General features: G+C 46.5%; 1 protein-coding gene and 1 long non-coding RNA gene across 2 annotated transcripts; both read left to right on the forward strand.

The window, feature by feature from the left end:
- Positions 1-4,242: 4,242 nt before the first annotated feature.
- On the forward strand, positions 4,243-77,930 carry LOC146178970 (ATP-dependent RNA helicase DHX30-like). Its single transcript, XM_084578676.1, has 19 exons — positions 4,243-4,438; positions 4,510-4,608; positions 6,837-6,964; positions 9,927-10,119; positions 14,536-14,709; positions 15,952-16,229; positions 18,844-19,085; positions 26,518-26,728; positions 30,510-30,737; positions 31,781-31,939; positions 37,381-37,606; positions 46,575-46,879; positions 47,348-47,556; positions 49,468-49,561; positions 52,977-53,127; positions 55,796-55,994; positions 64,278-64,470; positions 70,481-70,751; positions 73,124-77,930. The coding sequence occupies exons 1-19, from the start codon at positions 4,279-4,281 to the stop codon at positions 73,135-73,137; spliced, it is 3,534 nt and encodes a 1,177-aa protein (XP_084434802.1). The 5' UTR covers positions 4,243-4,278; the 3' UTR covers positions 73,138-77,930.
- On the forward strand, positions 58,680-61,189 carry LOC146178971 (uncharacterized). Its single transcript, XR_014700674.1, has 3 exons — positions 58,680-59,284; positions 59,372-59,510; positions 60,337-61,189. It is a non-coding gene; the product is annotated as an uncharacterized LOC146178971 (long non-coding RNA).
- Positions 77,931-144,179: the final 66,249 nt, after the last annotated feature.

Consider the following 144,179-nt stretch of genomic DNA (forward strand, 5'->3'; position numbering starts at 1 on the left):
GTAACTCTCTCGTGTTTGATCTGTTGTAAAGCCTCTGTGTTATTGAATCATTCTGTAGTTGCATGCTTAGCGTTTGTATTCTGTGAACCTCTCGTCTGTTGTATTTCAAGTGATCTTGTGTATTCCTTTGTATCGTCTCTTGCTCTACATAAATTGTGTTTTGTTTGTTACTTCTGACTCCGATCCTTACTCTGGTTTGAACCGGCGACAGCTGGTCACCAAACGGCCACCCCCTTCTGTCACTACTAGGTAGTTGGATTCCGGCTGAGCTTGCCACGCAGGTCGAGGGCATCTTCGCGACCGGAACAGCTACCCCCACTCACTCTATGGGTGTCTGGGAGTGTGCGCACCGTTAAGGGCGCATCGTTAATAGTGCCCCCTAATTATTAACGGGTGACAATTTTTCTGGCGTCCGCGACAGGACGTTTGGTGCACTCAAGCTCAGAGGACGGAGAACGAGTTTGAAGAGTTTACGAAGAGGTCGTAAACTGTGTAGCAGCAGAGCGATAGCGAGAGGTTGTGCCGCGCGGAGGCGTTTAGGCGAGGTTCGCTAAGCAGACTTAAGGCTACACCCAAACAGTTCGCGCTTCAGAGATGAATCTGAAAGAGTTGATTGAAGCTGGCACCCAGTTGGGGTTGTCCGGTGCCGAACTGCGCAAATGGGTTAGCCAGAGAGAAAAAGAAGAAAGAGAGAGAGAAAAAAAGGAACGAGAGAGGGCTTGAAAGGAAGCCGAGGAAGAAAGAGAGAGAGCAGAAAAAGAACGAGAGAGGGCTCGGAAGAAAGCCGAGGAGGAACGAGAGAGGGCTCGAAAGGAAGCCGAGAAAAAACGAGAGAGGGCTCGAAAAGAAGCCGAGGAAGAAAGAGAGAAGGCTCGAAAGGAGCGGGAAGAGGAATTTCAGTGAGAAAAGGAATTACTACTATGAAACTTCAGCTCCAAAACTCAGGGAACAACAACGGTTTAGCTGAAGTGCATAGCCCCAGTGAAGGACATAGCAGCTTGCGGATAGACGCAAGTAAATTGATCCCGAAGTACGACGAGAGAAGAGACGATCTCGACGCGTTCCTCTTGCGCTTCGAAAGGATCACCATAAATGCCGATTGGACAGAGAGTGAATGTGCTACCATCTTGAGCACTTGCCTTAGTGGCGAAGCATTAAGCGTATTTGGAAGACTTCCTCCTGAGGATGCCGGCAGCTATAACAAGGTGAAAGCTGCATTACTTAAAAAGTTTAGATTTACGACGGCTGGGTTTCGTGAGAAGTCCAGGACTGGAAAACCTATGGACGGTGAAACGGCAACACAGTATGTTGCGCGACTGAGTCGTTATTTCGACCGCTGGACTGAACTCTCAAAAATTAAACTAAAGTATGGCGCACTTCGCGAACTTCTAATTAAGGAGCAATTCCTGGGCAGCTGTCACCCTGGTCTTTCGCTTTATTTAAAAGAAAGAAAAGCGAATAACCTAAAAGAAATGATGGAACTTGCGGACCAATTCCTAGAAGCCCAGGGAGGCGAAAATTTGAGCAGGATTGTAAATTCTGAAACCCCTCAAAAGCCCGAATTTCGGCAGACAAAACCTAGCGTAAAGTCACCCCCGAGGTGCTATCTGTGCGGACAACTAGGACAATATGCACCTAACTACCGCAAACTCGCAACCAACAACCCATCCTCGTGTTGGAAATGCGGACAGAAGGGCCACAAAGCAATGTCGTGTCCCGACGCTGACAAGGCAGCACCGCAGGCGGCATGCGCGAGGACTCCGTCAGAGTCGGAATGTCGCCTGGAGGAAGAAGATTCCGATGGCTTTGTTGAGCTTAAGAACGGCAGGAAAGTCCGCGTGGTGCACGACCTAGAGGAGGAGGAAGCAGAGAAGGTGGTTAATCGGAAGAAGGACAAGAAAATCCGGGTGGTGAACGCCGTAGTACATGCACAACCTGGATCTGCGGTGAATCGGATGCCGGTTTCGAGGAGAAAGATAAAAGGAAAATCAGTTTCTGTGCTACGAGATACAGGTAGCAGTGCCGTAATTATTAAACGCAGTTTGATTCATGAGAATGATCTCACTGGCGAGAAATTCCCTGTGAGGCTAATTGACGGCTCAATTCAGCTGCTACCTGAGGCAAAATTGGAATTGCAGACGCCATATTATTCTGGAAAACTGACAGCCCTGTGCATGGAACGCCCTATCTATGATTTGGTATTGGGCAATATCAAGGGCGCAACATTTCCCGAGGATCCTGATCGAAGTTGTGCGCCTATGCGCCGCAGAGAATCGAAAAAGAAAAGGGGAAGGCGAGGAAAGCAAGGCCATGAGAAGCCGGAAGAAAAGCCTCGAGACAAGAATAAACAAAAGGAAGCTCCTCAGGAGGAAACCGAAAAGAAAGAGACAACACAGGAATTAGTCATGAATACCTAGGTCATCGTCGATGCAGGTAGCCCTAGTGTTTCTCCTGCTTATTGGGGCATTACTTGGAATATTTCACCTTCAGCGGAAGGAATACCGGAGCCTAGGAAAGAGCACTACTACAGTGATTCTTTTTGTTGGTCTGTGCGCGTTGGCACATATTCCCGTGTATCCGTCGGCGCTACTGGTTGTAGGGGCGAATATTGGCACACATTGGTTGTATGATTTGCAAGGGGACTATGAGTCACACCTCAGGGAATTTTCAGTAGCCCGAACTGGGAACATGGAATCGACTCAAATGCGAGAGCCTAGAGCGAAGGCAGAATCCCTGGCGGGCAGAAGCGTGTCACGCACTGATCGCGGGTTGGAATTATGCTCGGGAATTATGCTCGGAAAATTCATCAAGCCGGTACGGCGCGAGGCCCGCACGGCGTCGCGTGCAAAAGCATGGAGAGAAAAGCCTGCTTCCCCGCGCGGGAGAGCGCGTAGCTTTGTACGCGTTGCCGTCACCCTCTTTCCCATTGCCCGGGGAGGACGGTGGTTCATCGGCCTGGAATACGCCAGAAAATTCCAGAAAATTCTATGGGACCTAGCCAATGACGACGCGCGGCTCGACGGGAGGAGAAGGGAGCGCTATAACCAGCGAAGCGCTAGCTTTGGCGCGTTTTAACAGACAGACGCGGCGCGCCCTATTTAAAGAGACCGCGCCGCTAGTCAGTCAGTCAGTCAGTCAGTCAGTTCGTCAGTGTTTTGCGACGTGCTCGCCTGTGTTTCGGCTGGACTCCCGGGGATCACCCGCTGCTGGCAAGCCCACGGACCTGCAAGGGAGCGGCTACAGTGTTCTAGAGGAGCGGCGCTCGTACGTATGGCGGCCACATCGTGACTCTTGAGGCGTCGGACTGCAACAGTGCCCGCGGTGAACAATTTGGTGTTTGTTTATGTAACTCTCTCGTGTTTGATCTGTTGTAAAGCCTCTGTGTTATTGAATCATTCTGTAGTTGCATGCTTAGCGTTTGTATTCTGTGAACCTCTCGTCTGTTGTATTTCAAGTGATCTTGTGTATTCCTTTGTATCGTCTCTTGCTCTACATAAATTGTGTTTTGTTTGTTACTTCTGACTCCGATCCTTACTCTGGTTTGAACCGGCGACAGCTAGGCACCAAACGGCCACCCCCTTCTGTCACTACTAGGTAGTTGAATTCCGGCTGAGCTTGCCACGCAGGTCGAGGGCATCTCCTTCGCGACCGGAACAGCTACCCCCACTCACTCGAAGGGTGTCTGGGAGTGTGCGCAGCGTTAAGGGCGCATCGTTAATAATACCCCCTAATTATTAACGGGTGACACTCACTCCTTTCCCAATCGGAAACCAATCAGTAAGACCATATGCCCAGTTCTGACTGTGGCCTCTTGCCCTTCATACAGGCTCCTGAGGAGACTAGATGAGGTGAATTAGAACTCTCATCTCTTGGAGAGCTTGCCACAGTCTGCTGTGATCTACGCAGCCAAACGCTTTCGCATAATCAATAAAGCAGAAGTAGATGGGTTTCTGGAACTCTCTTGCCTTTTCCATGATCCAGCGATGGTTGGCAATCTGGTCTCTAGTTTTTTGCTAGCGGTGGAAGCTAGCAAAAAAAAACGGCTGGAAGATTGGTGGCTTAAAAGCAGAAAAGTGACATAATATTAGTAATGTAGAAGCAAAAATTCAATAAATAGAATGATGGTATAGTTAACCAATCTAAAACAATAATTGAGATATAGAGGAAAGAAATGAGCAAGATAGCTACTGCTACCACCCGTTTCAAAGGGGATGCTCCTATTTTCATCCATCCATCCATGCTTGTGCGCGGGGCAGAGTGCAGAGTGTTGAATTTGGGATGAACGTGCACGCTTGTGCTCAGCTGTGCTCGGCAGCCTCACGTTCTTTCGGTTGCCGGCACCTACTACAGAAAAGCGCGCGAGCCATGTATTCGGATCGCATACGTCAACAACAACAACGTCGGCCGGCCAGGAGCCCGTGTGACGCCGTCGCCGAAAGTAAGCGACGTTGAACTTATGATTAGCGGCGTCGGCGCTTCTATTATGTATGTCTGTTGTCTTTATTTCAGAGATGGAAGACCCCGCAAGCCTCTTGCAAGAGTTCGATTCTGTTTTAATGAAAAAAGGCACAGAAGGACACAGCGTCACGACGCGCCAGATTTGGCAGAGTGAGTCGCTGGCGAATTCTGTTGGCTAAATTTTCGCTACTTTGATTTGTCCTGTATTCTACACTACTAAACGCGGAGCACTTGCGCTTTTTTCTTTTTTTTCATCACGCGCTAAGGAGCACCCGCGGATTAATTAGAATAGAACTGCAAAGAAACTACGATGACATGCTTTGCGCTGATTCCGTGATTTTTGTTTGCTTTAAAGGCACGAGGAACATATCGCTCAGTTCTCAATTCATTCTTGCGGCAGCGGTAATTGTGATTTTCTTTTTTGATTTTTTTCAGCTGGAATACGACATTTTTTGTATGCGTTGTTTTGCCGTGTGACTTGAGTGTCATACTAGCGTTCCTGAATAGTTAGTTGATGGAGGATAGCGACAGGCTCGAGAAAATGTATGGTAGTGTTGCGTCATTCGATGTCCTTTGCGCAAGGGGTCAGTTATACATACTGTGCAGCAGACCTGTAAACAGAAGCGTGCAATAATTCTTTTCATCATTCCACTTGGCATGGGTTAGGTGACTGTTAGCATTTCATTCAACTGTTATATGGCATTGATTTGTTGCTGTTTTGTATGGGTTGTATGCCAAGTCGAATGCATATTTTTGAAGCATTGGAATTTGTACAAGACTAAAGTAAAAAACACACAGACAAACACAGAGTTTTAGCATTTGTCCATGTTTGTTTCTTCCCAAGTTCAGTACTTATTTATGCTGGAAAAAAATACCCGCTCAGACTATGAAAACCAACTAGCCCCTCTCTCTACCTACATTGATTTTGGATGACTTGATTGTGTAGAGTGTTTCAAATATTTGTTTGCATTTGTAGTGCCAATTCGCTTACTCTTATTCTTTAAATGTGTCATGATAAGACTTTGAAACTGACTCAAGCAGGCTATATGTTGACACCTGAGGGCAGACTCGTAATCTGGAATGAGGAAATCATACTGGAGAATGCACATTTGATTATGTTTAGGTTAGTGCATCCTTATAGGCTTTATTCTCTGTGTTAGTAATTTATGTATCCTCCCTTATTGTATTCAGTGTTGTTGTCGTGCAACGCCTCCTTGAAAGTGCAAAGGCTAGTTTTACATGAATGAAATGTAATCACAGAGGCAGACTTTGCTTGTTACAAATGAAGGGTTTCATCACATCAGGTGAAATACACACGTTTGCCGATATGTGGGTTTTGGTTCAGAGTGTGCCACATTCAGGAATTATTTCATTGCTTCAGGTTTATTTATCACTCTTTATATTGGAACTCGGAACCTGCCGAACACAGCAAATAATATTTTTCTAAGCAGCGAGCTTGGGGACATATCTTCTTTCATGTACTAGCAGACTTTTCTGACCGTCACATTTTGGTTCTTGCATTTCTGTATCATGTGGCCCTTAAAGAACAGTTTGATATCTTTATCTCTGGAGTAGTTGATTAACAACTGATGCATCGACATTGGAGTTTCAAGTTATTCTGGCACATTATACAGGATTTCATACTACATGCCTGGAAAATGGAGTAATGATCTGTGCTTTTTGCATTGCAAACCTAACTTATTGAGCAAAGCGGCTGGTTCGGGGGGTTGGTTAGACAATGTCAAAACAGTGCTAGAAACACGGACAGATAGGAAGGCAAACACACATTAAGCTGTGTTTGTCTTTCTATCTGTCCGTGTTTCTAGTGCTGTTTTAACATAACTAACTTATTGGTTTTGGAAGATCTGCATAGCGCTTGATACGGGTTAACGGCATAACCTAAAAGGCTATTGTATGTCGCTGAGTGCCAATATCTTCATGTTTGCCTTCAGTTAGACGCACTGAATAACTAGCATTGCAAGCTAAGGGAGCAGAGAGTAAGTACTTTCTTTTTCATTTGTAGTGGTTTCCTGGTGTGGATTATTGTTGCAGGAAGGGAACTTTCCCTTCGAGCCCCAGAGCTCTAAAGTGCTTAGTAGCAAATGCAGTTGCCGAGGAACTTCAGAAAAGGGACACGACTCATGTGGTTCAGTACATTTGATGCACAAAATGGTAATTAGCATTTCTAGAAATGCGAGCACACGTAACCTAAGCCTCGCCTAGGCACATATACTGCCCCCACATTCATATGGCTTGTCTGTGACATCTAATGTTTTTAGTTAATACACGGTGCAGCCCTTGCTTGTTATTCCGAGCTCGCTGCGTGGTCACAGCGATTAACTGTGATGGCAACTTCTAACTGCTGTGCTGCCTTGCAGATGGTTTAGCAAAGTGGAGTACCGAAATTTCTGTCCCCTGGCCCGAACTTCTGACCGTCAATGCCGTGTCACCATCAAAGAAGGTAGCTCTGGCAGATGCAAGGGCTCGTATGTGCAATATTCTGCAGGTAAGTAGCACCGAAGATTGCACATGGAGGGAGAGCAATTTTATTTTCATAACTAAATGTGGTGCTCTAGCCATGAGCTTGCTGGGTTAAACGGGACACTTGAAGTTGAAGCGATTTCATAGGTTGTGGTCTCAGTTTTGATAGGGTTCAAGTTTAAAGAAAGATGGTGTGACGTGTCGTATTTTAAGGGGCAAATCTCGCATGTGTGCATAGAACTGGTAGTCCCCACAAAGAGGCCAGTTGTGAGCAGCGGTAGCCATTTGCATTTGAGTGCATGTGCGGTGGAAAGGTAGGCATGGGAGCTATTGGAAAGTACCGGCTTTTCTTGTTTACTTTTGATGGGGAGAGGCAATGTGTTCTGTTTTCTAAACCTCAGAGTGAATTAAATCACAAACGTAGATATGTGCCTTGATAAACCTGTTCGGGCTTAATTCATATTTCGGTTCAAAGTGCCCCGTAACTGTGGCCCTATTTCTTTCATTTTGCTTTCATGCTATTGCTAGCAACGCAGCATGGTGCTCCTTTGAGATGCTCTTTTGCAGCAAGATGCTCCTTTGAGTAAAAAAAAAAATTACGAGGGATTTTAGCAACTAAAGTATTGAAGGGCGAAAGCCTGAGAAGCCTCATCTTGTCTAGCGTTCCTGCCATCTGCAATCTCACACTTGAATGAGAACCAAGGAACGCCACGCAGGAGCGATGGGGCACCATCCAAACGCACACTTGTCGGAGAAAGTGTGACAGGTACTTCGCCTTTCCTCCAAAAGTCTCATCTTGTCTAGCGTTCCTGCCATCTGCAATCTCACACTTGAACGCGTGCCAAGGAACGCCATGCGACAGCAGCCGCAAAAGCGGGACACACTTTGTCCACGACAGTATAAGCCATTAAAGACTTTTGCCTTAAAATTAGAGGGTCTCTGAAAGCGTACCCTTCCTATCCTATAATTTGTCTCCCATCGTTAGCCTCTTGTCGGCATTTGTTGCAGTGCTATATATAAGTGCTTTATAGGAAAGGAAAGGCACCATATCGATCACACTTTCTCCGGCAAGTGTGAGTTTGGACAGTACACCATCGCTCCTGTCGGGTGGTGTTCCTTGGCGCGCGTTCAAGTGGGGAATTGCAGATGGCAGGGAAGCATCCCGCCTCGGCCAATCAGAACGCCACAAAAGCGGAAAACACTTTGTCCACAACAGCATGAGCCAATAAAGGCTTTCGCCTTAAAATAGAGGGGACACTTAAGCGTTGGCTACCAGCCCACAAATAAAGTATCGCTCTGACCAAGCTGTATGAACATATGTCTCTGTGTCCCTTCTTTTCTTGTCCCTTGTAGCTTGCGCTGTTTACATTATGGCCTAGTGATAACGTGAATTCAATAACACGGAAAGTTGAGCTAGTTGGTACATATTTTTAAGGAAGCCTTTTAAGGAAGGATCAGTGAAGCCTTTCACATTCATAAAAATCATGACTCCTGTGTAAGCACCCCTTCTGTATCTGTTCATGACTGTGAACTAATCTATCTTGATTCAAAAGACTGAGGTATCTGTTTGGCGATTGGTGTTGCACATGCGTTATTGGTTGTGAAAAGAGTATATTTTTGCGTGTTTCTTTCTAATAAACTGCAGTTGATAGTCAGCGCAGGTGTTGTCTTCTTCCTTGTCCTTTGTCTCCGCGCTGTTATTCCTTAAAAAAACGTGAATTCAAGGGTTGTGGAGAGGCCCGAGTTGGCAGCTCCTGCCAGTCGTAACATCAGGCAACCCTACGGCCAGTTAGGGCTTGGCCATGTCAGCTTCCAGCTACCACCTGCCAGCACCGTGCCCCTCATTTTTAACAAGAAAGCATTAAGGCCATGTTCACCTGAAATCCAATATTGGTGGCCGTCTGCCGGCATTGGCGTTGTGTGCAAAAAAATTACGAGCCTGGTGCTGGCAGGGAGTAGCTGACTGTTGACATGGTTGAGAACTAACTGGCTGTTGGGTTGCCTTACGCTACGTTTGGCAGGAGCTGCCAACTCTGGCCTCTCCTTTAATGTGGGAGGGTGATATCAGATTGTCTGCCACGACCCTTGCATTTACGTTACCCTCAGGCCACGTAGGCATGTTCGTACGGCTCGGTTAAAGTGGAGGTTTACATGCCGGCTGGTAGCCTATGCTGTGCCGTGATATTTGCTCACAACGCCAGCGCCTACACCGGATTTTCCGTGAATGAGGCTTTAACACTGTCACGGTAGAAACTGCTGTTTAAAAGCACTTTCATGATCGGACATATAGCTCCTGCCCCGTTTCAGTCTAAGCATAATCTTTTTGACTGGGAACTGGTGACTGTTCAAGCTTCGCTGGAAGCAAACTTTTTAGCTTGTTTAACAGGGAGCTGCAAGTTGAAGGTTTTTGAACTGTGATATACGGGCCCCGAAGACCTCCGGCGCTGCAAGTACTACTGATATACGGGCCCTTTAGGCATATTCGTCTATTGCAAATATGTCTGTGGTTACCATTGGCCATAAGGAAAACCGTTGGTTATGTTTATAACCTGGAGAGCGTGCACTGCGGGGACAGTTATGATAGAGTCTGTTGGCAGTTGCCAAACAAAGTTGCCAGCATGCCTTGTGAAGAGGAGAGAATGGGGGCGGCTCCCCCTACTTTAGACCCAAAGGGTGGTTGAAAGGCGAAAGGCTGTTTATGCTTTTCTGACTTCCGTTCATCAAAAGCAGGGTGTCATTATGGGTGAGGATTGTGGACTTTTGCGTCCTTCTTTTTGGGGAAATCATCACAGTCTGCAACACTGCACCTCGTGCATACAACGTGATAACCAAACGATTGGAGAGGATGAGGTATTTGCATCACCTGTCTGAGAGTTTTAGCTCCAGGCAAATCAGGTGACCTGCAGATTTTTGATGGAGGCTGTACCTGATGGTAGATTTAGATTCGGAATAGGCGTGGACACTGCTATCTTCCGGTTTATTTCCAGGAGCGCGGAGTTTTAAGCAGCGCTAGCTGTACTAAGCAGCTTGAGCGAAAGCAGGATGCAAACAAGGGTTCAGGTTTTGTGGAGCAGCTGACGAGGGCAGTCGCGGATGCTGTGGAAGTGGAGCTTCGAAGGACGCAAGCTGGGACCATGATCAAGAGTGGTGCCGTCATGCCTTTACCTGTCTTGCATCAGGGTTAGATATTAACGCTTTGTTTCTTTCTTTTGCTGCTTTTCTTTCTTTGCCAATTTTGGCTGGCGTGCCCTTACTAATTGATCACAGGTTGCACCTTTATTTTATTTTACTAATTTTGTCTCGAAATGCTTTAGCGGAATCAGAACCTTTCGTTCTACAAGTTGTTACTGCAGTAATTAATATGAAGAGCGGGCATACTATCGCGCTCAGTGTGAGCCACACCACGCGAGTGCAAGGCCGAGCGCTCTTCATGGGTCCCCCTTCGTTCCCCTTTATCTGAAGGACATGTCATTTGTTTCTTACTAGTTTTGTTTTCGCTGAAACAAACTGCTAGATCGTGCAGTTCGTTTGCCTCCGACAAGATATGGCGTGCAAAAGTTATCAGACAGCACTTCCTTCGTCTAAGTAGTGCTGTACGTTTAGACATGATTTCAGCACTGATTGAGTGCATTAGCCCCCCAGCGCAAAATCAGAAGCAGCCACGACATGATCCATGTATTATTTTCAGCAGTGTTAGCATCTACAAGCAGCCACTTTGACGCATATAAGTCTGCGCCGCTCCCGTTCAGCCTTCCCCGTTCAGTACCATGATGAAGTGCAAAGTGGCATACCAGACAACATCGAGGATGCGGACCGAGAAGAGCCCGCGCACATATAGTTTGGCTATTGACCGACGGCTATGGATATTGTTTTCGAAACTTGTTTCAAAACAAGACTAAACGAGGGTGAAGGTGAAAGCAAGCAAGTGGAGATGATGTGAGCTTGCTGGAACAGCTACACCATCTCGAGATAGCTCGTAAAACAAGGCACAATCGGCGCCAATATACAACCATGCCGAGCGCTCGGCCACACGCTCGCGCGGGGTAGCTTAGTATATAGTACTTTTTTCGAGAACTTTTGCATACTTCTTCAAGAACGAAAACGAATCCTTCCACTTTAAAAATTCGTTTAGACCTAATAGCATGTTACAATCTAAAACGCTTTAAGATGTAGTTCGACAGGCATGTCCAGATTGTGTACAAAGCTTTATCGCGGTTAAAAAATTTCAGCATTACGTTATTGTTGGGGAGAGCTTGGTTCATTTTTTGTTGTTAGCATAATCTGATAGTTTGCCATTTCATGGCTTTGCTGTCACTTGTATGGGAGCAAAATACTTATTTGTTGGTGGGAGATTTGTATTTGAAGTTGACAGAAGTTTTTGTCTGCGGCTCTTTTGCCAACGCGGGACTCTCTGGGGGATGTACGCACAAAAAACAGTGGCACAAATGTGGACTTCGTGATTACTGGTGACGAGCGATGCAGTCTAGCAGCGGCTGAATTGAAAGCTTTCACTGGCTGGGCATTGCAGGCACCTTTTATCTGCCATTGCTTCGTTTGCACCAGCCTTGCTGCGGATTTCGTTTCTGATCTTGCCAACGAACTTCTCACAAAAATCTCTGGCCTGCACGTCAGCAGCCTCAGTTCCACAGTGTGCACAATGCATTTTAGGGCCGATATATCTGAATTAGCTGGATACTAAGAACTGAGCACCAATATACTGGCAGTGTCAGTAGCACGAGAAGCTACTGGCTTATCAGTTATCATCACTGAGCCACCGTCATGTGCCGGGACTGATGAATAGAGGTTGGTGTATATGTTGGGCACTCTTAAATTTTGTAATGACAGTCACTTTAGCGCTGGTTTGCAGCCCAGCGTCTTGGTACATCCGCGAAGCGAACGCACTGAGTGCTGTGTTTGCCTGCGTGGAGGCCGGTGCGACATTGACTAGGTACAGGAGTTTTACTCTGCCTTCTCCTAAGTATGACTGCTAGGTTTGCAAAAGCAGTGTTTAAAACCTGGCATAAGCTATTGCTTACGAATATGAAGTGCCATCTTAATTTGTAACTGCTGTAATAAACTGTCGCATGCATTTACCGACTGGGTGCGAACTAAGCTTACTTACGCAACCTCAATTCACCAGAAACAAATAAATCTTGCTGCCTTCACTTCCTCAGTGGACTTTGGGAAAAACGTTTAGAGAAGTCTTATCTCAGGCATATCTATGTCACGGTGTGGATTATGGAAACGTGAAAAATATTGACGAAATGAATGCATAGTGAAGGAAAAGTAGTCAATAAGTTGCTTAATCAGAACGTTGGCTTTTTGACATCTGTAAATTCATTTGAAAGTACTCTTGTGTTCTCAAAAGAGGTAGAATCTGTTGTGCTCCGCACTTGTTGCCGGTAGCATTGGTGGAAGCGTGTATCAGGACAGTTTGTGGACCTTCGAGAAAGGGTTCACTCGAGGACGTAGGTATTCGGCACTTGTCTTCAGAATGAAATGCAGCAAGCGTACTTGTGCTTGGGGTGGTACCCTCTTTCTTTCGCTTTTTGTAGTGGCATGGCATCAAACGAAGTGCGTCTGCTGCAGCTCATCTGGCTCCACTGGCCCTATGGTGACTCACCGTGACGGTTGTGACACCTGGCTTTGTGATAACAGTTACAGATTACGGTCAAATCTCGCTAAAACGAATCGTGCGGGACCGCAAAAATTGTTCATTATTTTGAAATATTGTAGTGAAAAATTGCGATTATAAGCCGGTGGTTAAACTTGGTATGAAAATGACGTACCTTGGCAGTAGGCACGTGTGTAGACAAGCAAAGCCTCAAATGAAAATGTTGCACTAACGCCAAAGCTGATTTATTTGAAGAAATCATTTTCTTCTGCCACTTGCAGCAAACACGACCGTGCACTATGTTACACCACTACAGTACATATACCTTCCACTTTGCACAACACTTCATCGGGTGCGTGATTGCATCTTGTCTCGGTCTTTCAAAATGATTGCGGCGGTTGATGGACAATGCTAGTTGTCTGCAGAGGCCGGTTCGCTTTTTCCTTGAGTCGGTTGCTTGCAGTGAAAGCTTGCGTTCCTATCTTCTTAGCACTTTGTTGGCTGCAGTCATTGTCAGATCTCGTACAAACTTCTCAATAAGATAGTCCGCGACTCACAAAAAAAAGAAGCACCGTCCGTCCTGCACGTGCGAATGGCAAGAACGACCGATCGGCGAACGGTACACAACACAGGAAGAAACAAGGCAGGCAGCTAGGCCGGCTGGCTACTGCATAATAAACCACAGCTTTATGGTGGAGCTAGGAGCTGGCACTAGATATGCTGATGATAGCTACAGCCCACGGACCGTACACACAGAAACTGCAGTTTCTGTTTCACACGAGAGTTGCGAGCTGCGACACTGTTAATTTTAGCCGAACACTGATGGGGGGGGGTCCTAGATTATAGAAGAAAAAATATCTGCATTATTCTGAAATATATGAAATGTTGAAATTCATAATTCTGAATAGTTTTACATTGAAAGTATAGAAAATATGCTGGGTATTCTTCAAAGGTTTGTTCATTTTAACATTCGTTAATGTGGTGTTCAAAGTAAGGAGAGTTCACTGTAGTCACTTCGTTCTTTTCTGCAAAAGCACCAGTTTTCGGGGCTCTGCAAAGAACCGCGGCGATTTAAAAGAACGTAGAGACCAAATTTGCATTGTATACATTGTCTGTGGAATGATGCACAACACATTACTAAATGTGGGCAGTGATATGGATTGCTGAAAAATGTTGCTAATATAAATTTGAATTTTTCCCATGCAGTTTCTGTTTCAGTTTCAAATGCTGAGCAATGGCATAGCACGTTATTGACGGACTTCAGTCACGTAATCCGTGCAAAAATTGCAGCTTGGTTACTGCTTTGTTTTAATTTGCACCAATCCTTATGTAAGCCTGCTCAAAGGGTAAAATAGCAAAGAAATTCAGCTAAGACATTTAAGACCGCCTTCATTATATGAAGGCAAAAAATTCTAGAGGGCATTTTGGACCACTAGACTGCGTTGAGGCAAAAGCCTTTTAGTGTGGTGGATCGTAGCCCTCCACTATGGCACCTCCATCTCCCTCTCTTCTTTCATTCCCACCTTTCTCCCTTCCTTTACAGGGTGGTACATGTGTCCGCAGAGAATTATGACAGATACTGCGCCTTTTCTATCCTGTAAATTTCAAACGCCGCTGATGCCTGCTGTACTAACGCCTCCTAGAGAACGGCTGGCACCACTGTTGCTATAGCAACCAGCGAAGCATGATGGGATTTTTGTGCTGCTCGCTGGATACTTCTTGTTCGTGGCATTCATGAGCCAAATAAGGAAGGATTAGATATCGCATTTTTTTGTTTTTCATTCATTTCTTGGACTTTTCTATCGGGAAAATGGGAGTTTTTAAACGTTTTTGCATACCAACGTTGTCACTGAAGTCTGTGCTTGATGTCACATCACTTCAGCACATAGTAAATCTGCGTCAACTAATCCAAATTGTGTGATTGTGCAAAATTGTTTTTGTGACTTCCTTGCTAATTCGTAGAATTGCTTTTACATTTTCAGCACCTGACATGAATGGGAATATCGCCGCGCAAGTATCTAGTAAGAGGTTGAGTGCATGGACTGAAAAGCGAGAACTGAGTCGAGCCAAGTCCGTGGTGCACAACATCTACGCCTACGTTTGCAAGTTGAAAGGCAGCGCTCTCATGCCTTCATACGTGACGGTTCTCTCACAGAGTAAGTTAGGTGTATGGATGGCTTTCACTCTTTCAGATCTGGAGTGTAAGACATCTGTGCTCTGTCACAGAGTAAGTTGGGTGTATGCATGGCTTTCACTCTTTCAAATCAGGGGTGTAGGACTTCTGTGCTCTGTCACAAGTAAGTTGGGTGTATGCATTGCTTTACTCTTTTTTTCTTGCTTGCCTGCTGCATCTGGTAACAAGAGAGGCAGCTGCCCTCATGGACATCTTGTCTCTAAGGTAATTCAATCTTGTGACAAAAGTGAAGAGAGCATTCTGAAAGGACACACCTAGGTGTGTATTTTGCTTGCCAGAATAAAATTATTTTTTTGGCACACCTGCACCCCATAAACTCTCACTGCTAGCTGTATATGCAAGTCCAGTGCAGTAACATGGTCTCATGAGTGTAACAGCATTGAAGGCTACCGGTACGGAAGGCATTAACAAAGCCTCAGAAGTCGTGGAATATTGAATCCTACAGGTTTGGTTTGGTTTTGGGGTTTAAGGTCCCAAAGCAACTCCGGCTAAGAAGGATGCTATAGTGTAAGACTCTGGAAATTTTGACCACCTGGGGTTCTTTAACGTGCACTGACATCGCACAGCACACGGGTGCCTAGCTTTTCGCCTCCATCGAAAAGCGGCCGCCGAGGCCAGGATTCAATCCCGCGTCCTTGGGCACAGTAGTCGAGCGCCCCAACCACTGTGCCACCCCGGCGGGCAAATCTTGCAGTTAAAGGCTCTGAATTGCTGAGGTAGCGATTGGAAATGTAGTCGGAACTTACGTTTTCTGAAAAATTGGGAGGAAAAAAAAAACTATCTGGGAAAATGCGTCACCAAAGCCACCAAGGTTCTGAAAATATAAATGTAGCGAAGGATGAAGTGCAAAGGCATTTATCAACACTTTCGTTTGTTATAAGGGTGTAGTGTTTGTAATATTCAGTATTGTATATGTGTTGTCCCTGGCATGAAACGAACTTGGCAACACATCCAGGCAGACAATGGCATTGACGAAATTGGCCCAGACTTCTTTGAAGTAATTTTTGGAGGCTTTGCTTGGTACTTTCGTTGAGTCATTTTCAAACTGTTCTGATGCCCCACTGCACACGGAACAGAACGAACACGTTACCAAACAATTTTGTGTATTTGATGTCATTTAAGCAGAAATTTATGTGGCTCGATAAAACGTATTGTCTGTGGAGTGTGTAAACAAATCTTATGGACTTCCCTTTTCTTTTACCAGCGAACTTTGCCTTCTGGACTTGCACGTTGGCCGTCAAATGGCCGTGCAACCTTTCGTTTGAAGGCAGAGCTCGGATCAAGAAGGAGGCGGAAGCGCTGGCTGCTTCCCACCTTCTGGAGTACCTGGTCACGGAGGGACATGTTGACCGCAACCTGAACCCCAAGACGTGCTCGGACCGGGAACTGAGGAAGCGGATGAGCCAACGCACAGCACCCGTGCCAGTGGTGCTTCTGGAGAGCTCAGTGTCCGCCATGCGCAACCTCGTCATGCAGTTTGAGGCAAGGGCTCACAACCAGCACAGAACATTCAACGCGCTGCATGCGATTTTTTCAACGCTGTCGCACCACTCTTGCTCGAAATTTGGAAGAAAGATGAAAGGCTTGCCATTGTTTTGATTTAGAAGTCTTGCTTTACTGCTGTAATTTTTAGCCTGGTGTGAGAGCCCCGCGTTACCCCATGATACTACAGTCTAGCCCAGTTATAACGAAGGTATCGTGAATCGGATATGACTTTGCTATATTCACTGTTTCGCTATATCTAGACTGAAAAGATAAAAAGAGGGAAAGAATAGTCGCCGTCCGAAACCGACCCTTCATTTTTCAGGCATGCTCCAATACAACTAACATAAACTGAAAGAAATGCTCCAAATTCATGACTGCCTTCGCGGTCCTTATCGCAGTACGACTCGGTAGCAGTGGTACCTCTTCACAGACGGTCCCACCACATTTTGAGGATGCTTTACTGCATGGACTGTAAGGACTATGTGATGAAGCTTCCTCAAAACGCGAAGATTCAGTGAATTCATCTCGCAAGTTCGTCTGAGGATGAACAAGGGCGGCGAGCAAAGCTATGTAGTGAAGCAACCTTTCGCTTTGCGGGATGCAGATGACACCGCACATGTGGCCGTCAGCCGGATTTTGCTCTTAATTCTGCGCCGAACTTTTTCTGAAAGGTGTGGAATTGTTCCAATTGACAGATCTTTTTTCATTTGCTGCAAAAGCTTTCTGCAATGTCTGCTGAGACGCTTTTATTTTCTTTGTTAGAACCATAGTAAAAATGGGAGTCGGAAATTGAAGTTCCTTCCTTATAATGGCTATTTTGCTATAAGTGTCTTTGCTATAACCAGGCTAGACTGTATGTTTAATAAGTATGAATGAAGCAGGCAGCATTTTACACAGACAAAGGACAGCACTGCCACGGGCTGTTTGGTTTGACACGACAGAAAGGAGCAACTTGAGAAGTGCCTGCGTTGTCCATCTCCATAATCCTATGTTTGCTCTGTTTCTTTCCGTCACGTACAGAGCTTTCGTACATGTTGTTCATACCTTCCTTCGAGGTAGAATGAGAGCCTAATATTAGGAGTCACTTTCGACTGTTGCAGATATAGATTTAATATGCCGTAAAGTCTTTAAAGAAACATCAGCGTGTCATTATCAGAACAGTTGCTAACCGAGTTTATGGACAGATTTTTTTGTTTTCAAAACTTCAGATGGAAAACTGAATTTCAACTTTTTCTCATGTTCCGCTTGCAGGCAACAACGTTAGCTTTTGTTGGGACCAGAGTCATGCCTTCATCACGTTCGTTTACACTAGTCCGCACCACTTCTCACTCAATCGACACCAAAAGCATGAGGCTGCTGTGTGTCACAGAACAAACCATGCCTCAAGCTAGTGCTGTGCTTGCGAAATGCGGCGCCCTCCCTTCAGTGCCTTATATACTTTGTGCAAGCTGACGAAGGCGCCTGTTTATTTCCCTGCGCAAGACGCAAGGTACCCATGCACTATGTGACGTAGCCTAAGCCTTTGGTACCTTAAAGCTCGTGAACCAAACCAGACCAGCCACTGACTGCTTTACCACCGCCTATTCTGCCCGCTGCGATTGCCCCATTCGCGAATGCATGCCCAGGCTTGAGGACTATTTAGCTCGCACAGTCGTTAGCCTTCTTCTTTGCTGGGCACTAAATGAGAATTGACATAGGGTGTACCGTCAACTCCAGTGGCAGCTGTAAAAACTATCATGCCTAGCAAACCTGTCTGTCTGCTTTAAGTGTTGGCTTGTTTTTGCTGTGATGCTCATTCGCTTTTAGCGTAGGCAAAAAAAAAAAAAAAAAAAAAAAAAAAAAAAAAAAAACTTCCACACATGGTAGAGTCCTGTTAGCACCCATTTTGTCTGAGAAGTCTAACCTTCTGACTCTATTGTATTGCTAGTGCCCATGTACACTTTCTTATGAAGGGTTTGAGCGTACTGCTTCAAAGTCAGAAATTTTGTGTAAGGCTGAATAGTTAGCTTCCAAAAAGTACCTATCAGTTTCTGCAACAATAATCCGCCATCGTCTGGCGTCCTACAAAAGCCTCTCCCACTTAGCTCCAATTAGTGCTCTCCTGCGCCGCATATCTTGCCAGCTTTCTTGACCTATTTCTTGACCTCGTCTCACCTGACCATTCTTTCTTGACTCATGGTCCACTGCTGTGCCCATAGCCGAGCTGTGCTAGACAAAAGGGATGAAACTGCGTATATCTGATTATTGGAAATGTTTCGAAGTTCGGAGCAGGGACATTTTTCACAGCTGATCAGCTCTACAAATATGTAACTAGAATTGGAGTTTATACTAGGGGAGTGCAAATATTCAGTTTCGAATACGAAGGGAATATATGTTTGTTATTCGATTCGTATTCGAAAATTTGATTTTCGAAATTTTGGAATTTTCGAAAATTGCGGACTGCACTGAAAATGTTCGAATTTATGTTCGAAAAATTGTGTTTGTAGGAAAAGTGGTTGCAGACTGTTTTTGCATTTTTGTCACACCAGGTGGTCTTGGGCTTCCTGTGCAACCATTTCTTTTTTTGTAATCTATAAGTGATTCGTTGTTGAATGTTTTTTCTTTTCTCTAGACGGTTGTTTCGAATGCGCCGCACCTTCCCGACGATGTGGCGGAGGAAGACCTTATCGTAGAGACAGAATCTTCAGGATCGCAGCGCACTATTTACGATATAATGACCGGACGGATTCTCACTGTTTCCAGTGAGTTCCAGCCCCAGAAGGACAAGGAGCTCATGACCAAGCTTGAGAGGACCTCCCAATACACGTCCGCAATGCAACAGGCCAGACAAGCCCTGCCCATATCCCCACACAGGTGAGAAATCTGAAGCTTGGGTGCAGCTTGAAATTACGGCCTTTTCAGTTCAAGATCAGTTGAAGTTGGCCCACATCGATTGAATGTTGTGTTCTATAGGTTGAGTGTTATGTTTTGTGCCTGGAGAGTAGTTGTGCACTTTTTCATCCTATTCCCCAGGTGGAGTTACCGGCGGGGTCAGGCTCCTCCGTAGTAGTAGCAACAGCGCAGCTACGGTGGGCCGCTGTTCAGTGACTGATTAAGTTAAATGAAAATGAGATGGCGTGAGGCATGAATAACACAAATCGTCTACGCTCGTTAACTTCCAGGCTGACTACTAGTGTATGCGAGGAGGGCGATAGTGCTATAAACAAATAGAAGCATCCCTTGCATATGACAGGCCTTTCGAGGGGCTTTCTGCCTATCCAAGCACCTGCTGCACTCTAGAGAACATGGAAAATGACTGAAAACTTTACTGTATTCATTCTCGTAATGTAATGAATCTACTTTCATAATAATCCCACTCCAACTTTTGCCACTGAGAATTCTGGAAAAAAATAAATAAATAAAAGACGACGGCGAATTTCTTAGCAGTGTGCCAAGATGCCATGCAGGGGTAAAATCGCAGTGTGTCTAGCTTTGGACGTTAGCTTCAGGGGAGGGGAGAGGGGGATATTAAAGTTTGCATAGTGTAGGCGGCTTTCACAAGAGTGTCAATGGTGGCTTCTTCGGCTCCTCCGGCTGCGCGAGCCTCGTTTTCAGTATGTTCGCTTCATCACGCCACGAATGAGAAGTGCACTGTCCACTGCCACGAAATCATCGGAACACGTGGTAGCAGCAAACACCTTTTGAAGTGAACTACGCTAAAAGTGAAGTCATGATCGAGGCTGACAATGTGCTGTCATTGATGGCTGATGGGTGGAAGGATGGGCTACTCCAGGGGGGGGGGGGGGGGGGGGAAAGAAAAATAAAAGAATCTCAAGTGTTTCTTGTGTAATGAACTCTCACCACAAGCTGATTTCAATTTTTTTTTTAAATTACAAGTGTTCAACACTGCTGAATCAAATATTGAGTGAAAGCATTAGCCTGCGGGTGACCAAGCTTTCTTCTTCCTCACACAACGTGGCGTGGGTAAGGCGTGGCTACCGGCTGCGCTACGCTGAAGGCTCAAAACGTAAAGTAGTATTGCTCTTGCAATAAAAATGCGGTTGTTTACACGAATAAATATGCTATGTTTTCATTCCATAAGCAGATCTGCCCGTGTGCTGTGCGACGTCAGTGCACGTTTGCAGAACCCCAGGTGGTTGAAATTTCCGGAGCCCTTCACAACGGCGTCTCTCATAGCCTGAGTCGTTTTAGGACGTTAAACCCTATAAACTAAACCAAACCAAACTATAAGCAGACCTCTACATCTTTGTTCCTGGTAACTTCACCAAGTGCACTGCCAACTTAACTGTCTTTACTCTGCTTGGTGAAACAGTCATTTGGGGCACTAGTCAAGGTCATTTATAGGTAATGCATACAGGAAGGACCGCAGGAATGCTTTAATTTTGCTCTCCTGGCTTTATAGGAGACATGCCCGAGTGCAAAGGCAGGAGTCTCCCACAAGCTTGTAGCAAAAATTATGCTCACTCTACTGAATTAATTTTTTAGCTTTGTGCAGACATCGAAATTTTCGAAGACAAATCCAACACGAATAGGGGAAAAAAATGCTCTGGGATATTGAATTTAATATCAAGTATTTGATCAGTGAAAAAGAAATTAAAATTAAAAAATGGCAAACGATGTGTCTTGTTCATTTCATGATTAATATGGCATTTTCAAATAAAAGCTAACAATAAGAGCACAGAAGTAAAGTCCAGGATTCCGTATACCAGATTTTTTTTTTTTTTTTACACAGGAAGGATCGGCATGAAAACGAGTGAAACCGTCATATCACTGCTGAATACAGTGCATTCATTAATTCAGCCTTCATAGAATTGTAAAAGATCCGAATTAACCAAAATCTCGAATTACTATACAATTTGTATAACAGTTTGTGTCGCAGAAATTTTATCTAAAGAACACTTGTACGATAAATGTCCGAGTTTGAAATGGAAACAAAGTACGATACGATATTTTTTTCCAGTTTGTCAGGTGCTTCGCATTGTGCACATAGTCAGGAAGACCCCCTTCACAAAAGGGAAGATCCCTCTTCAGTCTTCACGAAACGCCCCCGTCACGTTTCAAGGATTCTTTACTGCACAACCCAGTAATCACGCACCGTGGTGTAGCGCCGATGAATTCGAAAATTTTTCGGTGTATTCGGTAATTTTCGAATCATCCAAAATTTTAAATATCAGTTTTTCGAATATGATTCGCATATGAAATTTGTATTCGAAGTTTTTAAGGGGCGACATGGCTGTTAAAGCTATTTTTCTTAATTTTTGACCAAACTGAATAAAACTGTATTATGATTAAATTTCTTGTATTCATTTCAATTATGTAACTATTTTTCTAATTGGTCAATTAGTTTGAAAGATAAATGCAAATAATTGTTCATAATTTGCAGAAACAATGAAGTAATAACCACGCTACAAAAAATTCAGATGTACTTTGCTATGTACTAGAACGCTTAAAGAATACAATTTTAGGAACACTTTTTTGATATAACAAATCTTAGCAATGTTATAGCAGTTCAAAGTTCAGTGTTCCAAATGTAGGTGCCTTACTGTCTGATGTAAAGCCAAACTGAAAATGTTTTGAAACATAAATTGCAAAATCTGTACCTAACATTGTGTGCTTTGCACTTTTAGCTACATGCCACAACAAAAATTATTAAAGGCAGATATATCACTTCTGCAAATGAGCAAGAAGTCAAGAATGGGTGTTTTGAGAAAACGAGACAAAAAGATATTGTTTTTTTATTTATGGGCAAATTTGGACCAGATTTGCACCATTTGTGCATTTTCTCGTGCTCATTCCAAAACTGCAAGCTGTTTTTACCTAATGCAGGTAGTTTTATATATAATAAGGAAAACCGGTCTTTTGTTTGAAGGAAGCATGGTTGGTAAACATTCGGTCTTCAGGAGAAGATTTCGACCTTTAAATGGTATAGAATCATCAACGGACTGCACAAATGCATAAATGAGCCTTCTAGAATGATGTGGAAGAAAGTTAGAATCCAAGATATCGCTGCTCCAAAATGGGGACTGTTCAAAATTCAATTTTGAAAAATCGGCGAAAATATGTTTTTGGCACATTTTTGAATTACCAAGGCTAACAGTAAGTCAATAAAATGAGTTATGACTGGTTTTTGGTGTGAGATCACCATTTCCCGCCAACATAAATGCTCCTGCTGCAGCTCAGAAGTAAATTTATTTCGACAAGGTTTGCGATTCCACATGCTGCGCGTGACGCCGTCGCTGCGCCACTAACTTTTCCGAGTGCTCGATCTGTCGCGTCCATGAAAGCTGCTTAGGTATCACTTTTTCATCTGCCTCGTCATGTTACGATGCTCGTATGCGGCAGGAATCGCCTTGAGTAAATCACTGATTGTGGATAACACGATGCCGCAGTGCCGCGTCACTGGTGCGCCCCTTATCTCAACCTTCCTTCGCTTTTTAGTATGACGATCGAGCCTCAATTTTCCATGTTTTACGCCGTGATCGTGTCGACAGAGGGTTGCTACACAAGCTAGGCCTAACTATGCGCCCTTTTCTAAATGGCGCCAGGCCGCAAACAGTCGATGCCGGCAGCCAACCACAAGTGGCCATTTCGGTTACATGCTTTCGGAGCCCAATAGCAGCGCTTGTTTCGTGCGATTTTGTCCCTTTGTTTTCTGCTTCGGGTGTTCGCTCACGGACGCCAGTCGTGACATGGGAATAGCCTGAATCCCGATCTTTCGAACGAGACTAAAATGACGCTGGTGGAGCGCATATTTCTCGATCTGCGGCCGATCAAAACTCTGTGCGATTTGACCTTAATTTAGAGGGCCAAGCGTTCACATTTACAATTTTGGAACGCTGTAACATGCAAAATAGGTGGTATTTTTTAGCCAAAATTTGCATATACAGTGCAGTCCACTTATAACGATATCAGATATAATGATATACCGTTTATAACGATCAAATTCTTGGAATTTATCAATTTTCCCATTGGTACCATGCAAAAATAAACCAGATATAACGATCGATTACTCACGGTAAATCGGATACAACAATAGTTTTATAGCCACCCGGTAGATGTTTACCACAAAAACGTGTCTGAATGATTTATAAAATTAAAATACAAAGATGAAAATTACGTGAAAACTCGACATATGCGGTGAAAACGGACTGTCGTGGAGAAATCCGTAGATATAAGCACTATCATCATCGCAATCGCTGTCTGTTGCCGTGCAAAGGGTGCGGCCGTATCATCATCGCCATCGCCGATTGTGCGTCCGTGGACTATTTGACTGAACATTTAGCATAGAATTTTCTCTCACTCCTCAATTTTTTCTACCCGTTTCTCCTGGCCTGATCCAAAACTTTGTGATCCCCCGATACAAAGGGGAATGGCCGTATCAGCATCAGCATCGTGGAAGATGGCGCAGCCCACATAGAACGCGCGACAGCTCTCGAGTAAAACAGCAGATTCATCGGAATTTCTGGCAGGGTTTCAAGGTTGGAAGCCTCGTGAAAAAATGCGGGCATTCGCGCTCTGCGATTTTAATGATCATCAAGGCTGGGAATGCCCTGCAGTTCATCCCGTTGCTAATCGGTTTCGTGCACGCAACAAGGACTGCCGCCGGCATACACGCTACTGAAGCGATGTTTCAGTAGCGCTTCAGTTGCTGCTCAGGTAAGCGCGAATTTCCGACTTTTTAAAGTATGTTTTTATTTTATGGCTATTGATATATCCTGTAATAAAGTGTCTAGTGCTCTTTACGTTGATTAGCGTTTTACAACCTGATTTACTCATCGCTGGTAAGTAGGCAAGCCTACATGCACGAGAACATACGTGGGTGTTTGGGTTGTTTTTTGTTTTCTTATTTTTTTTTTTGCCGGTTCAGATATAACAATAATCGGTTATAACGATCGGATTTTCCGATTTTCTCAGTAACGTTATAAGTGGACTGCACTGTAGCTGCGAAAACGTCTCAGGACCGCGAAAATGAAGAAATCGAAAATCCGATCTTAGACTGATTTTCGGCCACAAAGAGCCTTAATAGTGCCGCACATTTAGTTTTAATTCATACTTCAAAATTTTCAATTCAAGTGTGCATCATCTTATTGTGCTTATTTTGCATCCCTCATGGCCGATTTCTCTTTGGAACTTGAAGCTCCATGTACCGTATATACCATGCTTATTCTGCTGGATCAGAGTGTTTATATTGTGTGTGTTATTTGGTTATGAATTACCTTCAATAAGAAAATTCAGGTAACCTGAGAAATAACACCGGGATGGTGAAACTTCCTATACCTCCCAGCAACCACGAATTACAGATGCTAGCGCCAAACACCCCTTCAGTTATGTTCGTAGCGGGAGGGGGCGCGTAGAAAATGGACTTGACGGGGGAGGCTGTATAACAGAGCGGACCAAAAAAGGCGCGCTGAAGGGGGTGTCGATAAATTGCTTCAAGTAGCGTGGGTTGCGCGCTCGTGTGTGCCCATGCCTGGGAGAACGCTCTACCCACGGATTTTCTACTGCATCGTATCGTTCCTGCTGCGACGTGACCGGCTTGCAGCAGGAATACTATGATGGAAAGAAAAACCATAAAAACAGTTCTTGCGAGCAAGCATGCCAACTGCGGCAAGAAATAGCACAGAGAACAAGTATTGTTTCTTTTATTAACTGTTTGCACATGAAATAGAGAATGACAAGATGTGACTGAATATTACACACATACACGCACGCACACACAACACACGCACAACACAAACACACGTGCACACACACACACACACACATTACATGGCCAATAGTTTACAGTAGTATTCTTCGCTAACATTGTGATCTTGCATGCTTGCTTTATCAACGCAAAAGAACTTAGTTTGACGGCACTGGTTGTGTCAGCATGTGCACAGTTGATATGAAGTTCAATAAATGTGATACACATATTCATTCCAGGCATTCCATACCAACAAAGCAATACAGAAATATAAAGTAAATGCATGCGTTCTGCATGCAAGTAATCACATATGTCACTGTGCTATACATAACCAAAATACATGATTAAAAATTTACATTACCCTTCCTGGAAGAACCGCAGTCTTCGAAACGCACATGCATCTCTCCAGCGGTTACAGCGGTTCGCGCGAGGACGCAGCCACGCAGTGGAGCCGACAGTGCCGTTGGTGCGAGGGAGAAATTATCCTCCCATGTTTTGCTTTCCTGCTTTCGCCCGCGTGTGCGAGGAGGTGCGGCGAATTAGACTGGACGGAAGTGCTGCTGAGTTTCCACGGTCTGCGTGACTTTGCCGAGATCTTAGTAATATTTACTCGCTTTCTTGGACCGGTGATTCTAGTCAGTTGAAACTCGAGAAAGTGAAAATAGAGAAAAGCTTCACACTACTTTCGAAGTCCAGGTGCTGCTTCGTAAACATCGGCCTTAATGTTTGGTCTGGCCGCCCAAGGTGACTGGCAGAACTTTTTGTGTCATTTTCTGCACAAACAGAGGCTCGGGCCGTAGTGCAGATGAATGGGATCTAACAATGACTTTCCTGCGTTCAACTTCAGGAGGGTAGGGCGCTTGAAGAGCTGAAAATCTCATTGAAAAGTGGCTTCTTGAAAATGAAATTTTGAAAGCCTACAACCCATCCTCTACATAGTCACTAATTTATTCACTCCCTGGGTCATTCATTCCACCTCACAAGGTGCTAACGAGCCGAATAAATCCCATCTCAATTCATTTTTTCTCATTTTACTAGGATGCTAAATTTTACTAGCATGCTAAATTAAACTATACCATATTAAGATCGGATTTCTCAATTTATGCTTGGTAATTTTTTTGCATGCTCCTATTTAAGTGACTCATCAACTGCTTTTTCTTTATTGAACTTAACAAGATATAAAACGAACAAGAAATGTACTTCCTATGTTGTATTACTTATACTATCTAGCCACATGCTAATAATAGTTTTCTGATTAGTAGATTATTCTTTGTTGTTTCTATAAACGAAGGAGAAAAAATAATTTGAAAACTAATCGGCATATCGGAAAAGTAAATGCATATTTGAAATCGGCACAAAATACTGATTAAAACTGTGAATTTTTATTGCATTTAGCTTAAAAGCAAGGGAAAATGTTCCAGGAGCCCTGTAAGATCACATGCACATGGAATATATCATCTAAACATTTTAGTTTGACAGTGCAACAAAACGTGCACATACCCTGTGACCTTGAATCAGAGCTGGCTTCGATCTGCAGCTGCATGTAATCATTCCCACTCATTGCAATGCCACTCATGGCTTCATGGCTTTTCTCTACAGAGAGAACATCGTTCGCACGGTGGAGCGCAACCGCGTGGTGGTGGTGTGTGGCGAGACTGGTTCTGGAAAGACGACACAGGTGCCTCAGTTCATCCTTGAGGAGTTCATCCGCCGAGGCGATGGCTCGGCCTGCAACATCGTCGTCACTCAGCCACGGAGGATGGCCGCCATCAGCATAGCGAAGCGAGTGGCAAAGGAGCGAGGGGAAGAGGTCCGTGCATTTTTTTTTCTCTCTTTTGACACTGACAAGCAGGGGCACAGAGAGATATCGAAAGGCGAGATTGAGGGGACCAGAGTGAGCTTTTTTTTTTAGATGAACCCGAGATCTGTTCATTTTCGAAGATCTGTCAGAGTTGCATTAGGAGGAAGGGTTGCCCGCTAACAAGAGGCGTCAGCTTCCTGGTCTTGGTAGTAGAATTTCGCTGCCCTGGACTGGGGGGCTCTCAAACTGGGTTTTACAGAACCTTTGGGTTCCTTCAAGTGCTTGTCGGGTTCCATGCCTCAATCCACTACCCCCTTCTCTTTGGCTTTGTTTTTTCTATGCCTTGTCATACTGTCATTGCTTATCCCCGTCAGACACTTTGTCTGCTTTTGTTGAAACTGGTTTCACTGAGCTGTGGGTCGGGTTTGGGGGAGATAATCCTCAGCTTTCCCTATACTACGAGCACAGCCCAGTATCCAATATATCAGCGCCTAACCCCTTTTTGAAAAGGTCTATACAAAGTACAGTTTCTGCAGATGTGGACGTAAAGAATTCACTGACATCTGAAAAGTCAGACATGATAATGAAAAATAGATGCTTTGATCTATTTACAGTCGAATCCGGATATATTGAACTCTAAGGGGATCGCAAAGTAGTTCGATATATCAATATACAGAAATCGGCTTGAGACGCTGCCTGTGATCATGAAAAATGATACTGTATTTGTCGTGTAATGAATCCACTCGCATAAGGAACCCACCCTCTGCTTTTGGCGCCGAGAATATAAAAAAAAAAGTCGTTGGCGCTAGTCGTTAGTCGGTGGCGCATCCCTTCGTTTTGGCTGTGGCATCCACTGCTCATTGGCAGCGTGCTAAGATGCTGCGCAGCAATATCATCATGGCGTGTTTACCTTTTGACTATACTTTTGATGTTAGCTCCTGCGGTGGCGGGGAGCGAACTTGGCAGAGTGCCCGTGATGGCTTGATTGTACAAGCCTGGTTCGATTTATCACACTGTGTTTGGGGCAGGCAGAGCCCACTGTCACTGCAAATGCCGTTTGAGGCAAACAGGGCTAAAAGCCAGTGTCAGGATCGCAGCTGACCGCGTGCTTTTATTTATTCACTGATATAAGGATGGATGACTCACAAAAAAAATTTAAAATCTGTCACATCTTAATGTCCGCAGCCAGCATGGCTTATGCTACGCCGCACAGTAAGCACGATTACAAGGAGGAACGAGTCCCGCAAAAAAAAGAAAAAAGAAATAAAAATGCAGTCTGCTCTCTAGTGGCCAGTTTCCTCTCGTTCCTTCAAGCACATAGCATGCAAACGTCACGTGCCGCTGGGGTATACGATCACTGTAGATGCGCGTGCCTTTGGGAAAAGGGCGCTGCGCCAAACTGTTCTCTCTCATCCTTCTGCACGTGGCTTGAAAATGTCATACAGCAAACAGCCGAGGGTAATGCGATCGTCATTGGGGAAGGCGCACCTTCCAATGCATGTTGCGGAGTTCGATATACGATGCAGCTTTCCTATATTTTTACATGGGATTTTCAAGGGGATATTTCGTGAGTTCGATATAACCAAAATTCAGACTATCTGGGTTCGATATATCCGGATTCGACTGTATTTATTAATTTTTGATGGATGGTCTGCTATTTTACAATGTCTCAGGGATCTTTTCCATGAGGCTAAATTTGTCTCTTTGTTCTGCGAGCACAAACACTTTACAGGTCAGAAATGTATTGATTTGATTACGTTAGGGGTGCCCGAATATGAGAATTCATGTTCAGAAGATTGATACTTGCAATTTTCGAATATTGAAATTACCAAATGCACTGAAAAATTATCAAATTTACCGCAGTATCCACGCGCTGTGCTCTTCACCGCAATACTCTACTGCACGGATCGTGCATTGAGGCATCCTCAAAATGCGATGGGGTTGTTTTGTGAAGAGGAACCTTTCCTTTTGGGAAGCGGGTGTCTTTGACAGTGTGTGCCAAGTGAAGCACGTGACAAATTGGGGAAAAAGCGTCGTCATTACTTCGGTTCCATCTGAAATGCAGATGACCATCTTCCAGGTGTTCAGCAGATAAAGTTAATGTAGTGTAAACGATTTTGGGCTGGCGTTTTAGACTTATTTGATAATTTGAGCTTCCCTTGTAATTCGGACATTTTTTTATGATCCTTCAAAGGCCGAGTAATTGAGAGCTTATTGTATTGAGCAGCAACATGGCAGACACACTCAATTTTATGCTGGTCCTTACTGTACAAAAACCTGATACGTGGAATTCTGCAAAATATTTATACTGGATTTTTCAGCAGTTTGTGAACTTCTGTGCAATTTAGTTTAGATTTATTTACAATTACCACATAGATTCTAAAGTAAACGAGGCAAACAGTGTTTATTTTCAATTTTCGATGCATGTGTTTGTTGTTTTCAATTCTGTTTTCACAGATAAGATATTCAATGTTCAATTTGATATTGGAAGGCATTTTTTTTCCATAGTTCTGTTCGATCCATATTCAATAATTTCAACATTCGCACACCCCTAGTTTACACAACAGCTTCTGACAGGAACGAGTGAAAAATATGACCGAGACATTAAAAATAATCCTGAGTTATGACACGGATATATGAGGGCCCAGTGTAAGTAGGGAGTAGGGATCCGTAATGTCAAGTAGAATCGGAATGTGTTTGTTCCACATTGGTTTCGAGGAATTGGTGTTCAAGAATTTTTTAACATTTGCTGGTGATCGAATAATGCATCTACTTTCACATGACTGAGTGGGTCAAAGTAACCGTTATGCCTCTAGGGAGAAATGCCTGATAAAAGGGTCATTGAACACAGGGAAAAAAAAAAAAAAGGCCATTATTTTTTACATTTCGCGTTGGATTCGTATTCGGAAATATTAATAGTTATCAGAGGTGCGAGACTGTATGAATGCATTGCTGCTAGCTCCACATCTGTTTAAAGCATTGTACTTAGTTTTTGGGTATGGCCATTTTGATGATTTCTTGCTGCAGTGGGGATATTTGGATGAAACCACCCAACCCAGCTCTTTTAAAATTAACCAGTAGTAGTTTGAACTATCCAAATTTTTGAATTAATGGGGGTGAAGCTTTTACTTTTGGCTGTTGCTGTATTAATTTTACAAATTTTGCATTAAGATTTTGAAAATTTTTGTAATGAGTCCCTAACTAGCCCTGGCGGATAGGGATCAAGATGACTTAAAAGGCCCACGAAAAGCTGTTTACTACTAAACTAGGAAATGCGCACGAGTAGTAGGTGTCATCTGAGTACTTGCCTCAACGCAGAAGTCTTTAAGGTAGCATCACTAAGACCGAAAATATCTGCAGTTGAAAATGGGGCTTCTCTTCTCCCTTCTCAACTCAGCCCGGGCCTGCGCAGAAGAAAAAAAATGAAGAAAACAAGCCGCAGCAGTGCCCCACCACGCTCCGTTCTGCCCGCGTCACATCGAAGGTTTGCGCAGGGGTAATGTGTCGCCCTAATCGGTTGCAAGCGGTCGGCAGGAGCACTTTTTAAAAATTATCTGTAAATTATTTGCTCCACACAAAGCTTTTAAATTTGGTTCGAATGCTCACAACGATACAGATTTCTTCTACTAGAATACTAGAAAAGTACCATTTCAGGGACTCTTTAACACTTTATGTTCATTTTAATAATATATGTATGTTCCTCATCAATTGAAGCTGTTTGTGAAATCGGCAGGCAGCGGAGACTGCGTCACGTGCTACAGGTGCAAGGTGTTGTGTTGTTGTCTTGCAGTTGGGCAGGACGGTCGGCTTCCAGGTGCGGCTGGCCAAGGAGCTATTGTCCAGCCGGGGCGGCGTGCTCTTCTGCACTGTGGGCATCCTCCTGCAGCACCTCAAGGGCAACCCACAGCTGCGGGGGGTCTCGCACGTCATTGTGGACGAGGTGCACGAGCGGGACGTTTGCACCGACTTCCTGTTGGTGCTTCTCCAGGGAGTGGTGGAGCTGAACCGCGACCTCAGGGTAGGCTGCCCCATCGTCGTTTTTATTTGGTTTGATGCCTGTCGCGAGCGCGCACAGCAATCAGAGAACATACGCAGTTGCCGCCACGGAGGAAGAGGGGGGCTGAGCTGGGATGCTGAAAGGGGGCCGGAGCTGCTTATGAGGCCGCTACGGTGACAACGCGAAATGCAGGAACGGGTGCCAAAGAGCTGCGCTCTAAAGCCTGGGCTCAATGCTTGGTGATGCTTTCCGATAGTACTGTGTGCAACTCCAGTGAAACTTTATTGAAGATATGATCAGGTGCTCCTAACGAGGTGCCGCTACTGTATTGCACCATTACAGGAGTAGAGGAATTAGGCCGGATGTGATGCGGCCATCTTTTTTGTGTAGCGCTTGGCTGCTGACTGCAGTGTACTTCTTTCCACCTGTGGTAAAACCTCAATAACTGGAACTCTGTTGATGATTTGCAACCCCTGTTAATCTGTAATTTCTGTGATCCTGCCATAATTTGTAATTTAAAATTTTGATATTAATTTTAAATTAATATCAGATAATTTGAACTGGCAGCGTGCACCAGCCCAAATAATTTGATTATCTGGGATGCCATGTGGGGAGGCTCAGTTTCAATTTTGCCACAAACATGGTGGCCACGTGGAGCCGCAAGGTGCCATCGCAGAACAATGCTTATGCTTCGTACGCAAATTGAACTTATCCTATGGTTGAAAGGTCATTATGCGCTACAGGCGAGGCAAGGACTAACCACCTGATGGAACAGGACAGTTGATAGGGCTTCATGCCAGCCTGTGCTATTTCTTTGTGTAACATACTTTGGTTAGGAGGATTAGGTTGCCATTGTCCTTGATTACTTAAATACTAATCGCAATGCTCGTCCAGTAGACGTAGCAAGTTCTGTGAGAACGTTTTTTTGCCAGGGTCACACTTTGTTGCTTCGCTTGGTTAGCTGGAAACTGCTTGGTCCGAAGAACTTTTGCTATCCCCACCACTTCGAATGAAACTTCACTTTGCTTACGGCAGACCGACACGTTTCTCACTTCACCTGACAGGTGGTCCTGATGAGTGCCACCATCAATGTGGAGAAGTTTTCCGAGTACTTCGGTGGTGCACCCATCATCAGGATTCCTGGAAAGATGCACCCTGTGACGCAGTACTTTCTCGATGACCTCACGGCTGACAACATAGTTTCCCAAGATGCACTTCGAAAGGTGAGTGCGATGATGGATGGCATTCGATCGCTCCATCAGTGCCCCATCATTACTCATTGGCTATGAACGATGTTGTAGTGGAGGGCTCCACAATAACTTCGGCCTCCGATGTCAGTGCACATTAAAGAACCCCAGGTGGTCGAAATTTCCGGAGTCCTTCACTACGGCGTCTCTCATAGCCTGAGTTGCTTTGGGACGTTAAACCCCACAAACCAATAACTTCGGCCTCCTAGTGTCCCTCTGACGTCTCGCAGCACATAAGCATATCTGCCAACCTTTCCGACTCGTCTGAAAGATTCCCGATTGTTTACTGAACTTTTCAATTGTACGACCACTGGCCCGAATCTTCCGATAAGTTGCCTATGCCCGCATAAGAATGGTGCTTGTGAAACCGGCACCATGGAATCTGCAACTGCATTATCATAGCCAACGGCCATACTAGCATCATCAACAGCATCTGGTGAGCAGCTGATCAAAGCCAAATAACCAAAGTAGCTGTGGCATGCAGTAACATAACTTACGAGGAGGGAGACTGGCCCTTTCGCAGCTGAGCTTAACGTTCCACGACTCCGCCAGATGGCGTTGCATCTATAAAATAAGTTTTTGTTTAGGATTGTGGAGAAAAAAGTTGACTATTGGCAATGAGAAATAACCAAATAAGGGTTATTCGGTTGCTAAAGTCAAGGCAAAAATAAGTGCAATATATATAAATTAATAGTTATGGCTTGGTGGCACGTGCTGCCGCTGCCCGATTCAAAGTGTCTTGCCTTATCTGTCTATCCATTTATTCATAAAGAAAGAAGTGGCCGCGGTGGTGCATCTTTGGCAGTTACAGAACTTTCCCAGTTTTAGTGGTTTTACTGCACGTGAATGGCGACTCGGTGCATGAAACGACGTGCATATGAGAAAAAGGAACCAAAAGTAACATTTTTGCCCTCTCAGATTTGGTGCTTACATGTGCGAAGGGGGGGGGGGGGGGGGGGGGGGCATCTTAAAAGATGGTGCGTCACACCAACTCTGCTAGGTGTGCTCTATGGGTGTGTGGCCCGCTGTTGTTGCTTACCTTACTCTAGGGCTATGGCTGGTTGCATTTCCTGCTTGCAGCTGTATGTGTATGTGTGTGTGGTTAAGGTTAGGTAGGCAGTATGTGTGCGATGCATAGTGTAAAGTTGGAATTCTCACATGTGAAGTCATGGCATGATCAAAGCCCAGCAAGGAATATTGCAGAAGTTATTTGCAATCTTCTACCTGTGTCACACGAGCAGGTTTAATGTCATTCGATGCATCGAATGTCATTCGGTTTTTTAAGGTGCTACACGGTAAAATATAATGTCATTTGCAAATGGTGGCAATTACGATCAGCTATAAAAAAATACTGTACTTAAGGAACATCAGTGCGCATAAAAGGCATTTGAAATCACTGTGCAACATTTTAAAGCTGATCAAAACATTACTTTTGGCGGCGCTGTAGCATTTAAGCCATAAAAATCCAAGCCAAGTATCACTCACAAATTCGATAAATGTAAACAAACAATATGGCGGAACACAGCGGAGCGCAGATACACAGTGTGGAGACGCATGGAGACACGTAGAGCACGCAATTGACGTCCAAACTGTGAGGCGCTCAGTCACAACTTTAAATAGTTCCGCTATAAACATACAGGGAGATGCAGCCACCAAGGAGTAGACAGCCCAAAACGATCGTGAGTCACTGCCATGACTGGACAGCTGCTGTGACCGAGAGTAATGCCGTTCCGCGAGAGCCTGCAGTGCAGATAATTATACATAATTATACACCTAAATTAACAGGTTTTAAAACAAAACTCTAGAAATATTGTTTTTAAATTTCACTGTGTGCAGAATATGTTGCGTTACTTGTTTCTGCTGTGTATCTGGCGTCAAGAGTACACATTCGGTTCGTGATCGAATGCGAATGAGTTCCCCAAACTCATTTGAGGAAGAATTAGATGCTAATGTCATTCGATACGAATGAGATTAAACTTGCTCGTGTGACAGGGGTTTTCTATTTCTTCTGGATTTCTGTGCTTCCTGGCATCAAGATAAGGTCTCCCGGTACAAAGGTGATTTTGAAGTGAAACTAGAACTGAATTCTCACCGGTGTGCTATGCAGCCCTCCAATATCTGCTGCTGGTGAAGGGTCACTAGTCTGGTCGATGTGTTAAGCAAAACTACCCCAACAGGTTTTTGATGCAAGGCTTTTGTTTTGACTTCATATCAAGCTCGATTGTACTTGTAGCCACGTTGCCCTCATGCTTAAGGGGTACTTCAACAAGATGGAAACAAAAAATCTCAGAACTGAAGGCGCAGAGAGATAAGAGAATGATGGAAAGTATTTTGGAGTATTTTTTTTTTATTAAGAAGCAAGACGTGTTCAGTAAGTAGGCATTTAATTGCAGACAGCATTTTCCGGACTATGTCATTACCAACAACTCATATAGTGATGACCTTGATATAGTAAAGATCTTTGCTGGTCCCAGTGACTTTACTATAAAGGGGTTTTACAGTGTTGACCGCTTATAACGTAAGTTGCTGGAGTTGCGAAAACATCACGTTTTTAGGGTCTTATGCATGTGAAACGGGCAACCTACCTTTTAAACTTAATTTGTTGCACACTTCACACACACACACACATGCACAAAACGATGGCAACTCAGCATGAGCAATGCTTATTTCACGAGTGCATTACTAGTGGAAGAATGCAGTGATTTTCATCTGGCAGTGTGTTTTCACTGCACTCCAAACGATCTCACCCTCAACAAAGCTTAAACACTGAAGTGCCTTGTTGCTCAAGCTGTGTCTCGAAACCATCTGAAGAGTGCTGCGCCCATGTCCTCGTACTTCGACACACGAATTCTCTTTCATGACAGCGAAGAAGAATCTTGCTGCAGTTGCTGCCGCACCTTCTCCCGATTCTTGTATATACAGTCGAACCTGAATATATTGAACTCTAAGAGGATCGCGAAATAGTTCGATACTATATGGATAATTTGATATACAGAAATTGGCTTGTGACGTAACTTACGATGCGAAAAAACGATAATGTATTTGTCGCATAATCAACCCACTCGCATAATGAACCCACCCTCCACTTTTGCACCCGAGAATTTGAAAAAAAATAAAATAAAATAAAATCCGTAAAGGCCACCTCGCTCACATGCAAGCGATTGAGCGATCTCAGCGACGAGCGGCAGCGACAGAGCGAAAAATTTCAAACTTGTTGGAACTGCGTCCGTCTCGCCACTCCAGCCACCGCAGCAGCTCAAAACAAGGTTTCTGTGTCGCTGCGGCAGAAATCGCGAGCGTTTCCGCTTGCATGTCGATTGGGCGCGTCACTCGGTTTCGGTGGTCTCATCCACAGCTCATTTCTTGGCAGTGTGCCAAGAAGCTGCACGATAACGTCCGGGCGCGTTTATCTTTTAATAGCTCTTGTGGTGGCGGGGAGCGAACTTGGCAGAGTGCCCGTGATGGCTTGATTGCACAAGCCACGCCGCGCTTGGGGCGGGCGGCATGATCGCAGCAGCTGACTGCGTGCTTTCGTAGATTCATACATGCAGGATAAACAACTACCGCAAAAAAAAACAAACAAAAAGAAACTGCCGCCGCTTAACGTTTGAACAGCACAACGATAAGAAAGGATGACTGTCAAAAAAAAAAAAAAAACAGAGACAGCTGCCGCTTCTTAACGTCCGCAGGCACCATAGCCACGTCAGCCGCCGCGCACAGAGGGTTCGCAACACACGCTGGAGAAAGCGTCCGACGTCTGTCTGAAAACGGGCTGAGCTGGCTTGGCGCATGTGTAGCGCGTGCTGAAGGAGAGAGATAGCTCGGCAAAAGAATGGGCACACCCACGCACGTGGCTTGCAAACGTCATGTGTTGGCGCGCGGGAAACGATAACTGCAGATGCGCGCGCCTTTGGGGAATGGGCACGGCGCTGCCCAGAACAGCCGTCGCCAAACTGTTCCTTCTCATTCCTTCGGCGCATGGCTTGAAAACGTCACGCGACAAACGGCCAAGGGTGATGCGATTGTTTTTGGGGAAGGCACACTTTCCAGTGCGTGGTGCGGAGTTCGATACATCGAACGACCGGTGAAATTAAGTTCGATATATGACGCGGCTTTCCTATACTTTTACATGGGATTTTCAAGGGGATATTTCGTGAGTTCGATATAACCAAAATTCGATATATCCAGTTTCAATATAACCGTGTTCGACTGGAAATAGTCGACACGGTTGTGTCGGATATGTCGTACTTAGCCGCCACCGACTGTTCCTTCAACCTGCTCTCGACGTCCTTTAAACACATTCCTTGGTTTCGAGCGATAAAGCGCATGCCGCTTTTTCATGCCATTGAAGACGCCGACGCCGTGGTGGCAGAAGCATACAGCAGAACACAACTCACAACAGACGCAACAAAGAGACTGGAGAGTCGAAAAAAAAAAAAAAGAAAACCGGCTGCGCTACTGTTTCTACCCCACACACTGTGCCGCGCACGTACGGATTGGGTGCTACCAGCATGACGTACATGCTCCATGGTGACGTATGCGCCTGTCTTCCTTCGGGTACTTCGGGGTTGCCTTCTCCCTCTCTCTTTTCGTCGCGCATCCGCCCAACAGCCACTGCTCTCTAACGCGGACTGCGCTCCCTCGAAGCGCGCGGAGTGCGCCCTTCAACCTCCCGAAAACCGCGCTGTAACCGGTATTCTGGCTCGCGCGCCTGCTTATTATGCGGTCTGCCTATACATAGAGTTATAGAGTTCTGTGGTACAAATACCGGTGGTCAGAAAAATTCGCGTTATAACCGCTTCCATGCTAAAAGCGATTACGTTATAAGTGGTCTCCACTGTACTGAATTAGCGCCACTGCATTATAAAGCGTCGCTTAATTCAAGCCTGTGGCATCATCTGTGGTTTGAGTGCTCTCTGATTGGCTGTGCTGCCTATGACGTCACGTATGGTGCATGCCTCTAATTGGCACTTTCTCTTCCCCGTCAGCAGTTGGAAAGGTCAAACCAGCTTCGGGCTTTGGGTTCTTGCTAGAACATAGATAGTAGTGCTACTATGTTAGCTTCACTTAATTCAAGCCTGTGGCATCACCTGTGGTGTGAGTGCTCTCTGGTTGGCTGTGCTGCCTGTGACGTCACGTATGGCGCATGCCTGTGATTGGTTGTTCTTCTGCCCCTTTGCAATCGCAAAGGTCAAATTGGCTTTGGACATTGGGTTTTCACTAGAATGCAGATAGTGAGGCTACTGCATTAGGAAGCGTCCCTTAATTCAAAATCCCCTTATTTCCAGATTTTTGTTTTCTCTCGATTTTACATTATTGGGAGTCTACTGTAACGCCTGCTTTCTTTTTTGTTGCTGTTGACAGAGTCTAGTAGGGGTGGCATGTGGTGAAACTGTTCATTCACAAACTGTCCGCAGGCCGCCTTTGACCCAGTGCGCATTGTGCCTCAAGTCCTGACATTCATCATGGAGACGAAACCTTCCGGAGCTGTTCTATGCTTCCTGCCGGGCTGGAGTGAAATAACCTGGGTCCGCAATGAGCTGTGCAAAGTGGTGCCGCCGAAGTTCCACAATTGGATTCTGCCTCTCCATTCTCAGCTGCGATACCAGGAGCAGCAGAGGATATTTGCTACACCACCTTCTGGTCAGTTGGCACTTTTTTTTAATGTATCGAGCACACTTGATGACCTCCCTTGTCGCTACTTTGAGCATCTAGATATGGCAGGCACATTTAAACTCATTTGAGAGAGAGGAGTGTTTCTTACACCAGGGTGCAACAGCTGTGCCAATTGCGCCATTTTGATACAGCTGCATATTTCGGCGCCAAGCTGCGCCATAAGCGTGAAATTTGTTACATTTGCACCACAGTGCGCCGAAACGCTCCGTCTAGCCACGAAAGTTTGCCATACTCGGGGACAGCTTTCTGCGGCCTTGATATGGCCAGTCACGATGTTTCAGACACTGCAGCACACATCACTGGCCTTTTAGTTTTATTTTTAGATAATGACACGCTGTCTAACGCATATTCATATTATTATCTCTTGCATCCAGGTGCTTTCTCCGCTCTTCTGAGTACGCTGAACCGTTGCATTTTGAGGGTGCTTCACCGCACGGGTAACAGTACGTGTGGTGAAGCATGGCCAGGGGCCATTTGCAATGCGGCACCACTGCTACTACTGCGTTGCGCTGCGAAAAGGGCCACAGAGCAATACTTAGAGCAATATTATAGCACTGTTTGCCGTGCACTAGCACATGACGTTTGTAAGCCATGTGCGTGAAGGAGCGAGAGGGAACCGGTTTGGCAAAGGCTGGATTGGAGCAGATGCAGCCCATGCGGTTGTGGTGTTTCGGGAGAGGGTAAACAATGCGATAGAACGAAGCAGAAGGGTGTGCCCATTCTTCTGCCGAGCTTTATCTTTCTCCTTCCTCTCTCTTTCCCATCTTTGTTTGCTGCAGCACGAAGTACACATGCGCCGACAAGCCAGCTCAGCCCGTGGCAGACAGAACGTCGGACACTTTCCGCGCTTTCTTCAGTGCATGTTGGGAACCCCCTGCACGCAGCGGCTGACGTGCATTGCGTGTCTCGCATCATCATGCTAAACATGCATAAGCTAGGCGGATGGGGACTTTTAGGAACGGCAGATTTTTTTTTTGCCAGGATCGTCGATCCTTGCTTGCATCTATGAATAAACGAAAGCACGCGGTCAGCTGCAGTCATGACACTGGCTTTTAGCATTATTTTCTTCAAACAGCATTTGCAGCTATCATGCTTTCCAATGATTTTGTGGCATTGGCTATGCCCGCCTCAAAGCGCGGCATGATAAATCGAACCAGGCTTGTGTAATCAAGGCATCATGGGCACTCTGCTAAGTTCGCTCCTTGCCACTGCATTAGCTATCAAAGCTAAACACGCTGGGACGTTAGTGCTGCGTAACATATTGGCGCGCTGTCAATAATTGAGCTGTGGTTACAGTGGCCGAAACGGAGGGACGCTCGCGATTTCTGCCGTGGCGACGCAAAAACCTGTCTTGAGCTGTCGTGGCGGCTCTGCAACACAGTTCCAAAAATTTTTCACTCTGTCTCGTTCGCTCAGTTGCTTACATGTGAACCGGCCTTCATGCTTATATTTCTTTTTCAAATTCTTGGGGCCAAAAGTAAAGGGGTGGGCTGATTATGCGAGTGGGTTGATTACATGACAATTATGGTATCATCTTTCACTATCGCAAGCGGCGTCTTAAGCCATATTTTGTTTATCGAATTATCGCTATATATTGAACTATTTCGCGATCCCCTTTGAGTTCGATATGTCCGGGTTCGACTGTAGTACATAATTATCCCGAATCATTGCCAGCTCCTATAGAATGTGTAAATCACGGACTGAAGACGCACTGGCTCGTCAGTTATCTTTGCTTATGACTTGCTTTTTTATCTGCTTTTGGGATTTGCCCTTTTGGTTGCTGTTTTTCTTTTCTTTTCGTCTTTTTTTCTGGGTTTGCTTTTGAATCAACATTTTGTCTTTTGTTTTGTTTTTGTACTGGGCTTGCTTTTGGGCACAGGCTGATCGTAGTCACGGCTTCAAATCGGGCTCTTCTGGAGCTCCCTTCGGATTTGGCAGACAATAAAACATTGTTTTATAAGTCTTGTGAGCAATATAGAGCAAAAAACGATGTAAAAAAAAATTTATGTTCTCTAGCTTTCCAGAAGAAGTTTTCTATAAGTAAAGTGGTATGATTAGTCCCAAAAATGATGTGGGTAAGGGGCGAGGTGGATGGTTGGCACATCCATACATTTAGGGAATCGGATAAGTTCTAAAGCTCACTAAGTCACCCAAATTTTCCGGAAAACCGAGTTCAAGAGCTGCATTTTTTGTATCTCTTTACCTGAATGCCCTCCTTATATTGGATGGGACCAGTGTTTCTATTACAGTGCAGTCCACTTATAATGTTTATAATAATACGTATTGAGAAAACTGGAAAATTTATTTGTTATAACCAATTATCGTTATGCAGTAAAACCTCGTTACAAGAGACACCCAAGGGACCCGATAAAGTTGTCTCTTGTAAGCAAGGTCTCTTGTAACCAAAAATTCTAAAAGCACTGTGGTGATCAGTTTACTGCACATGAGCATACAAATGCATTCACACGCATTAACGGGGAATTGTTCAGGAAAGCTTAAAGAAGTTATTCATACTACAGTATGTATTTTTGTGAGTGCAGAGTATATTCCTTCCCAAATTCTGGAGGTAAAGCACTTCACTTTGCAAGCCTTCTTGTTGCTCTAATACCTTTGAAGCACTCTTACATGCTCGTCACCCTCATGCTTCGTAGATGATGGTAATGCAATGCCAGTGGCTGAAACAGTGGGGTCGTTTTGACTTTCCAATGATGGGGAAGCACTCCTTCTTAGTTCCTGACATATTGCAACAAAAAGGATACTGATATGAAACAGATTTTAGCTAAGGGAATTTGAAGTGCATCATGTACGAGTTGGTTTGCTTCAGCTGCATTGCATAAGCACACCTGGGTTGTGTCTCTTCTAAATAGTGAAGAATTTACTCTAGGAAACTGAAAAAGTTGTCCTTAGTAACCGAGTATCTCTTGTAACCATGTCTCTTGTATGCAATGTTGTTAACAATGCAGACATAGGGGAACGAACCAAACCATTTTCAGATGTCTCTTATAACCAAGTGTCTCTTGTAACAGTGTCTCTTGTAATGAGACTTAACTATCTGAACTGGTGAAAAAAAACACACCCACATATCTTCCCATGCATATAGGCTTGCCTACTTACCAGCGATGAGTGAATCTGGTTAAACGATGCGATTCATCATAAAGAGCACTGAACACTTTATTACAGGATACATAAATAGTCATAAAATAACTTGAGCATCACTTCCAGTAGCACATATGCTGGCAGCAGTCCTTTTGCATGCATGAAACCGATCATTGAATGGATGAACTGCAGGACATCCGCAGCTTTGATGATCATTAAAATTGTAGAGTTCGAATGACCATGTTTTTTGTGAGGCTTCCAACCTTGAAATCCTGCTGGAAATCCCGATTAATCTCCTGTTTCATCTCGAGAGCCATTGCGCCTTGTCTTGATTGTCACACGTACAATTGGGTGAAAGCGATGACGATACACCCGCACTTTCTGCAGCGGCAGGCAGCGACTGCAATTATGATAGCGCTCATTTCCTAACTGCATTCAATGCCCTTCATGGATTTCTCCACACCAGTTCGTTTTCGGCATTTGCTGTATGAACGCATGTAAGGGCTGCACCCCCTATTTCTCGAAGCAAAAACTCTCGTTAATTCGGACGGATTTGACCGCACAACGAATAATTCGGACAACTTCGGGCAGCTACCGAGGCTCGAAAACGAAAATAAGACGAACGCGGCGCAATAGCGATACCCAAAAGCAGCATCGCCATGGACATCAATTAATCAACTTGGCTCGACTTATGGCTGGATGAGCGCTTTTTCTTGTTTTTTCACGAGTCGACGTTACTGGCGGTGCCTTTTTGTGGTTTTGCTGCTGTCGGTGCGCTACGCTGCTGTATTGAAGACTGCTCGCTTTAGTGCGGCTCATTGCTTCTCCGTTGTGCGCTGGTATCACCGCACTCGCCCCCGATGACAACACCGGCGAAACGGCCGAAGAGCTACGAGGCCAAGGACTTGGCTACTAAAGTTTAAATTTTGCGGGCCCTTAAGGACGGGCTCTCCCGACAAGAAGCAATGAAAAAAATATGACGTTAAAAGGAGTACTTTAAGCACATATGTAAAAAATGAACAGATTCTTCAGGCGTTCGAAAGCAAGAAGTTCCAAGCGTCAAGAAAGCGTCTGCGAACAGCAGCTCATCCGGAGTTGGAAGAAGCCTTGCTTTGGTCGGTGGTCAATTCGCGTTATGCAAACCTCCCATTGAGTGGACCCCTCATCATGGCGCAGGCCGAGAGGTTTGCACTGATGATGCATATCGATGGATTCAAAGCGTCAGAAGGGTAGTGTGCGCGCTTTAAAGACAGACATGGTCTCGTTTTCAAGACTGTGTGCGGCGAAAGAGGTGCTGTCAACGAAGACGTTGCCAACAACTGGAAGAACGCTCAGCTGCTGGAACATATCGCAGCATATGGTCCAAATGACATTTTTAATGCTGATGAAACAGCACTTTTCTTTAAGGCATTGCCTGACAAGACTGTGACAATGAAAGGAGATCCCTGCATCGGAGGAAAAAGGAGTATAAAGAACGAGTCACCATTCTTTTAGCCGCAAACATGACAGGGGTAGAGCGCTTGCCGCTTGTCGTCATTGGAAAGGCACAAAAGCCACGGTGCTTTAAGAACGTCCCTGCTCTTCCGGTGGAGTACTGGGCTAATAAAAAGGCCTGGATGACATCGGAAATTTTTCGCGGCTGGATACAAAAGTTAGACCGATAGTTTTCCGCGAAGAAGGTGTTAATTGTCCTTGACAACCGTAGTGCACATAACAGTGCCACCGGACTGAACAACATTGAAGTTATTTTTTGCCGCCCAACACTACATCGGCCCTCCAACCGATGGACCAAGGTATAATTCAGTATGTGAAGACTAAATACTGCAGGCGCGTGCTGGAACGCATGCTACTGTGCAATGAAATCGGTAAGCAGTACGATGTGAATCTTCTGAGCGCGGTCAACATTCTTGCCTACGTTTGGAAGAACACGCCTGCGCACATCATCGCTAACTGTTTTCGACACAGTGGCTTCGTTTTGCCTGAGCCCTGCAATGACACAGTGGCAGAAGTGTCGCCAGACGACAATGCAGATGACTGCCCGGATTTCGGAGGTGTGCTGCCGGATGCAGTGACACTCGCCAATTACATCAGCATTGATGACGGCGTTGCTACAACCGGCTCTCTAACTGAGGAAGAAATTGTTCGGGACGTACTGCGCGGCGAAGATTCGGAGGAGGAAGAGGGGCTACGAGAGGAGCAGCCTCGGCCCCCTCACACTGTGAAGGAAGCAGCAGAGGCCCTCGTTGTGTTAGAGGAATTTTGTTGGGGCACTGCAGATGGCATGCGCGCTGCTGAGCACCTGGAAGGACTGAGGAAAATAGTACAGTCGAACCCGGTTATATCGAACCCGGATATATCGAATTTTGGTTATATCGAACTCACTGAATATCCCCTTGAAAATCCCATGTAAAAGTATAGGAAAGCCGCGTCATATATCGAACTCAATTTCGCCGGTCGTTCAATATATCGAACTCCGCACCACGCACTGAAAGTGTGCCTTCCCCAAAGACGATCGCATCAACCTTGGCCATTTGCCGCGTGACGTTTTCAAGCCAGCCACGCGCAAAAGGAATGAGAGGGGACAGTTCTGGACAGCGCCGCGTCCATTCCCCAAAGGCGCGCACATGTGCGGTTATCGTTTCCCACGCGCCAACACATGACGTTTGCAAGCCATGTGCGTGGATGTGCCCATTCTTTTACCGAGCTCTCTCCTTCAGCACGCTCTACGCATGCGCCAAGCCAGCTCAGCCCGTTTTCAGACAGACGTGGAACGCTTTCTCCAGCGTGTGTTGCAAACCCTCTGCGCGCGCGGCGACTGACGTGGCTATGGCGACTGACGTGGCTATGGCGCCTGCGGACGTTAAGAAGCGGCAGCTCTCTGCTTTTTTTTTTTTTTTTTGCGAGTCATTCTTTCTTATCGTTGTGCCGTACACACGATGTAGCGTAAGATATGGCGGCTGCGGACGTTAAGAAGCGGCAGGCTTTTTGGGGGGGGGGGGGGGGCGGGAGCCGTTTATCTTTGCATGTATGAATCAACGGAAGCACGCCGTCAGCTGCTGCGATCATGACGCCCGCCCCAAGCGCGGCGTGATAAATCAAACCAGGCTTGTGCAATCAAGCCATCACGGGCACTCTGCCAAGTTCGCTCCCTGCCACTGGAGGAGCTATAAAAAGATAAACGCGCCCTGACGTTATTGCTGCCCAACATCTTAGCACGCTGCCAAGAAATGAGCTGTGGATGGACGACCGAAACGGAGTGAAGCGCGCCATCGACATGCAAACGAAAACGCTCGCGATTTTCTGCCGCAGCGACACAGAAACCTTGTATTGAACTGTATTGAACGGTCGTGGTGGCTCGAGCGGCGAGAGGGACGAAGTTTCAACAAGTGAAATTTTTCGCTCTGTCGCTGCCACTCGTCGCTGAGATCACTCAATCACTTCCATGTGAGCGAGCTGGCCTTAACGCATTTTTTTTTTTTAAATTCTCAGGTGCGAAAGTGGACAGTAGGTTCATTATGCGAGTGGGTTGATTACGCGGCAAATACGGTATCGTTTTTTCGCATCGTAAGTGCCGTCACAAGCCAATTTCTGTATATCGAATTATCGATATATCGAACTTTTTCGCGATCCCCTTCGAGTTCGATATATCCGGGTTCGACTGTATCCGCGCAGGTTTCTGCGGGAAAGCGGACAAGCATCCGTGATTACTTTAAGTAATAAAGGTATGTTGAGATAAAATCGTGCATGTTTTTTTTTTTTTTTTTTTTTGTTCTCTCGATAATTCGGACATTCGGTTAATTTGGACATATCTTGCGGTCCCTAGAAGTCCGAATTAACGAGCTTTTACTGTATCTCAACTCTGGAGGCTATCTTAGGTTGTCATGAGAGACCTTAGAGGAATTCACCATTTTCATGATGGATGATGCCGGATCCATTGACGAAGGGGAAAAATGCCCTTGGGTAGACCATCGATGTTTACAGGCATCTCATCAACAGCACCCGTTGTTGGCTAGCGCTTTAGCATGTGCGCAACTTTTCTGCACCTCCGTCTCGGAGGGTGCTGCGGTTGTTTGCACCAGAGTGGCACCACAACTGCACCAAAATCAATCGCGGACGGTGTTGGCGCTGTGAATCGAACGCTTTAAGTGCAGCGCACCACAAACCGGTTCCGGCAGGGCAGAGAACCATGGCCGAATCGAACATAGCTCATATCGACATCGGTATTGCCAGCCCCGGCCACTCCAGCTTGTTTTGCTACTGTCAGAGGCACCTGAGTAGTGGTAGTGTGGTTGGTGTGGTCACACGCCATGGTTGTGGCTCTTGTGTGCTCTCTGCTTTATTTTTGCTTTAAACTGGAAGTAGTGGGAGTTTGCTGCCCTTGAACACGGCAAACGTGCGGCGGGCAGAAAATTTGACGGGCACGAGAAGTGCATCCAAAGATGGTGCCACTAGAAGGATGCGTTGAAGAACACCAGCTACAAAAGGAGCGCTTTTCGAGGCAAGCCGTGCAAGTATCCAGAGCTGGAAGAAGAGCATTTCCACTATGCAATGGAAGTGCGGAACAATGGTTGTGCGTTAACAACTTACATGCTGCGCAGAAGACTCAAGCCTTGGCACATGCGGGAAGCATACTGCGCGAGGTCTTCAAAGCTAGTGTCAGCTGGTTACAAAGATTTCTAAAGAGGACGGCCCTATCCTTTTGGCGAAGGACAATACTGTACCAGTGGCGTTCAAAGGAAGTGATCGGTTTGTGCCATGAGCACAACTATATATTGTCTCAGATAGCGAGTGCTGATCAGACCCCCATGCGGTTTGACTGCCCTGAGAACCGCACAGTTGAAATGAAAGGGAAGAAGAAGAGTGTTTCCGGGGTGACAACTGGCTCGCAGCGCCAACAGTGCAACATTATGCGTCACAGCGGATGGGCGAAAGCTGCCTTCCCATGTCATCTTGAAAAGGAAAAGGATTCCTTACAACGCTTTCCCCAAGGGAGTTGTAATTCGAGCCCAAGAAAAGGGCTGGATGGACGATGAGCTTGTGCTCGACTGGATAAAAAGTGTTTGGCAGACTCGCACAGGCGCCATGTTGGCCAAACAATTGCTCCTCGTCCTGGACAGCTTCCGCGATTACTTGACAAATAGGGTTAAAGAACATCTGCGCAGTATCCACACAGAAATGGCTGTTATTCCGGGCAGCCTCACCGAGATGCTGCGACCCTTGGACGTCAGCATCAGTCGGCCTTTTAAGGTTAAATTCTGAATGCAGTACTCAGAATGGATGGCAAACAGCAATCACGACGAGATGCCAACTAGGCGGCTCAAGAGGGCACTGCTCGCGACTGTGCTTGGCTGTATTTTGTCTGCGTGAAACTCCGTGTCCAACATTGTACCCTATAGTTTCAAGATGACCGGGATTTCAAACAGTTTAGGCAGCACTGAAGACGACTCGTGGGGTGAACGTGCACCAAAGCACAGCACCAGCTCGAAGTCGGAAGACTCTGCAAGTGACGGTTGGATTGAGTGCTGTTACTTGGAAAAAAAAAATATATATTCGTGCCATATGTATAGGCCACACCGCGAAAATTGGCCCTCATTTTGTTTTTATCGAACAGTCAGAAAAATTTTTGTGGTAAACATTTTTCAGGTGGCCAGAAAGCTATCGCTGTTTCCATTAATCCGCCGATAAGTGACTTTTATAGCATGTTTTTTTTTTTGCATAGGGTCAGTGGAAAAATTGATAAATCCCAATAATTTGACTGTTATAAGCGCTATACTATTGTTATTCCTGTATAAATGAATTACACTGTAATTTATGATCATCTCTCACATTCTCTCGTCAGATGTGCGCAAGGTAATCCTGTGCACCAACCTGGCCGAGACCTCTATCACGGTGGACGACGTGGTGTACGTGGTGGATGCGGGCCTCCAGCGGGAACAGCGCTTCTACCCATCCACCGGCATTAGCCTGCTCGGCACCTTCCCCACATCTCAGGCGAGCGCCCGTCAGCGGATGGGTCGCGCGGGCCGGCTGCGACCCGGAGAGTCATTCCACCTGTACACACGTGCAGACCTCGCATCTCGAGATCAGTTTGCACAGCCTGAGATGCAGACGGTTGACCTCACGAAAGTGGTGCTAGACTGCAAGGTGTGTGCACTTGTTTTGTTCTTGATTTGTTTGTTTTCGTATTTTCTGCCGTGCCCCGCGTGGAACTCTGTTACTATGGACGTAGTAAATTAGCTCTATCTATGCATACTGTGCCTTTACTAGAATGAAAACCAAGAGCCGAATGTCAGGACACAGCTGACTTCTCTCAGTAAAAGACTTCTTGGAAGGATTAGCAAGGTTTAACTTTTTCCATAGTATGCCACTGTGCATCGATCAGCGATAATTGATTCATTGATGATGATTCAGTGATTGACGATCAGTGATGATTCAAGCTCTACCAGGGCCACTGCATACTTGCGGTGCCATCAGTTATGTATTTTAAAAACTATAATTTCATTTCCTGTATATGTTTTATTTTTACCACAAGGTGGCAATTTTTGAAGTGCCAGTAAATTTGAGTTTTGCTCTCTTTTGTTTATTTTATTTTTAAAATTCCTTTTTGTGCAGCTGTTCTGCCCGGCGAGGAATGCGAAGGACATCCTGATGCTGGCCCCAGACCCACCTGCACCCGAGCGGATCGAGAAGGCCATCAAGGATCTCCAGGGAATGGGCATGATGGATGGCAACGAAGAGCTGACCGACTTGGGCCACTATGTCATCCACTTCACCACGGCTCCGCAGCTGGCAAAGGCCATCATTTACTCGGCTCTCTTTGGGTGCGTGAGCCTCGGTCTTATGACATATGGCACTTGCTTCCTGTCCCCCTTTCTCACCATGTATTTCATTCGTGTTTGCTCACAGGACAAAATGCAGTTGTAGATTTAGAATGAGTCACATGGTTCTAAAAAATAGCAGCATTTTTTAAACAGGCTGCAACTGTTTGACAACTTATGCTCCTTTAGCGTAACAGAGAACATTTCTAACCCTATGTTTAGAATGTTACAGCTTGATTCGTTTAAGCATTATGAACAGAACTTAGCAGCTATGGCTGCAAGTGGAATCTCTTTACCTGGAATTTTGCGTTATTTGAACAGACACATTGGCCCTGCTAGGCATATCAGTGAGAAAACATGATTGGTTTGTGTCAGTAACCGTTGCAGCTGATCACGTGGCTTTTTAGTGCTAGGTTATCTCCATGGCAACGGTGCTGTATGCATTCATGGCTTGCCATCAGCACCAGTTACCATCTGGCGTGGTGGCGCAGTGGTTAGGGCGCTCAACTGCTGTGCCCAAGGATGCGGGATCGAATCCTAGCTGCCATGGCTGCGGAGGAGGGGGGTTGAAAAGAGTGACTGTATTTTATGCAAGAATAGGGAAGTTTAAAATTGGATGAAATGTCAAAATGAAGGCATTTAATTAAACATGCTTGTTTCCAATATGAATGATTTTTATTAAAAGAGTTTGTGTTGTAAAATTTTACTTGCAGGTTTTTATTTCAGGCAAAACTTGCAAAAAAGTGCTTGTATTCCCAACAAAAAATGTCTTCCTATCCGGTAGCAAGTGCTTCTGAAAAAAATCTGCGTGCTAGTTCGCGCAGTTTTTTCTGCTAGAACACAGTCACTTTGGGCCCTGTTTATTGGGCGTGCTATTAGAAGAACGGATTGGACGAACCTTTTCCAGTGCGAGAGGTGTGAGGTCTTGTCAAAATGATGTGTAAACCACACGATTGAGGAAAATAACATTGGTAATGTCTGTGTCCTTTTCAGAATGGTCGTTCAGTTGAGCAGAATGAACCTAAGTGAATAACTAAGTCAGTCACTGGCCATTGATGTTCTTGGCTTGTGTTTTGTGTCTTCATCCCATCTAAACTACAAATTAAGGTTAGGTAATGAGGAAAACATTGAGCTATCTAAAAAAGAGATTTGATAAGCACTCTGTAACGTGGTAATCAATTCATTCACCGATCTTTAACGTTAAGGAAAGTTGTTGAGGGGCACGTCCCCTAATCACTTTGCAACCACATCGTCGTCGTTTGCGTCGGGCATGCGGTTACAGTATGTGTAGTAGTAATTTGTGGACGAAGGGGTTGATTATCACTCTTAAAAAATGCGCCTAGAATTAGCGAGTTTAAATTTGTCGATTCACATTGCAAACACTCTCTGTGTCTTGGTTTGTGCGTACACCGAACTGCATGAGGAGGTATTGCCTCTGAGACGAACACGATGTGATAAAAACAAGCATACAGAAAAAAAAAAAAAAGTTGCCACATATTGACCACTCTCTTAATGGTGGCTGGCTTCCGTCATTCGCTTTCATCCTTAGTAGGAAAGTAACTCATATAAATGATAACGCAATTTATTCTTCACAGAATCAAGTTTGCAAATGTGGAGAAGCTGTAATAGAATACAAGAAAGAAACAGTAATAAAAAGACACAATGATTAGGCTGTTCTCTGCATTGCGACAGGCTGCAGCCATAGTTTGTACCTGAGGTATTACTTAGCTTTTTCAGTTATGCTTGGAATTTGTTTTTTGTTTTTTTCAGTTCTTGATAAAAAATGTTTTTGCTCTGTCTCTGTTTATCGCAGTGCATTTTATGCCTTCCCAAGTCTTTCATTTTCTTCTTGTTTTTGGTTTTGACCATGGTGTGAACTATTTCTCTCCCTCCTCGCCCTCACCCTTGCTTCAGCTGCCTGGATCCCGTAGTAGCGGTCGCTGCTGTCCTGTCGGAGTCCTCTAAGCTGTTTGACAAGGACACTAATAAAACCGGCAAGGGAAAAGAGGTATTGTTTATTACTGTGCCTTTTTCTTTGTCAGATTCATCTATGGGGAGACTGAAAGTAACAATGGCAAATGTGATCAAAGTTAATAAAGTTGAACCTCGATATAACAAACCTTAATATAATGAAGTTCGCGATGCAACTATCTTTTATGTTTCGTTTCCTTGCTTCCATTGAAATGCATCTATTTTTGCCCCCCTTTTGAGTTGTTTCACAGCATTTTGATAGTGAAGTTATCGCAAGCATAGAAAGCAAATTTCGGCAAACTCTGCCACCTAGAAACTAAAGAAACAACTTCTTTATTTGTTGCAAGAACATGTATTGTGTTTGTAAGACAAAACTGGCAAAAGAATGAAAACATTTTTCCCCTCTTTGGAGGCCCGAGTGTATGGACGTTCAAATAGCACGTAACTTGGCAACGTCCCTAGTGACCTTCGAACCTTTAGAGCATCACTATCTAGAATGTCTAATTTATTAGCTGGCACGCACAGACACGTTGAAATTTTTTTTTTTTTTTTTTCTTGTAATTGCGGGGTTCATACTTACATGCTTTCTTGGCTCCCCCAAGTGGAAGGCTGGAGCATTTGTGCTTTAGGGTGCATGATTGTCTATATAAAATGGCCCAATCTCCAGAAAAACCAGTTTTCAATAAAAATGGCAGGCTGCAGCATTTGTGCTTTTGGGTGCATGATTTTCTATATAAAACGGCCCCTACTCCAGAAAAATCAGTTTTAAATAAAAATTGCGTGTATGACTCTGGCAGGCGGTAGGTGGCAGGTGGTCACATGGCGAAGCACCAATTGGGCGGTGAGTTGTGTGGCGTCAGGAGACCACACGACATGGCCAAGATGCCACGCTTCTACTTCGTAATGGGAATTCAGACTGGAATCGACCATAGAAACCCTTGTATCCTGACTCTCAGAAGCACGCTACTCTCAGGCCTAGCTGGGATGCTCATATGACTCTGTTGAAGCTGGGCTTGTGTGTATATACTGGGTGTCCCATCTAACTTGAATCAAGGGTTAAAAAATAAAATATTTGAGGTAGGCCAGGAAAACCACTTTCAAACCATTGCCAACCGTCTTGCGCACCACAGGCAATTTTTTGTTCTTCAGTTACTTATTTCGATAATTATGTTAATTTTTCTAATTTACTAAATATTGACTTTAAACCGTAAATGCGAATTGGAAAGTTGGAGAGCACCTCCAACTTTCCATGTGTGTGTGCGCGTGTGTCGGATGGTCTTTCACATAATGTGGTGACTTATGACTGTTTCCTGACGACCATTTGTGAGAAGGAAGAGGTAAAAGTAAGCACTCTCCTTACTGCATCTTGTCCTTGACAGTGTCTGTGGCAAACATATTTGTTCTGTAGTGCAGACGCTTTAGTGTTTGCATTGTGGGAATTAATAATACTGTGAGCTGCAAGCTAGAGAATACAGAAGTGTCTGAAGCTTTGCCGACCGTAGAGTTATGTCAGTGTGCGGGATACACTGAAAATAGTGCGGCTGAATTATCGTGGGAACTGCTGATGAAAGCGGTTGCGACAGGTTCACTTTAGCTTCCGCTGTTAATTGTTCAGTAAACGTTGACTGCAGATTCGTCAAGCGCAGTAGTGGCAGTTTTGAAGTGCTGCATGTGATTGAACAGTGTTCCAGGCTATCTTTTTCCTCCTTTTCTTTTTCTTAGATAATTTGAAAATATGCCCAAATTGTACAGTTTAAAGTAAGGAGGTTGTTATGTGGTCATTTTAGTGGGATGACAAGTATTTTTGAAGTCTCTGTGCAAAATGTTATCTAATCTTGTAATACATTGCATTTTGTCTTATTTTCTTACTTAATCTTGTTTTGTAAACCTATAGCATCATTCTTGACTGTTTCAATTACAGGCACATCGTCATAAATTTGTTGCATATACAGTGAAACCTCGTTATAACGAACAGTTAAAAAATCAGAAAATAATTCGCTCTATCTATAATTCGTAATATAAAATTTCATAGAAAATACATGCAAGAGCAGCAAAATTCAATCAGAGAAGACACAGCAACTCGAAGGGTGCCTACTTGGGTCACGTCCATTTATTTGCGCGCAAAGAACTGCGTTATCGCGGCCTGCATTTTTGTGTTGATCGCATTCTGTATCAAGCCCTGTTCCACAGTTTGCAAACACTCAACAAGGCCAAACCCACTGCTCTCAATAGCACTGCAGTTGCTGCGCAGTAAATCCAATGCAGCAAGCGCTTCTTGTGAAGTCAGAATGTTTTCATCGTCTGCAGGGTCAGCCTGAGCTTCGTCAGTACAGCCATGGTCGCCGCGATGTCGTCGTCGCCTACAACGTCCTCTACAGTCATTGTTGCGGGCATGTCACCAATAAAACGCGAAAAATTATTCCAGGCCTCATCGAGTTCGCGGAGCCCTTTGCTTCTGCTTCGTCGGGATCGACCCCATCGTCACTTGATGCACGGGCCTCTGCAGGAACAAAACCTACGTGCCGAAAGCAGTTGGCAATCGTTTCGCCTTTGACACTGTCCCATGCCGCCTAAATGCCCAGAAAGTCGATCTTCAAGTCCTGCTTCATACGAAGCTTCAAGAGAAGAGTGTCAATCAGTCTCCTCTTGTAAACTCCCTTGAAGGCCCTGATTTTATCTCGAGCTGGGTCTTTAATGTCAGTGCTGCTCTTTTTATCACGTTCACCACCATCGCAGCACTACGCACACCCGCACACCACACTCGACACGACGACCGACGCAGCCTCCACCAAACGCTACAACGGCCACGCCGCGACACCGCTGCTAACACTAAAACGCGAAAGACGCAAAAACCAAAAAGGCAAAAGCAACATTCGATCGCGCCACTGCCGCCGCTGCTGAAGCGGCGCTGTCAACGATTGCGAGATGCGAACGATTTCTCATGGCCTCCGAGATCACTTCCACGCGCGGGGGTGATCTTGGAGCCCATAAATTTCTTTGGCTGTCAACTCTCAATGCCGTCGTGGCATCTGTGGCGCTGTCAGCGCCCGCGAGGTAGTCCTGAACGTTTGCTACGCCGCACAACACATTTGTAGTGCAACTTGGCGTTGCGAAGTTCGTAATATCCGTTTTATGACCGCGTTCGCTATAGGAAGTTAAAAATACATGTGTTTGACAAAAATATTTCAGAAGAGTTCGATATATTCAATAATTCGTTATATGCGTGTTCGTTATATCGAGGTTTGACTGTATAAGTTAGGCTTAGCCACTTCAAAATGAACGTTTACAACCTTCGTGCATTGCTCTTGTGACTTTTTTAATGTTTTTGTTCTCTTGCAAGAAAGCTTTGCTTATTCCAGTGTTGTACTAGGTTGCATAGTGTGAGAAGGGGAAGTCGAGAAAAACTGGAAATCATGATAGAGGGGCTTTGTGGCCCGGCACGTTGTTTTCAGGTGAAAGCAGGCTACGAGCAGACACTGAGCAGTGACCACGTCGCCCTTTCCCGCATCTTCCATCGTTGGAAATCGTTGGGGGACCCCGACGACCAACAGGCATTCTGCCGGCGCAACGCCCTCAATGCCTTCTGCCTCGAACTGAGCAATGGTAAGGCGGTTGTGCACAGTGGCAGGAGCCCTGGGATAGAGTTCAGTGAACTTTAGTCAGTGATTTGGAGTTTTCAAGTTGTCGGAAATTCAGCTAAATAGTACCGTGAATCCAACTAATTGAAGTTTGCATTGAATGTCTATGCACGCAAATTGCCTTTGAGACCGTTCTGTTTACATGAGAATTGTTATAAGCATTATCAGTTTTTCCCACGTGGTTGATTATTTGGACTTTTTCGCCCCGCAGAGCTATCACGCAAAGAGTGTGAGAAGTCTTAAACTCAACACAAATCATTGATCTATTTTTCGGGTCGCATTCGTTCTCGCTATGGCACTGCTGCCAGAAACCAGGCTGCCATAAAATAAATATTGCAGAACGTCGTAGGTTGCGAGTTTGAGGGGTCAAAAATTTCGACGGGTGTAGCAGAATTCGAGCTAGAATGCAGTTCCTCAAGTAGGAAGGCTACCGATACCTGCGGTTTTGCACGTTTTGTATGCATGGTTGTGAGCCTGTCACGTTCCTCTGCGTTGCCCGCTGGCGAACAAATAATAGCCAAAGTTTTTGGAACTCGCCTGTACCGAGTCTTTTTCTCTTGAATATGCGAAGGTACAGCAGTGAAGACCGTGGGAGAGGTGTGGCTTCATAAAGACAGCAAGCTAAAGAAATCAATGCTGCTTTTTCGCAGCAAGGAGCTTGTACGTGCTGAAAAACACACCTCTTTTATCACAACAAACGTCAAAACTTGAGTCTTCATGACTGCAGAAATCGTGGGGATGCTAAGGTCCGTCTTTAAAGGGTGTGACGTGACAGCCTTACTGGCTCTTGTCTGCATGTCCCCTTCCAGATCCTTCCTTATTCACATACATACATGCCGGGGGTGGCAGAAAGTTAGGTGGGAGGATGAGGTTAAGGGGGGACACTAGTCTTACAACTATTTTCCTTATTTACCAATCAAAATTGATGCAAATTGGTGGGTTTGTGCAGTTTTTGTGCAGATTCCTAAACTGTAATAATTCTTTTGTGATCCAATTATTTCATGAGATAATTACTCCAATTAGTCTAATTCTTACAAGAACAATTACAAAATGACCACTGAAAAAAAACTTCAGATGATTACATTGCTGGACACTAGAAAGAATGAGGAACACAATGTTGCAAGCAGTTTTTGATTGAGCAATTATTTCTTGTTTTATTGCATAACAAAGTTCAAAGGTCAAAATATAGCACTATAATGATCACAAAAAAAAGCCATTTTAGAAACTTTGAACAAGAAATTAAAAAATGTACTTGCAACATTGTGTGCTCCACGTATTTGGCTTCATGCTGAAAAAGAAGTTATTACTCTATCTGCAATAGGTGCCGAGATATTAAGGCCGCAAAACTGCAAGTGGTCGACAATGCATGTTTTGAGAAAAGAGCAAAAAGGAAACGGGATGATTTAACGAACATTCATTTGTGCAATGTACACATTTACAATTTAAAATGGCTAGAAACATCCAGGAATGTAGTCTCTTTGCTTTTCAACGTCCAAGTGTCGCCTCTTTCATTTTGATTTGCAGTTGCAACACATTCAGTTGTCACGTTTTCGGCTGCACGAGTCACATGAAGGCAGCGACTTTTTTTGTTTTGTTTATGTGCGTCATTTTGCCACGTCCTCGCATCAAGGCCGCAGTAAGGAACGTTTATTGCAGAAAAGAAATGTAATTTGGAGCTGCTTGCTCCGAAGCTGTTTGCGAGACACGAAGACGATGTGTCCTGCAGTTTATGCATTCGAGAATAAGTTTAACGGCGATTTCTTATCCACATTCACTTTTTTAAATGCCAATATCGCCGCCGTATGTTCTACACTTCGCCAATCTCGGCAAGCTTTTTAGATCTGACAATCATGAACTCCACCTCGCCAAGCGGACTGTTCGCCGCGCTGCCATCATCGTCACAAAAACAATCCGACTACCGCTTTGTTGCTGGAGTTGGCGCGAGTTCAAGCTTTTTCAGTTTTGAGCTTATCTTTCTGCTTATCTGCGGCCTGCGATAATACTGTCGCCACGGGTGCAACCGCTGGCAGTAGCAGTCTCCCGTGCTAGGGAACACTCTAGGCCTACTTCAGGCTCGTACACATGATCATTCGGCGCACGACTTTCGTCGGCTTGAGTGCGTACAGCCGGGGCAAGGCATCACTTGAGATGATTAATCAAGTATTTTTTTCACTTTTTTTCACAAATTCTTGCCGTGAATGCACCTCGCGGATCGGAACCAAGCGCGGCTGGCGTCGCGTCTCTGCCGTTGTTCCGGTTGTTCTGGGGGCCGTTTTCGGCCCAAATTTGGGCGAGATTGATTATATAACTTGGCATTGTGACTGAAATATTGATCCTATAGATGAAAAACTTGGCAGGTAGGTAGAAAAAGAGCTACTGATTTCGCAAATCACATTTTCTACAAAGTGATTTTTTCTCGATTTTTTGGTCCGAAAGACCCATGTCCCCCCTTAAGAAGTTCGCAGGTGTCCAGTGGATGCAGCTTGCACAGGACCGGGTTAATTGAAGGAATATGGAAGAGGCCTTTGCCCAGCAGTGTGTATAGCCCAGCTGATGATGATGATGAGATGTGTGGACTTGGCATATATTAAGGCCAGGCCTGATCTTACGCTGCCCCCTTTCTTTTCCTGCAGGCCAGGGTCAAGAGCACGTGAGCCAGCTGATGCGGTGCATGCGTGTGGACCCTGTGCCCTCTGCTGGTGAGAAGGAGTGGGGCATTGCTCTCAACAGCAACTCGGACCATTTCGAGCTCATCTTAGCGGTACTAACCGCTGGCCTCTACCCGAATGTGCTCCGTGTACTTGACGGCCGTATCGTCGAGTTTGCCTGCCTGTGAGTGGGGTCTTCCGGAGAGGTTTTTCATTGTTTTCTCATTTTCGTTTCGGGCTGATAATGCCTGTACAGTTAGTGACAGGCAACAGTTTAGAGCTTATTGCAATAATATACGAAAGGTATTGAGAAATTTTGAGAATACTGGCTTTGTTGGCTGCTGGACTGCATAAATATATAGGAAACAGCTGGACTTACAAGGACTTACAAAATCAATTACGGGTCACTTTTGCTAATAGTAGAGGTGTGAATTTTAACTTGTTATTAGTGATAAACTAATGTTACATTACATTGAATACGGTGTGATCACTATCATGGGTGCAAGAACTGCGCCAATTGCGCCATTTGGATACAACTGCATATTTTTGCGCCAAGCTGCACTGTAAGCATGAAATTTGCTGATGCTGCAACATAGAAATACTATAGACTCTGCTCTTGCATGAAGTATATAACCTAATATCCTGAGTCATAACCACCGAGTCATACTCAGCCCCTAGAAAGCACAAATCAGAGCTGAAGGCGTGCTCGCTCGTCAGTTTCTTTTTCTTACGGCTTGCTTTTTTACCTGCTTTCAGAATTCGCCCTTTCGTCTTTTGGTAGCTGTTTTTCTGTTCTTTTTGTCTTTTTTTCTGTTTCCTTTTTTTGTTTTGTTCTTATACTGCGCGCACTTTTAGGCACTGGCTTATCGCAGTCACGGCTTCATGTTGGGCTCTTCTGGAACTGGCCTCACGTGACGCAAGCTGTGGATTTCGCAAACATTGTCTTGTGAGTCTTGCGAGCAAGATAAGCTCCCATGATTAAGACAGTCAAACCGCGCTAGATGCGAAAAATAAAAGGAAATGCATCTTCCGTAGCTTTTTTTGTTTCTATTCTGCTCCCGAAGTTTGAAAAATTAGCCTCCTCGGTTTTATAGCTCACATTATTTTTTTTTTATTGTGATAGCATGCCTTGCAGTACAAAATACTTATTTACAAAAATGGGTACACGCAGCGGCGGTAATAGATGGCCCTTGCTAGATTTCCTTTGGATCACATTCATACAGTCGCATATTCATATCTCTTCATTGCCAAAAGTAAAGTTTCTTCTCTGCTTATTGACTCTAAAATTTAAATTCACGCTGGAAAGTGCAGTTTTTCTTTTTTTGCTGCGAGCTGCCCCAAATATGGATTTTACTGCTTCAAAAATTTCTACAAATCCTATTTCTGCTGTTGAACCCCTCCGCTATGCATTTAACACTTCTCTGCCCACAGGAAAGGCGGTAATCTTTGCCAGGTGTACCTAATATTTTTCTGCATTTAACGGAGAATGCTTGGTACTACAGTCTACATAGTATCAAGATTTAGAAAGGGAAATTCTCTTTCCAGTGGTACTAGTCCTGATCACCACGAAAAATTTGTATAAAAAATGAGTTCGCGAGCCATGGTCTCTCCCAACTAGTGACAAATCCGGTCTCTCTTAAAAGCACTAGTTTATTCTGGACGATCGGAAAGCATTAAAAAAAAGGAAACAACATTGGGCACCACTGTGCTGCAAACATGCGGTCGAGACACACGACCATGGACCACCAAGAATAGAACAAAACGGGGGTCAGGGCTTTACCACGGCAGGACAGAACACACTGCGGCACAAATAGGGCAAGCGATAGGGCCAAAGTGCTAACGGCAGTATATAAGAAACATTGCTCCTCGCGCAGTAGCAACTCACGCAAATACGCCTAAGCCATTCCTGCAGGCACTGCTTCCATCTTTGTCTGGCAAGTCTTCGCTCCATCATCTGTGTACATTCCACTGGCCCGTAGCGCTCGATGCCACCCCTCGCCGGGCAGAAGTTGTGAGCTTTGCTTCCTATGCGCTTATCTACCCTCGTTTCCACGCAGATCACATGCCACCCCCATGATTGGCTGCTCGCTCATGCGCACTCGCGCTGCCCAGGCAAACACCAATACAAATAGGAAAAAGCATGCCTGGTTTGAAACATTAAAAGGGGCCACGGGGCCCCACAACTTGAATTTTTGTTTTCTTGCAAGAGGGACTGCTGCAATATATGAGTGAATATCAACATCTTGTGTAGAAAATCTTATGTGGATTTATGTGAAAAGGTGTGATCTCTAGTGCCAGTGGGCAAAGCAGTGCCAAGGTTGCCATCCAGCAATCTTGTAGCGGAGAACGCTACTGTTCGTGTGCCACGAGCAAGTTATCCCTCCCGAAAGATGTTTATACTCGGCAGAAAAGAATTGCGGCTTCAAGAACATGCAGGATATTTTTAGATCGCACGCGGCAACTGCTAAACGATTTGGGGAAGAAAGCGAAACTTATTAGGATGCCTGCTGAGCGTTCATGTGTTTGATGCAGTTGTTTGTGCTGAGGTCTGACGAACCGAATTTGTCTTTTGCTACGCTGCTGCGGTCATTGGTCAAAAACTTGCCCGCAAGTGCGGCAGACTCACGGGAAACACGCCATGTCCGCAGGGCGGCGGCGTACGACGTCCATATCATGATGTAAATAATGCGCGTATGCCACCTGGTTCGACTCTGGAGGGGTTTTAAATCTCGCCATGCGACGGGAAACTGAGAGAATAATGTATTCATTACCCACTGGATAGCTCTGGCTGTCCAGGGGGGGAATTCTGTAACGCTCTCAATACAAAACCAGTCTCAAACCGCTCAACTTGCCCTGCTCCTATTGGTCGGCGGCCATATTGAAATTTTGCGTCATCACTGATCTCACCGGTGACTGCGCTTACGTCATCAACAAGACTAAAGTGGTGACGTTGCCCATGAGCTGAATATTGACTGAAATTGTGAGCGAAACGAGGTAACCCCAAAACCAGTCAACTGAGTAGAGCGAAAATGGCGGCTGTGTTCCTTGCGTTGCTATAGCGTTGCGCTGGCTGTGTGACAGTTGTGTCGGTGCGATCCACGGCGTAGAAGGGAGGACGAAGACACGTTTGACGTACCGGTCTAGTTGTTCCGACTGTGTTCAACTCGGAAACCAGCAGAAAGTGGAGTGACTGTGCGGCGATTGCCGACGAACATCGATGAACGGGGGCTCACGCAGCTCACGGACGAGTGCGCAGCCACTGCGGCTGCATGCGCACCGCGTTTTTTTGCTATCGGGGGCTACCAGCTTGCGTCGGGAACGTAACATCGTTTGCATCGCATAGGCATCGATCAGCAGGTGCGTGCGCTGATAGCGGAAGCCATCGGGCGGAACGCTGATTGCCGTCAAGGTGCCGCGGTGCGATATGGAAAGAAGTCGCTAGGCAAGGGGTTCTACGTTGTGAACATCACAGTAGTGAGTAAATGTTGGTTTTGACTGTGTGTATTTGGCTACGACTTCGAAACGTCATTGTAAACTTGTATTGTGCCTATTTTATTACAGATCTGCGACGCGAACATACGCACTTTTGACCCTCGTTGCCCCGTGGGACCAAGGACTCCAAACAACGCGTTCGTCTAGCGGTACTCCTGCACGCCGAAAGGTGAACGAAGGCCTGCTAAACGCCTGCGACTTTTCTTGGGTAAGCTGTAAAAAACCCGCGTCGGTTATCGAACGATATTGATTATATGCATTAATATGTGCAATCGACCACTTGCTGTAAGTTGGCTTCTCTGCAAGTCTTGTTTTCTAACCAAAAGGACTCGTTCCCCCTCGCAATGTTAAAAAACGAACAGAGGAAAGATCTCTTTTCTTTCCAGCTGTTGTCTTCGAGATTACCCAGCGACACCTGACGAAAGTTCAATACCTGTATATACCTCAAAATACAGAACGAAGGGACTAGGGATTGCAGTGCCTTGCCCCCATTCGTTACGCTCCCTCCCTACGGCACGTTCGCTACTCGAAAGTGTGAGTACGCTGCAAAAAGCGCCTGCTTCTTTTCATTTCAGCAAGAACTAGAAGTCTGTTGTGTGACAACGAGACCCTTTGGTTGGATTACGAGCCTTACAGAGAAGCTGACTTGTATTTCGGCGAGTGATCGATTGTCTGAATTCGCTGAAGCTGCATGCATAAGACGGACTATAGTTATGCATATGAATGCTTGTTAATGTACAAATTTAGTGTTATGGCACCAGGAACCAAATATTCAATGTTTGAAATCTCTTTACTGCCTAAGAAACCGTAGCGCTTGTGTTGTGCAGGTAATCTTAACACATTTTTGTTTATATCACTGTGAAGCTACAAGGCTATCCTTACAATGATGCTTGCTTGGACAGCCCTGTGACACGTTGCCAACATTCTTGTGAATGTTTACCACCTCACTGCGGGCTAGTTGGTATGGATCTTTGATTGTATACTAGAACATGCAAAAGGCGGACTTAAGTGGATGTCATTGTTTGGTTATGCAGGAGACAGTGACTACCCACTGGAGTCATGGCTGCTTACACCAATGCCAAGTCATCCCAGACCCAACTTGCTGTCCCTTCTCTGCTATCACCTTGCAGCCTGGCACAGTTGGCTGTGGTCACTAGCTGTTTGGTAAACATGCTTAAACCGAAAAGCGTAGCGTTACAGCAAGGTAATAAATATCCATGACGCTTATTGGAATCAGAAAATGGCACCAAAGATTTTTTACTGCCACATATACTCAGTAGAAGCACTTATTTCTTGGCCGCTGTATTTCACTCGAGTGTTTTTATTGAGAAAGAGACATCATACATACCAGCACACTTACCTTGATGTACAATGACCATACAACATTGACATGTATATTGCAGAATAATTATCGGGCTCAAAGAAGCCGCTCCCTTTCAACATATTGAAGCTACCTATACAAATAGGTACTGTATGCATGGTGCAGTGTGCAAAACGCTTACATATCAGAGGTAAAAATGCCAGCTGGATGGTATACTACTAGAGATCTTGCTCGCAGTGCTAAATGCTGTAACAGCTGTTAGGAGAATGGTGTACAAATACTAGGCTGCAGTGCCCACAATGATTGCTGAATGATTACAAAATTCTAGTGAAAATAAAATAAGCATCACACATACATTGTTAAGGCAATGTGTGAGCAGATGTTATGTACACTAATAAAACGTGTAAAACTGCAAGGGGACTGCTGAGCAGCTTTAAGACAGTAGAGGCAGCTAAGACATGAGCGTTCAAAAATATTTTACACCATAAACATGGTAGAACGAGGGAAATAAGATGGCTACTCAATACAAAACAGCACTAAACAAGGGTTGAGGAGGAACCTTGGTTTGCTAGCCAAAATGCCTCTGCGGCAGCTTTTCGATGGCGGCGAAAAGCAAGACATCGCCCGTATGCTGTGCGATGTCAGTGCACGTTAAAGAACCCCAGGTGGTCGAAATTTCAGGAGTCCTCACTGCGGCGTCTCTCATAGCCTGAGTTGCTTTGGGACGTTAAACCCCACAAACCAACCAACCAACCAAAATCGAAATGTGGGCTCGGCTTTCAAACTGAGGCTCCCCTCAACCCGTGTTCAGCGCTCTTTCATACACCATAACCATGTGATAAGCACCTCTTTACTTAATTGTCACCTACTTTTGACCTTGGAATTTATTTTCCAAGTTGTTTTCACCAAATAATCAGAAAAAGCATCTTTTGTGCAAACTGGCTTTTCAATTGAAATGGTTTGTACATAATGCACACAACATAGAAAGGTAATAGAATGAGGAATGTGTGTAAAATGAACATCTTTTTGAAACACTGCACAGACTCCATGATGACACTTCAAAACTAGCACACATTCTTCGCCTTCGAGGTAATCTGCACACCTCACTGGTGGGCCCCTTGTTTATAAGACTAGGGAAATTTAGCAGATTCACCAGCTCGCCTCCGGCATCGCGCACCAAGCTTGCGTGATGTGTTTGTCTTTCCCGTCGAAAAGGGGGGGGGGGGGGGGGGGGGATACCGTTCAACATGAACAGACACTGACAACGTTTCAACAATGTGCCACTAACAAACACAGCCTGCTGCGCGAAATACAACATACTGCACATCCCTGTCCAGACCTGGCTGAACAAGCTCGTCCTCTCCTCGGTCACTATATCAAATTTCTGAATAAAGTATTTTATTTCTCTGAACACACCAAAGGAAGCATTAACATCACAGTTTGTGTACCTTATAGAGACTAAACAATCAACATCAAAACATCAACGGAATATCGGGAACGGAGCCCGATGTGGCCGAAGTCAACTGGCTGCGAAGCACAGGAGTGACTGTCACCGTGGCTTGCATGAGGAGTCCGTGGTGGAGGGTCGTGTGTCGGATCTCGTTTCCCGCACTGCAATTGCTAACTCTTGCATAGTAGCTGCCACCTGCCTTACTGCAAGTGCAAACGTTCCTCTGTCGGCAAACACAGTAATGTAGCCTTCATGATCTTCTTGTATTTTCTTTTAAACAAACAGAACAGCAGACCACATACCTCCCACTCGTCGCTCTTGCCATCGATAGTAAACACTGTTTGACGACGCTGACACTCTTCAGTAAGCTGATGACTTCGTCGATTTTCATGCCCAACGCTTTCACCACGCTGATCACTGCAGGTTCGTAGCCTTCATTGTTTTCAATCGGATTTTTCCAGCTGCTCACGACATCCGCACAGGACCTCGATTTCAGGCGACGCACGGAAAATAGCAACTAGCCGAGGAATCAGCTGTTTTCTGGCAAGCCGCCATGTGCCCTCTTTGACACCGTCAGCGTGCCCTCGCGGAGACAAAAAGTTACTAAAGAGCAAATTTAATTGCGAAGCATAAAACGTATCTCCTTATGCTTCATGTTAGTTAGTTGTAAATACAGTTCCTCAGCAGAATAAATATTTATTAATTTTATTTACTGCGTATTAACTGCGCCGTTTCATAAAAACTTAGGAGACGGTCCCTCGTCGGCCTCGGCTAGCGTTGCGACAAATGTGTAGCAGTAGGCACGACCGCGGAACGGGGACCTCAGGGGCGGAGTCATGCTACGAGTCGCTGGCAATTGGTCGATTCCGTAATCCGTCACGATTGACGTCTTAAGATCACGTGAAAGCCGCGTCAATTTGACGTCACGCTCTACAACTTGAGAGCGAAATTGAGAGCGTTACAGAATTCCCCCCCAGGAGCGCTTGGACAGTGGGAAGATGTTCAGGTTATGGCAACTTCTGAATGTCGGGCAACGATAAAATTGTTCGCTGACAGGGGTGCATGCATACAGCCAATAGCAGAATTTAAGCTCATTTCATCAGCAGCTGATGGAGCAGTGGGTTTGTTAAGTTTTTCTTCGTTTCACCAGTAGGTTTAGGCTGCAAATTACTAAACATGCTGCTTACAGGTGGCTCGTGGGCTTTTTAGGTGCCGGCTAACACTGTGACTGAAAAGAGCGCAGAAGACTGCAGTTTTCAAACACTTCGTGGATTTTTTTATACAGTAGCCGACGGGTAATTCGGACTCCAATAATTCGGACTTGTAGGATATTTCGGACTTCAGTGAGGCACCGTCAGTCACCCAATAGAAGCGCATACATATTCGCGACGGATTTTTCGGACTGTTCGATTATTCGGACCATTTTTCGGGTCCCTTCAAGTCCGAAAAAACGGTCGGCGACTGTATTTAGCCGTTTTATACCTTATACATAGCCATTGACTCTCTTGGTCTGCATACAGCAGAACCTTGATTATACAATCACTGTTGACACTAACACTAATTTTGAGATAGTTCGAATTACATACTAATAAAGTTTTCTCATGAGCTCACTATGTACAGTGCACAGAAATGTGGTAGTTCCAAATACAGGATGATACAAACATGTGAGTCAAGATCACACCCTTAAGTTGCTAGTAGCGTGGAACGTCCCGCAGGCAGTAAGCAGTGACGGACAGCCTGCATGTTGCCGACGCCATGAGTGGAAGGTGTGCCTATATTTGACATTATTCAGAAATACAGTTGGATCAGCAACCTTTTTGCATTATTCATAGTCGCCTCACGATACGAAATTCGATGTTCGTGCACCTCTAGTGTTTACTGACGTGCAACCGTTTGTATCCTTTCAGCGTAATGCCATGCTGAGCCTATTGAAATGAATTAATAAGTGAGTGAACGAACGGGCATTCACCAAAGAAACGAATGAATTGTGACGAAAAGGGGATGCTACGTTCCACATTTTATTCTGAGGATCGCGAACAAGTTTCTCACTACTGGGAGGCTCATAACTATATTCTTCACCTTGTGTTCATCCTTGAATGTCCTTTTCGCTAGGCTTTCAGCGGTAAACATCTAAACTCCAAAATTTGTGTCGCATGTATATCTTTCTAACACTGGCAAACGCACGTGCGTCTGGACTGGTGTAGGGACCAGAGGCGGGCCACCGTTTCTGAAGAGTCCCTGCTGCACCGGGTGCGACGAGTGTACGAGCACCCGTGGTTGGTGTATTACAGTGCCTTGCAGCCCTCAAAGTACCAGCTCACGACCACATACGACTGCAGCATGGTCAGCTCACTGCATCTGCTGCTGTTTGCCGGACAGGGCGTTCATATCATCGAGGTGAGTAAGTCAGGTAATGGGGCTCTTTGGGTTCAGGGACATGAACGGCTGAGAATGTCTGTTGGCCTTGCATGCCATTGTGTATGGTGGATGCCGGATGCATCAAACCCGGATATAGCGCATTAATGCTTACATTGAACTGCCAGAACATTGCCCTGCTAAATGTGACGGATAAGCTTTCCTGTTGCCATGTTTGATAGATTGAATCATCAGTACATAGACCTATTTTGTGATTCTTTTCATGGTCAACACAGTGAAATCACGTTAGTTTGACCCCCGATAATGTGGAGACTCTGATAATTCAAACTAGGTGCACGGTCTTGGCTGTTGCCATCGGTTACACACATAGACCAGCCGTATAGTTTCGGGCGCTACTTTTCATGCCACTTGTCTTTTAGTAGCTTTATTTTGGCATTGCATTGTGCCATACTAATATCTATGTGCATTGCTTTGCCACATCCACGTGTGTCCTCCGACCTTCAAGTACACACCTAACTGTCACATTTTCAGGATGCTTCACTGCACCGACTGTGGTACAGCTGCGCAGTACCAACGCGCAGTCCCGTCATCTTTCCCACCCTGGAGGTTTGCTTCATGCCAAATTAGGATGACTACAGTCGAACCCGGATATATCGAACTCGAAGGGGATCGCAAAATAGTTTTGATATATCGATAATGGGGTATACAGAAATTGGCTTGTGAAGGCACTTACAATGCGAAAAAACGATACTGTATTTGTCGCATAATCAACCCACTTGCACAATGTACCCACAGTCCACTGTTGCACCCGAGAATTTGGAAAAAAGCGTTAAGGCTAGCTCACTTACATGCAAGCGATTGAGCGACCTCAGCGAGGAGCAGCAGCGACAGAGCGAAAAATTTCCAACTAGTTTGGAACTGCGTCCCTCTCGCCGCTTGAGCCAACTCCAACTGCGGCAGCTCAAAACAAGGTTTCTGTGTCGCCGCGGCAGAAATCCCGAGCATTTTCGCTTGCATGTCGATGACGCGCGCCACTCTGTTTCGGTCGTCTCATCCACAGCTCATTTCTTGGCAGCGTGCCAAGGTGCTGCACAGCTATAACGTCCTCGCGGCGTGTTTATCTTTTGATAGCTCCTGCGATGGTGGGGAGTGAACTTGGCAGAGTGCCCATGGAGGCTTGATTGCACAAGCCTGGTTCGATTTATCACGCCGCGCTTGGGGCGGGCGTAGTCCACTGCCACGAAATCATTGGAAAGCTTTATAGCTGCAAATGCTGTTTGAAGCGAAAAATGCTAAAAGCCGGTGTCATGATCAGAACAGACCACGTGCTTTTGTCGATTCATACATGCAAGAATAAACGACTCCTGCAAAAAAAAAACTGCCGCTTCCTAACGTCCACAGCCGCCATTACTTACGCTACGCCGCGCGTGACGACACTCGCAAAAAAATAAAAAAAAGAGAGAGAGAGATCTGCCACTCGCGCGCAGAGGGTTCGCAACACACGCTGGAGAAAGTGCCCGACGTTCTGTCTGAATACGGGCTGAGCTGGCTTGGTGCATGCGTAGCGCGTGCTACTGCGAACGAAGGCCGGGAGAGAGGAAGGAGAGAGATAGCGCTGCAAAAGAATGGGCACACCCTCGCGCTTCACTCTATCGCGTTTTTCCCCTCTCGTCCCACCTGTTTTCTCTGGTTCATTCACGCACATGGCTTGCAAACGTCATGTGGTGGCGCGCGACAAACGATAACCGGAGATGCGCGTGCCTTTGGGGAATGGGCGCGAAGCTGCCCTAGATCAGCCGTCACCGAACTGTCCCCTCTCATTCCTTTCGCGCATGGCTTGAAAACGTCACGCGGCAAACGGCCGAGGGTGACGCGATCGTCTTTGGAAAGGCATGCTTTCCAGTCCGTGGTGCTGACTTCGATATATCGAAGTCCGCACCACGGACTGAAATGGAGTTCAATATATGACGGTATCAAAAGTAAAGCCCACACCCAAGGAACGGCACTTAAAAGGCTGATTGACGCTGACATCCAATGGTTGCAGCATGTCGGTGAGGCTGCCCGGAATAACGGTCTTGTCTGTATGTATACCATGCAGGTGTTCTTTAACCCTATCCACCAAGTGACGTGGAAGCTGTCCAAGACTAGGAGCAATCATTTAGCCAACAAGGCGCCTGGGCTATTCTGCCAAACTCTTTTTGCTCAGAATCGAGCACAAGCTCAGCGTCTATCCGGCCCTTTTCCTGGGCTTGAACTACAACTCTCTTGGGGAAAACGTTGTTAGGAATCCTTTTTCTTCTGAAGATGACATAGGGAGACAGCCTCTGCCCGTCCGCGTTGACGCACAGCATAACGGTGCACCATTGGCGCTCTGCACTGGTTGCCCACATGGAAGCACTCTTCTTCTCTTTCATTTCAACTGTGCAGTTCTCAGGGCAGTCGAACCACACAGCGATCAGGTCGGCATTGGCTATCTGAGACAATATATAGTTGTGCTCATGACGCAGACCGATGACACACATTTTGAAAGCTAAGCACCTTGTCGGTGTAGTCGTGGGGGCCAGCTGCTGGCACAGTGTGGCTCTTCCCTAAAGGATAGGCCCCTCCTCTTTAGAAATCGTCGTAACCAGCCAACACTAGCTTTGAAGTCCTCGCACGGTATGCTTCTCACACGGGCCAAGGCTTGTGTTTTCATGCGCAGCATGTCCGTTGTCAACGTGTAGCCATTGTTTGACACTTCTCGTACCCGTCAAATTTTCTGCACGCCGTTCACTTGCCGTGTTTGAGGGTAAACTCTACTATTTCAGTTTTAAAGCCTGCCATATAGCTGTTAATATGCTTGCCCATTGTGCTAGAATGGCAACACTCGATAGCAATTCACAAAAAATGGCGTGCGACCAAGCCAGCCATGCTACTACTACTTTCTTGCGTTTAACCTTAGCAAAACAAAGCCGGGAGGCCGGGACTGGTGATTCTGATGCCAAAATGGATTGCGGAAGCTCGTGGCAGGGCAAAAATATGATAATGATGATGGCCTGCTATTCGGGCGCCATCTGTTGGCGGCATCTGGAAGCTCTTGTGTGCATGCATTTTAAAGGCTATTCCTGCGTGGGTTGTGGAAAGTTTATGTGCGGCCCTTACACGGATATTTTTCTTTTAATGTTCGCTTCAGGAAATAGGGGGTGTGGCCCATACACAGGTGCAGCCCTTACATGCATTTATACAGTACTTTCCCCTTGAGCACATATCTGCATACTACAGTCCACACTGCCACATCTATACTGATGGCTCTGTTACGTTTGTCTCCTCATCCATCGGTGTCTGGGTACCATTTATGGATGTCACAATCTTGACCACACTCAGTCGCTGCACTTCAGCTGTGGCTACCGAGTTGACTGCTCTGTGAGAAGTTGTTACGTATGTTGTGCAACAACCCTCTTCAGCATGGGTTATCTTCAATGATTGTCGCCCTGCACTGCAATTGCTGATGTCTTCAAGAGTTCAGGAACAGCTCGTCATTCACATAAATAAGCTGCACACTGTCGCCTGTGAGTCTTAAAGCCTTAATTTAGGGTTACTTAAAGACACAGCCGTGTGCCTTGAGCACGTCCTCGGTCCTTGGTGCGATGGGTCTTTGGCTGCGCGATCTACAAAAGCCTTAACTTTCCTCAAGGACACAGGGTTTATAGGGACCCCTTGAAACTTGTCTGTGTGTTATGTGTGTGTGTGAAAGCGTGTGTCACCAATTTCTTTCATTAATTTTTTCCTTTCCCTTCTCTTCTTTTTCACTCTTGTCAGGAGTAGCATGCTAGGCTCAGCACCAGGCAGGCATCTGCTGCTATCATTAAAATTCTCTCTCTCTCTCTCTCTCTGTGGTGCAGCTACCTCAGAACACTCGCCGCAAAATATCGTTCTTGCTTAATTCTCATCTGGAATGCTTAGGCAGTCATACTGCAGGAGGCCATGGAATGAAATTATTGTAAGGCATATGAGTTTTGGAAGTTGTTTAGGGTCATGTAGTAATTCGAACCTTGGAACAACGAGAGCATATTTTCTGGTTTCATGAAGACCGAATTGGTGAGAGTTTACTCTATCTGGGGTCAGGTGTAGACGTGCGGATGCCCTCATGTTGGATCCCCTCTTGAGCTGCTCACAGGGGTAGCACGCTTCTTACGCACAACTTTATAATCGTGAAACTATGACAGGCGTATGCGAAGCATTTCGTATGCATGCACAGAGCACGAGAAACTATGAAAGCAGGCTCTTCAGTTTACTTCGTGAGGGCCACATTCCTTTCTGTCCTACATACCTTGGGAGGAAATGCAGTCATTGGCAAATTATTTGCCTCGAGTCATGTTGCCAGAGGGGAAATATTTTGAGCTCTCACTGTAAAGGTAAATTGGTATATAGGAAAGGGATGCAGCAGTATCTGTCACAGTTTTTCTGTGGACACCTGAACTGCTTTGCAAGAGAAAGTGAGAAGGAAAGAAGAAAGAAAGAGGTTCGGGTAGTGGATGGCTACGGAGTAATTTCGACCACCTTCGGATTTTTAACGTGCGTTGACATCGCATAGTACAATGAGGAATTTGCATTTCGCCTCGACCGAAACGCGGCCGCCACGGTTGGGTTCGCACCCGAGAGCTTACACTCACTACGAAAACCTTTCGTTAACACCTAACAGACTGGCATTTGAGCCGTCTGTTTAATTTTTTAATTCGGTTGACCAGTTATCGAACTTTTCGACTCTGCAAAGGCCGAAATGTTAGTCATAAAAATGTACACGTTCCTGTCGGGCACATGACAGTTTCTGAATTAAGTCCAAGATGTCACACACATCCGAATTATTGGAGTCCGAATTGTTGGAATTATTGGGAAAGTTCTGCAGGGATGACCGTATGGCGCTTCAAAGCCTGGCCATCGTGGTGTGCTCACTGTTTCATCGCGTCAAGACGTCTGATATAAACTCGAGAGGATCCAGCTGTATGTTTCTCTGAATTTCCTGAAGCTGTCCTTGGGCCTTGGCACTTTTTTTTGTATCTAGCCCACAGTTGCTCTGGCCTTAGCGCAGAGCTGCACAAATCTGCCAGTTCACTTTTGGCATCACTGATACGCAATTGAAAGGTGTGTCCGAAACACTGCACGCCACTCCAGGACGCCCGCGCAACTGCTGAAGTAAAGTTTTTGTTTTTTCTTTTTTACCGAGAGCTACATTGACCACAGTCTCACCATTTCGCCATGTCTGTCTGTCCCTGTCCAAAGAGCAGAGAAAAAAGAAGTCTGGGAGGGCGCTAGCTGGCAGCTGACAAGGCTGAGCACTAACTGGACGTAGGGCTTCCTGACATTACGTTTGGCAGAAGCTGCCAACTGTGATATCAGAATCAGCCTGCCAAAACCCTTGCATTTACATTACCCCTAGGCTACGGAGGCACGTTCAAACGGCTCGGTTAAAGCAGAGCTTTATATATGTTGGCTGGTAGCGCATCATCGCAAAGGTGGGAGTGAAACCGGAGAGTTAGAGGTGCCATAGTAGAGGGCATTAGACCACCGCGTGATAGAGGTTTTCGCCTAATCGCACTTCAGTGTTCAAAAGTGCCCCTTATAGCATAAATAAAGCTGAAACCATAGAATAAACTACTATGTGCAAAAGCCGTGTCTTTACTTTCAAGCGGAACCTAAGTGTAGCCATGCAGATAGCTCTCGCGTAACTCCAGGTTTAACCACAAGCTAAACCACAGCTAATTGGTTTTCATCTTGGCTTGGTCATCTTGATGGCGTTTCCATACCCTAGGTTGCTGCGCAGGCAGTGTGCACACAATTAAGTGTCGTTTTAACCAGCGGTTCCGCTGGACCCAGTTTGAGGAGAACCTGTCAGCTATAACCTTGGAATTCGATGGGTTCAAAGGAGAGTCTGGACTAGCTGATTTGCTGTTGCTAATTCTGAAGAAGCGCTAGGCATTTGGTGTTGAAAAGCCTCTGTCACTTACTGTGGTCTAACATCTGCTCGGCTACACGCTTTTTCTTTCCTCCCCAGGACTACATCTTCGATGCCCGCTCCCAAGCACCGGCAGCATCGAACCAAGCCTGTCTGGTCATTGATGAACAGCAGCTGCTGACGTTCCGGTGTTCGAAGCGCGATGCCGACCTCATCTGGCGCTGGCGACGGATGCTCGACTACATGCTAAACCTGCACCTGTCTCTTGACGTCAACATTGAGCCCTGTGTCGAGGAGACGTACCTGCGACGCACACTCTGGCCGCAAATCGTGCACGCCACGGCCACGCTACTTGCTCAGCACCAGTCAGGTCAGTAACCGCTCCTGCTCCCAAGTACAGTAAACCTGGTTATAACAAAATTAAAAACTGTTTGCGACTTTGCTGTTGGCTTCCGGTATTTCACGAGCAACCACTTGGCAGCAATGGGCATTCCCCATTTCTATTAGAGCACAGATGTAAGTGCCCATTCCTGGCTTGAGCGGCGTCGGCAGTATCAGTGGGCAGCTACAGGGCAGGCAGTCTAGGAGGCTGCCCTGTCGCAATACCTGTCGCAGTCATCTGCAATACCATCTCGGACAGTCTGGTGAATGGCAACGTTAAGATCCGAAATGACCCCTCAAAGCTATCACATCCTGCATTTAAAGACTAAGCCTTGGGTAGCAGAGCGAAGAACCACCTGCTACGGTTAGCAGGTGGAAAAGGGGGAATTGGAGAAGAGGAGGAGGACCCCCTCAGTCCAGGGTCCTGTTGGCCGTGACTGCAGTAACAGCGCGGTGAGGCAGCCATTGCTGGAGCTCCGGTCAGGGGTCCTGCAGGGCGGCCTCCCAATCTTCCATGCAGGGGTGGGGGAGAGGGCTTAAAGAAGGGGTAAGTTGGAGAACAGGAGAGTGTGGAGTTCCTTAGTCTTACCTAGAGGGAAAGCTGTGCCGCCATTTATGGGAGTTTGTATGGAGCTTCCCAGCCACCGGTTAGCCACCATGGGTGCCCAAATTATCATGGGGCAAAAAGCTACGAAGTGCAAAATTGCAACTTTTGGCCAAAAAAAATAAAGGATGCAAAACAAATGTTGTTCTACAGTGAAAAATGTCCCAACATTCAATATTGCATACCTGCCAAATCTTCCGAATTTTTCTTTAAAATGTACGAATTTTGACCAGTCTTACGATTTTATGAATATATTGCGTGAAATTTTATGGGAAATGTTTTATTTTTGAGAAAAAAAGTGTGGACATCTATTAACACTATTATGGTACCTTTCGCGGCCACAAGAGGGCAACACATATTTGTGATATCATCATCAGGAGCTACAAATGTTGTAGTGGCTTGTGTCGTCTACTCGGGGGGGACACGAATCCATATCCAAAATTCGATACCGCCTCCACCAGGCTATAGTATCTGTAGTCAGGCTGGTCAGGCCTCCATGCGGCCTCCGCAAACCTTTGTTCACGTGTTTGGACGACTTGGGTGTTGGCCTCTGTTTTTGCTTGATCTGTGGCCGCATCCGACGCAGTGTGACTCTGGTGTTTTAGCAGTAACGGTTTCGCGGTGCAATGGCGGGCTCAAAGCCGCGACAGTACTTCCAAGTATTTTTGAAGTCCAGAATTTCCATTCTTCGGGCCATCTAAGAAAGGAGAGAAGTTCGGATTTTGCACCACGTGTGCCTGTGATGTTAACATTTCACATCGTGGCAAGTCCGACATCAAGCTCCATATCGCTTCGAAAAAGCACCAAGGATACGTGTGAGCCATGGACAGCCAGCCAAGCCTGACAAGTTTTGTATGCAGTGATAGCGACCTTGGTGTGATTCGTACAGAATGCCATTTCACGGCGTTTTTAGTTGAACACAACATCCCGCTAAGTGTCAGTGATCACGCTGGACCACTATCAGCAGGCAAAATCAGCAGCCATAAAAGCATTGCAAAAATAAATCGTGACACAATGGAGTTTTCGCTCATTACTCTACAGGACACGGATTTCGCTTGTGGGTGAGTGAGCAAGTTTGTTGCTAAAGGAAAATTCTTGGAAACTAAGAAAAAAATCTTTAAATTATGGGTTGGACTTGATTAAACTGCCCTAAACTGTTTCATTGCAGTAATTTTATCTAATCATTTAGGAAGCTGGCCTGTGCAAGTAGTTTTTTTGTTGCAAGCGAGTTCGAAGCGAACAACTTAAAATGACTAGTAATTTTCTTCGAATAAGTTTGAAGTGATTCAATGAGTATCTCTAGCATGCAAAAAAAGGTTCAACGGCATGATAAGCATTTTCAGAGTTGGGTTTTTCGACATGCACGCTTATTACGTGAAATAAAAAGAGTGTTGAAGCTTTGTTGCACTCATCGAAGCCATGTCGACTTTCTTCAAATATGGCCGTTGTGAACTGGAAGTCAACGTATGTTCAGGGTTGAAGCATTTTTCTGTGTATGAGACCTATCTATTGAACCTATGCGCCATGCTTACAGATAGCTTTAAACCACATTATCACTTGCTTTTTTTTTTCCTCGCTGATATTGCGTTAATGAACACGTCTCCACTCATGCAAGCAGGCTGGCTGATGATGCCTTATCAGCAGCAGTTATCGTTAAAGCAAAGGTTGAAGGTTGACAAAAAACACAGAAAAAAAGTTGCTGAGAAAAGTCGCTTTTCCTTTAAACACTTCTTGTCGTCTGCTCTCTTATCTTTCAGGAAGACATGAATAAAAGAACGCCTGAGACAAAGACGAACCACGAAGGAATAGGACATGGGCTCTGTAGGAAGCTCTACAAATATGGGAATTTTTCTATGAAGGACCTCACTCATTTTTATGCGTAACATTGTGTCTTAGTGCTGGATTTATCTCTGGACTACTGTTTTAGAGATGCTGAACTTATTATGGTCATTTATGAAAAACCTGTGTACTGGGTGGCACTTGTTTCTTTATGCTTGGATTTGGGCCAACATTTAAAAATTTTTAAAATTTAAACTTTTAAAAATCGACCCACATGGAGTGTAATTTTATGGTGAGGTTTTGCTGTAGACAACACTGCAGCCTTCTGTGCTGCCTTTAGCTTGCTTTTGCCGGTGCTTCTGAAGTCAATATAATGAGTAAGGGTGTATTTCTAGATCATGGCCACCCAGCTAGCACTGTTGGAAGACCTTTGTTTTTTTACGTTATTGTTCTGTGTTGATTGGCCCTAATGTGTGCAATAATAGCATTGCATTGTGAAAGTGCATTATCTTGAGTGAACTGGATAATTACCCGGTTCTTAGGCAGATGTGTGGCATAGAGTCTGTGCTACCTGCTACGAATGCAGTATTACAATATTCTGTGATAATTCTGTACAAATAATGTACAAATGATATGATAATGATAATGTACAAATGTTTTGTATGATTGTGTTTCTTTCATTTCCACCATGTAGAGCGTTCCTCGACGTAGATCATTAACATGCTGTCTTCAGTCTCCTTTTTAGAGACAGAGTGTCTCCTCCTCTTCTAGTTTTAAGGCACAGCCACATAGTGTCTTTGTGCAAATGTAAAACACAGTTTGTGTCACATTTTCCAATGATCTCCTCCTTCACTTCCTTCTTTTCCTGACGTGCCTTTAGACTTGCTTTTGCAGGTTGATAATAGGTGATTAGTTGGTAATTGCCCAGCACGAAAACAGATGAAATACGAAGATAGATGACCGCACAGACAAGCGCTGTTGTCACAGCACGGAAAATGGCCCCATGCAATAGCAATACATTAAAGGAAGTTGGATAGCTAGGAAAGTTGATAGTAGTGGTTGTCGGTGTGTTCTTCTCCCTTTGTCCTTGGTTTCCTTTCGTACTGTACCATCTAAGTGACTGCTTCGCTGAGAGAGTAAATCCAGGCTGTTTGAATGCAAAATGGTTTTATGTTTTACATCATTGCCCTTTCTTTTATTTTGTGTCTTGTAGGCTTGCCGGATTTATAAGCCTTGTGACAAATGAAGCAAAATAGGCATTCAGTACATTTCGCTACATCATTCCTCTTAGCCTGATTCGTTTTGGGGTGTAAGCAATAACCCAATCATCTATTTTTATGGCTGTATTCGGTGAGAGAGTATTAACTTTTACAGTCGGGCCCACTTTGTTATAACACACTGGATGGTCCCACAGTTTCCATTCGTTGCATTCAAGATCGTAGTAAGTGAACTTGCTTTATACCGGCCAAAATCATAAAACTTTCGTCAGAAATGGCATTTAATTTTTCAAAATGTCGCCTGCGAACGTCACCGTGAAGCTGCTCTCCAGCACTTATCCATATGGGCTACACACGTGTGCCAGTTAGCCTGCAGGCTATTTTATCAAGAGTCAACACTTTCTTTGGGGGGACGGGGTGGCCTGGAAGACTCTCTTCGGTCTCGGCATTGGCTGGAAGCACGCATCTTTTGAATGCAGTCTCTGAGTGTCCTTGCTCGTTAAAACCGAATGGTGGGACCACGTTTGTTTTTTTACCTGAGATTCAGTACTATAGCCCTAATACTTATTTTAACAGGAGCTGCACCCTTGTTCATAATAAGCAAGTGTTCGTTATAAGTGGGCCTGACTGTATGTGCTTGTATTCACATTTGATTCACAACCAGTCTTTGTGTAATACAGCATATTGCAAGAAAATCTGATACTGGCCAATATTCCTTTGTTTCCACAAGCTGGCCTTTGAACAGACATTTTCTTGCTGACTAGTCATGTACAGTGCATCTCTCTTCTGTTTTTATGGTTTACAGCTTTTCCTTTTTTAAGGAGCTACCTAGGAGCTGTCTTACTGGTAGCATCTGGGTTGAGTATTTCTTAATGCACTGTACAATTATTTCAACATAATTGTGTCGGTATTGGTCATTTGCAAATTGCGTTATTAGCGTTATTAGCTGGAGCATAAGAAGACGCTAACTTGTGCAGCATTGATGTCAGCAATGAGCATTTTTTTATTCATTTTTTTTTTCATTTGGTGTGTTTCGGGGGCTTTGTAGCCCTTTTCTTGTGTGTAGGTGAACAAATACAGTGACACATGTTGTAATGTTGTGTCTGTCACTGTTGTGCCATTTTGCTTGTTTGTGGAAGGCAATGCTACTTTTTGGACAGCTTTGGTATTTCTAAGGGTATTTTGAACAGTCCCAGGTGAAAATTTCCAGTTGGGAATCAGCTGGTCCCAACTCAACTGGTTTTTTTGGAAAAATCCCAACTGTAGCTGGGACCAGCTCCAACTGGGACCAGCTACAACTGGAACTAGCTACAACTAGAGCCAGCTGGTATTGGTCCCAGGTCCCAACTGCTGCTGGGCACAGCAGCAGGCAGTGGAACCAGCCGTGACCTCCCCAAATCTGCACAAAAAAGGCACCAGCAAGAAACACACTTCAGAGTGCTGCTTCTCAGGTGCAGCAATATAGAAGACGCAATGTAGAGGAAGCCAAAAACATTTATTTCAGTACAGATGGGGTACACGTACAGCTTCAAGAACAGTGGTTTCTTCTGTCCTGTATTTTCTTCGAAGCTTTGGAATTATTAACAGCATCGCCACTCCATCCACATCTTTCAAATAGCCCTTCGGTGGTGCGCGGCTGAAATATAAAACCAGCAGAAATATGTTACTCACACTAGAAGTTTAGCTAAACAATTTCTTGAAGTGGAAAGTTAAATTTGAAAATGCAAGTTTCCATCATATCACATGCACAAAAAGCCGACCTTTAGATCAGCCTAACCATCACCTATAAATTCAACGCACTGCATGCGAACAATTTGATCACTCACTTCATCTTTATTTAATGCAGTTTTTGATGGAGGACTAGCTTGGAAGGGAATTATTTTGCTTCAGTTCTCGCTGTTTACGGCTCGTGGGGATACAGCAGCGCGAAAATTGAATGTCCGCGCTAAAGCAAATAAATTGGTATTTTAACTGCACGGCAAAAATAAGGCCACGGTAGAGCGATGAAAGTTGCGGATGATGCCGTGGACACATGAATCGCAAGCCAATACGACACATGATTTGGCATGACTCGAGCCATCAAAGGAGTGAATAATGCCTTTGCTATGGCGTTAAGCACGCCGACCACGGCGAATACCAGAATCACCGCACCACTCTTGGCCGCGCTCAGTGTCATAGGGACAACTCTCGAACATGAGCTCCGGAAAGCAGCGACAAAAATCTCGAACATCATGGAAACAGCTGCACGATTGCCATCTTTTTAGAGAAATCTTGATCGCGTATTTTGTAGCTGATATGATCGTGTGTTCCCATTTAACTGCAGAACACAGTTAATGGACAAATAAAAACCTTTCCCGGTTACAAAATTTGCAGATATAAAGAAAACAAATAGGTACCTGAATATATACCACACAATTCCGGTCACTCTTCGGGCTGCTCTGCTGATAGGTATCAGTCTTCGCCATGCGACGACATCCAAAGTGTTATCTTCCTCTCGCCTAGCGAACAACTGCTGAACTATTTCGACTTCAGAGAAACTGTACATGTTTTATATTCATCATTGGTCTTGGGAAGCCTATTCCAATGTGCGGAAGCATGCAGAAAAAAATGAATTACGGTAGACATCAGTTCGACAGTACATTTCTAGAACTTTCAACTCGTGATCACATCGGTTAGAGATGAAATGGGTAGGGAAAATGTGCAAATTATTTTTTATTCCTGTGCGATCAGAGTAAATTTGGAAAAAAGTTCTAATTTTGCAGTTAATCAGTGGTGTGCTAGTGTTTTCCAACCAAGGTTCTCTTTAACAAATGTAAAACTGCTACGGAAGTTAGTTTCCAGAAACAAATCTTACAGCGCTGTTTTGGACAGCCTTTCTGTACGATTAGAGCTTTGAGGGTCCCATACTGCGCAAGCATATTCGAGTACCGGACGAACATGAAACCCAAGTGAGAACAATGTTCTTTCCTTGTTTTGTCAAGTGCTTCAGTTTGCACACACTGTAGGGAAGGCCCTCTTCACAAAACTGCCCTGTAATGCATTGAGGATGCTTTACTGCAGTCCACACGGTCAAGCACTGCGGTGAAACACTCGGTGCGCTGAAGTCGAAAATTTTGAATATTGTCTATTTTTAAATACAAATAGAATTAGCATATGCAATTTGTATTTGAAACATTAAATGCTCACGTACCTCTAAAAGTTATGTATTACATAATAATTGGTTTGTTGCACACCAATTCATAGTAACATTGAGCCAAAGAGTTGACATTAACTAAAGTTTTATACTAGTGTGCTTTCATTTTGTGATAGTATTTTTATGAAAATAAAACTACAGCACCTTGTTTAACCTGAAATACCTTTCTCTTTACCAATATGAGGTGAAGGCTTCTCAAAGCCACCATAATTTCGCAACGTGTTCTGGTCAGTATCTGTTGGTCCCTGTGTTTACTGTGTTGTTTCTTGTGTATTATTTTCATAGCTTCCGAGATGGAACTGTTGGCTTTGTTGTTATTTAAAACTTAGCTCTACGTTATATGATTAAAAATAAAAAGGTTTATTTTCATGCTTTGACCAGTGTGTCTGAAGCAGTATTCTGCTGTACCTTCTTTTGAAGGCCTCATGGCTATTGAGGTTTAGTATTGCCAATCAATGGCCTTTTTGATGCATCTTTCTCAAATCTTTAGCCATTGTTTAACTGTTAACGGATTAAAATAAAGGACACTGAAAGGCAGCCATAGATATTCTAAAGGGTATCATGAATTCAAAAGGGCCAATTATAAAATGTAGGTCTAAGGAAACTAAAGTGGCCAAGTTGGAGAACGAAGAATACTATGACATTGTTAGAAGGAATTTTAGGTTTAGGCACGAGATCTGTCGTATTCTGCGAGATGCGTGTTGTTTAGCATTCCTGCCATCTGCAATCTCACACTTGAATGCGCGCCAAGGAATGCCACGTGACAGGAGCATGGTGTACCATCTAAACTCTCACTTACCGGAGAAAGTGTGATAGATATTGCGCCTCTCCTTTCCTGTAAACCAATAAAAATTATATGTAACACTGCAACGAACACCAGTCAGATGTGAACGATAAAAGACAAATGATAGGAAAGGAAGGGTAGGCTTTCGCTTTTCTCTTAAGAGACATCTAAGGGATCCTCTGGTGCAGTGGTGTGGGCACTCGACTACTGTGCCCAAGGACGCTGGATCGAATCCCGGCCTCGGCGGCCGCTTTTCGATGGCGGCGAAAAGCTAGGCGCCCGTGTGCTGTGCGATGCCAGTGCACGTTTAGAGAACCCAAGGTGGTCGAAATTTCCGGAGACCTCCACTGCGGCGTGTCTCATAGCCTGAGTCGCTTTGGGACGTTAAACCCCTCAAACCAAACCAAACCTCCTACCCTCCTCCACTACGGCTATGAGAGACTCCGTAGTGGAGGGCTCCGGGAATTTCGACCACCTGGGGTTCTTTAACGTGCACTGACATCGCACAGCACACGGGCGCCTTGCTTTTTACCTCCATTGAAAAGTTGCCGCCGAGGCCGGGATTTGATCCCGCAACCTTTGGAACAGCAGTCGAGCGCCGTAACCACTGCGCCACCCCGGCGGGGTGGAGGGTAGGAGGGATGACACCAGTAGGGTCGTCTGGGCAAGTTCGGCTCTTCGTGGGCACTTTGGCGGGCCTCAATTCTGGCTACGCGTTCGTTAATTTGTTCCATCTATTTCTGCGTGTCGGTACGCAGGGCAGAAATTGCGGCCGTGAGGCGTTTGCTCATGGGCGTCAAGAAACGAGGCTGTGTGGCGGATGACTGCCTCCAGCTCCAGGGTGGATGTGGGCTCGTTGGTGGATCGCCTCTTTTGTGGAGGGCTAAGGGAAAGGGAGGTGGTGCGGGAGGGAGCATTCGAGGAGATGGACATGGGGGTGGGAAGGGGCGGCGGGGGCTTTTGAGTGACAGGTGGTGTGGGGCCATTGTGGGGAAGGGGTGGGGAGTTGGGGGGGGGGGCCCTAACAACGCCTGCAACTGTTGTTTAGCAGGGCAATCTCCCTGTTTTGGGCAGCGACTTGAGCTTTGAGCTCTTCTTTTTCGGGGTCGGGGGGTGGGAGGCTGCAAAGGCCGGCTCACTTGGGAAGAAGTCGATGGGGTGTCTTGGCTCGGCAGTGGCGGAAAAAAGAGACGGAGCGGCGGCGGGGGCTACGTTCTTGGCGGGTCCGGTAGTTGGACCGCTGACGGGGTCTAGATTGGCGGGAGTCGTCGGTGGACGGTTTTGATTGCGGTAGGGTGGATGATGTTGACAAGGCTGGAGTTGGAGAGGGACCGGTCCGCGCTTAGCGAAGTCCACACGGGCGGGATCCCGTGACATGTGTGCCTTGGCACGAGAAGCATTTAGGTGTGCAGTTGGGGGCTCCCGAATCTCGTGCACGGCTCCGCAGCAAGTGCAGCGTCCGGATCTGGGCTGGGTGCATACGTCGGAGCGATGGCCGTCGTTCCAACAATTGAGAAAAACTGCGTCTGCCGGGGCGAGGGCCTCCAACGCCTCGAGCGCTGAAAATTTCCGAGGCTTGGTGCAGGCTTCGACCTTGCGGCGGAAAGGGTAGCAGATAAAAAGGCCACAGTTGAATACCACGGTGCGGGGTAGTTCTTTTGTACCGACGAAGGTAATCAGGATGGACCGCGTACGTCCCATCTGTCTTGCATCGGCAATGGCGTACGTGTTGCTGGGGTTCATGGCTTGAAGGTCTGCTATGATCTCTTCTTGGTTCTGTTTGTCCACGTCGTTGCAGCTTACGCTGCGGAGAACGTTGTCAGGAGCGGCAACATAAGCGCGCAGTGGGTATACGAATTGGTTGCGAGACGCAACTCAGAGGTCCGGACATATAACCGGGTGCGTTGTCTGAGGGTGAACTGACAGTGAATGAGCTGTTGTATGGGTTTATACGTACGCGATCCTTGGCACGGGCGGTGACATAGTCAACTTTGGCGGTGGCACTGTGAGGTCAGGAGGGCCCCATTGGTAGTGGTGCGGAGGTCGAAGCCACCGCCAGGGCGGAACACGATCTTGTAGTTTTCTTGTGGAAGTCGAGGTAGGGGGATGTGGTGGCGTATTCTGGGAGTCTTCAGTGATGGCGGGGGCGCTATGGCGGACTTGAGGGGGTCGCTTTGAGGAGTAGCATCTCCTCTAGGGTAGGCCGAACGCTGGGCCTTAACAATTCGGGTCCAGCGGGGGTCGTCGTCAAATTCTTCTGGAGTGATGGGCGTACTGTCGACTTGGTTCTTCATGTCGACGTCTTCGAGGCTACAGCAGCTGCGGCAATGGCTCAGCGGCCGCAGGGGCGGCGTGAGACACAGGTCTGCGCTGCGGACGAAGCGGTGCCACGCCGAGCGTTAGGCTTAGCTCGGTTGCTTCGTGGCGGGTCAAAGATGAGGTCCTAGTCAAGCGACAGTCGGTCGGATGAAGGCAAATAAGGTGTCAGGTGAATCCTTCACGGCTTGCTCACAAAAGTGGGTGAATATCCGAGGCGAAATATGAAAGCCAGGCGCTGAAAAATACGAATCCCATGCGAGGTACGTTCGCACGCGTTCCGAGCTGTCACATGTCCTGCAATGCAATGACGGGTGCAATGACGGTCTACAACTGATAAACATTTGGCGGTGGCTAGCTTCCGCCGCAAGCGGCGTTGACCTACCGTCCAAGCGCTGTAGGGTCAGGAACAGCCACCCTTTTACCACGGTGATACAGTGGTTAAGCTGACCGACTACTGTGCCGGAGTACTCGGGTTTCATTCCTACCGCTGCTGGTTGCGTTTTAAGGAAATTACGCGCTACGCTATAAAGTGCGCGCTTATTCTGTGTATGTCAGTTTTCCTGCTTCCTTGTGTGTTTGTTTATAGCTTAACACGTAAATTTCTTAATAGCCAAACGCATCCGTATGCTGTGCTATGGAGTGCAGTTAGAGATCCCCAGGCAGTCGAAATGCCGGAGCCCTCCACTATGCACCCCTTCCACTTTTCCGCTTTCACTACTACCTTCCCGTACGGCGCAGCTCAGGTGTCCACACAGCAAGTGTGACAGATACTGCGTCTTTTCTTTCCTGTGAACGTAGCAAATCTCATACCTGATTGGTTCACAGGAAAGGAAAGGCTCAGTATCTGTCACACTTGTTTCTATGGGCACCTGAACCGCGCCATAAGGGAAGACTCCCCTGATGGGGCTGGGGCAGGTGGATCACCGCCGAATTTTTACCTGTAGTAGGCCGTCATTGCACCCGCCACCGTTTTGGTGGTGGACGACGGCTGTTGTTGCGGCGCGCGTCTTTCTCTCCCTCTTCCTTTTCTTTCTTCTCTATTTCCTCTTCTGTCTGCGCCCCGCCGGGGTGCAGTGATAAGACGCCCGACTACTGTGCAGGAGTACCCGGGTTCGTACCCGACCTCGGCGGCTGCGTTTCGATGGAGGTGAAACGAAGAGGCGTCCGTGTGCTGTGCGATATCAGCGCACGTTAAAGATCCCCAGGTGGTCGAAATTACTCCGAAGCCCTCCACTACGGCTCCTCTTTCTCTCTTTCCACTTTCACTCCCACCTTCCTCCCTTCCCTTACGGCGCGGTTGCGGTGTCCACAGAAAACAAGTGAGACAGTTACCGTGCCTTTCCCTTCCTATAAATAAATCAGTTTTTTGTCTGCGCGAGGCAGCGGAGGTGGCTCAGCTACAGAGCCAGTAGGAAGCCCGTGCATTTTCTTTTCCTTCTTCCTACAGCCACAGCGACAATAAGGGAAGGGAGGAATGTGGGAATTAGTGGAAAGAGAGAAAGAGGAGCCGTAGTGGAGGGCTACGGAGTAATTTCAACCACCCGGAGATCTTTAAAGTGCGCTGACATCGCACAGCGCACGGACGCCTCGTCGGTTCGCCTCCATCGAAACACAGCCGTCCTCCTCCTATGGTGCTTTGCTACGCTAGTGTAGCTGGTGTTAGTTTAAAAAATGGCCCTATTATTAAGCGCTGCTGATTTCTGCTTTACTACGTCTGCTTCTGTAGGCTGTGTGGAAAGGCGCAGCAAGGACGCGTGGATCGGATGCCCGGCGGGGTTAGCTTATATGCTGAATCGCCTGGTGAAGTCTTCAATTATCACTCACTGTCACCAACTACCACTATCATTATACTCTCTACCATGAACTAACGTTCTTTACTGATAGCTTTAAAGTTGAACAGAATCCCACGGAATCTCACGGTATCGAGCGGAATCTTGCGAAGTGTGACACTTCTCGCCGATGTACGCACGCGCGTACACTCATGAGCCTTAAGATTCTTCCTTTTGGATTAAGTTTAGCGAGAAATTTTGTAACGTTATTCACTGCGGCTGATCGCGCCGAGATGGACGACATATGGAAATTTAGTGCAAGATGAAGAAAAATGAGACGAAATGTTGCGAAATGCGCACGGCTCAATAAGAAGGAGAGGGGGCCAGGGAGGCTTTCTTTTTCGACCTGCATGATCTGTTTTAAATTTACTACCCTCCGTTGCTCCTTTACTGTGTGCGCGTGTTTGTCCTTGAAACGCAGAGAAACCACGTGTCAGTTATGACGTCACTCAGCCGCCGCCGCCGAGACCGAGGTAACCGCGTGATCGCCTCTGCCTGTCACGCAATGACCATGACGTCACTCAACCGCAGCTACGGCGACCTACGCTCCCACGCTGGAGTCGTGGCGCTCGCTTTGATAGGCTCCGCTGCTTCTCAGCCGGTTGTTTTTGTGGCTGTAGAAGAAGGAAAAGAAAATGCATGGGCCTGCTACTGGCTCTGTAGCTGAGCCACCTCCGCTGCCTGATTGATTTATAGGAAGGGAAAGGCGCGGTAACTGTCTCACTTGTTTTCTGCGGACACCTCAACCGCGCCGTAATGGAAGGGAGGAAGGTGGGAGTGAAAGGGGAAAGAGAGAAAGAGGAGCCGTAGTGGAAGGCTACGGGGCAATTTCGACCACCTGGGGATCTTTAACGTGCGCTGACATCGCACAGCACACGGACGCCACTTCGTTTCGCCTCCGTCGAAACGCAGCCGCCGAGGTCGGGTTCGAGCCCGGGTGCTCCGGCACAGTAGTTGGGCGTCTTACCACTGCACCACCCCGGCGGGGCTAACGTGCGCTGCCTGATTTATTGATTTATTTATAGGAAGGGAAAGGCACGGTAACTGTCTCACTTGTTTTCTCTGGACACCTCAACCGCACCCTAAGGGAAGGGAGGAAGGTGGGAGTGAAAGTGGAAAGAGAGAAAGGAGCCGTAGTGGAGGGCTACGGAGTAATTTCGACCACCTGGGGATCTTTAACGTGCGCTGACATCGCACAGCACACGGACGCCTCTTCGTTTCGCCTCGATCGAAACGTGCGCTGCCTCGTGCGGACAGAAGGGAAAATAGAGAAGAAAGAAAAGGAAGAGGGAGAGAAAGACGTGCGTCGCAACGTGCGTCGCAACGTGCGTCGTGAGGTTGATAGGTCAGAATTACTATCTGTGATTTCTTCCATGAGAAACTCGGCTCCAGGTTGGGACGGGGTTACGGTAGGTATGGTCAAAATTTTAGCAAATGATTTCACTCAGGATCTTCTGGATCTGGTTAATGAATCATTAGAATCTGCATGGCTGCCTCACGTCTGGAAAGTGGCGAAAATTATATTGCTCTTGAAAGACCCTGGTAAAGGATTTCATGTTGAAAACATTCGGCCGATAGCTTTGACTTCGAATCTAGTAAAATTAATAGAAAGAATTGTGCATGGCCGCCTCTCAAAGCATATCTCAGAGGTTAATGCTTTGAGTTCTTCCCAAATAGGCTTCCGCAATGGATGCTCAATATGGTCTGCACATGTAGATTTAGAAAGTAGGATTCGCCTTGCAATGTACAACAAGGAGGTATCAGCGTTAGTGACGCTCGATATTGCTAAGGCCTATGACAGCATTGAACATTCCATTCTACTAAACAAGTTGTCATTATTACGTCCTCAGTTCTACATTTATGCGTGGATCAGGGAATTTTTGAAAGGACGAGAATTTTTTTGCACTGATGGCACATTAACCTCAGACACCTATGCACAGACAAGAGGGGTGCCTCAGGGTTCTGTGCTCTCCCCACTCCTTTTTAATATATTAATGTGCGATATTCCGGTTCATCCTGATGTCACTGTATATGTATATGCAGATGACATAGCATTCTTCGCCTCGGCAAAAGATATTCATGACCTATATCGTTCACTGCAGGCTTACCTAAATGCACTTGAGGTCTGGTTTGACAAAATTAAATTGGTTTTAAATGTGTCCAAAAGTAGTGTGCTAGTTTTTAAAACCGTAACCCCCTTATATGTTTCGTTAAACTACCGCTCAGATGTAATACCTCAAGTGGAATCTGTGCGGTATTTAGGCATTACGTATGATGCTAATATGGATTGGAGGCTTCACATTAAGTCTAATGTTCGGAAAGGTGAACGTGCCCTTGGTAGGCTGACACGGATAAGTAACAGGAAATTTGGTATGCGTCGAGATACCCTTCTACTTTTGTACAAAGCCTATGTGAGACCGATTCTGGAATTCGGCTGCATTCTTTTTTCTGGGTGTCCAAAATATAAGCTACATCCTTTGCTGCTTTTAGAAAGACGGGCGCTGCGCCTCTGCCTAGGGCTTCCACAGTCAGTCTCTACCACCGTTCTGTACTTGGAGGCCCGCATTCCGGACCTTAACTCCCGTTTCCACCTTCTAACTGTCAGATCATTCTTGCGATCATTTGAGACTACTCCCGGTGTGGCTATACCTATTTTTGTGTCAAACCCCGCACTCTTTCTCACTCACCAGTGGCCAAGGGTCTGCAAGCCCCAGGTTGTTTATACGCAGAGCATTTTAACAAACATTGGTGTGGACCTTGCTTCTATATGTCCTATTGGTTGCTCAACGTCCTTTGTGGATATAAATTATGATTCTATATTTCCATCTAATGTGAAGCACTTGCCCTCAAATTTAATATCCAGTCTCCTATGTGAACACCTTGAAAAGTTCCCTGATCACGCTGTAATTGCCACTGATGCGTCTGTGATTGCGCACAAAGCTGCGATTGGAATTTTTTCGGAGTCTCTTTCCTGGAGTTTTTCGGTGCGTGTCCCGGATTACACACCGATATTTCTAGCAGAGTTTATGGCAATTGGGCTAGCGCTACTAAAAGTTCCCTGCAGTCAATCAAAAATAATTTTTCTATCAGACTCTCTTTCTGTTTTGTTGTCACTGGAGTCAGCACGGGATGCTCAGTTGATCCGCTCACTAAAGTATTTCATACCGGGGTGGGTGAAAGAAATACGCTTCATCTGGGTCCCCGGACACAGCGGTATTTTTCATAACGAAACTGCAGATTTCCTGGCTAAATCAGCTCTTGATGCATCTGTTTCTTGTACCATTCCTAATATCACCATTTTTGGAATGTCCCGTTTCCAGCGATATCAATACCTAGCCGCTACATGCAATGATTCCTTGCTATCTACAGCCGAATACCAGCATCTCATATACTCATGGAAAGTTCGAGCATGTAAATCACGGCAGTGTGAGGTTACGATGACTCTTCTGAGATGCAGGATTCCTCGCTTAAATCTTTATTTATGTAGATGCGGGATCATCCCCACAAACCTTTGTGAGGCTTGCGGTGAAATTGAAAATATCGATCACTTCCTTCTCGCTTGCCGAAGGTTTTCACATCAGAGGAGGGTGCATTTAGAAAGTCCAATTGCACGCTTGGGATTTACGTTATCGGTCCCGCTTCTACTCTCCTTCGGTGCGAGTGCGAAAGGATTTGCGTTGCCTCAAATTTGTCAGTACTTACATAACTACATAACAGCTACGGACAGATTCCCCTGCTAATTGCATTCCAAATTTACAAAACTACAAATTTTTGCATCATATTTTTTCATTCAATAACTTTTGTGATCTAAAACCTTTTGTTTTTGTTTAGTTGTCAATTACTTTATTACATTAATTCAGTTTGTGTAGGATATTTGGCAGTCCACACTGAACCCTGGCCAATCCCCCTTCGTGGGTATGTGCCAAATATCAAGGAAGAAGAAGAAGAAGAAGAACAGCCGTCGTCCACCACCAAAGCGGTGGCGGGTGCAATGACGGCCTACAACAGATCAAAATGCGGTGGTAGGCTAGCCCCCGCCGCAAGCGGTGGTGACCTACCTGCCCCAGCCCCATCAGGGGAGTACCTCACTCAGCCGGTGCGACGCAACGGCTCGACAATTTAACGGCAGCAGTTGTCATGGATGATCCAGTCGAGACGCCTCGTGAACTGTTGGGCCCGGAGGTTGCGAAGACGTCAGGCCGAATCCGATCATACAGTGAACGGAGCTCGACGAGAGGATGGCGCACAAAGACAGTGACGAGTCGAGCGAAACGTGCCACCGCTCAGGTTAGCAGGGTTAAAACATTGCCTTGATTTTATTGCGAAAGCAATACTACGCTCATGAACGGCCTTTCGCGTAGCGGCGGCCGGTAGCCACGTTTGACCTTTAGAATAACCTGTGACGTCATACCAGGGTGAGAGGCGGCCTTCCAAGTCGAGTCGTCGCGTAGCGGCGGCCGGTAGCCACGGCGCGCCGCGCTCCTCCCGCTAGAGGCGCTGCGCGCTAGACCTCTGATGTCATACCAGGAGTGAGAGACGAGGTAGCAAGTCGAGTCGTCGCTTAGCGGCGGCCGGTAGCCACGCGTGAAGACGCGGCGCATTGCGTTCCTTCTGTTGGAGGCGCTGCGCTCTCTTTAACGTCACAATAGAGAGAGAGGTGGCAGAGCCGGGGGTATATTGTCACCGTCTGCCACGTCAGTCACCATGCTTCCTCAAGAGAAGACGCGTCGCCTCGCTGCTGCTAGGAAGCAACGGCGAGCTATGGAGGCAGATGAACAGCGAGAAGAGCGTCTCGCTCGACGGCATGCTCAACATGCAGCTAGGCGGGCCCGTCGATCTTCTCGTGAATCCTGCTCGTCTGACGATAATCCAGACTGGAGCATGATGGATGCTCTGAACAGCGAAGCTGACTCTGTATCCACATGTTCATTCACCAGTGAAGAACTGCAAGTCGTGCTAGGCGTAGCCAAGATGTATTGTTTTCACAACCTACCAGGCTTACCCAAAGCGGAGCCCCAGCCAATTTATTTTTCTTTGGCACCTGCTGATCATCGTCATCGCTATCCTCCCCATTTTAAAGCGATAACTTCAAGGCTCTAGTTCAAAAGAAAGTCCAATGTTGTCCCCATCGGCTTGCAACGTCGCTTCGCGATAATAAGATTGGTCGTCAGGTTTATGACGTCATTGCCACATGACCTCTTGCGGGGGTTTCAAATACCCAACACTGGCGGCAAACGTGACTCAACGAGTGGAACGAAAGGGATTGAAACGTGATATGGCACGCAAATTAAGGGTCTCCACGTGTCTAAAGTTCCAAGAAATTTTGGTTTTAGGCGTTATTTGAAAATACTACTCGTTGATTTGTGAACCAGACATGCTGTCGTGTGGTTTCTCACGTAATTTACAGTGGCGCATTACGACTGCAATGTTACGAGCATGTGTATAGCGATAAAAGTCAGCAGATCTTTACACTGAGCTAGTTGGTCTTTCACCATGCAGAAGGAACAGCACACGACGCAAGCGCTAAATTACCACTAAGCTTCATTTTCATCTCCGACACCACTAAGGATGAGACAAAAATGAAGAAAACAAAAGGAAGAAGTTGTGCCTGTCGTATGCTTGTTAACGTGATTTTTCTCTTTTAGCTTCGCTTTCGTTGGGTTTTTGTGTCATCCTAATTTTTATTGGTGAAGATGAAGTCTTGTCAGTTTGAGCTTGTTCCCTCGATGGCCCCGTATTATCTATCCTTCCGGCTATAGCGTACATCACCACAGCAATGTTTCGGAGAAGCGTTGTATTAAATATGCAAACTGGACATCTTTTAAGACCTGATGACCACCTGCATCTAAATTATTCTTGGAAAAGGAAATTATGTCATTCACGAAAATTTGAGATTTCTCTAACAAAGCTGCGATGCCGTATCCCGCCTCTACATCTTCACATATCTGGTTTGGCACTTTTTCCAGTATGCGCATTTTGCGGTGAACAGGAATCATTAGATCACTTTTTATTGTTTTGCCGCCGCTTCACTACGTTGAGAAGACAGTTGATGGGAAGGCCATTGCAACAGTTTGGCCTCGGTTTAAGTAGCCCGATATTGTTATCATTTGACGCCACCATTCTTGGACACAGTCACAAGTCTGTTTTTACCGCCATGCAAAATTTTTTACTGGAATCAAATCGTTTGCCTTGCTAAATATTTCAAACTCACCTGTTCTACAATTCCAGTGTAAATCTCCCGTGTGTGTTACCACTTTTCATTTTATATTTCATTTATTTCCCTTTTTGTTTCCTTTCCTCTACCCCTCAAATAACATTTTTTTCCTTTTTTTTATTACATGAAAGTATACTTCAAAAAAATTCTTTGCTACCGATTTCTTGGCCGATCCCCCTCTGTGGGTATTTGCCATATGTTATTTGGTCAACAACAACTTGTGTGATCCCTTCTCTATTAACGTTTGCGCACCTCTACGTTATGGTTATGTCAATTAGAAAGCGCCTCAGGCCGCCATCACGTCAAGCCGTAAGGACGAGCTTAAGGGTTTCCCTAATTTTTGTGATTTTTCATCGAGGCAATATGGGCGTGCTCCATCTGCCGGCCTCTGCACACTGCCTCTAATTAGACCTTCTCTTGATGGGACACTGTGGACGCTATCACACCGATTGTGGTTCGCAACGGAAAATGAGTCTGGCTCTGTCTGGTAACGTTCACCTTTTTTTCTCCTGTAGGAGACGCATTTGTCACCGAAAATAACTACATGCAATTCGAATCATACTCGTGACGTCTTTGTCAAAAGGGACAGCTTGCCTTCGCTTTGAGGTGAATGGCGCGGTAGCGGAGCCTTTGCAATCCACGCCCACTTTGAATGAATTAAATATTTTAATGGGACACCTGGGCGGGGCATGTATGGGTGGAGTCCCCGGTCAGGAACTCCGGCGGCTACCACTCATCTCCTTGTTCGTGTTACGAATTCTCTTTGGCCCTCGAGTTCCGAGCTGGACAGGGCAGCATACCAGTAGTTGGCGTTGCATTTGGGCCTCCAGGTGGATAGTTTGGACGGGTCCACATCGCGCGAAGCAGATCCGTCCTCTCATCACACAATCTGCATTTGGAGTCGTAGGACCCAGGGGTCGCAAAATCGAACAGTAGTGGCGACACCCGAATTTCACCGCATTGGTCTTTCCCGGTCTAACAAAGCTCCGTTTTTGTGGTGTCATTGTCATCAGAACGCAGTAGTCAACATAATGCGCTGGCCAACTTCAGGTTGCCCTCTTTCACTCGCCATCACCTCCCACTTTCACAAGCAAACTGTATGACGTCATTAATCTTGCGCTAAAGGCCCCGTTCTGCAAAACGTCCGGAGTCGTGGCGAAAAATCATGGACATGACTCTGACAGGTGGTAGCTGGCAGGTGGCATGGCCATGCATTCATTGGCCGTCGGGTTGCGTGACGTCACAACCACGTGAAATTACCGATTTGCTAGCGCTGCCAACTCTGGCCTCGTCTTCGAAATGAAGGGGATGAAATTGGAAATCACTCGAGCTGTCTTAGACCACACAGGCAGATTCGTATATGGCTCGTTTAAAGCGATGCTTCATACGTATACCAACGTAGAGTGGGTGGTGTTTCATATAATGCATCTTACGGCTGTTTGGCAACGAGTATATGTGTGATAACAGAGGCACCGATTAAAAAATTACTTTAGGGGCGCAACCAAGTGCGTGTACTTGAACGATTACCCGCGAAAGAACTCACAGACGAAAACCATACTCTTAGAGTTGGCGCTTAAGTAGCCCCCCGCCCCAACTCCTATTTTTTAATGCATTCGAAGAAGCTCACTTCCGCAGTTTTGCAAGTAGCCTTGTAGTATCGACGTCATCATGAACGTCATGAGCAACAAATGACGAGAATTGAACGGCGAAAAAGAAATTCCAAATCAATTTCCAAATTTCCGACTAATGAACACTCCCCTTTTATTTCTGCCGAACGGACGTTCGAATGAGCCATGAAACAGTCGAATTTTATGCCAACATTTGAATGGTGTCGCCCCAGCGGCCTGTTAAATGTGATAGTATCTGTCCAACTTCATATGTATCTGGGGTTATTTTCCACAGCAGCAGTTCTGTATGTTTCTGGAGCTCTTTGGTTCTGTTTTGCTTGTGTTTAGTGGAGCTTATGGCCAGGTTTACCGTTCATGCTTTGTGAACTGGGATACTTCCTCTTACATGCGTATTTGTCTTTCAATTTCTTGCTCAGTTTCCCGCAGTACCTTACAGCAACTACTGGGCAGCCTTTAACTGTTCTAATAGAGCCAACTTATTAGTATATCATGCACACCATTTTGTACATGTATGGCACTGTGTAACATTCATACAAACGAGCAGAATCATATAGCGTTATCGGAACGCTGCGTATGTAGATTAAATTTTATTTGAAATCTAGATAGTCGATATAATGGCTATGCACATAGTCTTCAATGAGTGTGAGGACTCTGAAACTGAAACGTAGTTGGGGTATTTTTTTATTTTATTTAATGTGCCCTCAAGACATGCTTGATGTGTTGCGGGGCCTGAAATTACAGTACAATAAAACGCACACAAAAATATATTGACATTTTGGTCATCACAGAAGAAAGTCATCATGCCATCGAATTGCACCCTACTGTGTGATTCCACTATGTTCAAACTTGAAATTCTTAGAGCTTCGGGAGCGAAAACGTTTACGTCATTTCTAGGCAAAATGTTCCGCGGCATTGTCATGGGTCACTGCACCTGGAACACTCGAATGCGTTCTTTGTCGGTGCTGTGGGAATTTAATCTGTGTCGCCTGGAGTTGCCTTCAATTCCAGTTCCTAGGCGCGGCTTTCCGGCATTCATCAAATAGTTCTTCTTTAGCGTCTCTACGCTGCATTTTCTTCCCTGCAGGTTCGCACAAAGTTAAGCCTCACGAGCCAGCGATGGAGTCATAACGCTTTGTGACGGCCAGTATACGCACAGCACCTGACACTGCCACGAAAATGCGACGAGCCTTCTCGCCCACGCTACGGCTTGCACAACTCGTCGAGGTGAAGCGTCATGGTTTCTGAAAGCTCTTCGCTAGACTCTCTCCATTACGGGTCTCGTGAAGAAACCGCTCGTTCAAGAAACCACGTATACGTGTGCTAACGCGGACTGGGGCTCTGCACCCCGCCTTTTCCACCGTACGCATACGGTTATGTGCGGGACGGCTGTTGCTCGCCGAGGGGTGTCACGAGCGGTGAATTATTTTACGTCCAACGCCTGCCATAAACAATTTAAGAGGCGCTCGCATGCTCAGCGCGACGGGCTGTGTACAGGCAGAGAGGAGGGGAGGGGAAAAATGCTCGTCTTCGCCGCGTAAGCGTCGACGACGTCCGCGCTGATGACCGTCTGCGAGGCAGCGGCTGGCGCGGAACCGAGATCCCGTGCCTCCGTTGCCATGACGACCGGCCGGGAGTTCGGGAAGAGAATGGGGAAAAGGACGGAGCGCTGAGGAGAGACGGGGATGGAGGGCTTGTGCCGACGGGAACAACGGGAGCGGCGGTGGCAGTGCTAAAGGGGCAGAGGGGGTGGAGATGGGAGGAGGGGAGGTTCTCCTATATCGACCAGCGAGCAGCCGCCACATCCCTGAGCAGGGATTTCTTCGTGTGTGCGTGCTTCTAAGTTCGTTCTTTTCTTTCGTTTCCTTAGACCGCGTTGTCCAGAGAACGTTGCCCTCCCTCTTCCCTAGCTCCCTTCTCGTGCCGAGTAGCGTTGTCCCGTTCTCCCCATTTTTCCGGATTTCCCTTTGTGCTCCCGACTTCGCTTGTACGTCGCAGTCGATGGTTGTTTCTCCGCCCATTCCAGAAGACGCCGACGGGCGCAGGGCTCGAAGAAGCACGTCGGGTCCCTGTGGGCGGAGTGGCTCTGGAATAGTGGCGGTAGTGGGGTGATGCGGCAGAACGTTCGCTGTCATCGCGCGCTCACTCACCGCACGTCACTGTTCTTCACAGAGTCGCGAGAAAGCGCTGTCTGGAGTCTCGTTTTTTCTTCGTTCCGCGGAAGCCCCTCAACACACCACCTCGCCCACGCTGCTTTCATTTTACTAGTGCATATAACGTCGCTTCGTTGCTCGTGCGTAGCGTCAGGGAGTCAGTCCTTGGGCATCTTTTTTCCCCTTTGGTCGTGACGTAGTAAACAGACGCTGTCGTCGGGCGACACGAATGAATAATTCACGGCCGACGAGCGTACAGAAAGCAGAAGCAGGAGCGAACCTTCTTAGGAAGCATTCGTATGCACGGTTTTGTTTTTAAATGTGCGCCGCTGAAAACTGTCGCAGCTTTTGAAGGGAGCGCATAGCTATGCAGAGTCTCCGCTTATCACGTAAGCTTGTGCTCGGATGCGAAAGGAGCGACTGCGCGCGGATGTGCGCGCAGTCCAGCGTGGAAATTAGTGTACTTTCGGTGGTGAAGTTTTTAAAAATTATTTTACGCTTTCAGCGCTGACACAGACAAGCTCGTTATGCGGCAATGTCAAGAAGGCAAAACAGAATTGGATGAAGCTAGTGCTCGGAGGACACACAATGTCGTCTTCGTTTGATAAGAGCAGTTTTTCTGGACAAAGGGCAGTTTTGTTATACCTGTAACCCAACAGTGTGTTTACTGTAACTGTAACGCACTTTTTTGATTACTATACTATAGGTATTATTATACTTTTGTTTTCATTCGCTCCACGTTGTTTCCCATTCCCTCTATACTTCCGCTTCTCTCCCACCATGTCTCTTAATTTGTTTTCACTGCCGATAGTTAAAGAGAGAAATGTCTGAGGAACAATGGCAGTTGAGTTTTTTCTCCTGTGTAGTAAAAGTTCTCTTATACCATCGGGCTCAGAAGGTGCCCTGGATATAGTACATGACAATATTCCTTCATTTGTATCATTGAGTGTGTGTGTAGTGTGTGTGTGCGTGCGCGCGTGCGTGTGCGTGTGTGTGTGTGTGTGTGTGCGTGCGTGCGTGCGTGCGTGCGTGCGCGCGCGCGCGCGCGCGCCAAGTCTTGGCAAAGACCGGGACCGGCCGAAACGTCGGTGGGTCTCAAAGAATCGCCTACTTTCTTCAACTGTACAGACCTCTGCATCCGGCGAGGGAACTGAGGAAATTCCTCCTTCTTTCTGAGCTGTCGGAAACCGATCAAAGGCTCTCTTTCACTGTGCTAATATGAGGTGCACACGACAGTCGACTAACAATGTAGCAGCGGCCACAGAGCTCTCATTGCGTAGGTAACAATAAATCGGTCGAGTTAGCGCTTATTTGATATCTGGGACTTCGCTTAACTTTATCTAACCAACTCTGCTGAACATTCTCAAAACAGGTCTGTTCGATTCTCTACTCTAATTACTCTATTCCACCAATAGTACGTCCTCAAAAATAATCCAAGCCTACCTCCAGTAACGCTGCGCAGATGAAAGACTATCTGAATCATAATTATCACAATTTTCTCTGCAATTGCCCTATTCAGCCAGCTCATTGGTTTTCGCGCGCACAAGCAACCACGAGGCTGTTTACCTTTCCTGCTCGAACCATGGCTTATATTCGCTCCTTCTTTATCTAAACAGCGCGTGTGTGATCGACCGTCTCCGAGAGTGGCATCCTTGATATACACGCCCAAACCATTTTAGGAAAACCATCAAAAATATTCCATTAACGCTAGGCTGTTTGCCTATCCCTCATGGAAACCCCTCACCGAAGGGCCCTTGAAGTATCTGCAAAAAAAAAAAAATAAATTCTGACGATTACGTTACCTCCTAATGCGAAATTTGAGCGCCGCTCGTCAGCTGTTTCACCTTTTTCGATAGATTGAGGCAAAAATTTCGAGCAAGACATGTATGTACTATTACAGACAACTATTTTATTTTTCGCACATATTCAAGAAACCCTCCACTAACAGTTCTTGACTATCATGAAAGAAGCTTTTTGGTCGGATAAATGGAGAGCAATTAAGTAATCGGGAGGTTGCGGCGAGGCAGTGCGTGGGCCCATAGAAACGTTGCGCGGCGAAGAAACTAATGCCATAAGCTGCAGACGAGGAGAAAGAACCTTCGCAAATATTTTAAACTGACTTGAAAACGCTGTAGCCAAAGTTAGTAAATGTGTCATTGAATTTCTTGCAATATGTGTTTTAGAGGAAAGTGAGGGCGGGCTAGATCCGGGCCAGGCCTTCCTCGAAAGCCAAGGGACGATCGGCTAGAAATCCGGACTATCAAACTAGCTGTATATATGCAAACTACATCAAAATATGATGCTTTTCTCTATGAGTGTGTGCCTTCTCGGTTACTGCACATGTTACCCTGCAGTTTGGTGTGGGCGCTTGCATTATTTATGAATTATCTTAGCAGTGTGTACTATGTGTGGTCACGTCTTCCACTTGAGCTCTGAAGCGTACCTTTCATAAATAGTTCACAGGAATGGAAAGGCGCAGTATATGTCACACTTGCAACTTTGGACGCCTGAATCATGCAGTATGGGAAGGAAGGAAGGTGGAAGTGAAAGTGGAGCTGGTGACAATGGAAAGGCGCAGTATATGTCACACTTGTTTCTGTGGACACCTGAATCGCGCGTTAAGCGAAGGGAGGAAGGTGGGAGTGAAAGGGGAGGTGGTTACGAGGGACAACGCTGACGCCGCTAAACCCAGGAACGAGCGCCAAAGGATTGCGCTCTAAAATATATACATATTGTTACGCTCCTAGACTTGCTGCCCGCGTTGAGGCCCAATTCGCGAACTCCTGGCGAAGGACGGCTTGAATTAGGGCTATAGTAGCGTACGCAGGCTGATGGGAGAGGATGACTGGAGTCATAGCCTCCAGCTCTAAGCGAACAATCCACATCAAGGTCACCGGATAGGACGGCTGCTGCAGTATTCGCAGATCCTTGCACGAAGACGTAGCAGCTGTGTTTGGCGGTCGAAGCTGGGAGGGAGCAACACGACGGTGTTTGTCTTGCTCAAACCACCGGTATACTTGAAGGAAGGAGTCGATCGTCGCACAGTCTTTGAAAAGGAGGAGGTTGAAAACGTCGACAGCGATCCTCCTTAAGATGTGTCCCGCCTTGCCGGACTCCGATATGGCGCTGTCCACTTTGCGGCATAGGGCTGGAGCGCCTTGTACGAGTGTATACGACAGATATGATCTGGCCGATGACTGCGCTCAGGGTGCTACGTATTGTTACGTGGTGGCAAGCAAGAAGACGGGACAACACGGTGACAGGATGAACGATGATTTAATATCTGGCCTAGCGCGAGGGCTCCTCTCGCGGCACTGTCGATCCAACACTTCCCGGGGCCACCGAGCGATCGTCCTGATCGTTTCGTTAAAGTCGATGGTGACGTGACGGTGAGGATGTTTAAGAGAAGATAAAAGAGAATGATGCGCTTGCCACCACGATGACGATGAACACGATGATTCTTGGGTGATCCGCCTCCCTTGGAGCTATTCAACCATCCGTCACCAGAGTCCATGGAACCGATGGCTCGAGGTCACGTCGGGCGGCTGGGCAGGGGCTGCGTGTACATGTCCGGTTTCCTTAGGTCTTTCGGGTCCCTCGTCTTGGTCATGGTTGGTCTGTCTGTTCTCCTTGTCTTCAGATCCGGGCTGGGGGCTGGGCGGCGGTAGCTGGTCGGGTCTGAGCAGGGAAGGCAAGGGCGAAGCTGTTTGGCGATGTCCCAGGGCCCTCGGTCGATGGTCCCGGCTTACAGATGGCGTCGATGCTCCAAGGCGAGGATGGGGATGACGTACGCCGCACCTCCAACAAAAATGTTACGTGGTGACAAGCAAGAAGACGGGACAACATGGTGACAGGATGAACGATGTTTTAATGTCTGGCCTAGCGCGAGGGCTCCTTTCGTGGCACTGTCGATCTTCTTCTTCGCAACAGTATTTTTTAGTGTCGAGCTAGCGTCCAATCAGCTTTCCATATACATCCTGGGGCTTCTATTTTCCCATATTCCACGATGTCAGATCTTCGTGCGTCTGAACCAGATGAGCGCCGTACCCGCCAGGTAGAAAATGACGTTCGGAAGCATCAGGGCCGCGTTCCATCGGTTATGCTATTTGGTTGGCTTGCGAGGTTTAACGTAATATAATGCTATAGCACCAAGCCGGCTAAAAGTACGGAGATCGAGGTTTGGGCATTATAGCCGTTCCAGCAAGCCTCCAACAAAATGTTACGGGGACGTGCACGGATGTATAGCCGCAACAGATCGCCGTCAGGGACACACTGCCGAGGCAAACGCAGCCTATAGCTTAAGCGTCGTCGTTGGTCACACCAGCACATCTTCGCCGTCTCGTGACGCATACTGTGGCAATATATACATAAAGGCCTAATCAAAAGTATGCAGGTAAAATGTCATTGATACGTAATGAGATATACAAGTTCGGATCCCACCGCGTAGCACGGGGTTATTTTTTCTACTTGTTAACCATTTACTTTCATGATTAATTATCACTTCACATACATCAACGCCAAGAAAAATCCTCCAGCTTCTATGCTTTCTTTTGTGTCAGTGGTAATTGCCTCCTTTCGTATATATGCCGAATGTCCCGGCTAAATGAAACTTTCGGAATTACGGAAGGTGTAGTAGCTCCAGTGAAACCAGCCAAGATCTGTTGAGAATCGCCTATCCTAATCTGCAGTATTTTGTAGTTAATCAATGTAATTAATTAGACTAATAGTTATTTTTATTATTGCCTTGGGAAAAAAAGCACCAACACACACAAAAAAATTATATATCGCCTCGAAAAACAGCCAGCTACGTTGTTTCCGTCACGATATGATTTACGCAGCTCTCTTTATTAAATCATTCGCCAGGTACGTATACACAAAACTTTATCGGAGAAAGCACTGGAGAGAAATGCGGATTTCGTTACCTGGGACGCATCCTGGGACATTAAGTGGCGGCCCCGTCTCAAGGAAGCCCTTTTTTATTGCGCCAGGTGCCCTTATGCTCGTACTTAAACACTAGATTGATGAAAATGACGTAGCTAGACGTTTTCCGAAAAGGTCTGCAGTATATATATTTGTAATTATTCCTTCAAGCCAATAATTAAAAACGTAATTAATTAGCCGTTAGTAATCAATTAGATTTCACAAACGAAACGATCTTCTTTCATATGTGAGGGTGATATCAGAATCAGCCTGATGATGACATTTTCCCAAATAATGCAAAACACTTATCACCTCACATTTTAAATGGATTATTAGAAGATCATTTACAAAGTCTTCCCGTTAGCATAGCGATAGCAATGGATGCTTCTCAATTTAATGAAAAAGCCGGCGTTGGAATATACTGTCGGCTTTTAGACTGGGCTTTTTCAGTCCGTCTTCCGGATTTTACTCCAATTTTCCAGGCGGAGTTGCTGGCGGTGGTGCTTGCTCTGCGCAAACTAGACCCAACATACTCAACAGTGGCTGTAATTACAGACTCTTATTCTTTGTGCTTGTCGCTTTTTTCGAATATGGACTCGCCAGTTTTAAACACCTTTCTTTCATTGCTCTCCTCACATTTGAGCCTCATACATATAGTGTGGGTACCAGGACACAGCAATGTGACAGCCAATGAGGTTGCAGACAGACTAGCCAAAGATTCTTTGAACGGCCCTGTATTGCCCATCCTCCCGGCAACAGCGTACATAACAGCAGCACGATTTCGGCGGCGTGCCTTATTAAGCACGCAGTCTAGATCTATTTTATCCTCGGATGACTACCTGCACCTCAAGTATTCCTGGAATAGGAAATCATGTCAATCAAGGCAGACTGAGGTCTCTCTAGCAAGGCTACGCTGTCGTATTCCGCCCCTAAATTTCTATATGCACAGGTCTGGTTTGGCGCTTTCTCCTGTCTGCGCATTCTGCGGGGAACCGGAAACAATAGACCATTTCTTGATATTTTGCCGCCGTTTTACCATGATGAGAAAACGGTACTTAGAGAAGCCGTTACAACAGCTGGGTCTTAATTTGAGCAGCCAAATTTTATTATCGTTCGGTGCCACCATGCTTGGGTACAGCCACAGGTATGTTTTCAACGCCATTCAAAACTTCTTAATAGAAACAAAACGTCTACCTTGCTAATATGCTTTGAAGTTTTAATCTGTACATATAAATCTTACTATTCTCCTACTGCGTGCGTTAGTATTTACTCTTATATATTTTGGTTTATCATATTTACATTTCCTTTTCTATTCCCTAGCTTTTATTTTATTTTTTTTTCGGATGTAGTTATACATCTCAAAATCTAATATCTCTGCACCCTAATTCTTGGCCGATCCCCCTGTGTGGGTATGTGCCATCACATTAGAGGAGAACAACAACAACAACAGCCTGCCAGGAACCTTGCATTCACGTCATCGCTAGGCCACACAGGCACGTTCATACGTCTCGGTTAAAGCGGGGCTTTATATTTTGGTAGCTAACGCTACCGCTGAACAGCTAATATGGAAGTGAAAACTGAGAGAAAGAGGTGCCGTAGTGGAGGGCTTTACACCACTGCGCGATGGAGGCTTTCTTCTCATCGCAGTTTAGTGATCCAAGGTGTCCCCTAGAATTTTTTATTATTTCTTTACTTTCTTCAGTTTTTCGCGTTAAAACCACTACGTCGACACCGGCTTTTCTGCGACACGCGGCCTTCACGGATATAGCGTTAAAAAGCAAACCGTCTTGATAAAGAGCAGCTTCAATGTTTGCACCATAGCACCGTTCGCGCAGTTTATTTACTGGCCTTCAACAAAATAAGCTATCAGGTGCCCAGGCTGCTGGCTCACATTCATTGCCCAGGTCTCATGCAAAGGAGAGCTCTCCGGAGAAAAGAGGAACTTCTCTGTGGCCTTTCTTGGGATGCTTAACCCTTTACTGCTTGCCGTGGGAAAGCATTTTAATTGTGCGAGTTATACCTTTAAAGACCAGTAAAAACAGCTGCCTTATGTAAATGATAGTTTAACTGGCACGAGCAGTTCAGTCACCTGTTTTTTCAAGATGACCTACAACTTCTTGGCATAATATTAACATTATAGCTGTTTCCTAAGCAATAATTGAGAAGTTAGCTGAAAATTCTTCTGTAATTAATCGTGTTTGGACCATGGAAGATACTGCCAACTAGATCACGGACCTTTAACGTCACTCAGTTGGTTTCACAATGCTAGGGCATACCGCATCTATTTCATAACTGTAGTTGCACTCAGATATCGCTGCCGGTGTACCCTGATTTCTCGGTTTTAATGAAAGTTATGTCTTTTTTTTTTCTCTCTGCCAGCAACGTAAGATGTTTTCTATCTGGTTGCTGCAAGACGCATGGGGAATAGTGGTAGATGGACAGCCTTAATTATGCCCTTTTCATCATCATCGTCATCAGCCGGACTATACCCACTGCAGGGCGAAGGCCTAGCTCTCCCATATTCCTTCAATTAACCCGGTCCTGTGCTAGCTGCATCCACTTGACCGTTGCGAACTTCTTCACCTTATCCGCCAATCTAACTTTCTGCCGCCCCCTGCTACACTCTCATTCCCTTACTACCCTAAGTGACCATCAGTTAGCCTCTCTTCAAACTACATGTCCTGCCTGCCCATTTCTTCTTGATTTCCACTAGAATGTCAGTAACTTGAGTTATTTCTCTGATCCACTCTGCACGCTTCCTGTCTCTCTCTTCGCACTACATATATGTCCTGCCCATGCCCATTTCTTCTCGATTTCCACTAGAATGTCAGTAACTTGAGTTATTTCTCTGACTTACTCTGCATGCTTCCTGTCTCTTAACGTTGCCTCTACCATTTTTCGTTGCATAGCCATCTGCGTTGTCCTCAACTTCCGCCACGTTTTATCTCTATAGGTGAGTCCGGTAAGATGCAACTGTTGTATACTTTCCTCTTGAGCAATACCGGTAAGCTCCTAGTCATAATGTGGGAGTGCTTGCCAAATGCGCTCCATCCCAATCTTATTCCCCTTGTTCTTTTCCTTTCATTGTCCAGATCTGCGGTTACTACCTGTCCTAAGTAGACAAATTCGCCTACTCCTTCCAATGCTTCGCCACCTGTTGAACGTTACCTCAGTCATCTGCATATTGACTTTCAAGCTTACCTTTATGCTTTTCCTGTCTAGGTCATCAGCCATTCTTTGCATTTCATCCCCCGAGTTACTTAGCAAGGCTGTGTCATCAGCAAATCGCAGATTACTGAGGTATTCTCCATCTACCCTTATTCCTAACTGCTTCCATTCCAAGTCTGAATACTTCCGCTAAGCAAGCTGTGAATAGTACTGGGGAGATCGTGTCTCCTTGCCTAACACCTTTCTTTATGGGAATTTTGTTACTTTCTTTATGCAGAACTATAGTTGATCTGCAGTTACCGTAGATATTTTCTAGTACTTTCACATACGGTTCGTCTACAACCTGATTTGCGCAATGTCTGTATGACTGTCGAAGTTTGTACTAAGTCATATGCTTTTTCGTAATCAATGAATGCTATGTATAAGGGCTGGTTATATTCCGGCCTGATTGATGGTATAGATATGATTCATAGTAGAGTACCTTTTCCGAAAACCTGCTTGATCTTTTGTTTGATTGAAGTCTAAGGTTGTCCTGTTTCTATTAGCGATTACCTTATGCGTAACGGATAGTAAGTTGATTGGTCTGTAATTTTTCAAGTCCTTGGCGTTTCCTTTCTTATGAATTAGGATAATGTTTGCCTTCTTCCATGTTTCTAGTACCGTCGACGACACGAGGCATTGCGTATACAGAGTGGTCAGTTTCTCTAGCAGGATATCCCCCTCGTCCTTCAACAAATCTGCAATTACCTGATCCTCCCCGGCTGCTTTCCCCCTTTTCATAGTTTCTAAAGCTTTCTTAACCTCGTCCTTCGTCACTGGCGGAACATCTGACTGCTTTTCTTTACTGCCAATCTCATTATTGTCCCGACCACTTTGGCTACTGTACAGATCAGTATAAAACTCCTCGGCTACTTTGAATATCTTGTCCATATTCGTGATTACATTGCCTGCTTTGTTCCTTAGCGTACACACCAGATTTTTGCCTATGCCCAATTTATTCTTTACCGCTTTAAAGCTTTCCCCATTCTTTAAAGCATGCTCAATTCTCTCCATGTTATACCGCCTTATATCGGCCACCTTGAGCTTATTGATTAGCTTTGATATCTCTGTCAGTTCTGTATGGTTTGTTGGGTTGGAAGCTTCCATACTTTGGCGTTTCTTAAGCAAATCTTTCATCTCCTTAGACAGCTTACCGATATCCTCTCGAAATATCCTACCGCCTACTTCTACAACGCACTCAGTAACGATATCTCTGAAATTATTTTTCATTGCTTCGAGGCCTTTTTAAAGTCGCTCAAATCTAACAGAAGTTTATATACACCGCAATATGTATACTGACTTCACGTCATCTCACCCTATGCGTATACTCCCCGTCGTGCCACGTGAATACCGAATATGCAGAAACCGAAGAGTACTCCCCTTCTATTCACTGCCGGGCTTTCTTGTGTTCCATTTTGTTTTGCTATCATTCGTCTCATTTCTCTGTTTCCTTGCTCGTATTCTCTTCGCCCTAAGAAATGAATCGAAATTGTATTGAACCAAGACAGCAAGGAAAGAAAACGGCGCCACCACCTCCAAACCGTCGACGCAGTGTTTACGGCTTGCAAGAGAGTTTTTTTCCTCTCGCAAGTCACTCCATATTGAAACTCCTCTCAGGCCGTGTTTTTATTACGAGCAGACGTGCCGTAAAATCGTGAGCTTTGCGGAAATACACGAGAAGGAGATTGCCGGTCTTCCAGACCACGAAGTGCATGAGAAAGAGAAAAGCAAACAAACGGGACTCTCAGCCTCGGAAGAAGAGAGGAAAGAAAAGAGAGAGAGAGAGGATAGAAACGCGGGTTTCCCTGGCAGCTATTGCACGCAAACGCCCTCACGTATACGAACACACTGACCCGTACCAGAGGAAAGACAGGCTCGCAAAGAAGGGTGCAGGCCGATGGAGCAAGACTGGCTGCGTATACCGGGAGAACAGCGGCATTCCGCCAGACTGAACAGCAAGCGGCAGCACACATGCACTGGCTAAGGGCACCGCCAGTGTGGTGTCCACGAGGCGTGAATATTGCGTCGGAGAGGATACGAAGGAAGTGAGGGAAATCGTTCGCTGCTGCGCCTGCCTGGAATATTGCGCCAGAGCAGCGTGTACCGTTTACATCCGCATGTAACGGGTGCGCCGCCCCTCTGCAGTGTTCGTACGAGTTCCCCTGCGCGGGATAATTTTTGGGAAAAAATATGCTCTGCGAAGGCGTTGGGCACATTTAGGCAGACTGGCATACGGACGGGGCGCTCCTTTTATATCGGTATGGTGACACTTGTCCGAACAGCTATAGACTCCTCATCAGAGAAAAGGGCTGAGAGGTCTGAAACATAACAACCCTGGTAAACACCTTGTCACGAGATAGAGCCAGCTGAACACTGCAACACCGAGGATGAATTTCTGTGCAAGGCGCCCATTTCATCCCATACTCGTCATCGGCAGCCTTACATGAGCATTTAGCTCCAGACTACCACTAACTACTACTTCACAGCCATTCAAAAATATCTAAAGGAAACGAAAATATACGTCTGACTAGTTCTGTGCTGGAGGACCATCAAGAATGTTCCATGTCACCTCCAATGGTCGCGCAAGTCAGGCGCATGTTACGTGCACGGGTAATGGTAATTGTAATCAGGGGCAGAATTAAATATTGCAAAAATAACTGCGTCTATTTTATTGTTAGTATGAGGCCGAGCCACTGAAGTGCGGATTCTTTGTTACTTTGGGGTCATCAAAGCATTGGCCTGAAACTCTTGCGTTCTGAAGCTACCTGGTGTCTCTTCTATAGATAGGATACACTCCTTCGTCATCCCTTAAATAAATAATAAATAGTATCATCCCTTGCGCTTCTTACTTTTTTTTTATTGGGCGACGCGGAACGGGCGGGGGTCCTTTTTCGGCACTCCACTACGAGATGTGTGCAAGTGATGTATTAGGAACTTGATTAAACAATATTTTCTTTGTCTAAAAGCAACCATCAGTTTCGGTGAAGCGGAATTTTCTTAACGCGTTTCGAGTAAGATGGCTTGAACTCGGTTTGGTTTGGTTTGGTTTGGTTTGTGGGGTTTAACGTCCGTAGTGGAGGTCACCGGAAATTTCGGCCACCTGGGGTTCTTTAACGTGCACTGACATCGCATAGTGCACGTTAAAGAACCCCAGGTGGTCGTTGAAGCATTTGCTTATCAACGCGTTTCGACAGTCGCAAGAAAGATGACATCAACTTGGGAATATTCGCTCACCATAGACGCTGTTGCCGACATGGGGCACCGACTCTACTGAATTTGAGAAACGTAATATGACTTAATCGATATGTAACTATGATAAGCAGTAATGATGAGCAGGTGCAATAAGATTAAGATGTCGGAGATGTTTGATTCGCCATCGAGGTGGTGGCAAAATATTTGAGATGTACTGAAGGGAAGACGCACCAAAGTATAGACGTGCCGGGTGGCATGCGCAACTTCTGAGTAGTGTCTTGGTTCCGTGTACGCCTGCGTCTGCACGTCTCCACAGTTCTAAAACGGTCAGATGTGCGCAAGTGTAACTTAATTAAAGGTGCATTTCGAAAGCTGGAGTTACATAATCACAAGATTTCTCAGAAGAAGATGTAGACTTTCTCGAGATATCCTTCCCTGCTTACTGTATAAACTAAAGATATTAGCTTTTAAATGAGTAGTGCCTGAGTGGGCTTGTAGAACAAGCTATGCTCATATGCAGACCTCACAGACTGTCTAGCATTTTCAAGCAAGCTTGCATGAGAGGGCTGCACAAACGCGTATGTTATAGGGCGGATAGGCACGGTACATCGCGCTAGAGTTGGAATCCACGCAGCCTTCGCAGCCAGAGCATGCGTTGCAGAGCAAGCACCGTACGTATGGCCGTCGGCCGTGGCAGCGGCCGGGCGGTATACCCCGGCTATACGCGGGTGGCTTGGCCGGGAGCCTCGCTCCAGCGGCGGTAGCGACTCTAGAAATTGAACCCGTTACAGTCGCGTAGTATCGATTCCGAGGTGCGGCTGCTGCTATCCCTCCGGCCACAGCCGCTGCCGGCTCCTCCGTTGCCAGGGGCAACGGCGCACCCTGCGTTCCATCGAAGGACCTCTGCACAGCACCGGGACGGGACTCCTCTTTCCCGTCCTCCCTATTCCTTTCCCTTGTCTCCCGAACCTCCGCCATCTCCGCTCGAAGCGCCGTGCTCGAGAGCTCCGGGCACGGATGTGCCCTTCTGCCGTTGCCACCCCCCTCCCCCCTTTCCGCGGATTCGCTCCCTGCGGCAGTCGCACTTTCTGACCCTGACGAGTTGTGTGCAGTCCCAATAGCACTCCCTACTCTTCTTGGCCTCCCTTTCCTTCCCTTTTGCCCCCTACCTCGCCATCTCTCACCCGATTTTTAAACGTGAACCGCACTCCTCAATGGCACTGTAACGCACCATTTTTGGCTTTAGCTGGTTCCAGTACATTTAGAACATGGCGTATTAAACACGGACCTCGTTGGGCCTAACTTGTGTGCCGAAATATTACTTTTTGCAGTGGTTACCTGCACGCGAGGCATTGTGGAATATCGGCGGTGCTATCGACATCGTCTGTGGCCTTGTTTAATAGCCAATAGGGCAGTAAAAATTGCACTTTATTTACTCCCGCTTACGACAAGAGGTGAACCATGCAGCACTACTATAAATTAAAGGCGGACCTCTTTATGGAGATACCCCTGCGCGCTTGGGATTCGCGCGAGGGCTCTTATGGAGCGGCGCGTGCATTACACACTTCATAATTCAGTACTAACCTCGCGGTCTTGGAGCAGTTATGAACAACGCGACTTGAACTTTGCAGTGTATTTCAGCCATGATACAAAGAAGCACGTGTGCGGCTTGGGTTTCTCTTCTTTGATGTTGCTGCTTGTTTGGAGCCTTTGTGGTGCAGCCATGTGCTGAAATATTGTGAGTTGCGGATAACTTGTGCCGAGTTCCCACGCACTCACACACGCACTATACCGTATGGAACATGCACACTCTCGGTCAAAAAGGTAAAGTAATTGAATGAAAGGAAAGTTGGAGTGGTTGGCCGGTTGTTAAGGTGACCCTTGCCTGTATTCGAGGGTTTGACGGAACGCCGTCTGTTTCGTCACTGACCATTTGTCAAGGAGCACGGTGAGTTGACGTTTTGCAACCTGCACGGGTTCCTTCTTCGCGATGAAGAACCGCATAAGTAAGAAACAGCTTAAGTATAGCTTTGACAATCCTAAGCTTCTGCTTACACGACCGGTTCTTTATTGTGAAAAAGGAACCCGTAGAAGTTTCGTAACGTCAACTAACTGTTTTTTGACACTTGGTCAGGAGTGTCACCGTGACCCTGGCCTGCTACTCCAGCCAGGGGAATGGGAAGTGAAACGAGGGTTAGGGCGTGAATGGAGCGTTATGGGTACTCATGTTATAGCAGAATCAATAGTACTCATTGTACTATCGGCTAAGTCTTCTTAGGTTCATATAGCTTGTTTTTCGGCCGTGTGGTGAACTACGTGAGGCCCGGCGGAGCTCTATATCTTTATATGGAAAAAGGAATCCTTACCACTTTTTTTTTTTTCAAATCCTTTAGTGTTCTGGACTGCAGTGGTAGACCACTATACAGCCAAGAAGCAAAATACGTGTCCGAAAAATTTTACAGGTGCAGTATCTTTACCTGCCTGTAGCTCTCCTCTTTTACTCTCTTAACCCCTTTCGGAGGCGGAGGCCGGGATGGCTACTCCCGGCCCTACAAGGCTGGGATTGGTAGGTCATCATCATCATCATCATCATCAGCCTGATTATACCCACTGCAGGGCGAAGGCCTCTCCCATATCTCTCCACTTAACCCGGTTCTGTGCTAGCTGCATCCACTTGACCCCTGCGAACTTCTTAATCTCATCCGCCCACCTAACTTTCTGCCGCCCCCTGCTACGCTTTCCTTCCCTTGGAATCCAGTTTGTTACCCTCAGCGACCATCGGTTATCCTCTCTTCGCACTACATGTCCTGCCCATGTCCATTTCTTCTTCTTAATTTCCACTAGAATGTCGTTAACTTGAGTTATTTCTCTGACCCACTCTGCACGCTTTCTATCTCTTAATGTTACCCCTACCATTTTTCGTTCCATAGCCCTCTGGGTTGTCCTCAACTTAAGTAGAACTCTCTTGGTTAGCCTCCACGTTTCAGCCCCATAGGTGAGTACAGGCAAGATGCAACTGTTGTATACTTTCCTCTTGAGCGATACCGGTAAGCTGCTAGTCATAATCTGCGAGTGCTTGCCAAATGCGCTCCATCCCAATCTTATTCTTCTTGTTATTTCCTTTTCATGGTCCGGATCTGCGGTTACTACCTGTCCTAAGTAGATATATTCGCCTACTACTTCCAGTATTTCGCTACCTAATGTAAACTCCTGTTCCTTCCCGAGGCTGTTGAACATTACCTTAGTCTTCTGCATATTGATTTTCAAGCCTACCTTTCTACTTTTCCTGTCTAGGTCATCAATCATTATTTGCAGTTCATCTCCCGAGTTGCTTAGCAAGGCAATGTCATCAGCAAATCGCAGATTACTGAGGTATTCTCCATCTAGCCTTATCCCTAACTGCTCCCATCCCAAGTCTCTGAATACTTCCTCTAAACAAGCTGTGAATAGTACTGGGGAGATTGTGTCTCCTTGCCTAACACCTTTCTTTATGGGAATTTTGTTACTTTCTTTATGCAGAACTATGGTTGCTGTGCAGCCACTATATATATCTTCCAGCACTTTCACGTACGGCTCGTCTACCCCCTGATTTCGCAATGCCTGCATCACCGCCGAGGTTTCAACTGAGTCAAATGCTTTTTCGTAATCAATGAATGCTATGTATAAGGGCTGGTTATATTCCGCGCATTTTTCTATCACCTGATTGATGGTATTGATATGATCGATAGTAGAGTACCGTTTCCGAAACCCTGCTTGATCCTTTGCTTGATTGCAGTCTAAGGTTGTCCTGATTCTATTAGCGATTACCTTAGTAAATACCTTATACGTAACAGACAGTAAGCTGATTGGTCTGTAATTTTTAAGGTCCTTAGAGTCCCCTTTCTTGTGAATGAGGATAATGTTTGCATTCTTCCATGCTTCCGGTACCGTCGATGACACCAGGCACTGCGTATACAGGGTGGCCAGTTTTTCTAGCACGATATCCCCCCCGTCCTTCTGCAAATCTGTAGTTATCTGATCCTCTCCAGCTGATTTCCCCCTTTTCATAGTGTCTAGTGCTTTCTTGACCTCGTCCTTCGTCACTGGTGGAACGTCTGACTGTTTTTCCCTGACGCCAATCTCATTACGGTGCTGACTACTTTGGCTACTGTAGAGATCTGTATAGAACTCCTCGGCTACTTTGACTATCTTGTCCATATTAGTGATGACGTTGCCCGCCTTGTCCCTTATCGCATACATCTGGTTTTTGCCTATGCCCAATTTCTTCTTTACCGCTTTAAGGCTTCCCCCGTTCTTTACAGCATGCTCAATTTTCTCCATGTTATACTTCCTTATATCGGCCACCTTGCGCTTATTGATTAGCTTTGATATCTCGGCCAATTCGATCTGGTCTGTTGGATTGGAAGCTTTCATACTCTGCCGTTTCTTAATCAAATCTTTCGTCTCCTTAGACAGCTTACCGGTATCCTCTCTAACTATCCTAGCGCCTACTTCTACCGCGCACTCAGTAATGATATCTCGAAAATTATTGTTCCTTGCCTCTAGGGTAATGTCGCCATCCTCAGTTAGAGCTGAATACCTATTCTGTAGCGAGATCCTGAACTCTTCTGCCCTCCCCCTCACCGCTAATTCGTTGATGGGTTTCTTTCTTACTAATCTATTGCGTTCCTTCTTCAGATTTAGGCTAATTCGGGACCTCACCATCCTGTGGTCACTACATCGAACTTTCCCGATTACCTCTACATCCTGCACAATGGCGGGGGTTGAACACATTATGAAGTCGATTTCATTTTTAGTCTCTCCGTTAGGACTTTTCCATGTCCATTTTCGGTTCTTCCGTTTGCTGAAGAAGGTATTCATGATTCGTAAGTTATTGCGCTCTGCAAACTCAACTAGTAACTCCCCCCTGCTATTCCTAGAACCAATGCCATAGTCACCTACTGCCTTGCCTCCTGCCTGTTTTTTCCCTACCTTGGCATTGAAGTCGCCCATTAGTACAGTATACTGCGTCTTTACTTTTCGCATTGCCGATTCTACATCTTCATAGAAGCTTTCAACTGCCTGGTCATCATAACTACATGTAGGTGCATAGGCCTGTACAACCTTCAGTTTATACCGCTTATTAAGCCTAATTATGATGCCTGCAACCCTCTCATTAATACTATAGAATTCATCTATATTACCCGTTATATACTTATTGACAAGGAAACCTACTCCTAGTTGTCGCCTCTCTGGTAAATTTCGATAACACAGTACATTGGTAGGTCACCGCCGCTTAATTGCGGCGGGAGCTAGCCTGCCAGCAGATTTGTATCTGCTGTTGGCAGTCATTGCACCCGCCGCCGCTTTGGTGGCGGACGACGGTTGTTGCGACGTGCGTCATTCTCTCCCTCTTTTTTTTCTTTCTTTCTTCTCTATTGTCCTTTCTGTCCTCATGAGGCAGCGAAGGGCCCCGCCGGGGTGGTGCAGTGGTAAGACGCTCGACTACTGTGCCGGGGTACCCGGGTTCGAACCCGACCTCGGCGGCTGCGTTTCGATGGAGGCGAAACGAAGAGGCGTCCGTGTGTTGTGCGATGTCAGCGCACGTTAAAGATCCCCAGGTGGTTGGAATTACTCCGTAACCCTCCATCACGGCTCCTCTTTCTCGCTTTCCACTTTCACTCCCACCTTCCTTCCTTCCCTTACGGTGCGGTTGAGGTGTCCACAGAAAACAAGTGAGACAGTTACCACGCCTTTCCCTTCCTATAAATCAATCAGCTTTTTTTTAAATAATAGAGAAGCTGTCGCGTGGAGGCGGCTACGAACTAATACGTTCATGAACCCGGTCTAGGCGTTTCACGCGCTACCAGACCTTAGAGACAATGGTCCATGCAAACACTGTGGGGATAGAGGGATCCTCGACCACATAATTTGGGAGTGCCCACAATCTCCAAGGATAGGACAAAATATTACAAATAGAGAAGCCTGGGATACCCTGCTGTGAAGCGCGGACCCTGCGATCCAGCACCATCTGACGGAAGAGACTGCAACAAGCCAAGGGCTACCTGGCTGCCAGCCTCTAATCCGCTGGCGCACGACTCCCCGTCTTCCCCAGCACGCGTGCTGGGGGCGGGGAAGAGGACGCCCATTTCCGATGAAAATAAAAGTTGTGCAACCAACCAACCAATGCATAGACGAAGCTGATCCCATCGGGCGTCTCATCCAGGCGTCCGTGCGGCGCCTTCAATTTGGCGCTTCTTTGAACGCCGCACCACACAGCAAACAGAAGCAGACCCAGATGTCTGGGAGACATTTGTACAGCAGGCATCAGCAGCATTTCAGATTGATTTACAGGATAGAGAAGGAGCAGTATCTGTCACAATGTTCCACTGATTTATTTATAGGAAGGGAAAGGCACGGTAACTGTCTCACTTGATTTCTGTGGACACCGCAACCGCGCCGTAAGGGAAGGGAGGAAGATGGGAGTGAAAGTGGAAAGAGAGAAAGAGGATACATGTAGCACGCCATAAAGGAAGTGAGAAGGTTGCAGTGAAAGGAGAGAGGGAGATAGAGCTGCCGTAGTGGGGGGCTACGATCCATCTCGCTCTAATGGCGCCTCATCGGACTTTAGTGATCCAAAGTGCCCTCTGAAATTTTATTGCGTCCCAAATTTTATGTTCCAAATCAGCTCACGCCCGACTACTGTGCCGGAGTACCCGGGTTCGAACCCGACCTCGGCGGCTGCGTTTCGATGGAGGCGAAACGAAGAGGCGTCCGTGTGCTGTGCGATGTCAGCGCACGTTAAAGATCCCCAGGTGGTCGAAATTACTCCGTAGCCCTCCACTACGGCTCCACTTTCTCTCTTTTCACTTTCGCTCCCACCTTCCTCCCTTTTCTTACAGCGCAGTTGAGGTGTCTACAGAAAACAACTGAGACAGTTACCGCACCTTTCCCTTTCTATAAATCAGTTTTTTTTTCATATCAGCTCAGGCTATGAGACACTCTATAGTGGAGGGCGCTTAAATTTTGACCACTTGGTGTTCTTGTTCTAAACACTCATTTTTTTAACCTTCGTTGTAAAGAACCAAATATTTTATTCAAAATAGCAGTAGTTTCCTGGCGACGGAATATAGTGGGAATAGCCGAAAAATAACGACGTCAAGCAAAATATTCTTAACAAAAAACATAAATCATACCATTCTGTGCGATGCATCTTCGCATACATTGTAATATGATATAGCATCTGAACAGGGGTGAGGGGTGACAGTCAAGCAAAATATTCCTGATGAAAAGCATAAATAATGCCTGTGCGATGAATCTTCGCATACACTGTAATATGATATAGCATCTGAATAGGGGTGAGGGGTGACAGTCAAGCAAAATATTCTTGCTAAAAGACAAAATACCGTTCTGCTCGATGCATTTTCGCATACATTGTAATATGATATAGCATCTGAATAGGGGTGAGGGGTGACAGTCAAGCAAAATATTCCTGCTGAAAGATAAAATACCATTCTGTGCGATGCATCTTCGCATACATTGTAATATGATATAGCATCTGAACAAGGGTGAGGGGTGACAGTCAAGCAAAATATTCCTGATGAAAAGCATAAATAATGCCATTCTGTGCGATGCATCTTCGCATACATTGAAATATGATATAGCATCTGAACAGGGGGGAGGGGTGACAGTCAAGCAAAATATTCTTGCTAAAAGACAAAATACCATTCTGCTCGATGCATTTTTGCATACATTGTAATATGATATAGCATCTGAACAGGGGTGAGGGGTGACAGTCAAGCAAAATATTCTTGCTAAAAGACAAAATACCATTCTGCTCGATGCATTTTTGCATACATTGTAATATGATATAGCATCTGAACAGGGGTGAGGGGTGACAGTCAAGCAAAATGTTCCTGATGAAAAGCATAAATAATGTCATTCTGTGCGATGCATCTTCGCATACATTGTAATATGATATAGCATCTGAGCAGGGGTGAGGGGTGACAGTCAAGCAAAATATTCTTGCTAAAAGACAAAATACCATTCTGCTCGATGCATTTTCACATACATTGTAATATGATATAGCATCTGAACAGGGGTGAGGGGTTACAGTCAAGCAAAATATTCTTGCTAAAAGACAAAATACCATTCTGCTCGATGCATTTTCGCATACATTGTAATATGATATAGCATCTGAACAGGGGTGAGGGGTGACAGTCAAGCAAAATATTCTTGCTAAAAGACAAAATACCATTCTGCTCGATGCATTTTCGCATACATTGTAATATGATATAGCATCTGAACAGGGGTGAGGGGTGACAGTCAAGCAAAATATTCTTGCTAAAAGACAAAATACCATTCTGCTCGATGCATTTTCACATACATTGTAATATGATATAGCATCAGAATAGGGGTGAGGGGTGACAGTCAAGCAAAATATTCCTGCTGAAAGACAAAATACCATTCTGTGCGATGCATCTTCGCATACATTGTAATATGATATAGCATCTGAACAGGGGTGAGGGGTGACAGTCAAGCAAAATATTCTTGCTAAAAGACAAAATACCATTCTGCTCGATGCATTTTCGCATACATTGTAATATGATATAGCATCTGAACAGGGGTGAGGGGTGACAGTCAAGCAAAATATTCTTGCTAAAAGACATAATACCATTCTGTGCGATGCATCTTCGCATACATTGTAATATGATATAGCATCTGAACAGGGGTGAGGAGTGACAGTCAAGCAAAATATTCCTGATGAAAAGCATAAATAATGCCATTCTGTGCGATGCATCTTCGCATACACTGTAATATGATACAGCATCTGAAGAGGGGTGAGGGGTGACGATCAAGGAAAATATTCTTGCTAAAAGACAAAATACCATTCTGCTCGATGCATTTTCGCATACATTGTAATATCATATAGCATCTGAATAGGGGTGAGGGGTGACAGTTAAGCAAAATATTCCTGCTGGAAGACATAATACCATTCTGTGCGATGCATCTTCGCATACATTGTAATATGATATAGCATCTGAACAGGGGTGAGGGGTGACAGTCAAGCAAAATATTCCTGATGAAAAGCATAAATAATGCCATTCTGTGCGATGCATCTTCGCATACATTGTAATATGATATAGCATCTGAACAGGGGTGAGGGGTGACAGTCAAGCAAAATATTCTTGCTAAAAGACAAAATACCATTCTGCTCGATGCATTTTCGCATACATTGTAATATGATACAGCATCTCAACAGGGGTGAGGGGTGACAGTCAAGCAAAATATTCCTGCTGAAAGACATAATACCATTCTGTGCGATGCATCTTCGCATACATTGTAATATGATATAGCATCTGAACAGGGGTGAGGGGTGACAGTCAAGCAAAATATTCCTGATGAAAAGCATAAATAATGCCATTCTGTGCGATGCATCTTCGGATACATTGTAATATGATATAGCATCTGATCAGGGGTGAGGGGTGACAGTCATGCAAAATATTCTTGCTAAAAGACAAAATACCATTCTGCTCAATGCATTTTCGCATACATTGTAATATGATATAGCATCTCAACAGGGGTGAGGGGTGACAGTCAAGCAAAATATTCCTGCTGAAAGACATAATACCATTCTGTGCGATGCATCTTCGCATACATTGTAATATGATATAGCATCTGAACAGGGGTGAGGGGTGACAGTCAAGCAAAATATTCCTGATGAAAAGCACAAATAATGCCATTCTGTGCGATGCATCTTCGCATACATTGTAATATGATATAGCATCTGAACAGGGGTGAGGGGTGACAGTCAAGAAAAATATTCTTGCTAAAAGACAAAATACCATTCTGCTCGATGCATTTTCGCATACATTGTAATATGATATAGCATCTGAACAGGGGTGAGGGGTGACAGTCAAGCAAAATATTCTTGCTAAAAGACAAAATACCATTCTGCTCTATGCATCTTCGCATACATTGTAATATGATATAGCATCTGAACAGGGGTGAGGGGTGACAGTCAAGCAAAATATTCTTGCTAAAAGACAAAATACCATTCTGCTCGATGCATTTTCGCATACATTGTAATATGATATAGCATCTGAATAGGGGTGAGGGGTGACAGTCAAGCAAAATATTCCTGCTGAAAGACATAATACCATTCTGTGCGATGCATCTTCGCATACATTGTAATATGATATAGCATCTGAACAGGGGTGTGGGGTGACAGTCAAGCAAAATATTCCTGATGAAAAGCATAAATAATGCCATTCTGTGCGATGCATCTTCGCATACATTGTAATATGATATAGCATCTGAACAGGGGTGAGGGGTGACAGTCAAGCAAAATATTCTTGCTAAAAGACAAAATACCATTCTGCTCGATGCATTTTCGCATACATTGTAATATGATATAGCATCTGAATAGGGGTGAGGGGTGACAGTCAAGCAAAATATTCCTGCTGAAAGACATAATACCATTCTGTGCGATGCATCTTCGCATACATTGTAATATGATATAGCATCTGAACAGGGGTGAGGGGTGACAGTCAAGCAAAATATTCCTGATGAAAAGCATAAATAATGCCATTCTGTGCGATGCATCTTCGCATACATTGTAATATGACATAGCATCTGAACAGGGGTGAGGGGTGACAGTCAAGCAAAATATTCTTGCTAAAAGACAAAATACCATTCTGCTCGATGCATTTTCGCATACATTGTAATATGATATAGCATCTGAATAGGGGTGAGGGGTGACAGTCAAGCAAAATATTCCTGCTGAAAGAGATAATACCATTCTGTGCGATGCATCTTCACATACATTGTAACATGATATAGCATCTGAACAGGGGTGAGGGGTGACAGTCAAGCAAAATATTCCTGATGAAAAGCATAAATAATGCCATTCTGTGCGATGCATCTTCGCATACATTGTAATATGATATAGCATCTGAACAGGGGTGAGGGGTGACAGTCAAGCAAAATATTCTTGCTAAAAGACAAAATACCATTCTGCTCGATGCATTTTCGCATACATTGTAATATGATATAGCATCTGAACAGGGGTGAGGGGTGACAGTCAAGCAAAATATTCTTGCTAAAAGACAAAATACCATTCTGCTCGATGCATTTTCGCATACATTGTAATATGATATAGCATCTGAACAGGGGTGAGGGGTGACAGTCAAGCAAAATATTCTTGCTAAAAGGCAAAATACCATTCTGCTCGATGCATTTTCGCATACATTGTAATATGATATAGCATCTGAATAGGGGTGAGGGGTGACAGTCAAGCAAAATATTCCTGCTGAAAGACAAAATACCATTCTGTGCGATGCATCTTTGCATACATTGTAATATGATATAGCATCTGAACAGGGGTGAGGGGTGACAGTCAAGCAAAATATTCCTGATGAAAAGCATAAATAATGCCATTCTGTGCGATGCATCTTCACATACATTGTAATATGATATAGCATCTGAACAGGGGTGAGGGGTGACACTCAAGCAAAATATTCTTGCTAAAAGACAACATACCATTCTGCTCGATGCATTTTCGCATACATTGTAATATGATATAGCATCTGAATAGGGGTGAGGGGTGACAGTCAAGCAAAATATTCCTGCTGAAAGACATAATACCATTCTGTGCGATGCATCTTCGCATACATTGTAATATGATATAGCATCTGAACAGGGGTGAGGGGTGACAGTCAAGCAAAATATTCCTGATGAAAAGCATAAATAATGCCTGTGCGATGAATCTTCGCATACACTGTAATATGATATAGCATCTGAATAGGGGTGAGGGGTGACAGTCAAGCAAAATATTCTTGCTAAAAGACAAAATACCGTTCTGCTCGATGCATTTTCGCATACATTGTAATATGATATAGCATCTGAATAGGGGTGAGGGGTGACAGTCAAGCAAAATATTCCTGCTGAAAGACAAAATACCATTCTGTGCGATGCATCTTCGCATACATTGTAATATGATATAGCATCTGAACAAGGGTGAGGGGTGACAGTCAAGCAAAATATTCCTGATGAAAAGCATAAATAATGCCATTCTGTGCGATGCATCTTCGCATACATTGAAATATGATATAGCATCTGAACAGGGGGGAGGGGTGACAGTCAAGCAAAATATTCTTGCTAAAAGACAAAATACCATTCTGCTCGATGCATTTTTGCATACATTGTAATATGATATAGCATCTGAACAGGGGTGAGGGGTGACAGTCAAGCAAAATATTCTTGCTAAAAAACAAAATACCATTCTGCTCGATGCATTTTCGCATACATTGTAATATGATATAGCATCTGAACAGGGGTGAGGGGTGACAGTCAAGCAAAATGTTCCTGATGAAAAGCATAAATAATGTCATTCTGTGCGATGCATCTTCGCATACATTGTAATATGATATAGCATCTGAGCAGGGGTGAGGGGTGACAGTCAAGCAAAATATTCTTGCTAAAAGACAAAATACCATTCTGCTCGATGCATTTTCGCATACATTGTAATATGATATAGCATCTGAACAGGGGTGAGGGGTTACAGTCAAGCAAAATATTCTTGCTAAAAGACAAAATACCATTCTGCTCGATGCATTTTCGCATACATTGTAATATGATATAGCATCTGAACAGGGGTGAGGGGTGACAGTCAAGCAAAATATTCTTGCTAAAAGACAAAATACCATTCTGCTCGATGCATTTTCGCATACATTGTAATATGATATAGCATCTGAACAGGGGTGAGGGGTGACAGTCAAGCAAAATATTCTTGCTAAAAGACAAAATACCATTCTGCTCGATGCATTTTCGCATACATTGTAATATGATATAGCATCTGAACAGGGGTGAGGGGTGACAGTCAAGCAAAATATTCTTGCTAAAAGACAAAATACCATTCTGCTCGATGCATTTTCACATACATTGTAATATGATATAGCATCAGAATAGGGGTGAGGGGTGACAGTCAAGCAAAATATTCCTGCTGAAAGACAAAATACCATTCTGTGCGATGCATCTTCGCATACATTGTAATATGATATAGCATCTGAACAGGGGTGAGGGGTGACAGTCAAGCAAAATATTCTTGCTAAAAGACAAAATACCATTCTGCTCGATGCATTTTCGCATACATTGTAATATGATATAGCATCTGAACAGGGGTGAGGGGTGACAGTCAAGCAAAATATTCTTGCTAAAAGACATAATACCATTCTGTGCGATGCATCTTCGCATACATTGTAATATGATATAGCATCTGAACAGGGGTGAGGAGTGACAGTCAAGCAAAATATTCCTGATGAAAAGCATAAATAATGCCATTCTGTGCGATGCATCTTCGCATACACTGTAATATGATACAGCATCTGAAGAGGGGTGAGGGGTGACGATCAAGGAAAATATTCTTGCTAAAAGACAAAATACCATTCTGCTCGATGCATTTTCGCATACATTGTAATATCATATAGCATCTGAATAGGGGTGAGGGGTGACAGTCAAGCAAAATATTCCTGCTGGAAGACATAATACCATTCTGTGCGATGCATCTTCGCATACATTGTAATATGATATAGCATCTGAACAGGGGTGAGGGGTGACAGTCAAGCAAAATATTCCTGATGAAAAGCATAAATAATGCCATTCTGTGCGATGCATCTTCGCATACATTGTAATATGATATAGCATCTGAACAGGGGTGAGGGGTGACAGTCAAGCAAAATATTCTTGCTAAAAGACAAAATACCATTCTGCTCGATGCATTTTCGCATACATTGTAATATGATACAGCATCTCAGCAGGGGTGAGGGGTGACAGTCAAGCAAAATATTCCTGCTGAAAGACATAATACCATTCTGTGCGATGCATCTTCGCATACATTGTAATATCATATAGCATCTGAACAGGGGTGAGGGGTGACAGTCAAGCAAAATATTCCTGATGAAAAGCATAAATAATGCCATTCTGTGCGATGCATCTTCGGATACATTGTAATATGATATAGCATCTGATCAGGGGTGAGGGGTGACAGTCATGCAAAATATTCTTGCTAAAAGACAAAATACCATTCTGCTCAATGCATTTTCGCATACATTGTAATATGATATAGCATCTCAACAGGGGTGAGGGGTGACAGTCAAGCAAAATATTCCTGCTGAAAGACATAATACCATTCTGTGCGATGCATCTTCGCATACATTGTAATATGATATAGCATCTGAACAGGGGTGAGGGGTGACAGTCAAGCAAAATATTCCTGATGAAAAGCACAAATAATGCCATTCTGTGCGATGCATCTTCGCATACATTGTAATATGATATAGCATCTGAACAGGGGTGAGGGGTGACAGTCAAGAAAAATATTCTTGCTAAAAGACAAAATACCATTCTGCTCGATGCATTTTCGCATACATTGTAATATGATATAGCATCTGAACAGGGGTGAGGGGTGACAGTCAAGCAAAATATTCTTGCTAAAAGACAAAATACCATTCTGCTCTATGCATCTTCGCATACATTGTAATATGATATAGCATCTGAACAGGGGTGAGGGGTGACAGTCAAGCAAAATATTCTTGCTAAAAGACAAAATACCATTCTGCTCGATGCATTTTCGCATACATTGTAATATGATATAGCATCTGAATAGGGGTGAGGGGTGACAGTCAAGCAAAATATTCCTGCTGAAAGACATAATACCATTCTGTGCGATGCATCTTCGCATACATTGTAATATGATATAGCATCTGAACAGGGGTGAGGGGTGACAGTCAAGCAAAATATTCCTGATGAAAAGCATAAATAATGCCATTCTGTGCGATGCATCTTCGCATACATTGTAATATGATATAGCATCTGAACAGGGGTGAGGGGTGACAGTCAAGCAAAATATTCTTGCTAAAAGACAAAATACCATTCTGCTCGATGCATTTTCGCATACATTGTAATATGATATAGCATCTGAATAGGGGTGAGGGGTGACAGTCAAGCAAAATATTCCTGCTGAAAGACATAATACCATTCTGTGCGATGCATCTTCGCATACATTGTAATATGATATAGCATCTGAACAGGGGTGAGGGGTGACAGTCAAGCAAAATATTCCTGATGAAAAGCATAAATAATGCCATTCTGTGCGATGCATCTTCGCATACATTGTAATATGACATAGCATCTGAACAGGGGTGAGGGGTGACAGTCAAGCAAAATATTCTTGCTAAAAGACAAAATACCATTCTGCTCGATGCATTTTCGCATACATTGTAATATGATATAGCATCTGAATAGGGGTGAGGGGTGACAGTCAAGCAAAATATTCCTGCTGAAAGAGATAATACCATTCTGTGCGATGCATCTTCACATACATTGTAACATGATATAGCATCTGAACAGGGGTGAGGGGTGACAGTCAAGCAAAATATTCCTGATGAAAAGCATAAATAATGCCATTCTGTGCGATGCATCTTCGCATACATTGTAATATGATATAGCATCTGAACAGGGGTGAGGGGTGACAGTCAAGCAAAATATTCTTGCTAAAAGACAAAATACCATTCTGCTCGATGCATTTTCGCATACATTGTAATATGATATAGCATCTCAACAGGGGTGAGGGGTGACAGTCAAGCAAAATATTCCTGCTGAAAGACATAATACCATTCTGTGCGATGCATCTTCGCATACATTGTAATATGATATAGCATCTGAACAGGGGTGAGGGGTGACAATCAAGCAAAATATTCCTGATGAAAAGCATAAATAATGCCATTCTGTGCGATGCATCTTCGCATACATTGTAATATGATATAGCATCTGATCAGTGGTGAGGGGTGACAGTCAAGCAAAATATTCTTGCTAAAAGACAAAATACCATTCTGCTCGATACATTTTCGGATACATTGTAATATGATATAGCATCTCAACAGGGGTGAGGGGTGACAGTCAAGAGAATTATTCCTGCTGAAAGACATAATACCATTCTGTGCGATGCATCTTCGCATACATTGTAATATGATATAGCATCTGAAGAGGGGTGAGGGGTGACAGTCAAGCAAAATATTCCTGATGAAAAGCATAAATAATGCCATTCTGTGCGATTCATCTTCGCATACATTGTAATATGATATAGCATCTGAACAGGGGTGAGGGGTGACAGTCAAGCAAAATATTCTTGCTAAAAGACAAAATACCATTCTGCTCGATGCATTTTCGCATACATTGTAATATGATATAGCATCTGAACAGGGGTGAGCGGTGACAGTCAAGCAAAATATTCTTGCTAAAAGACAAAATACCATTCTGCTCGATGCATTTTCGCATACATTGTAATATGATATAGCATCTGAACAGAGGTGAGGGGTGACAGTCAAGCAAAATATTCTTGCTAAAAGACAAAATACCATTCTGCTCGATGCATTTTCGCATACATTGTAATATGATATAGCATCTGAACAGGGGTGAGGGGTGACAGTCAAGCAAAATATTCTTGCTAAAAGGCAAAATACCATTCTGCTCGATGCATTTTCGCATACATTGTAATATGATATAGCATCTGAATAGGGGTGAGGGGTGACAGGCAAGCAAAATATTCCTGCTGAAAGACAAAATACCATTCTGTGCGATGCATCTTTGCATACATTGTAATATGATATAGCATCTGAACAGGGGTGAGGGGTGACAGTCAAGCAAAATATTCCTGATGAAAAGCATAAATAATGCCATTCTGTGCGATGCATCTTCGCATACATTGTAATATGATATAGCATCTGAACAGGGGTGAGGGGTGACACTCAAGCAAAATATTCTTGCTAAAAGACAACATACCATTCTGCTCGATGCATTTTCGCATACATTGTAATATGATATAGCATCTGAATAGGGGTGAGGGGTGACAGTCAAGCAAAATATTCTTGCTAAAAGACAAAATACCATTCTGCTCGATGCATTTTTGCATACATTGTAATATGATATAGCATCTGAATAGGGGTGAGGGGTGACAGCGAAGCAAAATATTCCTGCTGAAAGACATAATACCATTCTGTGCGATGCATCTTCGCATACATTGTAATATGATATAGCATCTGAACAGGGGTGAGGGGTGACAGTCAAGCAAAATATTCCTGATGAAAAGCATAAATAATGCCATTCTGTGCGATGCATCTTTGCATACATTGTAATATGATATAGCATCTGAACAGGGGTGAGGGGTGACAGTCAAGCAAAATATTCTTGCTAAAAGACAAAATACCATTCTGCTCGATGCATTTTCGCATACATTGTAATATGATATAGCATCTGAATAGGGGTGAGGGGTGACAGTCAAGCAAAATATTCCTGCTGAAAGACATAATGCCATTCTGTGCGATGCATCTTCGCATACATTGTAATATGATATAGCATCTGAACAGGGGTGAGGGGTGACAGTCAAGCAAAATATTCCTTATGAAAAGCATAAATAATGCCATTCTGTGCGATGCATCTTCGCATACATTGTAATATGATATAGCATCCGAACAGGGGTGAGGGGTGACAGTCAAGCAAAATATTCTTGCTAAAAGACAAAATACCATTCTGCTCGATGCATTTTCGCATACATTGTAATATGATATAGCATCTCAACAGGGGTGAGGGGTGACAGTCAAGCAAAATATTCCTGCTGAAAGACATAATACCATTCTGTGCGATGCATCTTCGCATACATTGTAATATGATATAGCAACTGAACAGGGGTGAGGGGTGACAGTCAAGCAGAATATTCCTGCTGAAAGACATAAATAAAAATTACCGACAATTACGTTCCTTCCTAATGCGAAATTTGAGCGCAGCAAATAAGCTGTTTCACCTTTTCGATGGATTGAGGCAAAGAAATCGAGCAACACATGTATGCGCTATCACAGAATTTTTTCGTCTCGCTCATGGCTCAGAAAAAACTGGCAGATAATTTCGCAGTGGCGAACGGCAGCGGCAATTTCGGCTCGGGCGGTGCACATATACAGATCTGCCGCCACCGATCTGGCTCTCTGATTGCCACCGCACAGGGGTTGCATTGGAGGAGGAGCGAAGAAAGGAATTAAGTTCGAGCCGGCGCTTTCACAACCGGAGACTCGCAGGAAGAGGGGGGAGGGGGACGGCGTGTACACCCAGCGGCAAACGATGGGGGCAGAAGCGCGCGCAGCAAGCGGACAACGCGATAAAGGCAGGAGGGAAGAGATAGCAGCGACTGACTGATGCTGCTGACGGCGATAGTGAGTCAACCCCAGCTGCGGAGTTGGTTTCAGGGACAACGCCGCCGATGCCGACACAAACGATATGATACCCTCGCTTCCGCAGCGCCAAGAACCAGGTCTAGGCGTGGGATGGTGGTCACGTATTCGTCGACGTGCCGGGGCCTACTGAAATAACCGGCGCGTCGGCAACTGAAGAGCACCCTATCCGCCACACAGGAACAGGGGGGAGGGACCCTCCCCTCCTCTTTCTGCATGGCGGCAACGGTGTTCTATGCAGTCACGTTATCTTGACTCTCTAGCGGCGTCAGCGGCATCCAGCGGTATCGGTCGCTGCTAGCGCTGGGGGGGATGAAAGGGGGGCGGAGCTGGTTACGAGGCCGACGCCGACGCGAAACCCAGGAACGGACGCCAAAGAGCTGCGCTCTAATACCATTCTGTGCGATGCATCTTCGCATGCATTGTAATATTGACACGCTGCATTCTTTATTTTCCCTCTGTGCTGATCGCGAGCGTGTGCCTCCTCGAGGCGAAGAAACCGACGTTCGTCTCCTCGAGGCGAAGAAACTGAAGTTCTTCTGTCGAAGCGGGCCTGCTAGTTCCTGCCGCACTGTGACTTCTGTTACTCCTGTGTCCCGCGGTGACTTCTGATCAGAGACTTCACACCGCGACATCTGGTGGAGGTGCTGGGTAACGCAACCCATGCTCCGAACACCTCCAACCAGCCGAGACTCCAGCCCTCAAGGATCTCCTACCATCGAGATTACGCCTACCCATCAGAGTAGCCGACGGCTTCGAGGGCTTGATCCTGAATTCGCGCCTCTACAATTTTCTCGTACTGCGAGGCCGCCACCATCTTCTCCAGCACCACCTTCGGAGACAACACAACCACCCGTAATGACGCAGGTAGACACCACTGCCCCCTCCTTCGTGTTGCAGCAGCCGCGGGAGATACCCATCTTCCAAGCCTTTCCCGGCGACGACCCGGAAGACTGGCTAGATAAATTTGAGCGAGTAGCCCAGTACAATCGCTGGGGCGACGACCAGAAACTGCAACATGTATTTTTTTCGCTTGACGGTTCAGCTCGCACATGGTTTGAAAATCATGAGACTACCATTACAACGTGGAGTTCCTTCAAGGACCAGTTTCTGCAAGCTTTCACCACCGTTTTTCGGAAAGAACGCGCCGAGCTGCTCCTACAGACGAGAGTTCAGCTCCCTAACGAGAGCGTCCTCGTTTACTTCGAGGACATGACGAGGCTATTCCGTCGCGCTGATCCAAACATGTCCGAAGAAAAAAAACTTCGATATCTCATGAAGGGAATTAAAGAACAGATCTTCGTTGGATTAGTGCGATGTCCCCCCAAGACCATCGGGGAATTTGTATCCGAGGCCACTACCATTGAGAGGGCTCTAGAGATGCGATCTAAGCACTACGAGCGGCCGTCCATCCCTATTGCTGCCGCCATCGCGGACACTGGTAGCACTGACGTGCTCCGTGAGACCATACGGGCCATCGTACGCGAGGAGCTGCAAAAACTATTTTCGACGGCAGCACCCCCTCAAGTATCCAGCCTTTCTCAGATGGTTCGGGAAGAGGTCAAACAGGCACTCAACCCACCCGAGCCACTCCCGACAATGCCACCACAGCAGGCCATGACCTACGCCGCAGTCACTCGACGTGCCTGTCCACCTCCCAGTCAGCATCCACCTCCAAGTCAGCACCAAGCAGCCCCTGCATACACTCGTCAAGCACCTCCCGCTCGAATTTCTCAGGTGCGTCCACGCAAAAGCGACGTCTGGCGCACTCGCGATAATCGCCCGCTGTGCTTCCACTGTGGCGAAGCTGGTCACCTGTTCCGCGATTGCTATTACCGACGAATGGGTCTGCCGGGATTTAGCGCCGACGCGCGAAAGCCGCAGCGTGGTGAACGACCCCCTGCCATTGACGCGTACCTGGCTGAATCATCCGGAACGCCCTATGACTACTCGCGGTCGCCTTCACCGGGCCAATACCCCTCGCAGACACGTGGTAATGCCGGCCTGACGCGGGTCCGCTCCCCTAGCCCCCATCGGGAAAACTAGACGCGGCAACCTTTGGAGGGAAGGTTGCTCATCGACGAAATTCTCAAGCTCCTCCACCGCTGCAACCGGATGGCCACTCCGTTTCACGACGACATGACGCGCCCCACAATGATCCGCTGCCTCGGCGCTCCAGTTCTCCGACGACACGAAATCAGCTAGTACCACACCGCAGCCGTGACCGGACCCCGCGACGTTCCAGTAAAACCACAGCCGTAACCGCCGACCTGAACATTTCAGTGGACGGAACCGACGTGACAGCGCTTGTGGATACCGGCGCCGATTATTCTGTGATGAGTGGGCCTTTCGCCGCCACTCTGAAAAAGGTGACTACACCCTGGACAGGCCCACAAATTCGTACCGCCGGAGGCCACTTGATAACGCCGACCGGTACCTGCACTTCTAGGGTAACTGTGCAAGAAGAAACGTACTTAGCAACCTTCGTCGTACTTGTCCAGTGTTCCCGCGACGTCATCCTTGGCATGGATTTCTTAGCAGAGAATGGAGCCGTTATCGACCTGCAGACTAAGTCAGTGACCTTATCGACTGAGAACGCAATACACAGTGCTTCAGAGCGACCGACAGCACTGCACATTCTTGATGATCACGTCACTATTCCGCCCCGTTCCAGCGTGATGACGTCTGTGGCTGCGAATACACTGCGAAACTTTGAAGGTGTCGTGGAGAGTAAACAGATCTTACTTTTCGAACGCAGTCTTGCTGTAGCCAGAGGAGTCGTTCGCCTCGAAGACGGCAAAGCAGACGTCCTACTCACAAATTTTGGCGGTGAGCACCAGCATTTAAGCACTGGGACTGTAGTGGCCCATATTTGCGGTATCACGCATGTTCGAAAAGCCTCTGGACTTGCGACGCTGTCATTGACCGAAATGGAGAGGCCTACCACCGATTTGCACTTCGACATTAACCCTGCGCTTTCTCAACTGCAGCATCGCCAAGTGAACCAGCTCCTCCAGCGCTATCGGGCGACCTTCTCCAACTCTTCACGTGTTGGCAGAACCGATCTCGCCAAGCATCGCATTATTACGGATGATACCGTGCCACCTCTCAGACAGTCACCTTACCGAGTGTCTCCGACTGAACACGCCGCTATCACCCGCCAAGTGAAAGAGATGCTTCGCGACGATGTCATCCAGCCCTCGCGGAGTCCATGGGCTGCACCTGTCGTTCTTGTGAAGAAAAAGGATGGTACGCTGAGGTTTTGTGTGGATTACCGCCGGCTAAACAAAGTTACAAAGAAAGATGTCTATCCCCTGCCACGCATCGACGATGCTTTGGATCGTCTCTGCTCCGCGAAATATTTCTCTTCAATGGACTTGAAATCCGGATACTGGCAAATAGAGGTAGATGAGAGGGACCGCGAGAAAACGGCGTTTATTACTCCGGATGGGCTCTACGAGTTCAAGGCTATGCCCTTTGGTCTCTGCTCTGCTCCGGCTACTTTCCAACGGCTTATGGACACCGTACTTGCAGATCTCAAGTGGCAGACATGTCTCGTTTACCTTGACGACGTTGTGGTCTTCGCTCCAACGTTCGAGGAGCACCTTCGGCGCCTTGAAACTGTTTTGCAAGCCATAACATCCTCTGGCCTTACGTTAAAGAACGAGAAATGTCATTTTGCTTATACGGAGCTCAAGTTCTTGGGGCACGTCGTAAGCCACGCTGGTGTCCTGCCGGATCCAGAGAAAACGACAGCTATTGCCAACTTCCCTCCGCCGAAAGACCAGAAAGCTGTTCGACGATTTCTTGGCTTATGTGCCTACTACCGGCGCTACGTCAAAGATTTCGCTCGACTCGCCGAGCCCCTAACACGTCTGACAAAGACAGACACGCCTTTCACTTGGGACGCACCACAGGAACAAGCATTCAAAGAGCTTCAACGCCGTCTACAAACACCTCCCATATTGGCTCACTTCGACGAAAACGCCGACACGGAGCTTCACACCGATGCAAGCAACATAGGCCTGGGCGCCGTTCTAGTTCAAATCCAGGGCGGCCAAGAACGTGTAATCGCTTACGCCAGTCGCTGTCTATCTAAAGCGGAAGTGAACTATTCCGCAACAGAGAAAGAATGTCTAGCCATTGTGTGGGCGACGTCGAAGTTCCGGCCATACCTTTACGGGAAACCATTCAAGTTAGTAACTGACCACCATGCCCTATGCTGGCTTGCAACCCTAAAGGACCCTTCAACCCGTCTTGTAAGATGGAGTCTACGATTACAGGAATTCAACATAACTGTCACATACAAATCTGGCCGTCAGCATTCGGACGCAGACTGCCTCTCACGGGCCCCTGTAGATCCCCCCGCAGATGAAATTCCTGATGAGGCCATACTGCTAAATGCCATCAGCACAGAGTGCCTCGCTGAAAGACAATCTGCAGATCCCGAACTTCGTCACATCATGGACTATCTAAACGGTGCATGTACAAACGCTCCGAGAGCTTTCAAGCGTGCTCTGTCATCGTTATGTGTGCGCAATGGTGTCCTCATGAAGAAAAACTTTTCCGCCAGCCAAACGCCGTACCTGATTGTTGTACCTATGTGTCTACGTGATGAAATCTTACAAGCTTGCCACGATGAACCAACCTCTGGACATTTGGGAGTCACGCGCACGCTTGCAAGGCTCAAGGAAAAGTACTACTGGCCTCGACTTCACTCAGACGTTTCACACTATGTGAAAACGTGTCGCAACTGTCAGCGTCGTAAGGTGCCGCCGACTAAGCCCACCGGACTCTTGAAGCCAATAGACCCACCGTCGAGGCCTTTCCAGCAGATTGGCATGGACATGCTGGGACCATTTCCCCTTTCACACTCCGGTAACCGGTGGGTCATTATTGCCACGGATTACCTTACACGATACGCGGAAACCTCCGCTCTACCCAACGGTACTGCCTTAGAGGTTGCAAAGTTTTTCATCAATTGCGTTGTCCTGCGCCATGGCGCACCGGAGATTTTGATTACTGACAGAGGAGCCGCATTTACAGCCGAATTGCTGCAGCAGATTTTAATTCACAGTCATACTGAACACAGGAAAGCAACACCTTACCATCCTCAAACGAACGGCTTGACCGAACGCTTGAACAAAACACTCGCTGACATGCTCTCAATGTACGTCGACGTAGAGCACAAAACGTGGGATGAAGTGCTCCCGTACGTTACCTTTGCATACAATACAGCGGTCCAGGAAACAACGAACATGGCACCTTTCCGTCTGGTCCATGGCCGCGAAGTGACTACAATGCTTGATGCCATGTTACCACATCTAGACGACGGCAACCAACAACCAGATGTTCACACCTTTCTGCACCTCGCCGAAGAGGCCCGTCAGCTGGCCAGGCTGCGAATTCAGAATCAGCAACGCCGCGATGCCCAGCGATACAACCTCCGACACCGTGACGCCCGGTACACAGCTGGAGACCGTGTCTGGGTTTGGTTTCCTGTACGTCGACGAGGCCTCAGCGAGAAACTGCTGTGTCGTTACTTTGGCCCATACAAAGTGGTAAGCCAAGTTGGGGACCTAAACTATGAGGTTGTTCCTGATGGATTTAAAAAGTCCCGACGCTCCACGCTCCCGGACGTGGTCCACGTGGTCCGCCTGAAACCGTATTACGACCGATAGTGTTGACTCTTTCTGTGCGTGAGCAACTGCCCTTCGTGCAATGGTTTTTTCTTTATCTCTACCCACACTCCCAGCATCGGGACGATGCTTCTTGTACCCGGGGGGCAATGACACGCTGCATTCTTTATTTTCCCTCTGTGCTGATCGCGAGCGTGTGCCTCCTCGAGGCGAAGAAACCGACGTTCGTCTCCTCGAGGCGAAGAAACTGAAGTTCTTCTGTCGAAGCGGGCCTGCTAGTTCCTGCCGCACTGTGACTTCTGTTACTCCTGTGTCCCGCGGTGACTTCTGATCAGAGACTTCACACCGCGACATCATGATATAGCATCTGAACAGAGGTGAGGGGTGACAGTCAAGCAAAATATTCCTGCTGAAAGACATAAATAATACCATTCTGTGCGATGCATCTTCGCATACATTGTAATATGATATAGCAACTGAACAGGGGTGAGGGGTGACATTTCCCCTGTTCATACAGGAACAGGAAGGCCACATGGACGCTGCTTGCCGGGCGACCAAGTGTGGGCGATGCTCCACTTACGGACATGAGATGGAGGCCTGCAACGCCGCACGCAAGCGTTGCGGGACTGTGTACTGCCACGGTCGTACGCGAACGCTGTTGCTGCCACTGCGCGTTCCAAGGCCCCTTACAACGAGCCTGATGTCCAGCAACTAGTTTCCCCAGTCCCTATCATCACGGAGAATGAGGAACAGTCGACGGACGCCTCATCAGCGGAGACCGCCGAAGAACTATCAAGGACGAGACATCCTCACTAACCGACGGATCAGACACATCGGACTTTCTCCCCTTTTGCCGAGCAGCTGAACATGGAGGAGTCATTCTTAGATGATCCCAGTGCAAGTCAGCACAGCAGGAAAGAGGTGATCGCTGAATCGTCTACTACATCTGAATCAGACGACATTTTACACGGGACATGGCGGGTGCCAAAGCTCCAGTCAGACACATTCCGGTGGTCCCAATTTCAAAAACCGAGCGTTCCGCGGTACGAGCGACCACACGGAAGGAACTGCACGCGGGTGAAGGTGATGACAGTAAGCGACAACATTCTTCGGATGGCAACACAACTGCGATGGCACTGACTGCGCCAAAGAAGCCTAAAAAAGCTGCGTGCGAGGGTGTCTCCATGGGCACCTCAGAAAACGACAAGTAGGCATCATGGCGTACTTCCTGAGGAAAGCGGGCCGTAGCGGACCCCTTCCTTCTAACCCTTTCCCGTGGTGTGGTGCGTGTGGCGCGGAGTTTCTTCGTGGCGATGGCGGCGTTTCGGCGCGGCATTGCAACGCGGTGCTTCGGTGCGGCCTTCCAGCACGGCGTTCCGGCTCGGTGTCGCGGCTCAGAGTTGTCGCGACGTCGTGCCCTCTAAGCCCTAATCGAGCCCTTTCAAAGCGTAGACTTTGCCGCAAGGTGCCCTCGCTCTGTCGACATGCCACCAGCAGCCAGGAATCCTGCAAGGACAATGGATGCCCCACCAAACTCCTCCACCGCGGCATGGTTCGGACACACCCAAGAAATTCTGCACAACTGTGTCGTGAGTTCGCTACCATCTTTTTTGTGATCTCATTTATATACGCTGCTTGGTTAGTTTTTTTCTTTTCTTTTCATGATGGGTGAGCTTCGTTTTCTTTCCTTTAACGTGCAAGGCTTCCGTAGTCCCGATAAACAACGGGAAGTACTACAACTTGCCTGTTTGCATCACATTGACATTTTATTTTTGCAGGAGTGTAATGTTCGCGCCCCTGCAGACATAATTTATTTTCGGTCTCGCTTTTCTGTTGATGCCTTAATTCTTTGCATTGACAGACTCTCGGTGTTGCAGTGTGGGTGTGATTTTCCTTAACCGCGCGTTTAGAGCGAGTGCTCATTGTACATTTGGGATGGATGGCCGTGTCATAACAGTGGACATTTTCCTTAATGACCGGAGGATTCATTTTCTCAACGTCTATGCGCCGGTCTCTCGCAGTTTGACAAACGATTTCTTCCAGTCCATTAGGTCACATTTCCTAGACGATGTACCTTATGTGCTCTTGGGCGATTTTAATTGCGTGTTGGATTCCTCTCGTGACGTCAGGGGCCTGGACAGGGCGCGTAAAATTACAATTCCAAAGAATTAAGCAAGCTTGTTCAGTCATTGCACCTGCAAGACGCCTGGGTCAATTTACACGGTGACCAATTCATTGCAACACGTGTTAGGGGCCAAAGTGCGACCCGTCTCGACTGGGTGTACATCGCCTCCGCCCTGACACCCTCCCTTCTCAGGTGTGACGTGCTGCCATGTTCTGCGGGTTCTCGCAATATGAGCGATCATTTTTGCCGGTCCTTGTAGCGTTGCAAGCAGCGCCTGGCCGCTCCAACACACCCTTGATGTGGCGGATGGACGCATCAGTACTGTACGATGAAGAGTGTCAGAGAGAAATCCGCGCAAACCTAAATTCTGCAATTGCGGATATGACTTCGGTGACACCTGTGGTGTGGGATGAATTTAAGATACGCCGCCGAGAGATCCTTGCGCGCGAGGGGAGAGCACGGCGCGTTCGCATCACCACAGCGCTAAATGAAATTCTCCGGCCCATGCGCATAGTTCGCGACGGAGGACAGCTTACTTTCGCTATGTGCGAGTACCTAGACACGCTCCGCTTTCGGTACCACTGAATCTTGGAGAATAGCTCGGGCGCGTCACTCACCGCACGAGCGTACAGTCTGTCGCTCGAAAGTAGCGCCGATTTTAGACACGCGAGAGCTGTAAGCCAACACAGCGACCGTTGCACTCGTGTAGAATCTGTTGCTCGTGAGGACGGCTGCACGTCCTACGATCCTGTCGAGATCAGAAGCACTTTCAGTACGCATTTTGCACGCCTTTTTACATCGCAAGGTCTTGACCAATGCGAAGACTACGGGGAAGCTGTACGGTCTTTCTATGGGCCCCTTCCTCAGCTTCCTGCTGACTCGAATAGGGAACTTTGCTCGCCAGCAACTTTGGAGGAGGTTCGGAGTGCATTAAGCGTCATGAACAGTTCCAGTTCGCCAGGCCCAAATGGCCTGCTGACGAATTTCTACAAAATGTTTTACGACATCCTTGGCCCTTTCTTGCTCCAGGTAGTAAATACCTTTCTGGAAAGCGGGACTAAACCACCCTCATTTAGCTTGGGACGCATTGTGTTGCTCCCAAAAGAGGGTATGACCGCAGCTAGTCCATCATCGTGGCCACCAATAACCCTCCTCAACACTGACTACAAGCTGGTGGCCACGATTCTTGTTCGGAGGCTACGGGTCCACTTGCAGGACCTGATAAGTCCGTACCAGTCTTGCTCGGTTCCTGGACGGTCCGTGTTTGCTGCACTAACTCTAACGAGAGATGTATTCTCTTATGCTTGCGCTAAAGGCCTATAGGGAGTCTTCGTCGCTCTAGATCAGGCCAAAGCCTTCGATAGCATTGAGCACAGCTATTTGTTTGCTGTGCTGCGCTCTTTTGGCCTGTGCGAAGATTGTATCTGCCTTGTGCGTTCACTCTATGCGGATCTTACTATAGTGAGCTCCTTCTGAATGCTGGCATTGCAGGCAGATTTCCTGTTTCACGAGGAGTTCTGCAGTGGTGTCCCATATCGCCGGCCCTCTTCATTCTTGCACTCGCTCCGCTTCTACGTAGAGTTGCAGCTGACAGGCGCATTCGTGGTTTTCCACTTTTTGAACCAGAAACAGTGGCCATCGCTGGGTACGCGGATGACATTTCCCTTTTCTTGCGGGATGCTGATAGCTTCCGCATTTTCTTGGGAGTGTTTTCTGAGTACGCGACCGTGTCCGGGGCTTCGCTCAATACAAGGAAAAGTCACGGGCTCCGATTTGGATCATTGCAGGGTTCACTGCCAGCCGAGGTCTTCTTTGTGGATGCGGTCCGCGTACTTGGAGTACTATTTGAACCAAGCGGAGCCGAATGCTAGCAGTCTAGCCAGATAAAAGCTACTGTGCGACCTTTCTTTTTTTTTTCTGCGGGCGTGGGTATTGCTGATCCCGAAAATCGTTTCGCGTGTTTTAAGGCGGCAAGCCGATGAAAACTGGAGAACAGAGATGTTCGATGACCTTGAGATGGCGTTTAAGGAAATGTTGGCGGGCCTAGCGCGAGCGCTACTGCCCGCGCCACTGCCCTCTTCCTCATTCGTAACATTACCTGAGACCACCGAGCGATCGTCCCTATCGTGGACGAGGACTTTTTTCGATGGTGATGAGTCCATGGCATAACGATGGGCGTAACTGGATGGCTGAAGAGGAAGAAGGCAACGGCTTGCCGTTGCAATGGTTCTCGGATAAAGCCTGGCCCAGGATGCTTTCAGAGTACTGGTGTCCAATATACGATGGCCGAGGCCCAGGCACGCACCGCATGGCGTGGGCAAGGGTCATGTTTTATATGTGGCGGCGTCTTGGGTCGGTGGGGTCTCAGGTCGGCAAATCGGGATCAGTAAGATCACATGGTCATCGGCTCTGTCGCTGTGGCTTTTGGTCATGTGCGTGGCGTCTCGGCTCAGTCTCCTTCGTCGTGTCTTGTGGTCGGAGCGGGGAGACGGTGCAGGCGACCGGTAAGGTGCGCCGGGACCGGCATGCTGAGGAACAGCCAGGCGATGCGCTCCATGGAACCTGCTGCCGACGGTGCAAGCAGACAAGGGGCGCCGAAGCTCCGGGCCAGGATGATGAAGGATGATGTACCCAGCGCCTCTAACTAAAATCTTATAAGGCGGCAAGCCGATGAAAACAGGAGAACAGAGAGATGTTCGATGACCGTGAGATGACGTTTAATGAAATGTTGGCGGGCCTAGCGCGAGCGCTCCTGCCCGCGCCACTGCCCGCTCCTTCTTGGTCCTTAACACGCCTGCCCCCTGGGGCCCATTGATCCCCATTTGAGAAAAACTGGTATAGAACATGTTGCTACTTCAAACTTAGCATCGCAGGCGGGACATTGAGGTGACGAGTCAGTTGCGCCATATATTGACGAAGCTCGGGGCAGGACTTAGAGCGTGGGTTTTTCGAAATCGCGCGCTCTTTGGCGCGAGATAGCCTATCTTTGTACAGCCACAGCACATTAATAGAGAGATTTAGCATACCGTGATCCGCGATCTCCACCGTGACCCTCTACCGCTCGTGGGCGGGGAGCACAAGCTGATTGGTTCTGATGCGGCAGGTCAATGTGCCGGCAACAAGTATGTGGCGCCATCTATCGGCATCAAAGTGATCTGGGCATGCGCAATTGAACGTGTGGTGGCGGATCACGGTAGCGGATCGCGGATCACGGTGTGCTAAATCTCTCTAATATTCCCAGGTGGTCGAGATTACTCCGTTGCCCTCGACTGCGGCACCTCGTTATCTCCTTTCCACTTTCACTCCCACCTTCCTCCCTTCCCTTACGGTGCGGTTGAGGTGTCCACAGAAAACAAGTGAGACAGACACTGCGCCTTGCCCTTCATTGAATCAATTATTATTAATAATATTATTAGCAATGGCCGACTGCAAATTTCTTTTGTAATATGCGCCTAGATGAAACAGTTAGAAGGGCAAATATCAGTGTTAGACAGTTTACTAGTTACCATTTGCCTTCTTATACTCGACAACACTGGTACGATTGGGCCGCAGAAGTACTCTTCACAATATCTCTAAAACGATTTTAATAAGTTAGTATCCAGCTTCCTCGTAGCAGCTGGTGGATAAGGACCGTCGCCACAAGCACAGGGCGCCGCCGGGCATAAATGAAGCCCTCCATGTTGACATGGCGGACAACCCTTAAGTGTCGACGTTGTATGCGAGTCCAGCAAACAATGGTGTCTTGATAATGCCGAATGGTGAGTGCAAGCATGTCGATGCTTGTGGTGAGACCGGCTTAACACATTCGCATTGTGGAATCAAGCCACATTGTAGTGCAGAAAACAAACGCAAAAGCATTAAACGCGCACGACACTGATCATTCGCGCTCTGAGGGGATAAATCTCTATACGTTTCTTAGAATGCCGCCTACACGGCTGTACGCGAATATGAATGTTGACGAATACAGAATATGAATATGCGAGAACATCTTTTCGAGCAGTGTTACCCTACTGAAAAAATTGTGTGAGACAATAACCTCACATTTTCTCACACAATCTCACTCAATTCACATAAGAAATCACATACAAGTAACATATAATTGCATACGGTCTCATAGCTTCTTATACATTATTATAAATTGGGCACAATATGATAATGATGTGAACCATATGAGAGTATATGCGATTAGATGAGATTTTATGAGGTTGTTACCACGTAGAACTTTTGGTTTTTCAGTAAAGTAGTGCTCTGTATTGATGTAGGAACAACTGTGCGCCTTCTGCCCTACTTTATACGTTTCTTTGTTCTCCATTTTCTATCATTTCGCATCATTCATCGCTATATAGTTCGTATCTATTTTTAGTAGCGGATGACATACATACCACGACCACAGCAAGTTCTCTTCCGTGTTTTAATTCATTCGCCATCACCCTTAATTGTCGTCTTCATTAGCGATGCTCCCCTCCCTTTTTTATATTGCCACCTGGTGTCCCCATGTTCTTGCTGCGCCTGGAAGAAGAGGACACTGAAGTTGACTCTCGCGTGCTGTGTGCCGAACTTCGCCTGCTGGTACAGCTTCGTCCCGGCGTTTTAGTGAAGTCTAGCCCTGTTGTCCGTGACATATTTTGGTGGAGGTGCTGGGTATCGATCCCAGTATATGTCCCGCACTCCTCCGCATACCCAGGATTCAGGTCCTGTGCCAATCGACACTCCTGTCCACCGCGCTAGCCGGAGGAACCTAGGCCTACCACCTGAGCACGGGCCGTTGGAATTCACCACCGCAGCCGCCCCTCGACCTGTCATGCAAACTCCAACGTACTACACTCTACAGAGCCCACGACTGCCTAAGACTTTCCACGGCTGTCAGACGGAAGACGTCGAAGACTGGCTCACCCAGTTTGAACGGGTCGCCGCATTTAATCAGTGGGACGACGCCGCAAAGCTCAGGAACGTCTTCTTTAGCCTGGAAGATGGCGCTCGTACTTGGTACGAGAATCGTGAAGGCGTGCTAACATCGTGGCGCGAGTTCTGCCGCTGCATCCTGGACACCTACACCAGCCCGGATCGCCGAGAACGAGCGGAAAGGGCCTTACGCTCTCGAATACAGATGCCGAACGAGACCATAACCATGTACGTGGAGGACATGACTAGGTTGTTCCGACGATCTGACCCGGCCATGCCCGAAGAGAAAAAGGTGCGCCATCTCATGCACGGCGTTAAGGAACAACTGTTCGCTGGGCTCGTGCGCAACCCGCCGAGCACAGTTGCCGAGTTTGTTTCGGAAGCAATCACGATGGAAAGGATGCTCCAGCAGCGGTCTGCGACCTACGACAGGCCGGTACTCGCCGCTTCGCTCACTGAGCCGCATTCGGCCTTCGGGGCTAGTCCGGATCTTCTTCGCGACATCATCCGCTCCATTTTGCGTGAAGAGCTCCAGAAGCTTTTCGGTGCTTCCCAGCCGACGGTCAGCTCTGTCGCTAGTATTGTCCGAGAAGAACTCCAGCAAGCACTTCGGCCTTCGGTGCCAGCTGCTAACCCCGCCATCTTTTCCGCGCTACTGCAATCGCATTCGCCGACGCCTTAGCGGACGTTTCTGAATGTTTTACGTTTGGAGAAGTTGAAAATGTGCGCCCATCCCTTGATCGTCTGGATATTAGTACAGATCTCTCTGAAACACAGCAGCACGATCTGCGTTCTCTCCTTCTAAAATACAGTGCTTGTTTCGCGACGTCATCGAAAATTCGGCAAACGCCTCTTGTGAAGCACCGCATAATTACTCCCGACGATGCCCGCCCTATACGCCAGCAGCCGTACCGCATCTCAACGACGAAACGTGAAGCGATTCAGACACAGGTTCAGGAGATGCTTCGTGATGGTGTCATCCAACCCTCCAACAGTCCGTGGTCGTCCCCTGTCGTGCTGGTGAAAAAAAAGGATGGTACCCTTCGCTTCTGTGTTGATTATCGAAAATTGAACGACATCACTAAAAAAGACGTCTACCCGCTGCCTCGTATCGACGATTCGCTCGACAAGCTTCGCCGTGCCCAGTACTTCTCCTCCATTGACTTGAAGAGCGGGTACTGGCAGATTGAGGTCGATGAGCGGGACCGCGAAAAAACAGCTTTTGTCACCCCAGATGGACTGTATGAGTTTAAAGTGCTGCCATTCGGCCTATGTTCAGCGCCGGCTACTTTTCAGCGCATGATGGACACCGTTCTCGCCGGCCTCAAATGGCAAATCTGTTTAGTTTATCTCGACGACGTTGTCGTGTTCTCTGAAACCTTTGGAGAACACCTCGAACGCCTTCGCGCAGTATTAGACGCCATCCGGTCAGCTGACTTGACGCTCAAGCCCGAGAAGTGCCACTTTGGCTACAAAGAGTTGAAGTTTCTCGGTCATCTTGTGAGTGCCGCAGGCGTTAGGCCAGACCCCGACAAAACTGCCGCTGTCGCCAAATTTCCCGTTCCTGCCACGAAGAGGAGTTTAAAACGTTTCCTGGGTTTGTGTGCGTACTACCGCCGCTTCATCGCCGACTTTTCCAAGATAGCCGCACCCCTGACCCGCCTCACGCGGGATGATACACAGTTCGTGTGGGCTGCCGAGCAACAGGAGGCTTTTGCGGAGCTGCGCAGACGACTGCAAACTACCCCTGTTCTTGCGCACTTTGATGAAGACGCTGCCACCGAAGTCCACACCGACGCCAGCAACATCGGCCTTGGCGCTGTACTCGTACAACACCAAGCTGGCGTGGAAAGGGTCATTGCGTATGCCAGCCGCACGCTCTCCCGCGCTGAAACAAATTATTCCACTACGGAAAAGGAATGCCTCGCGGTTGTGTGGGCAACTATGAAATTTAGGCCTTACCTCTATGGCCGTGCGTTTAAAGTCGTTACTGACCACCATTCTTTGTGTTGGCTGGCCAATCTCCGTGACCCATCGGGGCGCCTAGCACGATGGAGTCTTCGCCTCCAAGAATTTGATTACTCCATTGTGTACAAATCTGGTCAGAAGCACGAAGATGCTGACGCGCTCTCCCGGGCACCCATCGGATTTGTCGATAACGTCACGGATGACAGAGGGTTTCTTGGACTAGTAAATGCCTCAGACATAATGACCCGACAGCGAGCTGACCCAGAACTTCGACCTGTCATTGACTACCTGGAGGGTCGCGCTGCTGACGTCCCCCGTCAGTTTGGAAGGCACCTGTCTGCATTCTGTCTTCGGAATGGCGTTTTATTCAAGAAAAACTCCAGCACTGTTGATCGAGCGCACCTCCTTGTCGTGCCGGCCGACCTTCGCGACGATATCCTTTTTGCTTGCCACGATGAGCCCACATCCGGCCACTTGGGCTTTGCACGCACACTCGCTAGAGTTCGTCAAGCCTATTATTGGCCTAAACTTTCTGACGCTGTCCATCGCTACGTCAGAGGCTGCCGCGAGTGTCAGCGTCGAAAGGTGCCTCCTCTCAAGCCGCGGGTTTGCTCCAACCTATTATTCCGCCTCGGTCGCCGTTTGACCAAGTCGGCATCGACCTACTGGGCCCATTTCCGCTGTCATCGATGGGTAACAAATGGATTATAGTCGCGACTGACTATCTCACACGTTATGCGGAAACCAAGGCAGTGCAGCGGGGCACATCAATTGAGATCGCCCAATTCTTTATGCAGCAAATCGTGTTGCGTCATGGTGCACCGTCCCTAGTCGTAACCGATCGAGGCACCGCGTTTACGGCACAGCTCATGCATGACGTGCTCGAGCTTAGTCATACCAGCCACCGAAAAACTACTGCATATCACCCGCAGACGAATGGCCTCACGGAGAGACTCAACAAAACCATCGCCGACATGATTGCAATGTACATAGACTCGCAGCACAAAAACTGGGATGAAATTCTCCCTTACATCACATATGCCTACAACACGGCCACCCAAGAGACGACGCGTTTTACACCATTTCGCCTAGTCTACGGACGTGACGTTCAGACGATGTTGGATGCCTTGCTTTCGAGCTGCACAGATGATCATCCACTCACGCCAGACGCCGAGCAGTTTGCTCAGCGCGCTGAGGAAGCACGTCAACTTGCCCGAATTCACATTCAACAACAGCAGGGCACGGATGCACGCCGCTACAACCTCCGTCACCGACACGTCGCATACCATCCTGGAGAGAAAGTTTGGGTGTGGACCCCGGTGCGTCGGCCCGGCTTGTGTGATAAACTGATTTCTCGTTACTTCGGACCTTACGAAGTTCTGCGCCGAGTCACGGAAGTGACTTACGAAGTTCGTCCAGTGGGTACTGTGCAGCCCTCGCGTCGGCAACCACGCTCCGAGGTCGTGCACGTTGTCCGCATGAAGCCCTATTTCACGCGGTAGTGCGCTATGCGCTTGTTTCGTTGTCGCGTAGGGCACCTTACCCCGCCTCCGTTATCTATGCTGTCCATGTGCTGGTCTTTCGTTTCGCTTACATTGGCCATCGCTCGCGCTCCGTCCCTTATTTCGTTTTTTAAGAGGGGGAGTAATGCCACCTGGTGTCCCCATGTTCTTGCTGCGCCTGGAAGAAGAGGACACTGAAGTTGACTCGCGTGCTGTGTGCCGAACTTCGCCTGCTGGTACAGCTTCGTCCCGACGTTTTAGTGAAGTCTAGCCCTGTTGTCCGTGACAATATGCAACAAGCAGGAGCATCGAATTAAAATTGAATCGTTCATGTGCTCATTCTCGATGCATCGATACCCTAATTCTTCCCACGTTCACTGCGCAAACTTCCGAAACTCCCACTTTTCCAGATGATGGCGGAGGGATGCTTCTTCATCTGACCTGTAGTGTCTTTCTGTCATTAAAGGCGCACCGCTCTTTACATTTCACGCTCAGCGAACAACAGATTCTTGCACCCGCTGACGTTTCACGTATATTTGATGCACTGTACTGAAATAACAAGTGCGGGCATTCTTCTCTCCCGGTTCCTTCTTTGCATTCTCCTTTCAGCAGCGCCGGCAGGCAACCACACACACAATATCTGCTTGCTCCTCGTATGCGCCGCACTTAAGCATTCCGAAGACGACAGCTGGCCCGAGCGCCGCGGCTCTGAACGACTCTGCGCATCATAGAAAGCTCGGGCTTGAACGCTTCAATGTTTTCGTTAAGCACACCCGCTTGAACATCCCCTCCCCCTCCTGGGCTTTATAACATCAGGTGGTGCAGCTTGCACTCGTGAACAACGCTTCCGCACACTTCGTTGTGCAGTGTCTATACGCTATATTGGCACTCCTAACTGGAGGTTTGCTGCATTACTGCCAACGGCAGCATTTGGAAGAAACAATAAGCTGCCCATCTTCTAGGGAGCATGGAGAAAACGGCACTCACTAGCTATCATTTAAGAGAGGTATGTCTCAAGCAATATACACAGCTCGGCACACGCCCACCGCGTCATCTTCCGAATAAGGCGGTGCACGCAATTTGCCGCCGCTGAGCGGCGTGCGCGCGTATAACTAACGACTCGATCCACAGAATAAGCGCGAGCCACTGAGTCTAAAGAAATGAGCTGCCATTTGCCGCGTCACCCAAGAGCACCGGAGGCTTTTCAAGAGAGACCTAAGGGAGGAAAAGAAGTGAGGGGCGAGCGCTCCTGCAGTTCCCTAAAAAGGGAACAAGAGGAGGGAAGGCTTCCCCTTCTCCATCTTCTTGCTATACCTGGAGCGCACAGGGCGAGACGAGCGCTCTTCCCGCCCATTCAGGAGGTTGCCATAGAGCTGGCCGGGTGCAGCCTCCGGGAGCGGCTCGGAGTTACGACCGCATAATAGAGCCTCGCTAACGTTGCCGAGCGCGCACCTGCTGCAGGGAGACCAGCGCTAAGGAATGAGGCCGTAGCACGCGGGAAAATAAAACGCTAAACTAGCGTGAAGGGATTAGGGAACGGCCTCTAGGAGGGTAATACTAGGGAGGCGTTCGCGGTGGAAACGGGAAAAGACGGCTGCGAAAGAAATGTAGAGGAGGTAAGGAAGGGGCAAGTCAGCAGAAAACGGGGATGGACGTCTTTGTGGGAAGTGGTGTAGCGGACGTGCTTCCACCTTAAAAGAGAGAAAAAAGACAGAAGATACACGCAAGATGTTACGGGCCGCAATATCTCGAGGTGTATGACATGCAACCGGCTGTTGCGAGGAATGATAAGGTTATTCAGGGGAGAGTACGAAGGGTTGCAGCAATACTTTACGAAGGACAGAGAATTTGTGTTCTATAAAGCAGATGGAACTCTTCCCGTTACATGTCCTTGCGCTACGAAATAAACAGAGCAATAACCATCTGGAACTTACCTGGCAGAGGTACCAGTTTTAGGGAAACAGAAGCGAGAGGGAGTTCTTATGAGGGTGTGTTTAGGAGCCCTTAACGGGACTCTGAGGGTAGGTACAACACGAAAGGTTTTACCTTCTTGTCCCACCACCCTTTCCCTTCGATAAGATAAAAGCAGAGGAACGATCAGTGCTAAGACAGCTGTGAGAACACTTGGCTCATAAAAATGCAAAACGAAAAGCAGAATTTTGTGAGGACAACTGAAAAAGGTGAAATGCAGTTAGAAGAAAAACATAAGAAGTTTCTACCCCCTTGACAACAAAATAAGAAGGAACAGTCTCTGTACTGAAAAAACATGGTACGGCGGGAGAGATCAAAAGGAAGAGAGCGTATGCACAGGCAAAGCTGGAGAGAAGCTGTGAGTGAGTTCGCCACTCGTCAGGCGAGGAGGTGCCGCCGGTTTACCCGTTCACTTCCTTTTCTTCCCTAGACGCGGAGAGAAAGCATGCCAGCCGACCGTGCAGGAGCCGCGCCGTCTATCGATCCACAGCGTCGTTTCGATCGAAGGAACCACCACCACCACGTGCGCCGTGTGGCAGCCGTGGTGCGGGCTCGACCACGTGAGGGAGAGGTACGTAGAGGGAAAGGGAAAGTTTCAGCCGACAGAAAAGACAAGCACGGGAGATACGTCATCATCTCGTGCGCGCATGCGCCGCCTGCCTTCTCTTCTCGCGCTTTTCTTGCCCCAGCCGCGTCCCTCACCCCTCCTTCCTTCCGTTCAATCGATAGCAAAGAGGTGGTATATGTACGAAAGGTTCTTTCGGGGGGTTCTCGGCGGAGCCTGAAAAGTTTCGATGCAACACAACGGTCCGGGCCTGCCTCCCGACAGCAGCCTAGTTGGGACGGGAGCCGGCAGACGGCGCGGCGTTCTCGGGGCCGCAGAGGGGCGCTAGTGAAGAGGGAAGAATAATGTGGCAGACGGTGAAAGAGGAGCGCGAGAGTAGAATAGACTAAGGCATAGTCGTTTTTTTTTTCTGTACCTCTCTATTTCTTTCAGTATATCACAGCTTGTGGGTTTGCCTGTCATATTCTTAAATTCTTTTTCCTGAGCTCGAGAAAGGAAAAGACTAGGGGAGGAAAAACAGTGTTAAAGCGCGTTTCCTCTCGTCTCATTCAGTTTCAGCAGACGGTGCGTGCCTCGTAGGTTTCGTGCGAAAAAAGAAATCCTGGTAACTTCGTTCACTGCCCCTTCCCCTTTTCCTGAGACCGCTCCTCATCACTCTTTCAGTTCTCTCGATGTTGCTCGAAGTCTGGAATTTCGTTCCTTTCATTGCCTTCACATTTCCTTCCCTCACGTCTCCTGTACTCTTCGTTCGCTCCTCTGCTGCCTCGCTTCCTTCCCTCCCACTCTCTTCCTCTCGCCTCGCGACGACACGCGTCACGGGGAAGCGCTGCTCAAGCGCTCCCTAGATTGGGATCTGCGCATGCGCAAACGCCAACAAGCAGCTCCCTCTGGCTTTCCAGCGTCGCGTCATCAGAGGCCGGGAGTCCTAGGTGCGTTAGGCGCTCCGTAGCCGAGCTGCCGGCGCCACGGGGGCCGAAGGGCTTTATCCTCGACAGGGAAGGGAAGCTGGCGCGTAGGTTATTTGCACTTGGAGGCTGAGAAGTGTGGCCTAGAACTGCTGCCTTCTAGTGTACCGTGCCGTGTGACTGCGGAAGCGAGCGTTATGCGTCATGACGCCGAAACCTGTGCAGAAGGACAAAAGAGGAAGCGCAGCGGCCGCGGCCTAAGGGCAAGTTCTTGCAAATGGCTGTTGCTGGTCCTCGTGTTACAACTACCGGTTCTACTGCCTGCCTTGCTGCCGTGGTTGGTTGGCCGGTTTGCAGATGACCTTCCGAATCGTCCTCGTTGGGAGCCAACCGTGAGCTCCAAGAGGAAAAAAAGCAGGCGTGACGTATTCGCGCACACAGGACAACTCCGTCGCGGAAGTCAAGCGAGTGAACGCGAGCCACAAGCATCCGGTAATGAAACATCACCATGTGAGTACATTAGTGGATATTTGAATGTTGCGCTGCGGCGCCGATCGGACCCACCCTGTCCATTCGATGTACCCTGCCTTCTGTGACCTTGCACCTCGCCCTCGCTCAACCCCTTCCAATTCTTCCTATTCCCTTGTTGACCCGCATGGATTGCAGAAATTAGTTAATAAAATTAGAACTGAAACGGTAGAATCCCCTAGAAGCAGTAGTAACGCGAGCATGAGACGTGTCGTAGAGTCCTGAAGTAACGGCTGTTGTGGCATGGACCACGACAGATATTCCGCTTACCAATCAGCGGGATAAATATTACTGTATGTTTGACTTCAACCTCGTACGTGGGAGAGCTATTGGTGAGCTCAGTCTCGCTTCATCGGAGGAGGGTCTGTACTGATTCCAGCACAGATAGAATAGGAAATAAAGAGGGAGCGAGAGAAAGCGGCTGGTGGCCTGGTTTGTACATTGTTTTATACAAATGGTAGAAATGCTTCGCACATCGTTTTATACAAATGGGAGAAATTATGTTTAACCGTCGCGGGTTGTTGAAAATATGTGATGGTTCTATTTAAAATTCAATGCCAAGTTGCCCAAAAGAACAGAGGAATGTTCTAACAACCACTGAGAGGATTAAAAGATGACACTCTGCTTTGTATTCATGCAGTCCTTATACCTTTGAGCGCGAGGCGTCTCGGACTCCTCTTATATACTGGCGGGGGGTTTCAGACTCCACGAGACGCCTCTGACTTTAAGCCCTGGGTGAGCTTGCGGTGTGAAGATTGGCTCGAATCGATGGACTTATCTATAATGCGACAGGGCTGGATGTGACGAGGCAAATCAACTCCCCGAAATCTCCATACCACAATGTTAAAAATTCTCCATGATGGTTAACCGCGCAAGCGAGAAAGACCTCTCATTTTTTTTCTGCGACCTACTTATGAGAACCATTCATGGCACTACCAAGGACAAAGCGCGAAAAGCCTAACTTAACGCCGTACTTCCAGACTCCCTGGCGGTTCTTTGACATCCTCTTTATCAAGTAATGAAGGTCCCATCTTGGTTTCCTGTAGCGGAAGAATCGATGACCAGAAAGGTTTCAGAGAGAGAGAAAACTTTGATAATGCCCCCCCCCCCCCTTAAAAAATCGCTCAGGGGCGGCAACTCACATCCCTGCCGCTTAGCTGCTCGCCAGACCTATACTACATTTAGATCGTCGTGACGGTTAATTGCATAGTTTCATAAATATGAGTTAAGTAACAACGCTCATCACAAGTGGGGTACAGTTTACCTTTGATGATATTGTTGTTTTTTGGCGTGCAAGTGGTAGACATTAGATAACACAGCATTTAGTTTCACGTCTTCGCAGTTCATTCTCCCGTGTTGCATAGCAACACAGATGAGTTTCTGATAGTTAAGGTGTTTAAGGAATAGCGCGCTGCGTTGCGTCAGGCGGTGCGTGGAAGAACAGAAGCGAGATAATGTATCTGTAATCATGTGACGGCTTCAAGTGCCTTCACTTTGCTGCGGTGTCCAACATGTATACGATTCTCTTATTAGTTTCGAGGCTTGTGATGGTTTTGTTTTATAATTTATGGGGTTTAACGTACCAAAGCGACTCGGACTATGAGAAACGCCGTAATGAAGGGCCCCGAAAACATGACCAGCTGGGGCTCTTTAAGATGCACAAGCATCGCACAGCACACGGGTGCCTTGCTTCTCGCCGGCATCGAAAAGCGGCCGCCGCGGCCGGAATTCGATCCCACATCGTTCGGTATAGCAGTCGAATGCCCTAACCACTGTGCACCACCGCTGCAGGGTGTGACACGCTATAGAGCTAACCAGTATAAATCAAAACGGCTTTCATAGAGGAGCCTCAGCTGCATCTTGTGTATGTGCTCCTTACATGGATTTAAAAAAGTGAACTAAACTGTAAAATAAAATCGGCATTAACTATTTCGTCATTGAATGCACGAAATACGCACCGACGCATTTGATTAGCACTCAGCCTGGTGGCGACACCTAGTGGTACGGTTTGGAATGTCG

This window comes from Amblyomma maculatum, chromosome 9, assembly GCF_055883805.1.
Source record: "Amblyomma maculatum isolate TAMU_Amacu chromosome 9, ASM5588380v1, whole genome shotgun sequence".
Taxonomy (NCBI): Eukaryota; Metazoa; Arthropoda; class Arachnida; order Ixodida; family Ixodidae; genus Amblyomma; species Amblyomma maculatum.

Bases quoted from the DNA above. Each gene is read 5' to 3' on its own strand.
- LOC146178970 (XM_084578676.1), top strand. From the start codon at position 4,279: ATGAACGTGCACGCTTGTGCTCAGCTGTGCTCGGCAGCCTCACGTTCT. The intron at 4,609-6,836 runs GTGAGTCGCTGG...GCTGCCTTGCAG, and splicing joins GACGCGCCAGATTTGGCAGA to ATGGTTTAGCAAAGTGGAGT. The intron at 16,230-18,843 runs GCAAGGGCTCAC...TCTTTTCTCTAG, and splicing joins ACCTCGTCATGCAGTTTGAG to ACGGTTGTTTCGAATGCGCC.